Source organism: Furipterus horrens, unplaced genomic scaffold, assembly GCF_987537825.1.
Source record: "Furipterus horrens unplaced genomic scaffold, mFurHor1.1.pri manual_scaffold_11, whole genome shotgun sequence".
In the NCBI taxonomy this organism is placed as follows: domain Eukaryota; kingdom Metazoa; phylum Chordata; class Mammalia; order Chiroptera; family Furipteridae; genus Furipterus; species Furipterus horrens.
Window position 1 is genome coordinate 12,299,299 of NW_028327181.1, and position 127,156 is coordinate 12,426,454.

At 44.2% G+C, this 127,156-nt stretch overlaps 1 protein-coding gene across 3 annotated transcripts; it reads left to right on the forward strand.

Annotated features, from left to right (window-relative positions):
- The first annotated feature begins 15,978 nt into the window (after positions 1-15,978).
- On the forward strand, positions 15,979-119,416 carry GRK3 (G protein-coupled receptor kinase 3). 3 transcript variants are annotated; one of them, XM_090257684.1, is made up of 21 exons: positions 15,979-16,140; positions 38,344-38,420; positions 62,170-62,243; positions 71,638-71,739; positions 73,518-73,592; positions 77,718-77,779; positions 80,878-80,929; positions 82,611-82,702; positions 84,682-84,781; positions 91,388-91,466; positions 93,564-93,694; positions 96,092-96,186; positions 98,286-98,393; positions 105,208-105,274; positions 105,754-105,854; positions 107,673-107,739; positions 108,736-108,831; positions 112,563-112,725; positions 115,783-115,919; positions 118,111-118,224; positions 119,095-119,416. In XM_090257684.1, the coding sequence occupies exons 1-21, from the start codon at positions 16,028-16,030 to the stop codon at positions 119,254-119,256; spliced, it is 2,067 nt and encodes a 688-aa protein (XP_090113810.1). In that variant the 5' UTR covers positions 15,979-16,027; the 3' UTR covers positions 119,257-119,416. The 3 variants fall into 3 exon arrangements, with proteins under 3 accessions (XP_090113810.1, XP_090113811.1, XP_090113812.1); XM_090257685.1 differs by lacking the exon at positions 15,979-16,140 and adding an exon at positions 22,020-22,039; XM_090257686.1 differs by lacking the exons at positions 15,979-16,140; positions 62,170-62,243 and having other exon boundaries at positions 38,369-38,420.
- Positions 119,417-127,156: the final 7,740 nt, after the last annotated feature.

Below are 127,156 nucleotides of genomic sequence, written 5' to 3' on the forward strand. Positions count from 1 at the left end.
GAAAAACACTGATGTGAGAGAGAAACACTGAATGGTTGCCTCTCATACACGCCCATCCGGGGACCAAACCCACAACCCAGGCCTGTGCCTTGACCAGGAATCGAACTGGCGGCCTTTCACTCTGTGGGAAAACACCCAACCAAGTGAGCCACACCTATCAGGGCTGATGAGACATTCATATGCCTTATGACGTGATCACCCCGATCAATCTAGTACCCATCTGACACCATGGATAGTTATTACAATATTCTTTCTAAAAGGAATTAGTGTGTGAGAGACATACAGAGAGAGAGAGATGAAGAGGTACAGAGGAGAGAGAGACAGGAGAAGCATCCTTACCCAAAAAATAACCATAGAGCTGACATAGAAGTTCCATCGTGCCTCTTCCGGAATCCCTGCCCAACATTTCGGGGTCTGCACTCTCTTCCAGTCTTTCCTGTCCGTGGGAGCATCTCCTCCGAGTTGCAGTCTGGGAGGACCTGCGTGGGGGGACAAAAAGGACACGGAGGCCGTTGCACTTTAGCATTAACATTTCTTTCCACTTCCCTGTTATGAGCTGGGAATAGAGACAGTTCCCTTAATTTCAGAAGAAATGAAAATGATCTTTCTTTGGGCCATTGGGTAATTCCACCCCCCACAGCACCCCTGCTGCTAGCTCAGATCCACACACCCCTCTTTGGGGTGAGGGGGACCTTCTCTTTTATTGAATGTAAATCTCAAAGCAGAAATTCAAAAGAATGACCCTTAAGGCAGCTGTATTTTTTTAAACTGAAACCAAAATATCCACCCAAGACCCACCTTTCTCTTCCTTATTTTTCTTTCCTTTCCTGGCAGAGAAGGAAAAAAATGTAGGTGTTTTTTTAGGGCTTAATTCTCAGAAAGATAATGTCTTACTGAGGCGTAGCCTCAGAAAACTGCTCTAGAAATTGGTGTGCACAGAGCTTGCTCTTTATGAACAGTAAGAAGTGTGACTGTGGGCCCTGGCCAGGTGGCTCAATTGGTTAGAGCATTGTCCTAATACATCAAGGTTGTGGGTTCAATCCCCGGTCAGGGCACATATAGGAATCAACCAATGAAAGCATAACTAAGTGGAAAAACAAATCAATGTTTCTCTCTCTGTCTCCCTTCGTCCCTCTCTGAAAAAAAAAAAAAAATAGAAGAGTGAATGTGGTGAAAAAGGAGCTGACATGGAGGTGGTCAATGGCAAGGGAGACCAGAGTTTTCATTCTCTTTCATTTTTTCAATGTTCTTTATTTTTAACAATTTCCTCCTGTGGCTGATGAACCAGCCTCTACACACTTGGTCCCTGGTGCTGCCATGTTGCTATTGTTTAAAAGATCCCCTCTTGCCTGTCATCTCAGGGCCACTCATCTATTATTTCTGGTTCACTTTGCTGATCTGACCCATATTGTCACTAGTTTAGGGAGCCCTGAAGTTCTGGATCATGAATGGAAAAAGAGGCGACCCTCTACATTTCATTCAGGGGCCATGGCCCGAAAATGGTCAATATTTGCTCCACAAGGGATTGATTACCTTTCATGCCATGATTACAGTTTAACTTTCATTGGACAACTGTTCCATCTGTAGAGATAAAAATAAATACTGGGGATGTGTATGCTGGTCCTTTCACTGGACTCCCCACAGTGTCTCTGGCTTCCCACTAATCCATTCTCTTCACAGCACTTTGGTTTGAAAACAAAAATGTAGTCATGCCAGGTGTCTGTGTAACACATTCAATGGCTCCCTAGTGCCTTCGGGACTCAGCCCATCCTCCTTATCTAAGCTGTAAGGTCCTGCAGGGTCTGGATGTTCAGTGATATCTCCAGCTCCATCTTATACCTGCTGTCTTGGAAGCTGGCAGTGGTGGAGCAGAGCCTGGGGATATCACTGAGGGGCCAGTCGTAGAAGCAGAACCACATGGTATTGCGGACTAAGGACTATGGTATATGAATCAGAACATACATGTTCATGCAAGAAAATGGGGAAGAAAAATGTTCATAAAAGGGCGCTGAGGATGAAGAGAATTTACTAACAAGGGCCGGTACAAGTAGATGAGCTGGAGCCTGTAGGGAAATCTGGAAGCTTGGTGCATCCAGCCGACTCAGGGGCTTATGAAAGGGGCTGATGTGGAAGTCTACAGAAGTTCATGGCTGCCGCCTGTGTGAATTCACAGCTAAGTGTCTAGGGGTGAGCTTGACATCACTGTTGCCCAGCAGAACCAGGGAGAGGTAGATGCGGTGCAGGAAAGCGAACAGACCGGGAGCTGCCTCTGTATCCGTCTGCCTCTCCCCACTCCTCACCAAGGCAGACCTTCCTGGTGTGATGGCTGCTGCTTCGCTGGGGTCTCCTGGGCCCTCACAACGTCACTTTTAGGCAACTGAAACCCACCACCATGGAGTGAAAGGCAGTCTGGGAAACATGGTTCCCAGTATAGGTAAGTTGCCAACAAAATTCAGCAGAGTGGGCTGGGGTGAAGAATAAGAAAGACGTGGCTCTTGTACCCAAGGAACAGGGAGAAAGAGCAGAGAGGTCCCAGGCAGGCATTTGGGCAGTTTGGCTGTGTGATGTGGGGTATAATTCCCTCCTGTGTATTGCCACCAAATCTTCAGTAAAATCCACACCTGTTGGCCCTGTGTTCAAGGTGGCTTTGCTCATTTCCTTTTCCTCCTTCTCTCCCTCATGTCCTTTCCTCCTTTCTTATAGATATCCTGAGTCAGATTTGAGGTTGGCCTAGAAACAGCAGACTGCAAAGGTAGTTCAGGCACATACAGTTTCCATTTTATTAAAAGCAGACGTGAATTTCCAACATTGAGAAATCACAACGTTGCCTCGCTCCTTTCATGTTACCTTTACATCTCGTTCCCATAAAGCAACACCTCCTTACTGGAAATCAAGAAGTACAAAACAGCAAAAAGCAAAGGTGTCTCCCCCGTTGCCTCCCAGCTCCACTTACTCCTTGTGCCATCGTCAAAAACATGGAAGCCCAGAGAGGTTAAGTGTCTTGCCACAAATCACACAGCATTTATTTTGGCCTTATAAAGAAGCTTCTTATATGTGGCCCATCTCTTAAAAGGCCACACTCTCAAAGCCAATTCTCTAAAGTGCTGCTTGTCCAGCCCAAGAGGTCTGAGAGCCTCTTCACCTGAAACAGTTTGCATTGGTCATTGTGGTTACAATTTTCCATTTTCCATTAAACTAGGCAGAGTGAGGGCGATTATCAGGGACCGCAGGTAGAGCTTCCTTTGGGGTGGCTGGATCTTGGTGGGAGCAACCATGGATCAGGGATGGGCCTCTGTTTTAGGGACTCAATTTTATTTATTTATTTAAAAAAAATTTTAAGGGGGGGGGAGAGACATCTATTTGTTGTTCCACTTATTTATGCATTCATTGGCTGATTCTTGTATGTGCCCTGATCGCCGTTTGAACCTGCAACCTTGGCATATCAGGATGATGCTCTAACCAGCTAAGCTACCCGGCCACAGCTAGGGCCTCAATTGTAGAGTTCACTTGAGTCAAGTCAACTTATTAATTTATCTCGGTGGTAACCAGAATGCTTGTGGACTTTCAAAATCTTTGACCAAGGCCCACAGTAAGAAGTACATCTTTTAAAGCAGTCTAATACACATACACACACATGCACACACTTGCACCCCGGGACAAACATTTCACAAAACAAGACTTAAAACTAACTGTGTGGCTCACTGTCTGATGATTTTTATTCCCATCTATTTTACTTCATTATTTCTCGGTGCTGCCTGCATCCATCTGAATGTATTTCATGACCTACTAATTGGTCTTGAGAGGCAGCTTAATGCTGATCTAGGGGATTTCTTCTTGTAACCAAGGAATCTCAGAAAGGTCACAAAATTAATCACAAGAAAGTCCCTTGTTACCTCAAATCAGAGTTGAGAGCATCATAGCACCTGAGGCCAAGTTCAGCAAGGCTGTCCTAGGTCTGCCTAGGCTACTTTTGCTCCACTGTAGGGCTCACTTCTCCAGTGATCATAATGCTCGTGTTTGTCAAGGAGTGATAATCGCTCCTATTCGCCAAGTGCTTACAGTGTGCTAAGTGGTGGAGAATTCAAAGAAATAAGAGGTCTAATAATATGGTGGAAACGATGAGCTAGAGGTACGTGAGGGAAAGCAGCCCTCTGTCCCGGGCCCCGCCCAGAGACAAGAATAATGGAACCTGTGTTGTTTTAACACCTGCTGGCATCAGTGAGGCGTGGAAGAGAAAACATGTACCACTGACATCATTGTGGCCACAGAGCGTGATCCAGTTTGCACACCCTTGGAAGAAAAGCAGCAATAGGGTTTTTACCAGGAAGGGCTGCTCAGGTTCTAAATATGGGGGCTCAGCACACCACGTCTCCCCAGTATTACTGTCACGAGGTAATGAGAAATAGCAGATGCCCAGACATCAGGGGGTCCTGGTGGGATGTTGTGGGCAGGGTCCTCCACAACATGAAGAGGGAGAGCAGAGCAAGAGAGGACTTTATGTCTTGCACTTGAGAACTCCAGGCAGGATGCAGGCTGCACACCTCCATCTGCCTCTGATCAAGTTCATGGACATGGGCAATCACATAGTTGCATGCGCATGTTGCTTCGCTGGTCAGTATTAGTGTGTGGAAGAAACCTTGGGCTGGGAGAAGACAGATGCCTCCTCTTTCTTGGTGCCCAGGATGGGGCAATCAAAGCAGTCTGGTACCCTCTAACCAAGAAGGTTAGGGATTAGAACCTATGATCAACACTAAATAATTTGTATTTACTTAAGCAGATGACAACTACATCAACATATAAACATTTCCAGCTCTTTCCTTCCTCTCCCAGTCAATCCTTATCAAAGATAACTGTCATTCAACCCACTACCAGCATTGATTAGTTTTGCCTGTTTTTCAGTTGCATGTAAGTGGTCTCATATCATATATGTATTTTTTGTGTCTGGCTTCTGTAACTCAACAGCATGTTCATATAATTTATCCACGTTGCTGCTTGCCACAATGGTTTGTGCTTTTTCATTGTTGTGTAGTATTTCATTGAATGAGAAATGCACCGTTTTATCCATTTCGTAGTTGATGGATATCTGGGTTGTTTCTGTTTTGGCTGTGAATAAAGCTTCTGCAAACATTTGTGTGGAGTAATATTCCTCGGTCATATGGTAAACATATTTAGCATTTAGTGTGTACCGCCGAACAATTTTCCAAAACGGTCAAACCAGTTTATACTCACACCTACAGCCTAAAAGAACTCCCATTTGCTCCACATCCTTGCCAACACTTGGTTTTGTTTGTACTTTTATTTTAGCCATTCTAACATAAAACACTGTTGTGGGCATCACTGTTATATGGACAATCTCAAATCATCATGACAAGCCTGTTATTGTTCCCACCTTCTGCAGAAACAACCAGAGGCCTTGGGAGGTCAAGCCACTTGTCAAAGGTCCCTTGGCCTGTATAGAGTAGAGATTTAAACTGCGCGCATAACCTCCTGGGTTCTGTTTCCTGGTTCTGGCTGGATATGCTGTACCATGACCAATTCTCACTCTGTCACCTACCAAGTCAGTGTTTAGGGGCACAGTCCCCACAGACCTCACCGTGTGTGTGATTGTTTTATTTCACTATCACCTCTGGGTCTGGACCTGTGCCCTCACTCAGTCCTATCCTCCCTTGTGTACTGTGTTGATAGAATTAGTTCTTTTTTTTTATTATTCAAAGTATAAGTTTTGGCCAAACCACACAATTTTAAAACAACGAATACAAGTTACTTGAACCAGTGACCAAGGATTTCATTCTCTTCAATGCAGGAGAGATTTCCAAAGCTGCAGTGGACAGACTCAGAACCACAAGCCCTGTGATCCCGCTTCCTGGTGTCCACGCCCTTGTGTGGTCACCCCCCCCCCCCCCCGGAGGACGGGTGGGGCAGGAGACGAGCTTTTAACCAGTACAATCTGCGATGGAGATGGGCTGTGTAAGATTATAATCCTCATCTCTGGAGGTGTAAGTAGCTATGTTGGGGAGGCCCAGATAGCTAGGATTCAGCTTCTCAGAGCCGAAGACAACCTCTGGACAACAGTCTGCAAGAATCTGAGGTTCTAAATCCAACAGGTCACAAAGAACTAAATGTTGGCCGTACCCCCGTAACCTTGGAAGCAGACCTTTCCCCAGTCGAGCCTCAGATGAGACTGCAGCCCTGGGAGACCCTGAACAGAGGACCCCATTAAGCCATACTGATGCTCCCAACACATGGGAACTTTGAGATGCTAAATTTGTGTTGTTTTAAGCGGCTAAGTTTGTGGTCATGTTAATTACACAACAATAACTAATACAAAAGCCTTTTCTCTGTATGCAGATGTACAATACAATCAAGAAATCTGATTTGACCAGACAACTGATCTCACCCCACTAAAGTGCTGGTCACAGACAACTGCACCATTTCTAGAGGGGACAAAACTCCCTATGGAGCTGCTTAAGTCCCCTGACACATGCCCAGTAGATGAAGGCTTTGGGAGCCAGGCATCCCATGACGTCTGGACTGTAAACCCACAGTCTTGGGAAACCATGTTCTCTCTTGCACATTTGTTGGTTCTAAGTGTGATCAGAATAGTCCCAATGATTCCCAAGTGGGCTGCCAGTTGTAGCAACATTTCTTGAGCAAGGGTTCAGCTGAAGGAGTTTCCTAATCATGTGCTGGATGTCCACATGGATGGTAAGTGGACTGGCTGATGGAGCAACAAAGATGGGTGCACGTAGGGGAGAGGTCAGATGCCGGCAAATACGGATCTAGCACCCAGATCCTGCAGTGACCCTGTAGTACCTCTGCCGTCAACCCAGCAGCCCAACAAGCTGCTGTGTGCCTGCGTCATCTCTTTGCATAGTACACACTGGTCCCTGGCAGTTCCGAGAAGGAGGCAAAACAGGCATTTCTTTTCGAGACCTCCGGGGTGGAAACACTTTGGCCTAATGTTGCTTCTCACTCTTGTTTGTTTAGAAAAATCAAGGCCAGGATGGACAAGCTACCACTTGTTTGCTTCCTCTCATTCCTATTTAAAGCAGCGTAAAAGAAAAGTCTTCCAGAAAAATCCAGCCTGCCCCCCAACACCCCCACCTCCACACATACCTTCTTTTTGGCCTCGGTTAAAGGGAGGGGAACGTCATTATCCAGAGAGCTGCCAGAGCTGTCATTCACAAGGGCAAACAGGTCATGCCGTCTCCCTGTTTAATGCCATCCACGGCTTCCCACTGCTCACAGGACAAAAACCCAGCTTTTTGGTGTGGGCTCCATGGCCCTGACCTTGGCCCTGTCTCAGACCTCACCTCATACCCTGTCCCTTCATTCTCCATGCATGCCAGTGCCAGGCCATACTGTCCACCTGGAAGTCAGTTTTTTCCTCTTTCTCTTCATCCTTCAATTCTCAGCTTCCGTGTCGCCTCCTCTGAGAGGCCTTCCTGAAGCCACACCTGTTATAGACACTCTCAGATATCTATAGCCTTTTGGCATAGAGCACAATTTTAATTAAATGATTGGTAGGTTGCCGACAAAGTCCCCTTGCTAGGATGTTATTCTGTGAAGGGAGGGAGTATCTACCTGGTTGCCACTGTCATCTCAGTGCCCAGCACACAGTAGGGCCACAATAGGTATCTGCTAAGTAAATGAAGGATGGAATGAAGGAATCTGTGAATAAATGAATGAATGGAGATCAACATAATTTTTAAATCTGAGAGCTTACTTGGCCCCCTGGCTAGATGGGAGGTGAGCCCTCACCATCGATCCTTAATTATCACTTTAGCTTTTGGGTTTTCAGTGACAGCATTATGCTTCCTTCCAGGGATTGATCTCTGCTCTCCAGTCAGCTCTGGTGATGCTCACAGACTTTACAAATGCCAAATGTCATGACTGCGGTGACATGGGCTGGTCACCATGACAGGAAGAAGAGTTTCACAGGACTGGAGTGGTTCCCATCCCCAATTAAGCCTTAAATGCTTCAAAATTGGCCTCAAGAATGTGATTCTCTGAAGGACTGCATTCAAGACTTGCAAGTGGCCAGGATTCCAGGATTTTTTTGTGGTCTCTAGCCAAACTCCATGTTCAGTTCTTTTCAGAAACAGTGATGTGCAGTGGGGGGTCCTGGGAGTTTTCGTGGCTGTCCCCAAGTCTAGGCACAAAGTTGATCAGGCCTGACTGCACGGATGTGGACATCATTCATTCAAGTCAGTTGAGCCATTACTGTGTGCCTTATTATCTCATTAATGCTCACAATAATCTTTGCAATTTTTAATTACCATCATTATAGAGGAGACCACTGAGATTAGTCTATGTCTCTTAGTCTATGATCATGCAGGTAATGTTTAAAGTGAAATGCAGATTGAGGCCTACATCAATGACTATTCTTTATCCTCTCAACTATGCCACAACCCCAAAATTTCTCTAGTCTGAAGAGGTCAGCTGAATGACACTGGGGTTAAAAAAGTTGCTGTCCCTAAAACGTCACACACAGGTACACAAACAATCCTGGTCAGTAAAATGCTTATAAGAAGGGAAAAGCTTATTGTTTTATAGTCAAGCATATGGTTTAAAAAACATACCTAGGATAGCTGACCTACCAACAAATTCACACTAAGGTGTAAATGACTGATAGGAGATCTTTTCATGACAGTTGCTTTTGATGAAGGAGAAGGAAGGAGCATTTGTGCCTGATGGGCTAAGCAAGCAAGGGGAGAGAAAGAGCAAAAGGGAAAAGAAAAGTGAATAGGGCTTAGGAAATAGAGAGAGCCTCAGCAGGGAATTCTCCACAGCTTTGCATTATTGCTTGGGGTAGCATTTGAGCAGAGACTTTGGAGAGGCCAGGAAAAGAATTGAAAGGTTAGTATTCCAGGCAAAGGCACCAGAGGAAGAGCCTCCGAAGTTGGAATTGACTAGGCCAGTGTGAGCCAGGCTCGGTGAGTGGACTTGGGAGTAGTAGGAGGTGAGTTTTGGAAGGTCATTTTAATGGGACTTTTATAGTTTATTGCACACTTGAGTATGTACTGGGCTAACTTGTTTGATCCAGCAACCCATGGCTTTGAGTATAGGGACATTTAAAAGATAAGAATTAGGGGAGCAAACTCTGGGCTCAGACTGCCTGGGTTCAGATCCCATTAATTTAGTTATCATGATTGTTTTGAAATGACTTGGCATTAATCTCATGTTTAAATTGAGGTTAACCATCTCCATCATGGGCCTTTGGGGATGATTTAATGAGACAATCACACAGAGTGATAGTTGGCATGCAGTAAGCACTTAATACATGTTACCTGTTATTATTATTATTATTTATATTTTATACAGGCAAAGTGGCTTATTTTAATTATATATCTCCTGGGATTGATTCTGTCTTTGCAGACAAGTGATTTCTTTTTCATGCCTGCCACTTTGATGGTACTCAGTGAATATTTATTGAATAAAAACAGAAACTAATGTGGCATGGACCTGGTAGAAATAGAAGGCAGAGCATAAAAAGGTGACAGAGAAGTTAGAAGATAATTTGGTAGGTAATGGGGAGCTATTGAAGGTTCTTGGGGGGGGGAGCAATGAAGCGTGAGATGAATTGGAGGGAGACTTTAAAAGCAGGATGAATAGTTGGCAAGCTGTGGGCATCCTGGGATGATGAATAAGGGAGACTTATTCTGGAGGTTTTAGGGAAAAGGGAAGGAAGGCTTTTCTTTTGTACTCACTGCTGCCTTGGAGGCCTACAAATCACCCTGGACATGCACCCCAACTTGGCACACCTAATGCGCCTCTACCCGTGATGTGCTGGTCTGCCTACGACAGCCACCTTCATCTGGGCCTGCTAGATCACACTAGGATTCTCCCTTGTTCACCTATCCTGTACCTCCAGCCAGAAGTGTCTTACAAAAAGGCGCATCTGATGTTCTCTCTCTTCTCTTTGAAACCTGTCTCTGGCTTCCCACTGCCCCAAGACAGCTTCTGTTCCCCTCCCAGACCCTGCATAGTCTTGCCCTGTTGACCTCTCTACCCCGCCCTCCTTCTCCTTTCTGCAGGGGCTTCCCACTGGGGCTCAGCTGACCGGGCCCATTTCTAATCTGGAATTCTCCCACGTGCCGAGTGCCCAAACAATTCCAAGGCCTGAGCTAAAACTTCCAGAGTGACCTAGTGGAAGTCTCCTCACCCTTCCACCTGCCTGGAAATCGCTTGGGTGTCCTGTCACAGTGCAGGTGCTGCTTCCGTAAGTTGGGGGCTTGTGAGAAAAGCACTTTCAGGCCCTGCCTCAGACTTCTGAATCTGAATCTCCCCATTGGCGATTTCAGCACACAAGTGTCTGGGGGTTCTGGTTTAGAGCAGTCTCAGGGGCATGCAGCCACCTTTTTGGTGGCTTCTAGGGGTCCTCTTGGTTCAGGGTTACACCAGGCCTGGCCCTGGTGCCATGACTTTGTTACTGAGTCTGGCCTTTTGCTATACCCATGAGCTCTGACAGAATGAGACCGGGGGGGCGTAGATTCACTGCCCACGTGGCAGGCCCACAAATGTCTTGTGCTTGTGAGTATGGCATGGGAGATCTATAGGACTTTTCTTAGCAGACAAGGGTGGACTTTCTTGGGTTGGTCTTGATATAATTTCTCAGCTGAGTGGCACATGCCCTTTCCGACAGAATCTTGGAGGGAAGGCCGCCAGGTTAAGGGTAACTGGGCAATGAGGAAAAATTCTGGCCTTTTGTGACTTGTATATCCAGAGCTCTTCTCACTCCCTGAGAGGCAGACAAGGTGGCCTTTCCAGTCCCATGGGAAAGCCAAGGCCTGCCCGGGGTGTCTGAGGCTTTGGGCGTGCCCGCTTTCCCACTGTCGTTGCTGGTCCTGACTTCCTGCTTCTGCTGAGTTCTTGTTCTTTAGATCTTAGCGCTATTTCTTTATCACGGGTGTAGATCCCCATGTGGGTTCTGGTTCCCCATCTGCCCTGCAAGCTGCCATCAAAGCCCCCACCCATACAAGTCATGACGTTGTAAGAGTCGTCAGAAAGGCATGACATTTGTGTGCAGATCAGCAAACTGAAAATGGCACAGAAGACAGAACAGACCACCCCACCCTCCAGGGGGTTTTAATGGCTCTTCATCCTGTGGTGTGCCTGGCCCTGGGCCACCTCATTGGTCTCTTTTCTTCCTAATTCCGATTGTCCTCCACGTCTTCTGTTAGCCAAAGGAATTCCACTGCCCCCACTCTCAGGATGGAGGCTCCCAGACCCACCTTTGCATGGACCAAGCATATCATGGTTCTTAGCTACTGGAGAACTTTTTAGGCCATTAGCAACAGCAAGGCCCAGCAGGGACCTGGCAGTGAGGGCCCTTCCTTTACCAGGATGCACCCTCTTTTGTGGGCACTTGGGGTTTTCAGTAGCATTGTTTTCTCTCTTTAGATTAGCTTCTGATAGAAGGCTGAGTCTTTGAGACAAATGAGCTAGAATCCTTTATGTCATTCATTCATTTGGTTGCTTATTAAATCACTACATATGTATTGAGCAAGGTCAGTGTGGTGCCTGCAGATACTCAAGGAACAGATACAAATGTGTTCGTTTCTAGAAACTTGCTGATGGATCGCTCACTTCACCTGGGACTATGGCCACAGTGAGAATTATTAATACCCCAGATACTGCCTAACACAGTAAAAACTGAAACTGCCAAGCCGTTATGGAAGGCTATGAGAATTCTTCACCTTGCAAAGGGATCCACCACAGGATTAAATACAGCCAGAGAATTTTAGAATTTGAAGGGACCTCAGGGACCAGCTCATTCCATCCCTTCATTAAGCAGCTGTGGAAAGGAAGATTTAAAAGGCTTAAGAGGCTTGTTTGTAATTACTCAGCAATGTCCGAGTCAGCCGGTCACATCCAGCTCTGCTTTTTTGTTCGCAGGACTGGTCTCTAGCCATCATGCCTTACATCGCGTGGAGATCCTCCAATGACAATGAGGATAATGATGATAGCAATATTTTTTGAGTGCTTTCTATGTCCCAGACACTGTTCAAAGCACTTTCATGTGCCGCCATATTCTTCTCATAGAAATCCCATGAATAACACTGAGAGAGTGCTGAGGCAGAGAGGTTAAGCAGCCGGTCTACAGTCACACAGCACAAACGTCCTGGTGTTGGGGTTCTAATTCAGGCCATCTGGTTTCTGAGCCCACACTGAACCACAATTTCTCTTTTGAGGGGGACTCCCTGACCAGGAGCCCCTGTAGAGAAATTTGTTCCACCCACATATTTAAAGGAAGGTGCTTCTGTATCTAACATAATTTCAGTGCTATGTAAACCAAAGCTTGGATTCTTACCTTTTGGCAGATCTGTTAAAGTATTGAGTTGCTATGTATAGAGCTACCTTTAGAGTTTGTAAAGCTTTGTTGTTAAAATAGCATAAAAGCAGTGCACAGGACCTGTGCAACAATAGCAGAAATGTGATCAAAAGATACAAGTGAAATGGGACACTGGCTCCAGTGAATTAAAAACACCGGCAGACTGGCTGGTGTGGCTCCATGGATTGAGTGCCAGAATGTGAATCAAAGGGTCACTAGTTCGATTCCCAGTGAGGGCACATGTCTGGGTTGCAGGCTAGGTCCCCAGCTGGGGGCACACAAGAGGTAATCACACACTGATGTTTCCCTCTCCCTTCCCCTCTCTCTAAAAATAAATAAAATATTAAAAAAAAATTCAGCAGACTTTATAGAGTTCGATGTTTGGCGATAAACTCATTCAAACGCTAGTGTGTGGTCTTGAGAAGCGACTAGGTTCAGGGGACTGCTTACCACAAAAATCAAATAATCTCTTAGCAGGGATTGGAGTAAATATTGTGATGTTAATGAATAAGGTCAAGTATATTCACTGGTCAGAAATCTTCTAAATGGAGTCTCAGAGTTGACTTTTTTCATGGATGCTTGATTAATTTCCAGAATAAGTCCCCCTTCCCTCAGCTTCGATAATCCAGAGATTCCTCCCTGGAAGTAGGAAGTCCCAGTAAAACCCAGATAAAACCAGCTAGTTCTCTAGTTAGCTTTTTCCTTTGAAGCTATCAAAATTAACCCTGGAGAGTAGTATAAACTTGAACGCATCTGTCTCAGCAACACCTACCTCTCCTAATCAAGGGAAGTCCTAGAAAAGAGAAAAAGGGAACATTAAAGTCTGGAGTTTTGTCTATTATCACAAGCAGCAGGAGCCCAAAGTCATTTAAATCGTCTGGGGCAGGGGAAGGGAGGAAACTTATTTTCAGGGGAACATTATTGGCTGAGGACAAAGGGGTGGCTATTTATTCGCTCTCTCCCTCATAATGATGGCAGGCTGGTGATGGTGTTTAGCAACAGGATCCAGCAAGTCAGTTATGACAACTTCATCCCTGTAATTAGTGTCTTTTGTTTGCAGCGAACCCAAAACTATTCAGCATTAAGAGTCCAGGGCAAGGCAGAGAAGAGGGTGGGGTAGGGTGGAGAAAGTGACGGAGCAAAGAAGGGAGCCAGAGCCAAGGTTGGCACTCATCAAGACCATGGAAAGATACCCCTGAGGGATCCAGTCAGCTGACTTCAGTGGTGGAGGGGATCCAATTCTGCGCTCTCTGTTCTTTCTTCTAAAAGAGCAATTGCTTATGTTTATAAAGGCAAATCGTCTACGACGACGACGACAACGATAAAGGCAAATCATTTTTGCCCATTTCGGTTCCTAGAAATGCCCCAGGGAGATGTTATTTTAGGTAAGGGGTCTTCCTGCTTCAAGTGTAGTTTCAGTATCTAGCATGCCAGGGTCAAGTAAAGCAAAATCAACAGAGGAAGTGCAGTCATCTTTGTTGGAGACCTACTGGGTGTCAGGCAAGGTGCATGTGTACATGTCTTAATTACCTCCTTCATCTTTTCAACAATGCCGGGGGTAGTGGCCCCCTTGGTAACGAGAACAGTAAAGTGCAGGGATGTAATATGCTGCCTCTAACATCACCCAGCTAGTCAGAGCAGGGCAGGGATTTAAATTCAGGTGTCTTTCTTGTTCTAAACTTACTACACCATTCTGCAACCCCCCTAAAATAAACACCCTCCCCCAAACAAAACAAAAACACCCACCACCACCACCAAGAAAAGAAAAATTCTTAACTAAGTCAAAGAGGCAAGTTTAAAAATCTCAGTATTTGGAGGACCATGAAAATATAGGCAGAAGGGTAAAAAGACATATTGAAAGAAACTATATGAATTAAATCATTAAATATGTTAGGCTTTTTTGGGAACTTACCCCTCCTCCTGGGGTGACCCTTGACAAGACATTCTGTGTTCCTGTTTTTAGGCAAAAAAAAAAAAAAAAGGAAAAAGAAAAAAAGAGTGGGTGGAAGATGAAAGTTTGGTATTTGTCTCATGCAAATCTTGGTCTCATTCTTGTATTTTTGTGCTCATTGGTCATTCAGTTTCTGCTGCCCAACCAAAGTCCTCTGACTGGTGCTCCTCCTTTCTACACCCCTCTTATCCTTTTCTGGACAACTTGACGAATATCGTGCTGTGGATCTTGAGAAAGGTCTGGTGAAACTGGCCAATTGTGATGACAGACAGACAGGGAACAGATGAGGGCTGCGTGGGGAGGGGAGAGAGGGAAAACAGAAGAGGGCAGGCTTCCTGCGATGACCAGATCAAGCCCCTTCTGCTGTGACATTACATGTAACGTCCAAAATTCGACCTTAACCATTTCTGGTAAACTCTGTATAGGCAACTGAAAGAACATTCGTTCAAATCCTAGTAAAATCTAGGAGCGTGGTCCAATGTGATCAATGCGGATGAATTAAAGGGATTTTTAAAAACCAGTTAATTCCCAACTCAGGTCTTCTGAAGACTTCTCAGTATCCCTTAACAGCATTCTGGTGTGCCACAGGGATTCGGAATGTGTACCGCTGTGGAAAAGTAAGAAGGGAATGAAAAGCCCAGGCCCACGTGGGGAGTGGCAACCAGACACTGAGACAGAAGATCTCGAAGCTGGAAATTCCCTCTAGCCTTGGTGTTTCAGCTTCTAGCTTTTCCACTTCCCTAAATCACCCTGTGGTGTGTCTGCGTGGGTCTCTTGAACTGATAAACACAGCAGCAGGAATACAGTACTAGTTCTAGTTCTCGGTGACCATTTTAATAACCAAACTCGAACCCCTCTCTCTTGGCCTGAGGGCAATGCAGCGGTGACCACCTTGTGCAGAAAGCTCCTCCTTCATCAGTGGGATCCCTAAGGGCAGCTCAGCTCCCAGGGAGGAACTCTCACCCCGCTTTGCTCTGCTTGGCAGCTTTCTCCAGCTGCTGGGTTTTCCTTTGCTGAGTTTGCAGAGGGGATGTTCAGGGTCAGGAGGGGGTTTGGGGGCTCTATTTAAGAGCGACCCTGAGCACGGCTGCGGCGCCACCTGCTTGGACATTGCTGAGACCATCCCAGACCCCCTGGAGGAACGCTGATTGAACTACCCAGTTTGAGAACTACCGTGTCCGGGGCACAGAGACCTCCCCGCCGCACTGGGTGGTGGGCGTCGGGTCCGCGCAAGTCCCACTTGCACTGGTCCTGGGGGAAAAAGGGGCGTGAGAGCGCGAGGAGCAGGGGGCGGGAAGTCCGGAGGAGGAGGAGTAGAGGAAGTCCCTCGTGGCCACCCCGCGGGGAGGGCGGGACAGTGGCTGTGGGGACTCCGCTAGGAGGCAAGGGGTTGGGAGGGCCTGGCCAGCCAGTCCTAGCCCGAAGGGGCACTGACCGCTGGGCGCGCTCTCCTTGCCGACCCTTCGCGGGAGGGGCGGGGGCGCGTGCTCGGGCAGCGGGCGGCGCGAGTGGGGGGGCGGGGCTCGGTGACCCCGGCGGGCGCGAGGGTGCGGTGCGCGCTGGGCGCTGAGCGGGACGCGGAGGGAGCGCGCGCGAGGGGGCGCGCGGGGGCGGGAGCGCGCGGGGGGGGGGGCTGCCCCGGGGCGGCCCCCCCACGTCGGGGCGCAGCGGGCGGCGGCGGCGGGAGCGCGTCCCGTTTGGGTCCCGAGGAGCCGCCGCCGCCGCCGCCGCCGCTCGCCAACATGGCGGACCTAGAGGCTGTGCTGGCCGATGTCAGCTACTTGATGGCGATGGAAAAGAGCAAGGCGACCCCGGCCGCACGCGCCAGCAAGAGGATCGTCCTGCCCGAGCCCAGGTACCGGCTCCCCGGGTCCGCGCCGCCGCCCCCATCGGCCGCCAGCGACCCCCTGCGTTCGGGAGGGTTCGGGCGCTCGGCTGCTGCTGTGTCCCAGCCGGTGACTTCGGGGAGTGGGCGCTACAGGGTCGACCTCGCGGTTCCCGTCTCAGAAACGGGGCAGCGGAGGGCCGTTGGGGGGGACTCGGGGAGAGAGCGCCGCAAAGTGCCTCGCGCGCGCCGAGCGCCCCAGCGAGGGTTTGGTAGGATGTGGTTGTGACTTCGCTGGATCAGTTCCATACTTGTCGCCCCCTTCTGTCCCATCCCTGTCTCTCAGCCCAGTCGCATCCCCATGTTCCTCCCTGTTCCGTTGCTGTAGTATCCTCTTGCCCCATCTCTGTCACCCATTCTACCCCATCCCTGCCCTCCCCAACCAGCCCCATCCTTGTGGTCCCTTTCTGCCCATTCCTGTCATTCCCTTGTGCTTCATCCATTCTGGTCGTTCCTTCCCTGGTTCCTGCTGTCCCCCTTCCCAACTCCATCCTGTCAGCTCCCTCTGGGCTCCTTAGCGGGGCAGTGCAGGCGTGGCGCCTTTTGTCCCGGGTACTTCAGCTGCAGTTCCAGTGCTTGTCCCCCTCGAGGTCCAGTAGTCGAGTCAACTTCCTACCCTCCTTTCCTTTTCTCTCTGTGCCCCAGGCAGTAATTGAGTGAATTGGGACCCACTCAATTTTCTTTTGGGTGCTGAGTGTGTCCCCTGAGCTGCTTCCCTCAATTTACAGGTCTGCTGGTGGCACTTCGTTAACAGATTGAAATGTACCCGGGCTGGTGTGGCTCAATGGATTGAGTGCCGGCCTGTGATCTGAAAGATCGTAGGTTCGATTCCCAGTCAGTGCACATGCCTGGGTTGCGGGCCAGGTCCCCAGTTGGGGGGGGGGGGGCGGGCAATAATGTTTCTTGCACTTGGTTCCTCTCACACATTGATGTTTCTCTCCCTCTTTCTCCCTCCCTTTCCCTCTCTCTAAAATAAATAAATAAGTAAATAAAATAAACTGTTCCTTTCAAGAAAAAAGCATTTAAAAGCAAACAAAAAGATTGAAATAGGATTCACTCAAAAATGCACGTTGAGTGGGTGATTCCAGACAGGTATTTGTTGTTTAAATGACCAGAGGAAGGGCCCCATGGAATTGGCAAGGGGCTTGGTGAAGCCATACCAAGTTATAATTTAAAAAAAATTTTTTTTAAATTAAATTTATTGGGTTGACATTGGTTATCAAGTTGTAATTTTATCTAAAAAATGATTTTTTATTGATGAGCTATAAAAGACTTTGTTTATTCATATCTTTAGCACAACCATAGAAAAGATTCTTCATCAGATTAATAGTGAGTTTCTAATAAGTCCTTTAATGTATTAGGGTTGAACGCCCCCCCCCCCCCCCCCCCCCGGTTTCTTTCCTAATTAACACCATCATGAGTTGTACAGCAAATGTGGCTTCAGCTCTTGGTGGAATTAATGGTAAAAGGAGACAGACATCTTCTTTATAGTGAATTTGAGGCCATGCAACTTTGTAAAATATTGGAATCTACACCAAAGCCGTTCTCCATTGGGAAGCATCATTCTTTGTAGTCTTATACACCCAAGATTGCTTCAATGTTAACTAGATGTAAGGGGGAAAAAAATCTTTCTTTTGGTGCTAAGTGATTACCGTTTTACAGGTCCATTTATGAGCCCAAGCCCTGTGACATAGAAAACATCAGCCCCTTTTGAGTTATTTGTTGTGAAAAGCCAAATTGTGTCAATGAACACACACTTGCTAATTATTTTTGGCTTGCTGGCCCTTCTTAGCCTGTGCATCTGGTTGGTTTTGCAGGAAATGCTCTTTGAAAAGCAATGCCAAGCAGTAAAAATCAGGGAAGAGTGCAGACCTTTGGGAGTGTTGTGAAATTAACACTCCTATCCAGACTTGAACAGATCTGAAGCTCATTGAAAAACCAGTGCTGTTTAAAATTTCTTGCGAATGGGAAACGAAGTAAAACAAGAACCCCTGCCCCCCCAAACCTGAATTTCATTTAAAAACAACAATAATAACTACATTTCTACAAATGTTGTATAAAATGCTTATTTCTCTTTCTCCTGCCTTTCCTACTCTTTCTAAAGTGCAGGGAGCCCTAAATATATAGAATTTCTGTATATAAATTCAATAAATCTTAACTCAGGTGCAGTCTTTTTAGGGGGGGTGTTGTGAGATATAAAATATTACTAAAGTTAGGAACTTTGTTCATTTTTTTTTTCTTGGTGTTTCGAACTTAATGTGACTTCTGCTTTTTCGTGTTCTTAAGAAGATACTTGTGCTTAGGGTATTCACTTCCTTGTATAAATGCCTTTGTCTTAGGTGGTATTCTTTAGTAAGGCTTTTTCCTCTTAAGGCAGAATTAGTGACTGCGAGCTTATTTCTTAGGATATTTTAGAAATGAGAAATAACAAGAGAGTAATTTTAGGAACCAGCTCTTTAGTAATTGATATTCTGTTGCTATTTTTAAAATAGACTCTTGAGTGAGGCCATTGGAACTTCCTCTGGGGATCCTAATTTGTTTTGTATTTATCTGAATGGCTTTGACTTTCCCAATTTTCGTGGTAACCACCACCTCTTGGGCTATGTTACGATTCTTTCACATTGAGATTATCAGGTAAAACACCTTGCAAAAAATTTTTTTTTCTACCAGTGCATGGCCGTTAGTGGTCTACCTGCTGGATTTCTGAGTGGAGATGGAAGGTCGGGGGATTTCTATATGTGGTAAAGAGTTAATTTCACGTGAAAATGCCTCAGCATAGTGACTCAAAAAGGCTAGTGTGATTTCACTCTTTTGGTAAAGATTACTGGTCAGATGTTTTCTAATGAGAGTTTCTACTTCATTTGGGAATGATCTCTGTGATCACTGGTCTTTAGAATTCTTGAAAAAGAGATAGATTTGCATTTTTAGTATCTAAATGAGAAACATAAAACTAGCCACTGACCTATCACTAGTGACTTTTTATTTCCAGCTAATTATTTGAAGTCACTATAGTCCTCTGTGTGCTTCCTTATTTCAGTTACTTTGCCTTTTCCACAGTTTAAAAACCTAAAGGCAGCAGAACTAAATGATATCTAGCTGACTTGAACGAAACACTGGGGCAGCAGTCCCCTGCTTTTTGGGGACAATCTCAGCAAATGTACCATTCTGCCCAGGGGAGATGTTACTTCTCTGAGGTAGCAAGAGACAACCATTTTGTTATGTTGACACATGATTCAATTAATGAACCAACGAGTGTAAGTCCTGTAAAAGCTATTATTTGTTCAAATTATATAGCTGCTCTAGTTCACTGAAGTATTTGTTGTGCTAATGAAGCAGAGAATGGGCTTTATTGGGAAGAGTAAACTGATCCCAGGACTCCCTGTGCAGGCTGGTAAAAAACACCATCATTCAGAGGTGCGTGCCAGTTGTAGGCAGTTTTAGAAGAGAAATACTTTTATTTAATAGAGTCTGATTCATAAGCCAAGGCCTAGAGGGGGGTCAACATCTTAAGGAAGACCTAAAGTGATCGAGACAGCTTTTTACTTGAGGCTCATTATTCTGTGAGCCTTTTCCAAACAGAATGAAATTCTGTGGACTTGAACTCCCACACGGTTGAAAGAGGTTGAGTAACACGACACTGACCTTTCTCCTGGAGTGTCATTTCTGCTCATGAGGACACTGAAAATTTTGGATCATCAGTTACAAGCCTTGTCCTTTCAGAGTATTCATATAATATGATAGGAGGTTCTGAAAACAACATTTTAAAGGTTCTTTTTCACTTCCTTGGAGCATTTACGCAGTCCTTAAGGAGATGGGCGATGTTGTTTGTTACCTTAATTCAGTACATGGCCGTAGAGCTATTTCTCTGAGGCACACGAAGGGGATGTTATGAACCTGACCTGTACCTCATCCCCTTCCTTCGAGGGGCTTATGGTCTAGTGGGAAATACACAAAGTGTTGAACCAAGAAGGACGTTTACTTTAAAGTGAATTTGCTTGAAGATTCTGTTTCACCCAAGACGAGTAGCATTTGGATGGCTTTTATTAGTCTGTATTCGGAGAACACATTCTGCTTGCTAATTGTTTTACAGTAAATTGTCAATTATTTCCTTTGAAGAGCTGCCTAGCCGTGATATAGAGTAATATGATCTGGGAGTTTGCCTCTTCCTACTTGTAAAACTGCCCTATGGAATTGATCTCGAGAAGTAGTTCAGTTCTCTTTCGTGGAAATGGAGTTTCTTTCATCATTTCCCAGACCCCAATCAGTGAGTGAGTGGTGGAGAACGTGAGATATTCCCCTCTGATTCGGTTGTAGGGGTGTTCTGTGCCTGCCCTCTCTGTATCCCCAGCCTAACTTGGAACTGAAAAGTCAGTGTTGAAAGAAAGAATAGCCTTCAGGAAGAAAGTACGCTTTATTGTTGATGAGAGTGTTTCTATGGATAAAACAGCAGTGATGTTCTTGCTTCTTTTTCACAAAGGTACAGATACAAAATGTAATTTGTTCTGACCTTTCAGTTATTATTTCATTCTTGGTCAAAGCTAATTTGTGCCAGTGACTTGAAGATGTAAGTGTTGTGTGTTGCTAGCAATTCCTAGAAATAGATATTGCAGTGCAATCAATTCGGGACCTAGAATCTGCCCAAGCTGAGCTCTGGGCAGCTTTGAATCGCCTGCTCATTTAGATCTGCCTGAGGTCGAGGTAGTCCTGTCTTTCATGGGCAATGTCTCAGAGAGAACCTCTTGAAAGCGTCTCCTCAGCACACGGAACTCGGCTTGGCCAAACACCCGTTTGGACAAGGATTGGAACTTTTGGGTCAGGTCCCGAGGCTTGCAGAAGGGAAGTCTAGGTCTTCATCTGTCAGTGGCTGGCCTGCGGAGTTGGAATTTCAGAGTCTGTAGAGAACAGAACGCTGGGGCCCCTGCAGCCCTGACAAGGGAAGGAGAACTGTCACTTCCGTGAAGTAGCAGTATAATAACTATCATTTGTTGAGAGCTCATCCTCCCCCAGGCAGGCTGCAGAATTGATACATTTGTTCCCCAGGGTTTTTTTGGAAGTAACATTAGCCCCGTTATACTGCAGGAGCAGGAGCTCAGGGAGGTTAAGGATCTCTGCCCAAGTGACAGGTGGACTTGGCTGGGGCTTCCCTCAGTCCAGGTTCTTTCAACCTTGATGTGCCCTCCCACGAAAAATGAATAATGAACACCTTCTCCCCTTATTTTGCAAGGAATGGGCAGAATAGCGACACGTTTGCGTTTGGGGAACAGTCATTTTGCGGCTGTCTGCATCAGCTCCTGGTACAGCATCTGAAAAGTGAGGCCTGTCCTCAGAGACTGCTAGAGAGCAGCCGCTCCTTGGGGACCCTCGGAAGCAGTAATTACGGCTAAGTGAATCAGCAGTTTGTTCCTTATTTCCCATGAGGAGCTTGAGGGTTAAATGCCTGTTCTGTTTAACAAAAGAAGTGCCATCTTGCTGCTCTTAATGAGAAAGTCTATAATGGGCCACTTCTTCCCCACCCTGGCTCCCCCCAGCCTCCGAACAGTGTTTCTACAATTGAGAAAAAAGGTCAGCTCAGGCTGCCCGACCTCCCCACCCCCGAACCGCACAGAAATCTCCATTTCTGAGAAGAAGGTAAAAGGGCAAAACAATATTTTTGGCCTTATTTGCAATAATAAATCACTTTCCATCCCAATAACCTCCCTTTGTCAATAAGACTGTGTATTTCAAGGCTGCTGGGTGTGAACGTGTATTCTGTGTGCAGGATGGTCTTGATGGTCTCATCTGGCTTTATTCTCCGGGCATCAGCAATGGGGAAATGGAGATAAGATTGAGTTAGCTGCAACTTCTACTTTGTTATTGAGTCATTTGTATGGTGAGTAACTTGCATGCTAATAAATGAGGCTGGATGTCCCTGACCTGCCTCTGCTTTTTAAAAATTTCTCGCTTCCTTTTTCTTCTCTAATTTTATCATTGATTAGAAGTTAGAACCCTTGGGCCTTTTTTTTTGGATTGCTACAGGGGTCTAAAATGCAGAAGTAATACCTTGGCTCCTTACTCATGTCCTGTAAATGTTTCTTCTAATTTGGGAAGGCTTCAGCTTCAGCGTGGAGCATACACTACACATGTTCTAGTGCCGTGTACAGGGCATTATAGGACAAGCCCCCTAGAAAACGCAGTGGAAATAACTTTGCAGTTCCTATACTTTGTGATTGGTGGTTTGGTAACAGACAGCCTTGACTCAGCCTTGGGCCTGTACTTGTTTGCTACCATTTCCTTCCTTCAGGGTCTCGGGAGCAGGAAAAGGTGATGATATGAAAGGAGCTAGGCCAGACCTTCATCCTTAGTCAACTCGAAGACCAGCTATTATGGCTGGGCCCTCATTTTCCTGTGTCCTCCCTACTATAGTATGTCATACGACAATAAAAGAGAAAGTTCTAGATTAGGAACTAGGAAACATGGACCTGATTCCACTGGCAGCTTGCCACAGGTCCCCGGGAAGTCACTTACATTCTCTGTATTCAGTTTCCCATCTGTGCTATGTGCTATCTATTCATTTCTGATCCTGAAACGTCCCAATAAAAATTGCGGTCCCTTGTAAGCATTTCCTATGCATGCAATATATTTCTAAACAGGAGAGAACACTAATTTCAAACACAGATAAAACGATTAGAGGAAATATTAAAAGATGATTTTCTTTTAATTGCATCGTGGATGGTTATTGTTGGGAACAGATGCAGCACAGGATGTAACACCTTTAGAAAGCACAGAATAGCAGCAGGTAGACAGCAGGCAGGCAGCATGGGGACCCTTGTGCCCTGTGCTCTGAGGGACGAGTTCAGAGGCAGGACTTCTGTAAAGTTGAATTGTTGATGGGGGAGGGAAGAGCACATGTTGACCTTAGACCCATAAGTAGATGAATTTCCCAGATTTCTCAGTTTTCTTCCTCTAGCTCTATTTGGCTATGTGTCTAGAACCTTCTACACATGGTGCCTCACTTGGTTCCTTTTCTTTCTTCCCTTCCTTGCCCCATTTCTTTTTCCCTTCTTCTCTCCCTTCCTTCTATCATCTATTTATCCATCCATTCATCCATCTGGCTCTGGGCTGTGTTAGCTTTAGTACGCGTTCACAAGCACGCTACTCTTAAATATAGATAACTAAGCAATTAGGAGGGCTGACTCATCTTTAGAGGGCCTTGCTTCAGTAAAATGAACCAAAAATCATCTAAAAGCAGCAGGCTTCAATGTGTTGAGCATAGGTGATGATTCATTCTAGGCTTCCTTAGACACCAACAGGTTACTAACACAACGTTGTAGTGTATCATATTTGCAAAGATCTCGGAGGGCGTCCAGTCTGGTCATGCGTTGGGTGGGTGGCTTCCCTCTGACATCCAGGGTCATCTTTGAGGAGCATCTTTGGAAGCCCTGTGCTGTCAGAAAGTTCTCTTGTAAGTCATTCTGTGCGCCGATCTCTTCCTGTCATTTTGTGGTCACACAAAACAAGTTTCATCTCCCTCAAAAGTGCAAGAGCTTCAAATATTTGAAGGCATCTACCCTGGCCTTGGGAAGTTGTACTCAGTTCTTCAGTCATTCCTCATGTCACAGTGAAGTCTGCACACCACTCTGGAATCTGTGCTCATCAGTCTCTATATTACCTGGCTAAGAAAGGATATTAAAATTTATGAAAACTAAAAATATATTTGTAAAATTACATAATTAATTTAGTGATGGCAAAACTAGTGATACGTCCTATTTCAGGGGTGTAGTCGAGTTCCTGTGAAGTTCCATCACAGGGAGAAACTGGGGTTCTTCACATGATTTAGATTTCATTACCTCAGTTTGATTAGGGGAATAGTGTTTCCCTCAGTCAGGATCCAGAAGCTAGAGGTGGGCTGCGCGTGTGTTACACAGTGACCACCTGCTGAGAGCTAGGTCAGTGCTGGGCATGTATGCTTTTTAGATAATTATGAACTACAGTATTTTAGGGAGAAAGTGAGCTTTGTGGTGAAGTCTTCCTGTGAGGGCGTTTGGGCGTATGTTTCATAGATTCAAAACTTACAGCTCTGTTAACTCGGAAAGGCAGCAAGTCTTCATTTTCAGCAATACAGCTTCCCTGAATAATAAGCCCTCTCCCTGTGCTTTGTGTGATTCAGTCAGTCTACTGCTCTCTGTTATCTTATCTAGAAAGATAACTCTGGTTATATTTTCAGGTTATTTCTTCTACGTTTTCTGTATCTGTATAGCTTCTGATAAGGGTTTAAGTTAAAAATGAACTAGAAGTTACATGGGAAGGCATTTACACAGCTGTGAAATACTGCCGATTTTCATTTTGCCTTGTGACTCTGGCTGTGACGATATTTTAGATGTATCTTTTAAAAATATGATGCCCTGGCTGGTGTGGCTCTGTTGGTTGGAGCAGTGTCCTATAGCCAAAAGGTGGTGGGTTTGATTCCTGGGCAGAGCACATACCTAGGTTGTAGGTTCAATCCCTGATCTGGGCACGTATGATCCCTGGTCCTGGCGTGTACAGAAAGCAACCGATTGATGCTTCTGTCTTGCATAGATGTTTCTCTCTCTCCCTTTCCCTCTCTCTAACAGCACTAAAAGTCCTCATGTGAGGATTGAAAGAAAAAAGGAGGCCTTTGCTGTTTGGTATGGACGCGGGGGTTCATACTCCAGTTAGAAATGGGAGGAATCCTAATGCGTGATGCACATCAATAATGAGTCCCACTTTTTCACATACATTTACCCTTTTTCCCTTATATTATAACTGGGAAAGGAATTATGCAACGACTCCTGGCACAACAACATTAAGTCTGGATTATCACGTTTTTGTGCTTTTTGTTTCCCATTTAGGACTTGCTTCCTTCTGTTTCAGTTTTAGTGGCAGCAGGAGAAAGGTTATTATTTATGCAAAACACTGCAGCTAGCATGGGTCTCAAAGGGAAAGGTGTCGCCGCACAGTAGCAATTTCTAAGTGACGAATGAGGAGACACTATGTCAGTGATTGCTCTCCAACCCCCCCCCCCCCAACACCCTGAGTTTAATGGTCAGGGATTTCTTAGGGTTCAGTCATTTGCTTGATTGTTTTTGTCTTTTTTAATTTCATGTGAAAAACCAGCTAGTATCTCTGTGTTTCTGTCCTTTAAATCAAGTGACCTGCTTTATGGGGCAATGACTGTTTTAAATTATTTTTTAAAATCAGGTTACTCCATTAAAAAAAAAAGGCTTATTTTTCTCTGGCCATTTCATCCTGGAAAAATTTAATGAGGTAGATGGTGGAAAGGCCTTCATAGGAGATGGGAGTTTCCGGCTCTGTATTACGGCATATGGTGACCTCAGGACGGTGTCGGGTCGCGTATCGGATGGCAGAACTGGCAGCAAAAGCAAGACTCTTCTAAAAACCCTCAGTGGTTCCACCCTGTTCAGAATCTGCTTCTCCCCGCCTCGGGTAACTTTCTTGAGAACCAGGTTGTGACTTGGATCAGTATTGAAATGATCATGATGGGAGATCAATGCACTGGACTTAACATTTAGTTCTGTGTGTGTCTATAACTTATTACACCCAGTAACATCTGATCCCTTCTTTTATGTTTATGTGATAGATTTGAATTTAGAGCAAAAAAATTTCCACCGATATTGGTATATAAGGCTTTATAGTTTTCTGCGTATTTAACTCTTCTTAGTTCCTACAGTTCTCTGTAGTAAGTAGAAATTTTAGAAAGAATAAATTATTCTAGATTTGTCCACGTGGAGATGTTCAGAAGTGTGTTTTGTTTATTTGGGGGACAAACTGGCTCTCTCCATAGACAGTTTCAGACTCCGAAACTAGATTTTCTCACTGTTTCGAGGGTGTCCTGTGAAATTCACGCCGATTAGCTAAGTCAGCCCATCTTCCTCGATGCTGGTGGTTCTTATTTTAAAATTAAAGACCCTTCTGAGAATCTATGAAGCGAGAGGCTACCACTCCCCAGAATGCATTTACTCTCATGGCAGATTATCTAAAAATCCAAACTGTAACTAAAATGTCAAATTTGCTGCTTTACACTCAACATTAACTCCCAGGAGCCTCGATGCCCCAGGTCTGAATGAGCAGAGCGTTCTGTCCCATGGTCGTGGAAGGTGGCACAGCTAGCGGGAACCCGTGACCAGATGGGGCTCATCATCTCCAGCTGGGACCCAGTCATGTCCCCCTGGCTTTATGCTGGATGGGGAACACTTGCTTTCCCTGCCAGGGAGTGGCTTTGGCGTGGCTTTGACATGGCCTTGTCTTTCCGTATTTCCATATTTCCTGTTCTCCTTAGTGGCTGGCCTCTGCTGGACTTGATAATACAGTCGGTGAAGCCGGGGCCAAGGGTAGCCAGCGCCCGAGTCTTTGGCACTCCTCTGCCCCTTGTGTTATGTATTAATTTAAAAATTTTATTCTCAGGGGGCAAGCTTTCTTCCTTATTTTCAGATTCTTGGAAATGTCTCTACAATCAATACTCATCATCTCCATTTTAGAAGGAGGAAGTTCAAGTTCAGAGGGAAGCTAATTGCTCAAGGTCACATTGACAGCACAGGACACACAGTTGAGCCTCAGTGCAAACTCTGTGCATTTTAATAGACACCTATAGATTATCTTTTGCCATGTAGACCATCTTAGAGAAGAAGGTTCTTAGATTTGGGTAGAGTAACATTGTCAATTTCTGCCATTACTAACACAATTTGAAAATGCATTGTCTTCAGTCAGTAAAGGGTAATCAACCACAGATAACTGAAGTGGTGCTCCAGTAGCTTACATATAATTTTCCTGGAGACACTGATTTAATAATAAATGTATGAACAATTCCTTAAGAGCGGTCAGAAATTTTGTTAACTCATAGGATAGTTATCAGTAATGATGGCAGGGCTTTAAATTGAGAAAAGCTACACATCAAGGGTTCTTAATATTTTCTCACCCTGAACATTGTTTTGTAATTTCACATGCACCTTTATTTTAAAAATAAAATTAAAATCCCTGTCTCTCCCAGTCACTAGGTAAATGGGTATCCTTTGCTTGAATATACTTGTCAGCGATTCTCAGTACAAAAGCATTTTTATGCTGAACTTGATAATGTTGTTAGTGGTACATTCTAAGTTGTGGTAGAAAATTAATGAAACAGGTCGCATATTTAAAATATTTATTTTTAGAGAGAGGGGAAGGGAGGGAGAAAGAGAGGGAGGGAAACATCAATGTGTGGTTGCCTCTAGTGTACCCACTACTGGGGACCTGGCCTGCAGCCCAGGCATGTGCCCCAACTGGGAATCGAACCAGCAACCTCCTGGTTTGCAGGCCAGTGCTCAGTCCATTGAGCCACACCAGCCAGGGCTCAGGTCGCATACTTAACCTTCACACAGAAAGGTGGTTGAGGTCACTGGATGGAGTTCCGATCCTCAGGAACACAGTAGTGAGCCATTTACGACCTCCCTTCTTCACCTAGGGGTACGTCTTCAGCTTTGCTTTGTTAGTTCATGAACAGATGGACCTCAGGCTTTCGAATTGCTGCTGGATATGCTATAAATCTGTTACTTCCCTGACCCTGTGTTCAGACTCACAAGTGCTCTTGCGGTGAATATGCTTACCTGTGTGCCTTTGGACCTGCATATTCTGTAGAATAGACCCCCATAGAAGTAAGAAAGATATGGGCATTTTCAGTTTTGCTAGATGATGCCAAATTGTCCTCTCTGTTTTTTAAGAATAAAATAGAGCTGTAATCAGGAGGCTTAATGTTATTATTTAAAATTATTTCATATAGACTCTATAGATACAGCTGGGTAATAATTAAGATTTTAACTGTAAATACATGAGGACATGATGAGAGCTAGGTAAAAACCCTGTCAGATTAAATTTGAATTGGAAAACCATTTTAAGTTCATGATTTCTTTCCCCAAATATATGTATTTATCATCTCTACCCATGGAAAAGCCGGAGAAGTGACTGCAGCCTTATCTCAGTGAGCACCCACCCAACTGCCCCTGGCTCAGGGTGTGGTCAGGGGCTGGGCAGGAAGCCTGGAACCTCTGTTGTATTAGAAAGCAAAGGAGCCGCTCCGCAGTTGGGGTGGGGGCCACGTCTCACAGAACAGGAGAAGGGTTTCTCCTGGCCAACAGTGGGGCGGTTGGAACATCGAAAGGATGTGGCTGCAGTTGATGGAAATACCCTGTCTATTCAGACCCTTGTGGTAGGCAGAATAATGGCCCCCGAAAATGCCCACTTCCTAATCTCCAAACCTCAGAATATATCATGGTACAGGGCAAGAGGGTAAAGCTGCAGGTGCAATTAAGGTAGCTCATGTGCTGACTTGAAGGTAAAGAGACTATCCCGGGTTGTGGGAGGGCCCCGTGGATTACAGGGCAGGCAGGAAGCCCCTGTCCGAGTGACAGAGCACAGGAAGGAGTGAGCGGAACTACCAGTGCTGGCTTGGAGCATAGAGCGGGGCACGGGCGGAGGAACGTGGGCGGTGGGGAACTGGGTCCTCTCAGCCTGCTTAGGTCCACGGCCCAGCTGACGTGGTGATCTTAGCCCGGCGAGACCCATGTCAGGTTTCTGGCTTACACACCTGTAAGATAAGAAATTTCTGTAGATTTAAACCATTGAGTCTGCAGTAAAATGTTCCATCAGTGATAGGAAGCTAACATACACATGCTTCCATAAAAGAGATCCCCCCCAAAACAGGAAAACAAAACTCCTTATTTATCAGCGTTGGCAGTAAAAATAGGGCGCCAGCTCTGTCTCTGAAGAGTGACAATTAAAAAGGTAAAGAATTAAGCATTTCTCTTGCCTTTCCTGTAAGAATGCAGACCATCTAGTGAGTGTTCCTGCCCCCAAAAGATGGACTTGGACACAGTCAAGGCTTGAGAGGTCCCTTTCAGCTTACAGGGAATATGGAGATAGGGACAAAGGAGGGAGCAGACAGGGAAATCCACAGTGGGGGCCGTCCTCCAGGACTGCTGACTCGGTTTCCTCTGTAAGTCACTGGGGTGAAGAGAAAAAGTGGGTGGTGAGGAGAAGAGGGTGCTCTAGATTAAAACAGATTTAAGGGACATAACAATCAGATGAATGTGGGATCTTGATTAGATCCTGACTCAAACCCACCAGCTGTATGAAATGAGAGACTCACGGAGCTTGAATAGGAACTGGGTATTAGGTCTTCAGGATTTATTATTATTTCTAGGGTGAGGTTGGGGAGGGACAGTGGTTTGTGTTTATGTAAGGAAAATGTCCATAATTTTTAGAAATGAAAATGGAAGTAATAAGGGTAAAATGGCATATAGTCTGAGATTTGCTTTAAAATGCTTTACAAAAGGGGGGAACAGTTGAGGGGAGGATAAAAGCAGACTAAAATCTTCATAATGATTATGATGTATTGAATGACAGTTACGGAGGTTCACTCTATTGCGTGTTTGAAAATTTTTATAACAGTTTTTAAAAACAGTAGAGCAGATCTGTTGGTGTGAGGATCACAACTAGCTTCCTGCAGGGCTGATGACAAGCTGAGTTGTCCCAATGTCATACGTAAAAGCACCAGTGACTAAGGACATAAATCCCGATGGTAGCTTCGCACGCAGACGCAAAACATAGTGCAGCTCTGGTAACTGAGTCTGAGGCGGGATGATTGCTTTTTGGAAACTGCATCAGATGATTCACAACCAGGCTGCACAACACTGATTGCAAAGATGTGGGCAGAGTTTTCATTTGCAACCAAAGGGTCTTGACTAATGCAAGCAGTGTGGACAGATTTATAACCTCTTGCCCCAAAGACTTCTCAGAAGGTTGAGAAGAAGACTCAAGAAGGCTGTACAAGAGAGAAAGCGTAGCAAGAATAAAACTTAAGAAAACCATACTCATGTACTCCGGGTACCAACAACTTCACTGAACTTCATTCAGTGATGAACAGCTATTAAATCATAACTCTGACACTTAAATTAAGCAGGAAAAAAAATAACCTATGCTATGTAAGATGATCTGCTGTCTAAGTATTACTTTCCATGCCTAAAAAAACGATGCAATGTAAGGCTCTCTCACTAAAATTACTTTAACAGCTTTCTGTTTTTAAATTACTTAAATATTAATTTGTCAAAACGTTTCAAAATAATTACTTTAAAATAAGTGGTTCTTAATGTGTTGCTCTAAACCAGAGCTCACTGACTAATTACCAGCTAGACCAGTATGAAGAAAAATAAAACTTTATTAAGAGAAGTCAAAGAAAACCTGGATACATGGAGAGCTATGAGGTGGTTCTAGACAGGAAGACTCACTGTTGGGCAGAGGTCAGGTCTCTTCAAATTAATCTGTGAATACAAGGCAACCCGGGTCAGGATCCAACAAAGTCACACACCGTCCTTTTCTCCACGGACTCAAAATGCCACCTTTATACCTAATCCAAATCATATTATATAGATGAGTATAAATAGACATATACACGACTTTGCACACTGTGCCACTCACGTGTCAATGCCTGTACCAATAGCACACTGTTTTAAATGCTGTAGCAATGTTTTACATTTGGAGAGATCTCCACTGTTTTACTTTAAAAAAATGTCAGTGATTATCTTTGCCCATTTTTCTCTTGCAGATGAATAATGATCAGCCTTTCAGGTCCTTTCAAATTCTCGTTTGGATCCTGACTCGGGTGTCCTTGGATTTACAGAGTGTTTAATGAGATAGTCATAAATATTAGAATTAGAAAAATGTGAGAGAATATATTTTTAGTGTTCTGGGGTATAAAGGGCTCTCCCAAGCAAACCCAGACCAGCAAATCACAAAGGAGATTAGTGGGTATGTGGCACAAATTAAATGTTCCTGTGTGACATAAGGTCTATATGAAATTGAAAGACAAGTTGTAGAAAAATTACACTGGATGATCATGCATGGAGCATATTTTAGCTCACAAATCTGTTTGCCTCGATGGTGCTCGGTTACTGAGGTTCTAGACTGGTTCCCACTGTCTTAGGAAGGAGTGTGGGCCAGGGGGCCTGGACGCTGGGGTGTGAGGAGTGTGCTGATTTGTATCCAACAAGCCTGCATTTTTGCCAGTCATAGGAAGAACATGTCATCTGTCAGTCCTTGGAAGGGAGATGTTTGCTTTGAATGAGCCACGAAAAGCTGAAGGTGAATCTCATGGGTGGTAGTGTGGGTAATCTCACAGTTAGGAATTATGAGTCCAGAGCTGTAGACGGCATTTTTCTCTCTGTATTTTTGTATTTTTTAATTTCTGTTGTCCTTTGTCCATGTCATTCAGATACTTGGTGCAGACCCACATGATGTATCCTTCGCTAGTGGTCCTGTGCTTTCTCTCTCCCTTCCTCCTAGCCAGTGGCCCCTCCGGTCCGACAGTTCAGTCGTATTGAAAGGGTTCTGTAGCCCCTGTCCTTGCCCCTGTAGAGACATGCTTGTCACACTGCATTGGGCTTCCTGCTTACTACCCCGGCGCCCCTCTGGACGTGGGCTCCTGCAGGGCAGAGACACGATGGGGCTCACTGTGCACACTGCCTGGCTCATAGGAAGGGTGCAGTTCACATATTGTGAAAGAATGAATGATTCAACTATTTTTTCCCTCAAGTTTCAGATATTTATCAGTCCATGTAAACCCCAACACAGTACACCAACATGATTTTCTGCTCTTAGAATGGAAATATTTCCTGGTTAAGGGGAAAAGTGGGCAGATGGCTTCTGGAAGAACTTCATTCTGAGCAGCTTTATACTGAAATGAAGCTTTTTAGAACCACGGACCTTCTTTCTTCCCTTTGCTGTAATCTACATTCACTGAGCAGAAATGCTATTGATCATTGGTACTCAGTTTGCCCTGGGGCTCTGGGTTTTATGTACATATAATACATATTTACTATATATTTATTGATATGTGCATGTCATATATTTATTACATAAAGTATATATTTTAACAGTGCATTGTGGGAAATGATTCAGCAGTGCCATCAGACGCACAGTGGAACCTGAAGTGTGAATCAGAGTTTTAGTGGCTCCGACCTGGATGCTGGAAGATGTGTGGGACTTTCTCATGTGAAGAGAAGCATTAGAGGGAATGCTGTTTACAGGACAAGTGGGTGCTGAAAAAAAGCCAAGAGTAGCTGCTACGTGAGAAAGATCGTGGCAGGATGTGGCTGATGAGTTGGGTTGGGGCCCTTTTGGAAATGCTCCCTGTAATATGCTAAGGAGTGTGGACTTTGGGCCAAAGAGAGACCCGTGATGTCTTTCAAGTGACGTCATTACATTAAAAATGGCTCTTGGAAGCCAGGAGGAGGCACCAGGTGTTTTGGACCCTCCCTGCCTGTACTCCCCCTCCCAGAGTGCTGATTGCACACAGACAACGTAGCGGCAGAATGAAGCTGCTTATGTTTTGTTGCTGATTCAAACGTGTTTTGATAGTAAGTGAATGGACTCTAAAATGATTATCGTAACCAATTTGAAGGGACTGTTTAGATCATGAGGTTTTAGTAGCTTTGATTAGGTAAACTGATGACCCCATATATATGTTCACCCTTCAGATTGCATCCTTTTGGGGATGCCTTTTGTACAGGATGATGGGTCTTTTAGGCCAGTGAAATTCAAGTACATTACATATCACTTTAATATCAGGTAATCTATTACCAAGAAAAAGACATTAAAAACATGATGTGAATTGTCAAAGTGTTGTAGAGAAAAACACAGAGGAATTCACCTTTAGCTTAGTGCAATTGTGGTCTTCAGAATGAAAAATGTCTCATGCTGAATTGCCTAATGATATGTAAATTACATGCAAGACTTTTCTGCCAGATATCTGGTGAATGGAGGAAACTCGAGAAGAGTGGACATTAAATTGTACCAGATACTTTTACAGACCTCTTCAGAGTCTTCTGGCAGGGTTTGGTGCTTTTGAACCAAGTGGTAAAGTTTTTATCGTGACTTTGGATAAGCTAGCTCTATTTCGTGTGTTTAATGAATAGTTGGTGGAAAATATTTAGTAACCACAAATGAAAGAAAGCAATTTCCTTTTGTGGGAATTGAATCAGCATTGCTAAGACTGCTTAGTCATCTTATCTCTTAAAACAATCTGCCTTTTGGGTTTCAAGGTGGTCAGTGATGATAACTGGCATTTGTGTAGAGAGCTTCTAACCAAGCTCTCTCCTTATGGGCTTGCTTGATCTTCACAACTACCTTTTTTAGGTGATAGGTTCTATTTTATTTGAAATGTTTGTTCAATTGCATTTTATTTTGGACCTTAGAATAAAACAGAATTAAACCTCATATGGAATATAGAGACTTTTAATAACGGGAGATATCTAGCTAAGTCATAAATAAGATAGTTTCTCTGCTAGTAAGGCGCAGACGTACAACAGAGCTTCCCCATTCTTCGGCCAGTAGAGAGCAAAGATATCTGGTAGCTAGTCTTTCAACCATAAGAGTAGCTGAAGAATTTTAAAAGTTATGATACAATATTTTTGTTCGTTACTTTGTGCTTACATAGTAGGCCCCCAGTAGATCATGACAGGTAGGGTTGCGAGATCTTCAGCCAGTTGATACTAAATTTAAAAAAATTAGGCCTTCAATCAATATATAAGGCATTATCAATACATATAGTATATATACCTAATTTTGATGAGGAAGTATGTAAAGTACTGATCTAGGAATCTAGAGGCCAGCCTTTGGTTTCTTAAAAACTTCCTGCAATGAAAATTTCAAACACATACCGAGGGAGGGAATAATATAATGAAATTGATGGAGCCATCACTCAGCATTGTCAATTACTCACACATTACCGGTTTTGTTGCGCCTACCGCCTATTCCCATTTAAGTTACTTTAAAGCATATCAAGGCATGATGTGTCATTTCATCTACAGATATCTCTGTATGTTTTCCTAAAAGATAACGACTCTTTTAAAATACCGAAACGTAATAATGCCACCGCTAAAAATGCAGTGCTTCCTTAATGTCATTAAATATTCAGTCTGTATTCATATTTCTTCAGTTTTTGCAAGATTTTTTAAAAATTGAATTGAGTTTTAAATAAGGTCCATGCACTATGCCTGATGGTTATTTCTTTTGAACTATAGGTTCCCCATCCATCATTTTTCCTCTTGAAATTTTTTGTTAAGGAAACCAGGTCATATGTTGTATAGAGTTTCCCACACTTAGGATTTTGCTGATTGCATCCTTGTGGTATAATTAAAAAAAAAAACAGCTTAATTGAGGTATAATTAGCATAAAACAAACTACATATTTCAAGTACACAATTTGGTAAGTTTTGTCTATACCTGTGAAATCATGACCAAAATTGAGATAATGAACATATGCATTATGGCCTCATTCAACAATTTTCAATTCTCTGACACCAACTGGCTGTTCTGCAGTTCAAATAAATTCTGACACTAACAACTCAGAATTGGCATGGACCCCCCAGGTTCAGGGCTCAGTCCCACCAGACTGGCCTATTTCATATACCAGCTGCAAATGGGGTCCCTAGTTTACCTGCTTTACTGCCTGGCTGACTGCCAACTTGAGGTTCCCGTGACCTTCCCCTTAGGTTTGATATTTTACTAGAAAAACTCACAGGACTCAAGGTAAGTTCTACTTATGATTTGTGTTATTGTAAAGGGTAGAACTGGGAAACTGGAAAATGGTTGTTACCTACGGCCAGCGCAGTGGGGAGGAGCCCAGAGCTTCCACGGCCTCTCCACGTGCACCCCTCTTCCCAGCACATCCGTGGGTTCACCAACAGGGAAGCTCTCCAGACCACATTGTTCTGGAGTTTTATCGAAGTTTCTTTTTGCAAACATGACTGATTAAAATCATTGGCTATTGGTGATTAAACTCAGTCTCTTGCCTCCCAGCAGTCAGGTAGCGCCACTGACCAATCCTCTAATCACAAGGCTGGTTGGTTCCTCTGACAACCAGGCCTATCGGGACCCTGTCAGAGGGCCCCAGAGTCACCTCAGGAGCATAAGCTCAGGTGTGGTTGAAAAGCGCTGCTTGTGAGTAAGATACTCTCATTCCAAGGGTATTAGGAGCTTTGTGCCAAGAACTGGGACAAAGACCAAATACAGATATTTAAAATTTTACCACATACATCATACCCCAAAGTTTGCTCCTGTTTCTCCTGCCCCTCTGTAATCAAATACTATGTTCTTGTTCTCTCCCTCCCTCTCTCAGATCTGGTTTATTTCATTCATTTTAATTATTTTGAAACCCATTTGACAACTTGGATGAAATGGACCAATTCCATAAAAGACACAAGTTATCAGCACTAACACAAGAGGCAATAGAAAATATTAATAACCCTATATCTATGGAAGAAATGGAATTTATAATTTCAGACCTTCCCACAAAGAGAATTCTGGACTCAAATGGCTTCACTGATGAGTTCTAGTCAACATTTAAGGAATAATTAATAGTATCTTATACCAACTCAGAAAATAAAGGAGAAAGGAATAATTTCCGTCTCATTTTATGAATCATATTATCTTGATACCCAAACCAGAAAAAATTATTACGAGAAAAGGACAAGTCTTCTATACTGAAAGCTATAAAATATTGATAAGAGAAATTAAAGAAGACCTAGATAAATGGAGAAGTATGTCATATTTATGGATTGTATATGTAATATTATTAAGAGATTAATTCTCCAAAAATTGATTTATGGATTCAACACAATCCCAATGAAAGCTCCAGCAAGCTTTTTCTGGGAAGAAATTTTCATGGTGATTTAAAAAACTTACATGGAAATGCAAAGAAAGTAGGTTAGCCACACACACACACACAAAGCAATAAAACAAAGTTGGAAGACTTAGGTCACCTGATTTCAAGATTTACTGTAAACCTATAACACTTAAGACAATACAGTATTTATATAAGGACAGAAATATAGATCAGTGCAACAGGATAGTCCAAAGGTAGACCTGTACATACTTAGTGTTGAATCTGCAAAGATGCTGAGATAATTCAATGAAGAAATGATAATTTTTTCAACAATGATACCAGAACAATTAGGTATTATCAGGAAAAAAAAAACTTTGATCTTACCATGCATGATACACAAAAATTGGATCTTAGCCCGGAGCACAAAAGCTAAAACTTCATAATTTCTAAAGGAAAGTATAGGTTGATATTTTCGTGACCTTGGGATGTGAAAGATTTCTTAGCACAGACTGTCCATCAGAAAAAGAAATCAATAAACTAGAACTCATCAACTAACTACTTCTGCTCTTGAAAGGACTTTATGAAGAACATGAAGACACAGCGTGTGGACTGGAAGAAAATATTATTATCACATAATCTGACACAGGACTTGTCTCCAGGCTATATAAGGAAACTTTACAACTGTGTAATAAGATAAACAACTCAAAAGATAGGCAAAAGATTTCACAACACACCTCACAGAAGACGGTGTACACACATTCCCATAATCATGTTCAAACATGCTCAACATCATTATTCTTTAGGGAAATGCAAATTCCAATACAAAGCCACATCAGATGCCACTGCACACCCAACAGAGTGGCTAAAACTAAAAAGACTGACAACCAAAGCTTTGGCAAGGGCTGTGGGGCAACTGGAACTTCAGCCATTGTTGGTGGGAATACGACTGCGTACGAACGTTTTGGAATATAGTTCAGCACTTCTTCATACTGTTCAATGTAATTTACCATATGGCCAACAGTTTCACTTCTAGATATTTACCCATGGAAAATGAAAACACGTGCCCATACAAAAAAGGCTTACACAAATATTTAAAGTAGCTTTATTCATAATAGCCCCAAACTGAAAACAGCCAGTATGTCTATCAACAGATGAATGGGTAAACAAATGGCCGAATGCATTGACATACTACTCAGCTGCACTAGAGAACTGAGTACTTACGCATTCAGCAACGGGGATCAAGCTTGCTTATACCGAGAGAAAGGAGTCAGACACAAAAGACAATGTGTTGTATGATTTTATTTATATAAAATTCTCCAACTGGAACAATTAACCTGTATTAATGGAAAGGAGATCGGGAGTTGCTTGGATCCTAGAATATGGGGAGATTGATTGCAAAGAGGCACCTTTGATAGAAATATTTGATATCTTGATTAGGATAGTAGTTTTATGTGAAAACTCATTTAACGGTACACTTCAATATACACTTAATTATATAGAAATGATACCTGAATTAGTTTGTTTTAAAAAGGAAAAGAAAAAAAAAAAGCGATACGAGATTGCTGCCCATCAGTGGGTGATAGAGATGCAGTTTCCACACTTTCTATTTGGATAATCGTCCTTAGGGTTCACTTACTGAGAAATCCCCCCTTCCCCATTTTTCTGCCTTGCTGCTTCTATTACATAACAGAGTTCCGTGGGCCAGTTTAGTGCTGGTCAACTTGTTTATCCTGTCGTAATTCTTCTAGCCTCATCATAAGCCCTATTGTCGTCACTTGCTTTCTTCAGAAATGTGGCTATTCTTGAGCCTGTTTTGTATACATTTTATAAAGAGCTCTGTTTCTATGTTTCATGAAAACCCTGTTGGAACATTGATGGGAGACTGTATTGATTTTATAGATAAATTTGGGTAGGCCTTGAAGTTTTGCAATATTAAATCATTTTGTTCATAACTGTGGTATATCTCTTTATTATTAAGATCTTCATTAATGTGTCTCGATACAATTTGTAATTTTCCCTGTAAAGTTCACATATTTTGAATTCATTTCCAGGCATTAGATGTTTTTTATTTTATTGTAAGAAAAATCTTTCTTCTAATTATGTCTTCTTGTAGTTTCTCATTGATGTGCAGAAATGTGATTTTTAGGCACATTCATCGTATATCCAGGGGACTTTAGCTTTTGTTTTCATCAGAAGCTCAGTAATCGATGAGCAGGATGTATTGTGCATGTGCCTGCATGCTTGTGCGTGTTTTGGAAAGCGGTGGTGTTAGGTAGCAGGCACAGTCCCCAAATCCTGAAGTTATTTTTTGTAGGCAACTCTACTTGGAAGGTTGGCCCTGAGTCACAGGAGAGGGTGATGGCAGGAGCCGTGACGTGCCCAGCTCCTCGTGGATGTCTGTGAGGGGGTCTCTTGTCAAGCCAGTCTCCTTGAGATATAGCAGACATCCATGTATTTTCCATTCTAGTGGCAGTTATGCCTGGTACAGGCTGTAATTGTTAAAAACGTGTCCCTCTTCTTTTTTAGTATCCGGAGCGTGATGCAGAAGTATCTTGCGGAGAGAAATGAAATAACGTTTGACAAGATTTTCAATCAGAAAATCGGTAAGTCCTGCTCATTCAGTAGTGTAACTTCCAGAGTGACATCGAGGGACACCGTAGTAATGTACACATGCAGTCCCCAGTGCTGCTTATGCTTCTACTTTCGGCTGGGCATGGAGGAGATTTCACATAATTAATCAGGTACTTAGTGATTATTTATATTCTTAGTAGTGCAGCTTGTGAATAAAGGAGAGAGAAACAGAGTGGTTTGAGTTGAGGTTTTAAGGGAGTTTGGGAGGTTGCCCGAAATGGGGACGTGGTAACTGGAAGTAAGCTTCTCTGTTTGGACCCACCTCTGAGATCCTCAGCTTCTCTTGGGGCTCTTGTACTTTCTGTGGTCACAGGGAGTTGGCCTGTGTCTTCACAGACATTACCCCGCTCTTATGGTTGGCTGTCTCCTTCCCAGGTGTGGGGCTGGGTTTCTTGACCTTGGCAGTTTTCATGGGTTTATGGGTTTTGTCTGCCGTTCATTCCTGTCAGTTCCACATCAATTGTGTTTGTTCCTGGGCCCCATTCAGAGTCTGTACCCAGCAGGTCACCAGGACCCCCCTGTTGTATGTATACACAGAGGTCAAGGGCCCATCTGTCGCCGGCATGCCCAGCTCTGGCTAAGGCTGGGCCTGGCCCGTGCAGGCGTGTGGTTGTGTGGGAGGGCACTGTGGTCACCACCGTTAGTGCTGGAGGAACGAGGACTGAGCAGCAGTTGCTTCCGTGTGGCGTTTCAGGGCCAGTGAGAAAACGAGATGTGTTCTTACCGGCCTTCTGAAAGGCTGGCAGCTTATTTAGGGGTGATGGACCGTCAGCCGGTTTAGGTAAGAGCTTTCGTCTACTTACCCCTGCCCCTGTTTCCCCAAATAAGTTCCTGCTGTCCGGAAATTTCCAAACCAATGTTTTATTTTCAGCTAGGGTGGGTTCATCATTTGGCCAGCCAGCTGGCTATGTTGTTAATCTGCCCATAGTGATGTGATAAACAGATAATTCTAGTGTTTTTATATGAAATCCGCAGAGCAGAATTTTAGAGAATAGGGTGCTCCTTTCTGTTCCTTGTACCTTGCTTGCCTTCCACAATTATTCAGATGAGGTTTGCAGGGGAACCGGTCTCAGCTTTTAAGTTATTTTACTCCTAGAGGACATTACTTTATTGAAATTTCAAGACGTTAAAGTCTTACTGTTGTTTCCTGGAACTCGAATTCTGCATGCAGGTCAGTTCCTATGATTGTTAAGCACAGACTGACACCTTGGAGGCTGACTGTTCTTAGAGATAATTCAGGGTTGCCTCTCCGTATACAGGTGAGGAAGTGTGGGCTCAGGTTGGTGAGGTGACTTGTCCTGGTTCACAGTTCTCTGCTCTGATACTTCTTTGAAGGCTATTGGGAAGAGAACAATGAACATAAAACTGTAGGTCACCTGGTAGGAAGTGGATTGGCTTTTTTTCAGAAAGAGTTATGATGCTCTTTTCTGTCAAGTAAAGCAGAAACCAGGGCAGAAAGTCTTTGAGTTTTTGTAAACCAATGCGCACCTACTCTGCAAAAGTTAGCGAGCCTGTCACGGCGACCTTCAGTAGACCTGGCTTCCGTGATAACCTGTGAAACACGGAGGGGTGGGCCGGTGAGGCATGTGATCTGGGTGAAGTGCATCCTTTCTGTGCTCTGAGGACAATGTGTGCGAAGCTCACAGCCTGTAACCACACAGAGATGTCTCATCCTCACCTTTAGGATTTGGTTGGGGAACAAATTAGTTCAGAGGGTTTGGCTTTCATCTCATTTTTTAATTGCTGTTTCACATTATTTTCACAGTGTTTGGTTTATTGTCACCTGTATGGAAATGCTCTCCCCTGCCTCTGATTTTTTACTAAAATAAATAAACCAATAAATAGAACTATCATGGTAATGAGAGAGAAGCACTGTATCTTTGAGAGGAAAGGGTTATTTATTAAAATAACCAAGTTTTAGAGTAAAAGAATATAAAAATTTATGTTCTTCAAATTTGTTTTGATTTATAAAACTTTATTTTTAATATTTTAATTTAAATTATTCAGATATATTTTTACATAGTGTAAACTTCACCCATTATATGTAGTTCAGTAATTTTTTTTAGTGTGTTCACAGAGTTGCGCAGTGACCACCGCGTGCTCATTTTAGAACACCTGCAGCACCCACCCTCCAAGGAAACTCCGGACCCATGAGCGGCACTCCGCGGCCCCCCCTTGCCCCAGCCCCCGCAGGCCACTAACCAGTGTCTGCCTCTGGACCTGCCCGTGTTGGACACTCTGAATAAATGGAGTCCTTTCGTAGGTGGCCTTTTGCGTTGAGCGCTCAGCATGTGTTTGGAGTGTTCACCCATGTTGCATGTAGCGTGTGCCAGGACTTCGTTCTCTTTTATGCTCGATGATATTCCAGGGTGTGCATGCGCCGCGCTGCGTTAGCCCGTTCGCTCATCACGGGACGTTTGGGCTGTCCCCACTCTGCGGCCGTCGTGACTAGAGCTGCGGTGAGAGGGTGTTTTTTAACGTGCAGCGTGTGCCCGTGGTCCCTGTGACGGAGAGGGACTGGGGGGTGGTGATGGGCCCGCCCCCGCTGCCGCCCGCGCCCCGCCTTCTGACACACACTGCGGGTTCTTTCTCCCTCACGCTCCCTCCTGTAACCCCTTTCCTGTCTGCCATCCCCCAACACACATGCCACCCCCCCAACATGACCTTTCCGTTGTTTGGGTGGAGCTCTGACTGACAGGCTCCCGGAGCCTCTGTTCTGAGCGCCTAATGGCACCAACGTGACCTTGAACCTTAGCTTGAGCCACACCGACTCTTCCCCAAGAGCCCCTTCCCTGGACACTGGTGGTCTGCGAATCTTCTCTCAACTCAGCTGTTAAAAAATTTAAAAATGTCCAAATAAATAATTCCGTCTTCCCTTCCTTCCAGTTTGTGAGTTTGGAGCTGGTCAGGAGAAGCCAAGTTTACACTGGGAAGCTCACTCGGGGTGGGGGTGGGAAGGGAGGACTCGGTAAACGGCCCGACGGAAATCTGTAATTATGTTTCCACGTAGCTGTGTATTTAATGCGGCTGGCGCTCGTCTGGGCCCCCCTTTGCTCTGTGGCGATCCCGTTTTCTGGCTGGCATAGGGACGGAGAAGAGTGGGGAATGGGCTCTGATAGGAGTAGACTGGTCTCACTCTCTAGGTCTGTGTTCCCGTTTCAGCGCCCTGCTTTCTCCCGTCGTCTCTCCCATCTGCTCCGTCTGCCCCTTTCTGCGACCGTCCCCACCCTGGTGATCGCTGTGTTCCGCCTATGGCTTCTCTGCGGTTCTCTTGTTCACCCTCCTCTCCCCCAGCTCATCATCGACTCCTTCTCTCACTTCTGTACCCCACCAACACCCCTCCTGCCAACGGTTAGCACCGAATTTGGGGGACACCTTCCGATGTGGGCTCTCAAATGTTTTGTGAACTGAAAAAAGTAGGACCCTTTCATCTACTTGGCCTCTGAGGCTGCGCTGAGATAGCAGGTGATTGGCAGACCTGCTGGCTACACCCTGGACTGCTTGTTGTTTCATTAGTTTCCTTATCTATAAAAGCCGGGACCGCAAGAATAGCGACTTCATAAGGCTGGCGTGAGGATTCGGCAGGAAATGTTTGCAAAGCCCTTGACACAATGAACAGGGGCTCAATGAACGAAAGCTCTTATACGAAATCAGTTGTTATAAAAATAACGTATACATCACCCGGGCTCACTATTTTTCAATATTTCGCTATACTTGCCTTGTTCTTCCCCTCTTTTTGTGGTTGCTGGAATATTTTAAAGCAATTAGTAAACTCCTCATAGCATCTCAGCCCTATATGCATCTCTAAAGAATGTGTATGTTTTCTTATTCGACCTCAATGCCTTCCTTCATCCCAACCAATGAAAATTCACGGTGATTCTTAGTAGAGACTCTAATACTGAGTTTATATTCAATTTATTTTTTTGATTAAGATGCCTTTTTTGTTCTTGGTTTGTTTGAATCAGGATCCACATATTATTCCTGTATTGTTATTAATAATGTCTCTTTTAATCAACAGCAGGTATCCCGTTTCCCCACAGAGGTAATTGACTTATTGAAGAGATTGGGCCAATTGTGTTGTAGGTTGTTCTGCATTCTGGAGTTTTCTGTCTTCTTCATGGCATCATTTAATTCACACTTGCATTTCCTTTGTTTCCTGTAAACTAAGAGTGAGTTCTAAGATTTAGGTTTGACCTTCATAGGTGGAGCTGTGTACTTTGTCGTAGGAGGGACACTACACAGAGGTGTCACTGGTCCTGTCTCTAAAGTGAGCTCAGGTGTGGTCAGCTCTGAAGTTCCTCACTTAAGGTGTCATCTGCCATTCATTTCTTTTTCGTTGATGAATTTTGTCTAAAACAGTTATTTTATTATGGAGTTGCAAAATGGTGAGTTTTCTAATTATGCTATTCCTTCCACATTTATTACTTATACTCAATTGGAGCTATGCAGTTGCCTTTAAATTTGGTTCAGGTGGGAAAGGCAGGTGTGGTTGGAAAAATTCTAAATTACCCCAATGACCTTCACCTCCTGGCATTACTACTAAAAGTGATTCTGCAAATGTAATTAAGGCTGTGGTCTGAGAGCTTAATCTACTCACTCCAGCAGAGACTTTCCTTGGGCCAGGGCGAAGAGGAAATCAGAATGAAAACACAAGAGAGATTTCTGCGGATTATCGCTGGCTTTGCAGATGGAGGGGAGCACAGGAGGGCTGGGGGGTGACTTCCAGGAGCTGAGAGTGATCCCTTGCTGACAGGGGACATCAGTCTTAACAATCATAGTCATAGGGACTGAATTCTGCTAACAACTTGAATGAGTTTGGGAGCAGAGTCTTCCCTGAAGCTCTAGATAAGAACTCAGCTTGCCAACACCTTGATCTTGGCCTCAGGAGACCCTAAGCAGAAAACTGTAGGAGCCCACCTGGACTTGTGAGATAAAGAAGGGCTGTTATTTATAAGTCACCGAGTTTGTGGTAATTTAAGAGGTGGCGATAGAAAATTAATACAGTAGGATGGATGCTTAATTCTTTGTTTTTAATGGCCAATTTTCAGAATGAAAGAGCTGCTTTTATCGTCCTCTTCGTTCTTACATAGAAATTATATATCTTAATGTTTATTAATTAAGTTGATTCCTAATTTGCTCTCAGTAAGATTTACACATTTAGATAATGAAACAATATTCTTGCTTTGGCTCATTGAAAGAATAGTTTTAAAGGGATGCTGGTTATTGAATAGACAGTAAAATCAATTAGTCAGTAATGGTTAAGATAATTTTGTTACGATTTTCTTCTATAATATATATTGAAATTATAATTTCATCATATGCAAGTGAGGCACATGGCATTTGATAAAGTGCATCTGTCTGTTGACAATCTATTTAGCTTCTCTGTCTGCGTACCCTCTTGTATTAGAGGGGGATGTTTCTGATTACGAGGAGACTCCAAAATAGATACTTAATTCATGAGTTATGCAAATGTTAATCTCCTGTATGAAGAACATCATGGTTAATTTAATATTACATCACATGTTGCCACGGAAGACATTTCTTTTTATAACACTGACTTCAGAGCTTAATCCAGAGTTTCAATATTAACATTTTTGAATTGGTATGAAATAATGTTGGTGTCTGAAACATGATTTTGGTCAAAACAAAACTTTTGCAATTTTTACTTTAAAAAATAGCTTTATTGAGGTATGGTATTACATGCCGTAAAATCACTCATTGTAAGTGACCATTTGACAAGTTACAGTTTGATGAATTTTAGTAAATTGTAACTTTGCAGCCATCCCCACGCTCCAGTTTGAAACATTTCAGTGCCTTAAAGAGACCCCCTGAGCCCGTTTCTTCCCATCCCAGCTCCTGGCAGCATTAATCTGCTTCCTGTCTCCACAGTAACTCGCCTTTTCTGCATGTTTCATAGAAATGGAATCTTACAGTATCCAGACTATGGTCTTTTCCGTCTGGCTTCTGTAACTCAGCCTAAGGTTGCAGAGGTTCGTGGTGTGGGCATAGCCAGTGCTTCATTCTCTTTTGCCACTAATAGTCCATTATGTGGATAGACCACATTTCAGAAAAAATCCATTCCCTAGTTGATGGACAGTTGGATTATTCTCACTTTGTATCTGTTACAAATGATGTCGCCGTGAACTTTTGTGTACTAGTGTGTACATGTATGTTTTTGTTTCTCTTGAGTGTATAACTAGGAGTGGGGCTTACTGGGTTGTATGGTAAACTCCTGTTTAACTTCTTAAAAAATGACCAGCTCCATTCCAAAGTGTCTGTACTGTTTTACATTCTTACTATCAACAGACGCGAGTCCCTGCGTCGCCACGGTCACGTCAACCCTTGGCAGTTGTCTGTCTTTTTGCTTATAGCATTCTGGTGGGGAAGAAGTGCTGCTTCTTGGTGGTCTTGATTTGTGTTTCCCGAACAGTTAATGATATGGAACGTGTCTGTGCCAGTTAGCCATTTGCATATCTTCTTCGGTGAAATGTGTTTTTAATCGTTTGCCCATTTAAAAAATTGTCTTTACTTATGTTGTTTATCATATGTATGATTTACAAGTATTTTCTCCCAGTTCGTTCTTTCTTTCTTCCTTTCTTTCTTTCTTTTTTCATTTTCTTCGTGGTGACTTTTGAAGTGTATATATTTTATGAATCCTACTTTGGTGTCAGATATAAAAGCTTTTTTCTAACTAAAATCCACAGAGATTGTCTTCTAGAAGTTATATCATTTTTAGCCTTATAGTTAGGTCTTTGGTTGATTTTTGAGTTAATCTCACCTGGAACCAGCTTCAGTCTTGCAGTCTTTGTTTTCCCTTCTGTTTATGCCTTTGTTGGGCCTCCTTAGCCTCTATCCCCTGAAGGGCCTTCCCCCTGACAGATGCTCCCCAACTGGCAGTCCCAGAGCCAGGTTCCCATCCTACCTTCTCTGGAGCACTTTCTCCGGCTGAGAGCAACCTATCAGCAAGGAGAGGGAAGACCTTGGGGCCTCGTTCAATTCTGCATCAATTATCCAGGTCTTTGTGGAGCTTTTAGTGAGGGAAAGAGTTAAGGATCCTTTTAAACTTTCAAGTAGCAGAGATGAACACACTTCACTAAGCACAGCTAATTGGATTTTCAACCTAGAGAAATTAGGGGCATAGATTCTGCAGTTTCAACATGCGTTTCCTAATAAAAATGCTGCCCAGACAGGAGAGGCGCTAGAGAAGAGGATAGAGCTGTTAGTACTTAAAAACCTCTGGCAGCCAGTCTTCTCAGTTGATCTTCTTTTTTTTTAAATTAAAAAAAGAAAGATTTTATCTATGTATGTATATATATATTTATTTCTAAGAGAGGGGAAGGAAAGGAGAAAGAGAGGAAGAGATACATCGAGATACATCAAGATACATCAGTTGGTTGCCTCTCACATACCCCCCCAACTGGGGACCTGGCTCGCAACCCAGGCATGTGCCCTTGACTGAGAGTCGAACCAGTGACCTTTCGGTTTGCCGGCTGGTGCTCAGTCCACTGAGCCACACCAGCCAGGGCTCAGTTGATTTTCTCACCTGTCTTGGCTTCCACAAGCCTGGGTATCAGTTCCTACTGTTGGGGTTTGCCTGACCTGGAAGACGCCGCCCGCCCGGAGTGCAGCATCTGCTGCTCTGAGCACGTGGGACACCTGAGCCGTGTGAGGCAGCTTTCAAAGAGGATAAAAGAGCGAAACCAGTTCTATGAACAAGTGTAATTATCTTTTTTAAAAACTTGTTTCTTAAAGCTGGTTTTCCTTTTTAAAGCCTTCATGTAAGTTCTAAGATCAGCCAAGAAAGATTCAGAAAAGTTTCATTTTACTGGAATGACTATCTTTTCACCTCAGCTAATCACAAGGACTATTAGGGACGCTGGTGTGTGCCACTAGCCCCTGATCTGCAGGCTGGTGGCTCTGTGACCTTTTAAATTGTTGCTGTTTAATTTCCCTGAGTTCCTGCTTGATAGGAACTACTTACTATTAGTTAAAGGCAGTGATGGCTGCCTGCGTACCAAACACTGAGTGTTTTCTAGGCCAGGTGAAGAATGTGACCATGTTCACACAGCTCCCAAGACTCAGAGCCTGGAGCGGATGTATGCTCTTCACAATGGCTTTTTTCTGCTGTGGCCGAGGGGCTGAGTGACAAGGTATGGGAGTCAAGAGTCTTCTGAGCCACCGAGAGGGTTTTGGCTTTCACTCAGAGTGAGACAGGACGCAGGAAGATTTGAGCCTTGGGGCGGCCCGCTCTGAGTGAGGCGTTCACAGAGCGCTCCAGCTGAATTCCAGGCTCAAAGGTGGGATTTGCAATGAATTGTACTGTGGCACAGAACGGGGTGGAAGGGGCAGGGGCTGGCAGGGGACACTGTGTCCTCAGGTTCAGCTGGGACCAGGAGGTGCAGGAAAGGCTCAGATAAGAAGCTGAGACTCAATGAAGTCACACAAATGAGGGTCATTTTTTTCAGTGTTCCGTCTGTGCAAGTCCAGTAGGGACTGAGTCACTCTTTTTTCCAAGTGAAATGCACACTCCATTGCATTCTACCCAGTCTCAGTCATCATGGTCTGGTTTCTTGATATCCTGAAGGAAGATTTGGCCACCTCCTTGGTTCTGCAGCTTCATCAGTTTCTCAGCATGTTCCCTCTGGGAGACAGTAAAGAGAGTTAAGCCTTAGGCTGCCTTCCCATGGCCATGGGAGTGACTTCCCTGGTCCCCGAAACAGCACGTGCGTGTTGGAGTTACCTTTATCTCGTCTGTACCAAGTCATCCACTTATGTCCTTCATTTGTACCATTCCTTCACATAAAATAATTTGGTACAAAAAGGAAAAAGAAAAGAAAAAAAGATGAGGATATGGGGTAGTGATTTCGTTCATGCATCTTGGAATTCAGTGGCTTGATTTGCATAGTGGGCCATTTGCGGAAGAGAATGCTCCTGCCTCTTTTACATTCTGCCTGATGCTTTTAGGTCAGCCTTAGCTCGGCTCGCTTTCTGCTTGCTGATGAACAGCAGAGATTCTTAGGGCTTGGGTTAGACAAGAGAACCCAGCAAAGGTGGGGCAGTGAGGGCTGTTCTAGCCCCTCACAGAGACTGTTAGAAACAGTGGAGCACAGAGAGAAACTAGGGCAGCTTGTTAAAGAAGTGAATGTTCTTACCTTGGAAGATGCACTTACTCGCCAAAGAAATCTTTTTTTTTTTTTTTTTTTTAAGTTGAAATATCCATTGTAACTTTAAAAAAAATCACTGCTGTTCTTTGATGTTTGCTCTTTAGGAATCCATTTGCTTATCATATAATTTTTGACTATTTAAGAAGACTGAAATTAGTTTTGTTTTGTGGCTTTTACTCTTAAACCAACAAGTGGGTTCAGAATTGGTGATGGGAAAGAACTTGACCCAGAATAGATTACTGGGAACATCAATTTGGGCCCTTTTCTCTCTTGTTGCTTTTTAGTGCGTGTATGGATTTTAGAATGTGCCTGGCTTCCTCCTGGTGAGACACCACATGTGTAAGAATCCAGCTGTTACCTTTTTGGTTTGTTTATTGATTAATATGCTCTTATGCTGTGTTCTTATTTTTGAAGAACAATTTTACAGAGGTATAATATGCTTACAGTAATAGGCATCCATGTTAGTATGTAGTTCAGTTTTGACAAAAGTGTGCACCGGTCTTGTGGCACAACCATATATAGACCATTTTCATCACCTTAAAAGGCACACTCTTGGTCCCCTGTATTCAGCTCACTCAGCCCCAGGCAACTACTGATCTGCGGTAAGTCACAGTAGATTAACCTGACTTTTGTAGAACTTCATATAAATAGAATCAAACAGTATGCACTCATTTGTGTCTGGCTTATTGGCCTCAGCACAGTGTCCTTCCTTGAGGTTCATTGCATTGGGATTTTGTTTCTTTTACTCCTGAATAGTATTCCGTGTATGACTTAACACAATTCACTTGTTCATGGACATTGAGGTTGTTCGAATTTGGGGCAATTATAAATAAAGCTACTATGGACATTTTTACACAAGTCTTGTGAACATACCCTGTCACTTTTTTTTGGTATGTGCCTGACAGAGGAATTGCTGGATCTCCTGTGATATGTGTTTGCACATTACGATCGTTACATCATCTTGATGAATGGACCCCTTTACCATTATAAGAAGCCCTTTATCCTAGTGTGAGAAACGCTCACATTAAAACACCGGGACACAGGACTTCAGCAGCAAAGCGAGGTGTTTATTCAGGGTTCTGCAGAAATGGGTGCGCAGCCAGAGGCAGGCACGCCAAAGCGGAGAAAGCAAACTGGTTTTATCCTAACGCGAAGTAGTCCCTCCCCCGTTTCTTCATTAACTGAGTACTACGGAGCTCACAATCTAGCGCAACTGTCTAGGGGTGACAGGTCTGTCTTTAGCTCTCCCTTGGAGAGTCCGTACCTTGTTTCCTGAGTTGTCTAGCTACATTTCCCTGTGTTTGGTGACAACTTCCTCCCATTGTTCTCAGAGACATTTATGACGAGCTGTGGAATGTCATTTCCCTACTTGTATATTTATCTTCTTTCTTTATTTTATTGTTGATTCAGAGACCGACCCCCTGATTCCTGATTCAGTTACAGTTGGTCTCAGCTGTTAATCATTTCCTACTGGTTTGAGAACCTCCAGCTTCCTTGTTCCCTACACTGGTGACTTACTGTTCTGACATCAACTTTGTCTCGCATTGATATAACCACTCCAGCTTTTTTGATATTAGTGTTTGGATGGTACATCTGTTTTCTGAGTCTTAATTGGACTATTTAGACCATTTACAGTTGAGTAATTAACTAATATAGTTGGATTGAAGTCTCACATCCTCCTATTTGTTTCCTTGTGGCTTTTTGTTTTCCTGTCTTCTTTTGGATTGTGTATATTCCATTTGATATTGGTGTCACTACTAGTTTATCAGCCACATCTCTTCATTAAATTTATTTATTTATTTGGTGCTTCCAGGCATCTCGGCTTCCTTGAACTCCTGGTGCCTCTGCCTCAGCAAGACCACCACAGTCTGTTGGGTCCCCTACCCAGCACCAATTTCAGAAAGTACCTTTAGGCCAAGAGCTGACCCATCCCAGAGCCCTCCTAGTCTGTTTCTCTTCTCCTGGGGACCCTAGCCCTTTCCATGCCTGACAACAGTGTTTTCATATATCTTGTAGAGTTTTCTGGTTGTCATGGTGACAGGTTAAGTCCGGCTCTTGTTACCATATCATACCCTGAAGTGTAATTTTATTTTTGAAATAAAATATTAGGCTCGTGGCTGGAAAACGGGTTAAATATATAAAACAGGGACTACCCGTGAAACCCTAGACACATAGCACCATTGTTATAATTTCGTAAAGTGATACAAAGATGGTGCTCAGCTTCCAGCCCAACTGTAGCAGCAAAGGTAAATCTGAGAAGTGGAAGCTTTGAGCACGTCTGTGTGGTGCCGTCTGAGTGATGATCATGCAGAGGTCATTGGCAGCCCCATTGTACGGGTCAGAGGACCCCGCTGCTCAGAGGTGAAGTGACTTGTCCGGCCTCCCATCGACCATTGTGGCCTGAGCTAGAGTTAACCATGCAGAGCTGGGGTCCGCCACGCCCCTGGGGTCGGGTTCAGTCACTGTGCTGACTCACCTAACTGATGAGGAGGTTTTTCCTGCCTCCGCGGGTGACTGTCTCCTGGAGCAGCAGTAGATCAGGTTAACTAGGGTAGGAGCTTTCGAGCATGAAGTGGTTAGTTTCTTCCTGAAACAGCTACCGTTGCCGGAACAAAGGATAGTTTCCCACAAGAAGTGGTTCTGTAGACGCCCTCACCTTCTCTCTACATCTCCCTTTCTCTTTTCCTCTTCCCTTCTACCTTTCTTTTTTCTTTCTTCCATTTCTTTCCTTTGTCTCTTTCCCCCTTTCTTTGTCTGTTGAAATAGTAGAGGAGCAATAATAGCAAAAAAGAATGAAATCAAAACCAATCACGTATATGCACCCCTATGTTCATTGCAGCATTACTGATAATAGCCAAGATATGGAAGCAACCTGAGTGTCCATCGATAGATGAACAGATAAAGAAGATTTGGTGTGAATATATGCAGTGGAATATTATGCAGCCGTAAAAAGGAGACTCATGCCATTTGTGACAACATGAAGGACCCAGAGGATATTTTGTTAAGTGAAATAAGTCAGATAGAAAAACACAAGTACCAAATGATTTCCCTTATATGCGAAATTTAAAAAACAAAGGAATAAACAAAACAAAACAGAAACAAACTTACATACAGAGAACAAATTGATGGTTGCCAAAAGGGAGAAGTGTAGGCGGTTGGGCAGAAAAGGGGAAGAGGAACTAATATATGTCAACTATAATTGAAAACAATTTTTTTTAAATTAAAGAAAACCAAAAAAAAAAAAAAAAAAATCTCAATCACAGTTGAATTCATAAAACCATGGGATGTTAAGCTTAAATGATATATTAGATTTTCTCTATCCCAGTCCCTTAGTTTTCTTGATCAGCAAACTAAGGAACGTTATTAGCACAGAGTGAGTTGACTAAAACCACACAGCTTGTTGGCGGACAGCAGAGGCCAGAGTTTAGGGTGCACTCTCCATGGTTGGGGTATAGGGATTATCTTGACTTCCAGGTGTTGCGACTGTCACTGGATGATGAACAGCATTCTCCATAGAAGGAGCAGCACTGTAAGTAGCTGGGGACAGGAAAAGCACAGTCTGTTTCCGCAACAGCCAGAAGGCCGAGGTAGACAGCGCTGAGTGACCGAGAAATGGGGAGAAGATAAAGCAAGAGAGGTGGGCGGGACTCGGTTTTGGTGAAAGTGCAGTGGGAAGCGCGATAGGTTTTGACCAGGTCTGACTTGTTTCAAGAGCCTTCTAGCACCTTTATGGCGAGTGAATCGTCAGGGTCCAAAGTGGGAGTGTGGGAGTAGGGCGATGAATTAGGGTTGCTGACGGTGCCTTCATCAGAATTGGACCGTGGAAATCCCAGAAGGGGGTGGATTGGGGATCATGTGGAGGAAGAACCTAATAGGTTGGCTAATGAATGTGGGCAGGAGCAAACAAGAGACTTCAGAACTTAAGTACCATTGTGGGGGGCGCAGTAGTGACTTAGTTTCTGTGGTTTGTGTCGATTCCTCTCTGTCCTTGTCACACATGTGCTTTTTCCATCTCCACTGCCGCCACCTTCGTTTATACCTATGGTTGTGCCCCAGTCCAGACTCTGAATAATGTCACTTGGATTGTAGCCTGACCCACATTTTCCAGGCCTGGCTATCCCAGTTTTATTTTCAGGACCCAGCCCTGTTTCTAACTGCGATGAAGTCACTGGAAAACACCATGATGTCACCATGTCATGTTTTTGTCCTCAGCCCCCACTGCAGGATGAAGTTCCGTTTGTTACTGTCAGCCAAGTCACCCAAGCTGGCCTTGGTCCTTTTTTCTTTTCTTCGTCTTTTTCTTCTGGCACCGGCCTTCGATGGCCGGTGTGACTCTGTCACCTTTTACTTTCATCTGCATTCTGTCTCCCCCATGGCTCACCTTCGGGCCTGTGCTCTTCACGGTTGGCTTAGCTCTCAGCAGCCTGGTGTCTCACATCCCTGCTGCACGCGGAAGGCGTTCGTCTGGCACCTGCTGTGGGAAATGTCCCGTGACCAGATGTCCCGTTAGCGCTGTTTCTCTAACTGGAGCGCAGGTGCCCTGAGACCAAAGATTACCTTTGATGCTGTTTCCTCTTAGTGACTCTGAAGCATCTCCACACATCAGAGGACTTGACTCTTCTTTTTTTTGGTTGACTTTCTGTTTTAACATGAGATCCTTTCAACTGCCATTGCTGTAAAACTTACTTGTAGCATTTTGTGTTGAGTATATTTGTATAGTATGTGGTTACTTTCTCAGCGTGATGATAGCATTCCAGCGTGAGTGGAGGCCCACTGGTTACACACCCAGGGTCCTTTCTGTCACCCTCACCGTGGCCCTCACGGGTGTCTGTCACTGCTGGGATGGGTGGCGACGTAGACATCGTGGAAGCCGAGGGGTTAGTTGGGCAGCAGTTTGGGGTAGACAGGTCATGGGGTAGCAGCTGTGGAATTGTCCCCCGCTGCCTGCACAGAGGGTGGAAGGGGCGTTTGCCGATAAAGCCGGCATTGCTTCCCGTGGCAACATCCCTCTTCTGAGAGATAGTGTGAGGCCGTGAGTGTGACCGCCTTTAAAAACTCTCCTTTAATTGACAGATTACTAGAGTCAGCTGGTTATAAGTTAAAATAGATTTAGGCAGCATAATCATAGAAACCATTTAGTTGCTCTAGTAAGTGGTCCTTTCATATTCATTCAACTTCAGGTTAAAATAGGAAGAAAAGCAGCTCCACGCACGAGTCACCTGAGGTTCTGTGGCAGCGGATGTGGGCCTTCTTGTCCCAGCAGGTGGGCAGGGGCAGCCCACCACCCGACATTCTGCTGCCAGGGTTCTTTTCATTTGAGTTTGTTCATTTTGATAACATCTTCACGTTGCGGTGTGCTGCAAGAATTTTTAAAACATGCAGTACCTGACTATTTAGTTAGGGGTACTGATCTCTTTTCCTTTAGGTTGTCAGATAAAACAGTGACATCAGCCAACACAACAGTAGCCACCCAGTGTAAATGAATAAAAATGATGCTTTTTTTTTTTTTCTCAGATTGGCAAAAAATATAATTTTTTTTGTGTGTGTGTGCCACAGGATTTTAGTAATTAGTTTATGTGTGCCATGAGATGAAAAAGGTTGAAAATCGCTGTTCTAATAGAAATATTCAGGGGGTGGCAGTAGGCATGCACTGTTAGTTCACAGGGGTCAACTCTGAAGTAACCTGTTTTAGATCAGCTTAGGCAATGGGACAAGAATGCGAAGGGCCATCTGGGGACAAGCGTGGTGGCAGATGGGTGTCCTATCGCACAGGGCCATGGGGAAGGCGGAAGAATTCAGCGTTGCTCGGGGCCTGCCATGTTTAGGAGAAAGAGCCCTAGCTCTGAACTCCCCAGACCTGGGCTTGGACGCTGAGTTTTATAAAACAAGTGCCCACTTGTATTAGAAACTATTCCCCAGCAGGCATTTTGGCATTTCGCAGCATTCAGCAAACACAAAGTGTTGTGTAAGTGGTAAATACCTGGCGGTATTGGTATTCTTTTCAGCAGAGCCTCAGCCTGTGGGATGGCACCCGGCTCTCCCAGCGCTCTCCAGAGCGTTCTTGGGTAACAAAGCTCCCCTCCCCCCGTTTCTCTGTAGGAGCTTGCACTGTGCAGATCTGAAGTCGCATTCATTCCTGTCCTCAGCTGAAATGTCCTGCCTCTGAGCACTGGTTCATCTCTCCACGCCCGGCCTGTACTTCACTCCCCTAAAACCATTTGTGACTATGCCTCAAGCCAGGCTGATTTTCCCCTTCGGAAATTGACCCGATATTTATTAGGCTGATTAAGTCCTAGTCATTGTGCTAGGGATTAGAGAGGAAAATATGCAAGAGTGGGCCGTTTCCCTCATGGACCCCGTGAATCAACAACTGGTACTTACTGCCATGGAAAGAGGGGCAGCCTTTCCTAACACGGTACCAGCTGTCTGCTCCAGAGCCCAGCATCTTGTTTATTGGGGAGCTGCTAGAGGTATTTCCATGAATGCCAGGGACATGACAAGGAACCAGACTGGGCACAAGGATCACCCAGCCCAGGCCAAGTGCCTGAGAGGTGGGAAGGCGGGCAGATTCCTTGAACAGCAGCATTGACTAGCGAATTCCAAGGCAGAAAGGCCCTAGACACTCGTGGACCAGAGACCCATAACTGAGAGTGAAAATGGGCAAAAGTCATGAAAAAAGAAAAACAAATGGAACCAGAACATATGAAAAGACTTTCAACTTCATTAAAAAAAATAAGAGAAATGCAAATTATAGTCACTCTGAAAATATTGTATTTTTTATCTTTCAGGTCGGTAAAACTCCCCAAAGTTTAGTAACACACTCTGGGCGTGGCTGTGCGTTTGGACAGGTACTCTGATCCGTTTGCCGGCGTGGGCATAAATGGGGCCCAGTTGAGTGGGGTAATTGGATCAGATCCAGTAAAAGCACAGAACGTCTCTGTAACCTTTGGCTTCAAAGTGTCACTCTGAGGGGTGTGTCCTACAGACATGCGTGAACACATGAGAAATGACGCAAGGCGCGCGTATTGCGGCAATTTTGTAAGAGTGAAATATTTGCCGCATCTCCGGCATTCACCGTTAGGGAACAGGTTATGTAAGTTACTCTGTTCCAGCCGCGATGGGCACCGTGCAGCTGGAGAAGCGGCCACGCCGGGCAGGAAGCGCTCGTGGTTGTGGGTTTTGGGAAGAAAGGCTGGGCAGGCAGAGTGTGGTGTGGGGGAAATAAGAGTTGGGGTTTGTGTTTGCCTTTTCGCGGTCTCCGAAGGAAGCACAGACACCTGAGATGGCAGGCTCCACACGCAGACGCTTCTTTCTCAGGTAACACAGGGCAGGTGGTTCAGGTTCGTGTCAGGCCCCCCTGCCCCCACTTGCCAAGCTTTCCCCTTGTGGCGCTGGTGCCTGTAGGGCGCGCAGTCCTCTGCGTCCACCTGGGTGCAAGAGGGTGAGGAAGACACCAATGCCTTAACAGCCCTGGCCCAGAAATGACACAAAGCACTTCCCGGAGAAGACACGGGGACCAGTGACTGGTTCCCCTGGGGCTGGTGGTGGTGGCGTGCTGCTGGGAAGATGCGGGGCAGGGATGGGAAGGACACTTCTTCCTTTCAGATGTTTTTCATAGATGTTTTAAAACTTCGAACCGTTTTGTCCATTCAGACAACAGAACTCGCTAGTGGCAGTGCAGTGGGGCAGTGCCACGGAAGTGGTGAGGGCCCCGGGCTGTGGGAGTCCGGGAGGGGGGCCCGCCTGGCCTCAGCCGGGGTCATGCAGAGTTGACTGCGTTCTGCGATGCTTGGTTGGAGTCCTGAAGGTAGAGTGGGCGCTAACCAGGTGAAGTCTGAAGGGCGTGGGCGGTTGTGAGGAAGTGGGTGAGGAAGTGGGCAGAGGGGAATTGCCAGGGGGTTGGCGAGGAGGGGGTGGGTGCTGAGGGAGGAGTTCGCTCAGTCAGAGAGGCGCCCTGCGAATGCATGGAGGCTCCTGGCGTGCGGAGCCGCAGGTGTTCACACCCAGCTGTGCTGGGCAGGTGGGGTGCCAGGGCCTTGGGTGCCAGGGCCTTGGGTGCCAGGGTGCTGTGGGCAGAGTACGGTGTGCGCAGCGTCCCCAGGAAGGTGGCTGGGTCTCACCCAGCCTTCTGTGTGACTCCAAGGAAAAAGTTCAGAGCAGGGAAAGAGCACCGTCAGATCCAGGGCAACAGCGTGCAGAACCAAGAGGCCAGGAGACTGGATGGGTGGCCAGGAGCCCCGGGAGCTGGCCGTGTGGCGATCTGGGGTGCATAATGCATCTCTCCCCCTTGCAGAGCAGATTTGGCACATAACTGGTGCAAAGCCATTAAGGGTTATCTTTTATGTCTGCCTGTCAGTGCCTCCAATCAGATTATAATTGCTCTGGAAACTTCGTTTTACACTTAGAGTAGCATGCCGTGAATACTCGTTGATCGATTCTCTTTTGTTTTTAAATAAAGTTTTATTGAAATATCCATAGAGAAAAGGGCACACATCCTGGGTGTGTGGCCTCATGAATGATCACAAAGTGGACACACAGGTATTAATTGGTTGATTGTTATTCTGTTTCTTCCTTGTTAAAATTGTGGTTAGAGTCAGTACATTCAGCCCCTTCCCCTCCCATTTTGTCCCGTTTAATCTGTGGTGTATACGGATGCTGGCGTTAGTCATTGTTCTCTGAGAAACCTTCGGGAGATACAAATCAGGTGGCTTATTGGAATAATATTTCTGTTTCACTTGAAAGTATTTTCAATCTCACTTTAATTGTCAGTTGTGTACAGAACTCTAATCAGTGAAAATTTTGACCACAGCCTGCTGACATAGCCAGAATTTTTTTTTCTATCATTTCAGAGAAAAATATTTTAAAAGGTTGAAATCCAACTATTAGAAGAGTTAAGATAGAATTTTCTGGCCACTGTATTTTTACATTTTCCTCCCAGTCCCTTTTTTCTCTTTTGTTCCCCTTTGAGTTGAGTCAATTGCTGAGAACATTCACGAATTTTTCTTGTACCACATTCATTATCGTTTGTCTGTTTGTCTAATGGATTCTTAATATTCAGGACCCCACAGCTCTCCATTATCCAAATGAATGATCCCGTTAATTAATACAATAATATTTTATTGAGCCTGTATGTACTGAATTTAAATTGGGGGTGGAATGGATAACTTGGATTTTAGGAGATTCTAACTATTTACAGTATTCCTAAAATACATTTCATTTATTATTTTCTCTTCCTGTAAAGGTTTAAGTCAAGAAGTCAAAGTTCTAGCTTGCTAAGTAGAGTCAATGAAAATCAATACAGTGGTACCTTGGTACTCTTTAATTTGTTCTGAGGTGTGGCGAGCAAGTGACGATTGATGAAGCATTCTTCTTTCGGAGTGACATCATCATTCATATAAGTTCTAGCAAGGCAAACAAGCACCAAGTGCTGAAACATTTTTTTCTCGTCAAAATGTGACGAGTACCAAATTTGACATGTTCTGAAGCTGACGAGTACCGAAGTACCACTGTATATTTAAGGTTTATATTAGAGAGATAAATATAATTAGCTAAATATTCATTTTGATTTATATTTATTCATTCTTTTTGGAACTTGGAAGAACTGAAAAGGGGCTGTTACTCATTGGGAATTTAGCTGAGTAATATCCAGCCAGGAGAGACATGATACCCTGAGGGCGTGTTCAGTTTTAACCCTTGTCTTTTTCTCTCTATTTACGAGTTGGTTTTTCTATCTGTCATTTAGAATTTCCTTTCTTTTCCCCTGTAAAGAATATTACATATTCTAGATATGTAAGAGTAGTTGTTTTTGCCCTCTGCCTTACTAAGAACCTTTATCGCTGCTTTTACCCTGTGCCTCTGTGAGTGAATGATTTTATCTCCCGTAGAAACCAGGGCTTTACGAAGAACTTCCTGTAGACGTTGAGAACTGTGTAAGGAAGTGACCAGGCATTGGCTTCTAGAAATTTTAGATCCCGGTTTGTGGCCACTATTCAGGAACATCTTTTGAGCCTTGTACTTGGCTCAACTGTATGTGCCTGATCTTATGTTTCTTCTTTGATGGTTTAATTTAAATAAATTAAAATTTCCACTTAGGGTGAGTTTTGACAAATGGGTAAAGTTGTATAACCACCACCAAAATCTAGGTATAGAGCAGTTCATCACCTCCTACAATTTTCTAGTGCCCCCGTATCATCAGACCACACTCTGTACCCCAACCCCTGCCAACCCCTGACCCGTTTTCTGTTTCCATGGTTTCATTTTCCAGGATGACATAAAGATGGAATCATTCAGTATGTCACCTTTTGAGTTTGGGTTCTTCTACTTACTTAGCGTAATGCATTTGAGGTTCACTTAAGGCACTGGTATCAGTAATTTATTGCTTTACGCTGTTGAGCAGTGTTCCATATGTCATGGTTTGCAAACTGAAGGACATCTGAGTCGTTTCTAGTTTTTGAATATTGTATATAAAGTTACTATCAATATCTGTGTGAACAGTTAGGATCAACTGCCCCAGGCAGCGCAGTCAGCTCCTCCTTTGCCTGTTCAGTCAGAGGCGTGGGGGGGGCCAGACACCGCCGGCGCCTCTCAGCAAGTGCGCGTCTGGTCACCAGCATCTGGGCTTGTCAGACTTTAACCCTGCCAGTCAGGTGGCTGTGCAGTGGTACCTCCAAGTGATTTAATTGTCGTTTGTATGATGACCAAAGACACTGAACCCATTTCATGTACTTGCTGGCCATTCATATCTCTTCGTTTGTCAAGTGTTCAAATTTTTGCCCATTCTTTTAAACATTTTTTTTTTTGTAAGAGGTTTTTAAATGTATATAGAAATTGGATACAAAGCTTTATTTTTCTTTCCAATTTAAGTTTTATAATATTTTATCCCAGTCTGTGGTGGGTCTATTTTCTTAACAGTGTCTTTGCATGAGCAGAAGGTTTAAATTTTGATAAAATTTTATTTATCATTTCTTTCTGGATCCTGCCTGAGAAATCTTCTGAGTAAATATTTGCTGTGAAGATACCCTATACATATTCTAGAGGTTGTATGGTTTTACCTTTATAGTTCTATGATCAATGTTAATTTTTTATAAGGTATTAGGTAAGGGTTGTCTTCCTTTTTTTAATTTAAAAACTTGGATATAAGTTTTTCCAGCACTACTTGTTGAAAAGACTTCCTTTCCCATTAAACTGCTTTGGAGCCTTTAAAAAAAAATAATAAATCGACCATGTAAGTGTGGATGTATTTCTGGATCTTCCTTTCTGTTCCACTGATTTAGTCATATGCCAGTACCACGCAGTTTTGATTACTGTGGCTGTGTATGAGGCTTGAAATGGGGTAGTTTAAGTTCTTGAACCTTGTTTTTTCTCTCAAGATGTTTTGGGTATTCTACTTTTTTTTGTATTTCCTTATATGTTTTCAAATCAGCTGGTCGGGTTCTTTAAAAAGCCTGTAGGTATTACGATAAGGACTGCATTAAATCTAACGATCAATTCAGGGAAATAATTAACATCTAAGCAATACTAAGTCTTCCAGTCCATAAACTGAGTATATCTTTCTAGTCATTCAGGACTTCTTTAATTTCTCTCAGTAATATTTTGTAGTTTCCAGCATAGAGGTCTTTCGTAGCTCTTGTTTATTTATTCCTAACTATTGATTGTTTTTTGATGTTATTGCCAATGAACATTTAAAAAATTCCATTTTAAAATTGTGTGATGTGAGTATATCAGAATGTCATTGAGTCTTATCTAATGAGCTTATATCTTGTGGCCTTGCTAAATTCACTCATATAGCCTAGGAGTTACTAGATGGGCTTGTCTAGATAACCAGTTTGTCTATGAATAGAATCAGTTTAAATTCTTTCCATTTTGAATAACTTTTATTCCCTTTTCTTACTTTATTGCACTTGCTAAATCCGCTTATAAATTATCGAATAGAAGGAATGAGATTAGACATTTTAGCCTGTTCTAAACTGAAATGCTTTGTACTTCTTTTCATCTCAGAACTCAGAGAAGTCTTATTGAGATTCTATATGAATCTTTTCCTCTTTTTATCTTCTCAACACCTTTTGAAATTCCTTTATATCATTTACCACAAATTATACACGTACCTTATTTGCTTACTTTTTTGTTGTCTGTCTCTTACACCAGCCCATAAGCCCCATGTGGGAAAAACTTACTATCGCCTCCCCAGTGCATAGCTCAGAGGGTCTTCGAAGACACCCAGTAAACACTTTGTCCAATCACACTGTATTGGCAGGAACTTCTAGCAGTTGTACACTCTCTCCTCCTTCCCAGTGTTTGAATCTCTTTGGCAAAACCTTGGGCAAGTATTATTTCTTGCAAAACTTTTCTTCATATTTCTTTTCCACTTTAAACAATTTTAGGAGGTAAAATTGCAAAATTTCTCATAGACACTACTTATATTTAGCACTTTCAGAAGTTGTCATTAATATTTTATGAAAAGCGATACAGTTCTTTTACTAATTTTTGCAAAATATTGTGGTGGAAAATTGGGAGAGTTTGCCTTTGTTGGATGTTATATACACTCAAAAGTTAATCAGTATTCATGCTGTTTGCAGTGGTTCAGATATGGAAACAGGGGTAAACACATCCGTAATTACCTAGTAAGCAGGTGGTAGGTCACTATTTTTTATTCTTTAAAACTGGAAGAAATCTGATGAAAGGAACCTGTTGGGCAAATTATTTCCCAATTTTTGTCCTTTAGATTTTGTTCTAATCTGAGAAGCACTTTATTTGTTTTTGAAATGTACTTTAAGTCTGATGAAGGTACATTGCTTTCCGCATGGAACACAATGATCTAGAATTAATCCAAAAGGCAAAATACCTTCCGGCTGCTCCATTTTAACAGCTGCTGTGGTGGAAAGGAAAGCTTCAGTTCATGTGCAGACATAGGGAAAACAATGGGTTTTCTTCTCCTTGTGGGATGCTGCAGTCGTCCTTTGGCTCATCCTACACATTGACAGTGGAAACATTGCGTTAAAGAAGTAGCTGGAAACATTTTAAGCTGGTTGTTCATTCATTCAGCTCCCCCCTCCCTCGTCGTTCTCATCTCCCCTCTTTTCCTTCCCTCCTCCCTCCTGCTTTCCTTACTTTTTTTCCTTTACTTTCCCTTTTCTTTTCTCCGCACCTTCCCTCTTCCTTCCTTTGTCCTTTCTTGAGAGTCTCTATGACGTCCTTTTATGTCCCAGTGTTCTTGTTCCTGCAAATGTACGGGGCATAAGACACATGTGGCCTGTCCATAGGCAGCTTACATTGTAGCAGGGAGGCAGATGGTGCAGAAGTCGACATGCGCATACGGTAATTCTTGGTATTCCTAAGTATAAAGGAAGTGTGTTTGTATGCACACTAACGGGTTTGTTTTTGTGAGGGGATGGAGGAGAGATGAGAGAGGGAATGAAAATGAATGAGAATCGTAGAAGGCCTCAGGGCATTTGAGCTGAGCTCCGATGGTCTACAAGATCCAGGGAAAGCGCCTGGAACTGAGGAGGGGAATTTATGGAGCAGTAACAGGCAATTTTGAGTCACATGATTCTTAGACTAACTTGAATTAAAAGTTTGCCAAAGCTTCTTCCTTTGTCTTGGTTCTATTATACTAGGGGAATTCTCTTCTATTTTCGTCCTACATTTTAGACTTTTTGTGAGTCCTTCTTCAGTTCCCTTTTGTGACTTCTGTTTCTTCTAGCAGCCCTTCAGTTATTTTGACTTTTTAATTGTTTTTGACTGATACCAGCTTGTCCTATTCAACTTCATCCATTCATTTAGGCTTGATGGTGTTGGACATTAAGCTAGGCACTAGGTTTGCAAAAGGGGTAGGAGACTTATAAATAAGGTAATTAATTAAGAGTGTGCTAAGTACTTTGACAGAGGCATGTTGGAAGGGTTATGTGAATAAACATTCATTTAACAAATATTTATTGGCCTCCTGCTGTGTGCCAGGCACTGTGCGGTGGAGGGGGTATTCTAGGTGTACTGTACTGATTGTTTCAAGGTGAGGCATGGAACTGTGAAGAAACCAGGAGTGAGTCGGGAACAGGTAATCTGCTCTGGCATGAGATATTTGGTGGCAACACTGAGGGAGTAAGTGGTGAGAGAAAACTAGAAAGGTTGCGAAAGTCCTTCTGTCTTTTAAAGGAGTTCCATCCTGTTTCTGTGGACATGGTATTTATTAGCTCCATGGTGACCCTTACCAACAGTTCCATATCACCCACCTCTCATGTTTCTTTGCTTTTCCTGATCGCTATAGTGACCAGTGGCTCTAAGTGGTGGTGACCACTAGCACTGCTTGTCATGTATTTTTAATAAGTGGGAGGGGGGTTGCCAATGGACGCAGACCCCAAAGCAAGGAGCTAGGTATGTGGTACTCTTACTTACCTGGGGTATTTCCCTCTAGGGTCTATGTAAGCTCTTGAAATCTTTATTTTCATATTTTTAAGTTAGGGGAGGAAGAGGTTGAAGTATGAGCACATTACTTTGAAAATACCCTGTGGGGTAAAATTTTAATTCATTGCCCACCCTGAAATTTTTTATTCTTTTCCTTTAGGTTTCTTGCTATTTAAAGATTTTTGTTTGAATGAAATTAATGAAGCTGTACCTCAGGTGAAGTTTTATGAAGAGGTAAGAAGTAACTGTTTTACTGATGCTTTTTTAAAAGCATATTTAAAATGTACTTTGGAAGACATTAAGATTAGTAAGTATCTTACAGATATTTAGAAATTCATTTAAAGTAATTACTAGTGCAAGATATCATATATAGGTTATTAGAGATGCTGACAACACCCATACAGACCCCATTTGTAAAGGCTCTGGAGCACTCCGGCAGCAACGAGGAATAGTTGGCCTGAAACTCCAGAGGAGGGAGGATCATTCTGGGGTGCACTGAAGATTACCAGCCGTTTTCTTTTCTGCAGAAGCTTGCGATTCTGGAGACGTTAGCTGAGGCAGAGGGTCACTATTGGATGAAAGGGAAACTAGCCAGGTTTTCTGGTCACACATTGCTGGAGTTACAGACTTGGGACAGTTGGTGGAAGAGGGTGGAGGAGAGCTGAAGCGATGAGCTAAAAGCTTCTGGAAGACACACTGATATCTCCCACAGCCTTACATGCATCACTGAAATGTGGACCTGCTGTGGGCGGGGATCTGAAAACAGACCAGGCAAGAGATGAAAACACTGAAGATCTATAGCTGCTCATCACCTGGGTCAGCTGTTGGTTCCAGGTATAACAGAGTCCAGGCATATTAGAGTCCAGGTTTGGCCCCTGGCAGAAGGCTTCTTCTTAAAGACAGAAGGCCAACTCAGATCCAACCCAGCTCAGTCCCTTATTGGGTGGTGAGCCCTTTTCCCACTGTGTGACAGAATACAAGGGGAGCCCTCTGTCTTTTCTGAGGTAGAAAGTAATTGTAGGGAATCTACAGTGCTTCCCATACAGTAAAAAACTATTAGACACATAAGAGACAAGATCATGTGACTTGTAAACGAGGCAGTAGAAGCAGAACCACAGGAGAATTGGATGGTGGAGACCGCTGACAAGTGCTTGAAATGACTATAAAGGACACGTGCAAGACAACAGCTACAGGAAAATATGAGCAAATTGATGGAAGGATAGAGAATTTCAGCATAATTTGATTTTATTTTGAAAATCAAGCAGACATTTAGTACATTAAGTATAGTGTTTAAAATTAGAATTAATGGCTAGAACCAATAGCAGATTGGTTACAATACAGAATAGAATTAATAAATAGTAGATAATCTCAAAGTGAAACAGAGAAAAAAGAAAATAAAAAAGAAATAGGTAAGGCCATTAAGGACATGTGGACATGATTAAAAATTCTAACATAGATAGAATTGGGCAGAAGCAGTATTTGAGGAGAGAACACTAAGAATTTTACAAAATGATGAAAGACAGCAGCTTACAGATTCAAAAAACTTAGAAAACCCATCAATAAAAGACTATGGAAACGTTTGACAAAGATAAAAATTTCAAAGGCAACCAGAGAGTAGAAAATGATACATTACTTTCAAAGGAGCAATATTATGACTGACATGACTGTGACATTTTAAAAGAAATGAACGAGCAGAAAGGAAGGACTCATGGATGTGGAGAACAGTGTAGTGACTGTAGGGCTGGGGTGGGAAGGGATTATAAGAAGGATAAGTGGTCATTGAAAAAAATACAAGAAAATAAATTATTAAAAAATAATAAATGAAGAAATGTTTTTTAAAAAAATCAAACAAATAGACAATGAAATGGCCAACTTTCAAGTACTGAAAGAAAAAATAATCTGCCACCCTAGAATTCTATTTTCAGCAAAAAATTCCTTCAAAAATGATAGTAAAATAAAGATATTTCAGACAAAAACTGAGGGGTTTTGTCAGTAGTGGACCTGCATTACAACAGATACTAAAGGGAGCTATGGTGAGCAGAAGAAAATATTCCCAGATGGACAGGCAGGAAGGAATGGAGGGCATCCTAAGAGATAAAAATGTAAAATATAAATAGATGTTGACCATTTAAAACAATAACAGCATGTTTTTAGAGTTTAAAATCATGTAAAACCAGCATAGGACAGTAGCACAGAAAGCAGGAGCGGGTTCAAGTGTTCTCAGAGTCTAGAAGAGTGATAGCATCATTCTCATTGGGACGAAGTCAGTCAAGGCTGCACATTGTTATCTCTGAGGTAACTTTTAAAAGAATAAAATTTGTGTATCTAACAAGCTAAAAGGGAGGGGAGGGATGGAATAAAATAACATTGTATTGATCTAAAAAAAAGGAATAAAAGGGGGGACATAAAATAATTTAGGTTAAATTGAAAACAAAGAGTAGGATGATAATTAAAATCCATCTGTAAGTAATGGTATTTAATATAAGTGGGCTAAATACTCCAAGTAAAATAAGGTTGTCAAACTTGATAAAAAACTGAAATCCTGATTATATGCTGCTTCCAAGTGACTTATTTTAAACAGAAGGGTTGAGGAAGATACACAATACAAACACCAACCTAAACAAAGCCGGTATAGCAACCCTTATATCAAAGCACACTTGTGCTCAAATGCTACTTGGAGGTTGAGAGATTATTTCATAATGATAAAGGGGCCAGTATCATGATCTGAAATATGTGTGTTACTAAATATGTGAAGTTATATATATAACTTCAAAATATACCCCAAAGCATTTTGAGTGGTCCAAAGAAAACAGCATAATTAGGATTGATATTAGTCATCCTTGTACAAGTTTGAAAATGGGAGGGATATTCCTTTCTTTCTGGTTCATTGATACATGAAAACTTGATATTTCTCTACTAAAATTATATATGAACTTACTTCCAGGAAGAACGGTCAGTTGTGGTGCACATTTAGTATTGTGTAAAAAGTGAGCTAAATCCAAAAGAATTTTACTCCGTATGAAGTAGCTTTATTATTTCATTCTGAATCGTAACCAGGCATTTTATCTGGATATCACAGCTGCAGCTGTCAACAAAATGTTTCATTCTTGTGTTGTTAAAAGCATCACCTTCCCAGCTTCAGCATGTACTGAGTCACCTTGCCAAATGCAGCGGAATCTCCTTTCACGGCTACCTGTCGCTCGGGTGAAAGAGCTGGGCAGCCTCCTTGGGGTCATGTCCGGAGCACTGCTTGCCAGCGCGCTGTGACTGCTGCTGCATCTGACCCTCCGATGTCGGAGCTGCCCTTGGCTGGCTCGCTCCCCGCTCCTCTCGCCTCCCTTCTGGCTTGGCACAGGATGGGACTGGCTTATCACATTATCCCCTTGGAGGACTGGGCTCCAGAGCTCCGCAGCGCTTGGTCTGTGTTCTTTCACTGCAGACAACCAGCCAGTGCAGTCTGAAGCATTGGAGTTATCAGTAACTCTTCTCTGACTCCTCAGTTTCGTCAGCCTGGTTATTTCTGGTGGTGATTTTATGACCCCAATCCCTGGGAAACTCTCTTGGGAGATATCTTAAAAAATGTCTGTCTTGTGTGCTGTATTTCAGTTTTTCTGTGTCCCAGACTTTGAATGCTACCCATTTCCTGTGGGTTCAAGTCCTGCCAGCTTGCCCTGCCAGTTCTAGCTCTCTGTTAGTTATCACCGACCTTTCTTTATCTTTCACTACCTTCTTATATCGAACTTCCACTACCCAGCATTTCCAGGCTCACTGAGCCCATCCTTTTGTTACTTGACTTACTCTGTCCTTTCCCCAGCCTAGAACGCTGCTTCCCCCTCTCAGCCCGTGGAAAGCCTACGCCTAGCTCAGCTGAAGGTCTAGTTCAGTCCGTACTCCCTAACAGCTCCGTCCATACAGCTGTTCCTAGTCTTCTGTGCCGCTTGCTCCCTTGATTCTCCCACTGTTCACTCTTTGTAACACTCATGTGTGATACTTCGTATGTGCTTGCTTAATGTGTGTGTAATCAGTATTTTCACCTTGGCCGTTAATTGACTCATAGACAGAAGGCCTAGCTGTGTCCAGGCGCAGCCGCGTCTCTCCCCGGCTGTGGGATATGGGGCCAGTTACTGAGCAAACGAAGTATCTACCTTGTTTCAGACCTGCGGCTTAAAAATGTGAACAGCATATTGTTGCTGTACTTGAGGAGCTCACAGTGTCAGGACTAAATATTGAGCTTCAGTTACCTTATCTCTGAAATGAGCTTAGAATCATCTCCTGCTATTTGACAGGCTAATTGGGGGGCTCACATTGGAGGCCGGGTGGACAGCTGCTGTCTACGCCATAATATCTGTAATATACTGTTCAGGTATGTGGGAGGCTGTAGCGTAGTGGAGACGCGTTCCAGCTCTGAACTCAGGCTGCCTGGGTTGGGATGTGGACTCTGCTGGTTACTGGCTGCGTAAACGTGAGCAAGTTTCTCTCCCTGGGTTTCCACAGCTGAGAATTGCTGTGATAGCTGTGCCTGGCCCTTAGGGTTGTTGTGGGTGAACGCAACACACCTGAACAGTACCTGACATGTAGTACTGCTCCATGTGCTGGTTTATACAATTGTTAGATTTGGAGGCAGCATATAAAAATATGTATATGATACCAATTTAAAAATAAATCACAGAAAACAGAAACTAAATATAAGATCAGGAGTAAAGTTACTCTTAAAGTTTTTTCTTCACTCATGCAACCAATATTTATCAAACACCAATGCTGAGAGGTATTATTTAATGAATAAGATAGGCAAAGTCCTTTCCATCTTTTAGTTTCTATTTTTGTTGAGAGACACAGACAATAAACAAGTAATAAACAGGAAATGTATCAGAAAGTAATAACTGCTATGCAGTGACTCAAAACAGACTTAAAACATAGGAAATGTATCAGGAAGTAGTAACCGCTATGCAGTGACTCAAAACAGACTCGAAACTGATGTACTGTGACTTGGTGGCCACTTCAGAGTGATGGGTCAAAGACTGGCTCTCTGAGGAGGTGTCGTTTAAACTGAGACTTGAATGACAAGGAAGCTAGTCTTTTGAAGATGGGAACAGGGTGGGTTGGGGAGACCGTTTTAGGCTAAGGTCATGGCTAAGACAGCCCCTGATGTGGTGGGAAAGAACTCGGTGTGTTTGAGGAACTGAAAGATCAGTGCGGTGCCTTTGTAACAGGTGAGAGGAAGCGTGTGGGATCAGTTCAGAGACGTGGTTTGGAGGCCTGAGTAACAAACACATTCAGACTTTATTCTACAGCCGTGGAGCATTTAATACAGGGGAGTGTTAGGTGAATATTCTATAAATATCAGTCAGATCAAAAAGACTGATGTGGTAGACCCTCTACATCTTTACTGAGTTTATATCCAGATCTGTCAGTTTCTGTGAGAGGGTGTTAAAGTCTCCAACTACTGACTTGTAAAAATGCCTCTTTTTTATTGTCCATTTTTTTCATGTATTTTGAAGCTCTGTTATTAAGTGCATTATGATTGTAATGTTTTTCATATGAAATGTCCCTCTTTATTGCTAGTAATATTTTTTGTCTTGAAAATTACTTTATTGTATATTAACATAGCCACTTCAGTGTCCTTATGCTTATTGTTTTCATGATATATCTTTTCCATCTACTTTCCGTGTTTTTATATGTAAAATGTGTTTCTTTTAGAGAGGTATGAAAGTATCTTGCTCACCCCCCTCTGCCCTCGCCCCCATTTCTGACAATCTCTGCATTTTAGTGAAGTAGTCTTAGTGTTCGTCCTTTTATGAGATTTGCTGAGTTTCTTGAACCTGTACATTTTGTATCTTTCACCAAATCTGGTAAAATGTGGGCCATTATTCCTTAAAACATTTTTTTCTACCTCAATCTCTCTTTCCCCTCCTTCTGAGACTCCAATTATAAGATACATGTATATGTGAATTTTGGATACTATCCTAAATGTTGCTGATGTCTTTTTCAATTTTTCTTCCAAGTAGTTTTTCTTCTGTTGTTCAGGTTGGGTATTTTCTATGGATATGTCTTCAAATTCATTAACTTTTTCTTTTGGTAATTCTAGTCTGAATTATGTCCATCTATTGATTTTTTTTAAAGATACTGTGCTTTTTAGTTCTAAAATTTCCATTTGGTTCTTTTCATAGTTAATATTTTTCTGTCTTTTTTATTCTTCATTACGTGCATATTTTCTGTTACATCTTTGAGTACAGTTATAGCCGCATCAAATCCTTGTCTGATAATTCTAACATCAGAGCTGTCTTGGATTAGCCTCATTATGGTCTGTTCTGTTGCATGTGGGGCATATTTTTTCTGTTTCTTCATACGTAGAATAATTTTAGATTGTATCTGGTACATTGTGGTTGATATATTGTAGCTAATCTAAAAAATGTATGCTTCTCCAAAGCGTATTGATTTTTCTTCTTATTAATTAACTTGGCTTATTTGGCCATGATGCTCTGTCTTCTCATTCAGTGGGTAGCAGCTGAATCTTAGTCATTTTTTCCCCCTTAGCTGGACTCCTTTGTGTCTGCCATGCTCACACGTCATTATAGGGCCCAAGAGAGATGTTGACAATTTATATCCACAGAATTTTGGAGCACCCCCTCTGGCCCTTTATTTCCAGGAATATCCTCTCTTACGTTCCTCCTTCTATTTGATGCCTTTCCCCATTGTCTGTGTACCTGTGCTTGTTCCAGGGCCTCAGGGTAGTGGATATTCTGGATGCCCAGAATTTTTTTTCTTGGGAGGATTGTTCTGTTAACAGTTAGTTGGCTATGACCCAAAGCATAACCTGGGTTTGTGATATATTTGGAGAATAAAGCCAACCTGATTGGCTAATGAATTGGGTATAGAGGGTGGTGGGGACAGCAGTGTGAGGAGAAGAGAACAAAATGATGATTATTCCTTTTGTGGCTTAAGCTGCCAGGAGTATGATTTTACTAACTTTTGTGATAAACATGGCTAGGGGAAGAGCATGCTTGGCTGGGGCAGAGAGGGTGTGGAGATGTCAGATAGTCTAGTTAGATACTCGGAGTCTGGAGCTCAGGGGGACAAGTGAGCCGTAGAGACTGACTTAGTCGCGGGACTGTCATTGGTCTGTGAAACCGTGGGACTGAATGGTTTAACCAAAGGAGAATATCGTGGGTGTAAAAGGGGTGCCCCAGTGCCATGCTCTGTGCCACTTCAGGATTGAAAAGTCAAGCAGCAGAGGAAGAACTGCTAAGGGAGACGGAGGAAGAGGAGCCAGAGTAGCAAACCTTTGGACAGTCAGAGAAGAAAGCTTCAGAGAAGGCAGGAGGGCTAGCTGAGCGGGGTGCTCTTGAGAAGTCAGTGAAGCTAAGGACAAAAGAGAGACCCTTGATTAGGCAACACGGAGCCCGTTAGTGATGGTACAAGACCATCCCACTGGAATGGTCATGGAGCAACCAGGGGGTGAGAACATGTAGACCGTGACAGCCACGGGCCCACAGTGCCTGCTCTTAGGGTTCTGGGTCTTTAGGCTGCAGACTCAGCTGTGGGCTTTGTAACCACCAACGCAGAACGGGGCTACGTTATCAGCGAGTGTTATCGTTGAGGATGATGCTTCTGTCCTGCTGCGGAGTGGGGGATCTTTGCACCTTGAACTCAGGCCTCTGTCGGCTCGGGTTACCAGGACAACCTAACTGCCAGGATTAGGGGAAGGGCATTTTCTGTGTTATGCTACAACAAGGACATCCTGTCCAGAGCTAACTGATAGGTGACTGCCCGGTCTTTAATTAGCGGTCTTATGATAATAGTAAATGTTGAATTACAGCCACAGATACTTTAGGCTCTTAGTTTGCCTACTAAGAGTTACCTTTGCTGTCGTTCAAGTTGAAGTTTATGAAGCACAAGGTTCTTCATAAAGCCAGTGTTGTGGTTCAGCGTATCAGTTGCCCAAGAAACTAGAATTTTCAGTGTAGCAAGAGTATTAGCGTTCGTGGAAAACTTCCATGGAATCAGCGTATGTTTAACCGGGTGTCAGCCTGCTTTATAGTTGCCCGGGAACATAGGTCTTCGTTTCATTAAACTTCCACGAAGACTTATTATTCCTTAAATTAGTGCAACGCTTCAGCAGAAGCACTGGCCTTTGGTTCACTGACAGTCTGTCTGTTTTATCCTGGCGTTCTGCCATTCACCTAAAACAAAGCAACAAGAAGAGAATGAACCAAGCGAGAATCCTGAGTTTATTTTCTGACAGCTTCTGATGTTGGTGTCTAGTTTCTGTTGCCTTGCAGCTAGCTATCCTAGTTGCATTGGGCCTGATGTTTGAACTCTTTAGACTTGTTTCTCTGAATTCACTTTGGATGGTTAAGCTCGGGTCCTTGGGTTTTTGATAGATTGCTTCTTCGTCGAAACAGTCTTTTCCTCCTGGGTGAGGTAGGAACCGACCCCAGTCTGCTTGCCCTTGTGTCAGATTTTATCATCTGTTCTGAGAAGACTCCAGTCTAAGTCCTGGTCAGTACAGATGTGAATCTCAGCCATCTCGGTGTTAACCCTGGTGTTTCAGGACAATTCGGATGGTCCCTGGGATTTCTCCGTGTGTGAACCACTGGGCCTCCAGGTGGGACCTCAGTATCATGCACACCCCTCACTCCGCCCTTTCCTCATCAGAAATTCTTATAGAATTTACTGGTTTTGACTGCAAAATTGTCAAACCCAGACTATAAAGGAAAAATGTAACTTTTATGTCCATTAGTTTGTACTCTCCTATGGGAGTAGTTAGTCCCACCTTTAATTGTTCAAGAATAAAGAGCACTCAGGTACTAGGTAAGTCAGTAGAACAACCAGCTACCTGTTGGAGACACTCCCACCCCCAATAAATCATGTGTGGTCATTAGTCATTACATTGAAGAACTTTGCTAGTCTTCCTGCTAGCTCCATATTTCATCTGCGTTTTCATTCTCTTTTTGTCTTTTGGAGTTAAAGTATTTCTGTAAATAAATTAAACCACTTTCTAAAGCACATGTCATTATTGGGCTCCTTTTAACACCCATCAGGTTACCTTCCCTAAGTCAGGAAAATATACTGTTTGAAGTAAGCTTTCTGTTAATACTTTAATGGTGAAGATGAGGTTCTAGTGCTTTAATCTATGAGTAATACCTTTACACTCTTCAGTTGATTAAAAAAAAATCTCTTTGTGAGAATCCCAACAATAATTTTTTTTTTCTCCCGTTAGTTTTGCAATGCTGTAGTTGAGCAAGAACTACATCATAACTCTGAGACCCATTTACAGCCACGTTTAACTTACCTGTGCTTTGGAAAGGAGAATTGGCAGGTACAAGTGGCCCGTGGTGGGTAGAGTGTAAGATAGCTGTAACCAGGGCAGTATTTGTCTCCCATCCTGGGTTTCTAAATTTAAGTGATGGGATTCATTGTAGGAAAAATTCCATTTGTAGGTTTCACATTCGATTAAAATTATTCCAGCTTCATTATGACAACATGACAGTTATTTCCTGTGAAATAGCCAGTTCCGTAGTTTTCATGATCTCTCGTGGAAGTGGTTTAAGCCAAGACTAGTATTATCTTTTAATAAAGTGGGTTTTTAGGAAGACATACCTAACAATGATGACTTTTTAAAATCTAGATAAAAGAATATGAAAAGCTTGATAATGAGGAAGATCGCCTTTGTAGAAGTCGACAAATTTATGATACCTATATCATGAGGGAGTTGCTGTCTTGTTCGCATGTAAGTATCTCTTTTTGTTCTGTTACTTCAGTGTGGATATCTCTGAGGCTGCCTTCAGTGTTCCCAGGGTGAAAGTAAAACTGGAGGAGATGTTTAAAAATTAAATGGTACCCACATTTTGCCATTTGCTTCCTGATAATACTTATACAATATCCATTGCTCCATATACTCAATATATTTCCAAAAAACAGGTACTTTCACTGCAAAAATTGATTAAATAAAATAGTGAATCAGAGCAATGGAAGAAAGGCTAGTTGCAATTGTAGACTTTCTCAAGAAAATTAAGCTTTATTGCTTTTAATCTAGTTATACTTTTACATTTAGGTTAATCAGAAATTGATAACTGTAAGTCTTAAGTGGTTTCTTTGAATCAATAAGGAAGGTTGTAATTATTGTATTGTGTTCATTAATTGTTAAATAATGGTTGAATTTTTTTTTCTTGTGTATCAGATAAACAGTTCGATTTGGTCGTTAGAATAAACTAAGTTCCTAGGAAATTATTCCACCAGGAGTGAGTTGAAAAATTAGTAATAAAAGTTGGCCATGTAACTTCTCTACATTAAGACTGTTTTCCAAAGGAGTGGCCTAACAGTCCTGGTCTGCTGTATCAGGTACAGTAGTGAGCAGCCAGCCACAAGTGGCTGCTTAAATTAATTAAAATCAAATGGGATTAACAGTTCAGTTCCCGACTTCCTCGTGAGCACCATTTCAAGTGCTCAGTAGCCGCCTGTGGCTCAGTGGCTCCTGTGTTGGACAGCCCAGGTACGCAACGTATCCCTTGTCACAGAAAGCTCGATTGGTCAGCACTGGCCACAGTAATGATGTGTGTTGGTGCTTCTGTAGCCACTGTGTCGTTTACAATTCCTAACTGGCATTGGAGTAACGGGGGTGGCTAAAGAGTGTAATTGTGATACTGTTCATGGGACCCACCTGCCTCGGAGCAGAGAGAGTTGCTGAGCTGGAGCTAAGCCTTGGTGCTCTGTGTCTTGGCTGGAGAATAGTGGGAACTTCGAAAGTGCCGGATGTTCACTGGGAAAGACTGTCAACTTAATTTTCATGTCATTTAGCAATTTAGGGGTTTTTCTTTGTTTTTTTTTTTTTTTTTTTAAAGCAATGTGATACAGTTTCTAAGTCTTTCTTATGGTGCATTATTGAAGAAGACTTCATTTGAAGTTTTGGGGGAGGATAGAGTTTGTAATTATCGTCAGTGTAGTAATTTTCATTCTTTTAGAACCAGTTCCCCTCTGCTGTGGTCCCAGCAGGACTTCTCCTTAACCCAGAGCCTTTGACGGCGCCCCGGCTTAGTTTTGTAATCTTGGCATCTCATTCTTAGGCGTGTTTTCAGACATTCACTTTTTTCTTATATAGAAATTTTAATTTTGTAGATATTTTACAGTTTTAGGATCCTGTTATCAGCTAATCAAGGAATGTTTTCGGTTAATAAGGTGATGATAAGATTCTTTATTCTTTTTTAAAATCACAGCACCCTTGCATTCTTGGGGGATTAGGTATCAGTCCAGCTGCCTCCTCACCCATCATTCTTCCCAATGTGGGGTCTGAGAATCCTGGAAGCTCAGAGGATCAAGCATCTGTTCCGATGGCCCACAAACATCCAACAGATTTTCTTTTGAAAGAATGCATGCTAACATAATGTACTTTTCTATGTTTCTAGGTTATTGTTTAATTGTTGTGTTAAATTTATGTTGTGATACTGTGTACCATAAAGGTTTGTTATGTTTTATAATTGTTGAAAAAATACTGTTCTTGATTTTTAAAAGCCATTCTCAAAGCAAGCTGTAGAACATGTCCAAAATCATCTATCCAAGAAACAAGTGACATCAGCTCTTTTTCAGGTAAGAGCAAAGTATTTCAAAATAAATATATCTAATTTGCTTAACAGTTGAACTTGGTGTGACATTTCCTTTCCATGTGTGCTGGTACTAGGGGACTTGATATATAAGACCGTTTTTATCTCGAGATTTATCTGGAACAGTTGAAGTTTAATATTGCTTGTCTTCTCATTGCAATGTCGTCGGCAGCCGTCCGTCTCGAGAGACGATGGTGTAGCTTCTTAAGAGTCTATCTGCACCGCCGAGAATGGCTGTGCAGTCCAACTCGGGAGTGACACGGTATCTGTCTCCTCCCGTGTTGAATCGACATCTTACGATGATGCTGGAGTGTCCTCTCCAGTGAAGCTGAAGCTACAGAGCCTGGGCAGGGTGATATGGAGGGTCTGCTGTTGCCCATGCAGCAGACCCTCATTGCAATGTACTCTTATACCAACATCTGTCATAAATTCTTTCCTGAAAAAGGTCAGTAGAGCTTTCTAGTAACATTCTTTTCAATAAATCAGTGAAGATATCAGAAGGAAAAGCCCTTGCCCATTTGCCAGTGTGGAGCAGGGACTATACAAGGTTTATTTGGTAGTGGGAGGGGCATTGCTCCTTGCCATGATGATCTGCCAGGTGACATCGATTCATTTTTAAGAATAAGGAGCGAATGTTTGAATGACCTTGGCATTATGTCTGAGGAACTGGATTTCACCTTGGCTCCTCACATCTGGAACACGGCAAACACAGTCCAATAGATTTAAATGACGAAACTTGGAAACCCAGTCCACAACTACTGGGCCTGTGTACTTTCTGCTCCTTAGATGTATCGGGTTTTCTTCCTCCTGTGTGTTTTCTGTAGAGGTGGGAGCTTGTAGGGCATTGTCAAATTTTCAGTTGGATAATGTACTTTTTTACATTGCAGTGAATTATAAGAAATATGAAAGAATGCCATTAAGTAATGTAATGATTTTGATAAATGAAAAGAATTGACTTATCCTTTTTTGGATTATTTAGTCATTTACAGCTTTGCAGTGGTGCCTTTTGACAGGATTGATTTGCTTATGCAAAATGAATTTGATTATTGTACAGAGAGCACGCAGACTTGGCTCTTAGGGTGTGTGGAGACGGGAACAAATTGAGTGTTAACCTTTCGCCCACAATAATCGTCTTAAGCTTGCCTTGTCTTCAGCTGTAGGACCTTTCTGTACAGTCCGGTTGGTTATAAGCTTGGGCTCTGAAATCAGGGACCTGGGCCGAGGAACCTGCCAGGCCACTCACTGCACCTTTCCTGTCCCCAGTGTTCACCGGTGTGAGTGGCGATGACGGTGGGCTCTCCTTTGGGGGTCGGGGGGGATTGAGGGGAGTCCTGTGGGTTCCGTGAGCAAGGTACACCTGAGTTGCTCTGCACTGGGCCTGCTGTCCCGGTGCTCCATCAGTGTTAGCTGTTACCAATTTTTTTGCATTCAAAAGGTGCGATGTGAATATCTGAGTTTTGTTGTCCCCGTGATATTTTCGTGTCAGAACTTCAGTTTTCCACTGATCTTGACTTTGTTCCCAGACAGGGTTATAGTCAATTGCCTTCCGCATCGCTAACTTATTTATACCTCACTGTCCCTGGATTCTACAGCTCTGTTGTTAGCTTTTCTCGTAGCACAGATAGCATTAAAAAAGAGTTCCAGCTGAGATACAAAGACCACCAGACTTCTTGTCCTGCCTTCAAGGAACATCTGTTTAGAAGCTACCTCTTCAGACTGTCTTTCAAAAACACTACTGATTTATTCATAAAAATATATATACAAAAATAATAATGTGGTAAAAGAGGTAGTAGGTGTATGGTTTCAGGTCTTGTGTTTGAGTCTTGAAGTCATCGTGAGTGGATTTTTGTATGTGGTGTGGGCTAAGGACACAATTTCACCCTGTAGTGGGCATCCAGTCTTCCTAACTCCATTTACTGAAGAGGCTGTCCTTTTCCCACTGTGCGTCCTGGGCTCCTTGTCAAAGGCCAGCTGACCGTGGACGTGTGGATTTATTTCTAGATTCTGTTCTGTTCCATTGATCTATGATGTCAGTTCTTTATGCCAGCACCAATCTATTTTGATTACTGTAGTTTTCAGATATATTTTGAAATCAGGAAGTGTGATGCATGAGTTGAAATTTCTTATCAAGGGGATGAAGGAAGTGAAACAAACGCTCTGAAAGTAAATATAAAACACTTTTTATTAACGTCTTTTGGTTTGCAAAATTGACTTCAGAAGTAAATAATTGCGTGGGCACATTCGGTGACATCGGCTGGAAGGGGTCCTGGCCTTAAAATATGCCTTAAATATCCCAGGCCCTGTGCTTGGCCCTCGGCATTCTTAGTCTTACTGAATTCTCATGATTGCATTGAGGTTAGAGATGACCGTCCCATTTTACAGGTGAAAGGAACTGCCAATCGGGGAGGTGGAGCGCGCGGGAGCCCACGTTGAACTCTGGCTCTCACACTGCTCACCTGGTATGCTGTGTGGTTTCTTCTGTTGCAGAGTGACAATGTGGCATATTATATTTAGTCTTCAGAGTTTCTAGCAACCTTTGTCTTTTATTTTATTAGCAGAAAGTATGGGATGTTTGATAAAATATGAAAAAATAGTAATAGTTTTTAGAAATGGGAAATCTGTGATATACAAATGAAGCCTTCCCATAGATCTTTGAGCGCTTAATCCGTTTGATCTTTCGATGTCTTTTGAACCTCTTGAGACTTGGGGCCCTCAGCCTTCTACACCTGGAGGACTTAGGTGAGATCAATACTGTATGTCAGCATAGAATCATAAGATTTCAGCTGGAAAGAGCTTCAGAGGTAGTTCAGTGTTCCCTCTCTCCTGGAGGGGACAGAGTCCAGGTGGCTTTAGTGACCAGTCCCAGTGCCTTGCCTGGTGCAGGACAGTCCTGAGTGGGGCCAAGGCTGGCTTAGCCCGGGGGCTCCTTTCCGCTGCAGGAAGCAAGGCTCCCAGAAGGGCCGTGGTGGTCTGGCTGCCTGCGTTTGGTTACTCTGGCTTCTGCAGGCTTCCTGGTCTGATCACTTGCCCTGGACGGTTTCTGTTCTGGTGCCCTTTTGTGTTTTGCAAGTTTTCAGAACAATCTATGAAGACAGAAAATCACTAGCTCTGCATCATTCAGTGAGTGCAGGGCAGCAAGATATTTGCCAAAAACATGTAATTGGCTCTCTGCTGAACTGTGAAATGCTGGCGTTTGATATTTTTATAGTTCTTGATTTAAGTTTCTCACATGGAAAATACAAGTCAGGCCGTTTATTTGGTGATACATGAAGTGGCATGAAATGGAAGCAGAGTGTCCTCCGTAAGGAAAGAGCGCGGCACAGGGGAGCCAGGGGCCCTTGCCTGGTCGCGGTTTAGCCATGAACTTGCTCGCAGACCTGAGGAATGTGTCTGCTCACAGCCATGTGCAAAACGAGGATTCAGATGAACTTCCCCTCATCCCTCCCTCACCCCCTGTGGTTACCTTTAGCTCTGTGACTCCAAGAGGTAGGAAATCAATTAAAAAAAGAGCCAATTAAAAAAATTTTACTCCATGGTTCCTTAGCTTGTGGTCTTTAAAACTCAATAATAATAATACTGATAATTTATAATGAGCATAATTAATAGTAGTTATATAATTAGTAGTAATTTACACGATATGCCACCTAACTTACAGGGCCCAGTATAAAATAAAAAGGACCCCTTGTTCAGAAATTATTACGAATTTCGGATGGTGACAGCGAGACACTAAACCGAGCACTGTGTACCTCCAAGCGTGAGCCTTGTGGACCTGCGCAGGCCACGCCCCCGCTGAGCCAGCCCTGGTCACTTCAGAAGTGTCTGTGACTTGTAGTGAGCTGTGCTGGGCAGTATGGTTATCATGGCAACAGGACAGACCTGTCCTTGCCTTCCTGGAATGTGCCCATGAGTGGTGTGGATAACTATTAAATAACTAATCATGATAACAGATCCGTGAGTGAAACTCAGACAGGTGCCGAGAAGGACAAGTACAAGACACTGTGGGAGGAACACGTGACTCGGAACCTCACCTTGATGGGATCTCATCCGTTAGTTTTGAACTTGAATACGTTTCTACTTATGCAGTGTGGAACTTACTTTCTTTCCTTTCCAGCCATACATAGAAGAAATTTGTGAAAGTCTTCGAGGCAACATTTTTCAAAAATTTATGGAAAGGTATGAAATTGTATATATATATATAAAATCTTTTTTATTGAGATGCATTTGACATATGACATTATATTACAATATTAGTATATATATAAAATCTTGCACTGGGTAGGTGTACCTCATTTAACCCAGTAAATGCTGCCCTTAAAATATGTGTAAATTTATTCATCACCAAGTACTTACTGACCACGTGTAGCGTGCCAGGCTTTTTGTTAGCCTATTTCCTTGACACGTCCCAGTATAATTTTGAATTGCATAGCTTAACATCCCTTTGACTTTTAGTTGTTCAGCTTCCAAACGGTCTAAAATTTAAATCAGCTAGGGAACCTCAATATTAAAAGTACCTCATTGGGACACCTTTACTAATGCAAGCAGAGCTCTGTAATTTCTCTAATTCATTTGTTTGGCCTCTGAAATCATTCCCCCCCCCCCCACCCCGCAGCGGGGCAAGCCTGTGTGCTTGACTGTAGTAGAATTTGAAGGGCATAGGCAGAAGTATCTCTGTGATCATATATATCATTAACATACCAGCTGAATATTTCCCTTTGGGTTGCTCAGGCTATAGAATAGCACGTCGGTCGTACAAATTCTGGAGCAGTTCAGTGCCAAGTATAAAAGCACTCAGTGGGCCTGCTTGCAGACCCCTCGCCGTCAGTTCTGTGTTTGGAGTGTTTGTCTGTGACGACGCCCTTTTTACAACCAGATCTGCATTCGCCCTGACTGCGCTCTTCTCCTACGCCCGCTGCGTGCTAGACCCTTGGCAGGGGGACGGTGTCTCCTTGCTGGAGCTGCCTGCAGCTGGGCCCTCATTGCCCTTTAAGAACAAATGCTGCTTCATTACAGTTTTTTTTTCCTCCACATGTTCAAGTGATTTAGAGAAAAACAAACTTGTGTTGTGGTTCTACTAGAGTTCAAGAGATAATTTTATCCTGGAGCGCGTCTGTACTTTGGGAAACTAATACGCATACAAATGACTACACTCTTCTGAGTGGGAGCAGAAACTTGGCCCAAAAGCAGCAGAATCAAACTCAGGGCGCTGGGCTGCTGGCTTGGGGCTGACTCCGTGGTGCAGGTTCTCAGATCTGACCTTTCCCAAGTCTAGGTCAACCCAGCTTTTATGTGACCTTTGGGGGCCAGGGAAGGGGTGGCGGTGACAATTTGGGGAAGGGGTTCAGCCTGCATGGTTATTTTCTCCTACTGAGTGAGCCAGTCACTCTGACAGTCACAGGAGATACAGCGAAGCAATTTTATAGAAATGGATTATTTAAAAAGTCAGTTCATTTGTATACCTTTTGGGGTGCTTTTTATGTTAATATATTCTCAAATTAGTAAAAAAACAAAAAAGAAAACAAAAAACCCCATCATCAGGCCAAGCGTTTCGAGCTCAGGTTTTGAAAAGCAGAGACATTCCCTAGATGGAGGCTTGGAGGCTTTTGCCAACCTGAGCAGCGGCCCTGCAGGGCTGCATATAGAGGGGAAGTCTGCCGCGGGCGGGCGAGGACTCCTCTCTCCGCCTCCTCCCAACACCCAGCAGGGACCCAGGGCCTCCGTCCCGGCCAGCAGGGTGGAATCCGTGGGCAGGCGTTCCCTCTGGAGGAGGCTTGTGGGCCGTGTTCAGGCCGTGGACTGCCATTGCTCAGCTGTCTAATGCCAAGGCCAGGGCCGGGGCTGGGGTCGAATCCGCTGACTCTTCCCCAGGCTTGCTCTCCTCTGGGCCGGCTGGCCGGCGGGGCACTTCCCTCTCCCTGGCTGCTCACCCTCCCAGCTAGTTTGCTGGTTTGTAGAGCTAGCACCTCCCCCTGCTGCCAGCTGGGAGCCCAGTGTGAGGAGAGAGGATGAGTTAGCCCAACAGACCATGTGAATCTCACAGAAACAGTCCGAGATTTATAAATACAGAGTATACTCAGTGCGGTTTTGCCTTTTGCTCTCACCATACTTAAAAAACGACAACTCTGAAATCTCAAAATATAATTTTATTTTGCCAACCTCACAGAGATGCTAGGAGGATCAATGAAACACTCATTAAAAGTCATAGATTCATTGGAAAAAGGTACTATGTAATTACAAAGAGTTCTTCTGCTTTTGACTTTCAGTTTGATTATTAGCCTCAAAAGTAATTTTAAGAGATTCTTCGAACGCATATTAGATGAAGTCCCTAGGAAACTGGGATGCTTGGACACCTCAGGGCATTTTATTATAATGCTGATAACACCTATAACTGGTGCTTCATAAGAATGTTAATTAAAAAGTAGTCAGAGTAATGTATTTATTAAATAGATATATTCCTTACATTATGGGTGAGAAAGCACTTGCCACGCAGTCGAGTCTGTTGAGAGAGCAGCGGGCACATCACTGCTGTGGGACTGCGGCGTCTTCTGATTCTAGTCCGGGGGACCCTCTCCTTCACTCCTTGTTTCTTTGAGAGGCAGTACTTGGTCTGGGCTCAAGTTCTCTTCTACCTGTTCACCCTGTGTGACCTTGGGCAAGCCTTGGTCTCGGCTCTGAAATGGGAATCAACAGTACCTGCCCATAGAGCTGTTGGGTTGAGTAAATGAGCCTTTAGAGCCTGGCACATGGGAGTGTTGGCTACTCTTATAATTCTTTGTAAATGTTATTATTTTTTTTTGTCATGTAGGGCTGCCCTGCCCAGGACGGCAGCCGTGGGTAGCTGCTGAGCACTTGAAATGTGACTGGTCTAACATGGCCTAAGTGCAAATGCACACCAGGTTTCAGAGACTTCACAGAAGAACTAGAATGTAGAATTTCTCATTAATGACTTTATATTAATTACAGGTTGAAATAGGTTTTGATATATTGGGGTTAAATCAAATATATCATTACAATTACATATGTGGCCTGTGTTGTCCTTCCGTCAAACAGTGCTGATGAAGATAAAGATATCCCTGTAGCATAATGACAGGTAAAGAAAAAAATATGATGCCTTTCATTGAATCATAAAATAGAGCCCAAAGGTGAATGCCTTGTGAACAAATGTGTAAGAAAGCTTACTGTATTTGAGAAGGACAGCAAGTGGTATGATTTGGTCTCTAAATCCAGTTCATGTGATAATTAACTTTTCAGTAATTATTTATGTTCTTTTTCAGTGACAAGTTCACTAGATTTTGTCAGTGGAAAAACATAGAACTAAATATCCATGTGAGTATCATCTTTTCCTTTCTTTCTTTCTTAAAATAAAAACTCCCTCTGGCTGAGCCTCGTGAGAAAATACTTGGTTCTGGCCCGTTCCCCAGGGTGACGGCGGCCTGGGCAGATGTGCTCACGGCTGTACATACGAATCGTCCTCCCGTCCCCCGCTGTAAACAAGCTGAATTTTAATTCTCTGCTTTCCTATCCCTGCAGGAATGTGTTTATTGATTTAAGAAAGGCTATTTTCGGCAGTAATTGACCCTTTAACAGAAATAGTAGAGGAAATAGTAGTCTACGTAGCAGAGTTCCCCTATGCCCTTGTCTGTTGCCGTCCTGATAGAGTTCCTTTTCTTTTCCTTATTAGTAGGTATAACGGCGTAACAAAAACGAAGACATCTTTTTTTAGACCGAAGTTTCATCTTCTTGTTGTTGTTTTGAGAATGCTAAAAGCAGTGCTTGACCCCTGGCCGCTGCCCAGCATGCTTCCCTGGCCTGACGTCTTGTTGCAGCATCAGTCATTCCAGGACGCAGGCTTTCTTCGCTTTGCTTCTACAACGTCCGTTCCTGTGTGCGGCCTCTCCTGCCCTCTCCCTCCTGCTCTCCCTCCACGCAGGCTTGCGGTTGGGAAGAGTAAATTATCCACTGCATTCATTTTTTTTTTTTTTTTTTGGCGTTTTCTACTTGAATGGTCCTGTTAGAAGAGGGGTTGGTTTTCGTTTATCTATTTTTTATCCTCCCCTTTCCATCCCATTTCCTGGCGAGAGGCAATAACACTCATTTTTAAACATCCCGTCTGTCTGCCGTGGACCTTCCTCCTGCTCGTGCCTGGCGTCCTCATGCCCCTTGTCCCCTGCAGCTTCAAACGGGAAGCCTGTGAGCCGGTGCCCCCACCCAGACGCAGGCGTGATGTTTTAGGGCGTGTTTAGGAGAGCCCTCAGGAGGCTGCCCCTTCCTTTGCCAGGGCGCGTGAACCAGCAGGCGCTTGCTGTTACCCAGCGGCCTTTTTCCATGACCGAAGGCTTGTGCATCTGCCTTTGCGCCGCCTAGTGCTGCGAAAGCTCCGCTGGCTGGGGAAAGGATGGCGCGCATGAATAGGGCCTCTTTATGTGCTTTGCTCACACTTAGGCTGGCTTCAGGCTCACATGCCCAGCACGAGTCCTCTCCCTTCACTGATGTTATCGATAAAAAAAAAATCACATGGCCAGCATCTGTTGGGTTTTCTGATCATGCGGCTCGCGGCGAGGGAAGCACAGATGCCCTTGCCGGGGACTTCTTTTTCTACCGCGTCCCTTCCCGGAGGTGCCGAGCTGTCCCCAGACTTCAGGCTGCAGAGTGGCCGAGGTTGCTTTTCCTTTTGACTAGAAATTTCACAATCGCTTGTCTTCAAGGGCTGTGTCTTGTCATCTAAGATTTATGAGACTGGAAAAGCCATCTAATGTGGCTCCCACTCTGTTATCTTCCCATGTGCCTCCGTTTGCACATCCTGGGGCTGGAGCCGGGGAAGGTTGTGGAGAGTCTGGCCGCCATGTGCAGCTCCTCGCTGTGTCAGGGGTCCGTCGGGGAAACAGCAGATCCCGCCATCAGAGCTGCCGTTTCAGTAACTTGTATATGTTTTGCAGGAAAAAAAAAAATCTTTACAACATAACTTTCATGCAATTGCATGTTTCCATTTTATATTTTGAATTCTCAGTTGACCATGAATGATTTCAGCGTACATAGGATCATTGGACGGGGAGGCTTTGGTGAAGTGTATGGTTGCAGGAAAGCAGACACTGGAAAAATGTAAGTGTTTGATGTTTGTACTTTTGGGGGGACTATTAACCGTTTGAGTGCCAACGTCGCTGTGAGTGACGCTGACAAATTTTCCCAAAAGTGCCAGAGTCGCTCCCAGTGACACTGTTTTCGATGGCTATAAATGTAAATAACAATGAAATATTTCGTATTTTATGTGTTCTCTTTTTTTGTACCTCAGGTTATATATTGATATAATTTTTTCTCACGTTTATCCAAATTTCAAATTATGCCTGGCACTCTAAGGGTTAAGAGGATTTCATGCTTGCATCCAGAGAAAATCCCTGCAGAGATTTTTGAAAGCCTACGCAAGATCTCACTTCCGAAGTTACATACCTCAGAACGAAATAGACATTCTCTTCTGATTAATGACCCACCCATGACTTAGCATATGCAGTGTGGGGTGGCGTGGCCTTCCAGGGGACGTGGCTTCCATGGATGAGTGGCTGGGTGCTGATGGGGAAGGCACATGCCCTGCTGCAGGGGTCCCGATCATGGGGCTCCATCGCTCACCTCAGCCACTTGTGTCATGGGTTCCAAGTGAGGCTGTTAAGGGCACGTGAGCCGGGTCTGAGGACCTTGTAGAAAGTGAACGGTGGCGTTCTGAAGTGGGTGGAAAATTTCTGTTAATACAGAAGCAGTTTAAGTGAACATGTTTCTGAAGGCAAAAGAGAATGGAAAAGTATGATTTGTTAGACCCAGAGCTACAAGTTGGAATAAGTGACAGGCACTTCAGAATGGTGGGCAAGGTGGAATCGTCTGTGACACTGGGTTATAAAGTCATTGAGTCGTGTGAGAAGGAGTAGCTGAGTCACCTGATTCAGGGCCTTCCTGCCCCGCGCGGCCCCAGCATCCCCTGCAGGGTTGCGGCTCAGCCTCTGCCTGAGTCTGTCTTGGTCCAACAGTTGCCATGTTTTTTATAATGTGGGGGCTGGAATTTACCTTCACTAATTCGTGCCCGTTGCTCTTCTTCCTGCTCTGGGACCCTGTGCAGGGTGAACCCAACACCTGGCACCCAGGTGTCTGATGTCTGGCGTTGTCCTGGGATAGGGTAGCGTAGGGACCCAGAGTGTGGGCCCCTGGCTTCACACGGCTAGGTCAGGTTCACTTCTGCACTTCCTTTCTGGCTGAGGCAAAGTCTGTGTCTTTATCAACTGTCCTAGTTTGTAAAATAGGGATAAAGAAAGTGCCTGCCTTTTTGTGAGAACTAAATGTGATAAAACATTATAAAACCAGAGTCCTGTTATGAAAACATTCTTCCCCTTTCTGAACTCACCCTAGTGGGCTGTTTGATCCTAAATTATATACTTTACTTGTCGCTTATTACATGTCACTAAACTTATTAGTTTTACTTCATCACTGCAGCTTGTTGAGACGTTTAGAATAGCCAGTCTGTTGCATGATGTGGTAGAAGTGAATAGTATCACTTTGTCTCTTGATACCCATTTGGTGTTTACCTGACTATCAAAGACTACGACATGTGGCAGACTGTCTTTCAGCTTAGGTTTGTCTGATGCTTTCCCCACGGTAGACTGGGGCGATGGCCTTTTGGAAGGAAGACCCCGGGGCTGAAATGCTATTCTCATCACATCACATCAGAGCTACCTGTTATCTGAGGGACTTAGCAGTGTTGACACTGACCTTGATCTCTTGGCTGAGGTCGTGTTTGTCAAACTTCTCTCCTGTGAGGTTGCTTGCCCCCTTCTTTCTGCTGTGCTCTTTGGAAGGAAGTCACTCTGCACAGCCCACACCCGAGGAGTGGAGATTATACTTCCCCTCCTGGAGAGGGGGGTTGATTTTTTTTTCTTACTACATGTAATAAAATTTTTTTCCATGACACATGGGTGCCAGTTTGCTTCTTTTAAACGCTGCCCAAGTCTTTAGAAACTTTCCCCAGTATGATGTGTCTTGTTTAAGTCAGTCTGACTGCATTCCCAGGGTTGATTTCTCAATAATGGTTATGTTTCTAGGTATGCAATGAAGTGCTTAGATAAGAAGAGGATCAAGATGAAGCAAGGAGAGACATTAGCCTTAAACGAAAGGATTATGTTGTCGCTTGTGAGTACAGGAGTAAGTATTGAATTTTGAACGTTGCTTTTTAAAAAAAATTTCCTTGTTTGATATCAGGACAATTTATTTAAAATTCAGGCATTTTCTGGTAACTTCTGGGGCTAGCCAGTCCATGAGTGGGTTAGAATATATAGCAGGGAACAGTAGCACTGAGATAATACAGAGTACAATTCAGGTACTATCTCTGTTTAATTCTGGAGTTAGGAAAGTGCTGTAACCATCCCTGTGAACACCCGTGACTTCTCCCTTCAGTGCTTACTTAGGAGTCACTTCTTTGAGAACTGTGGTTGGAGAGAAGGCAGGAAAACAGTCATAACAACAGCATCACCTGAGTACAGTTAAGAACTGACTGCATGTCCGAGAAGGACTAACACAGAGAGAAGTAAGGGGATGTCGCTGGCTCCTTCACAGACAGACAGACAGGAAGCGACTGGGGTTGGTCATCTCTGAAGTGTCCCTGTGGGGTTGTCCCCAGTTCGTGTTTCCTTGGAAGGTGACTTAATCTTCTCAGCACTTGCCACTTTTTACCTGCTGTGGACTTGGCCATTTCCATTTCCAGGTCTCTGTGTCTGCCCGTTAGACGTTTTATTTGTATGTCAAGCCAGTATGTTTAGCTCAGCACGTGTATCAACACACTTTGACTGTGTGTCTTTACTTGCAAAACAGTGTCCCATTCTGATTTTTTTCTTCTGTTAATGGTATTACCCAGGATCAAAGCCTTGGCTTCTCTTTATTTGGACAGATGTATAAAAAGACACATCCAGAAAAACTCACTGTCCCAGCAACCTGGGCGTACCTGTGCGCACCTGTAGCCTGTCACCCGGTGTTGGGGGTGGTCAGGGAGTCGGGGTCTAGAAGGAACAGGATACAGCGAGCCCGGAGTGGCCAGACCTGTGCTGTGCAGCTCACGTGTGAATTTGACATTAAATACCAAGCCAGAAAGGCTCATCTGCAGTGAGACCTTGTGTGTCGGGGCAGCGGGCGGGGCACTCCACGTACCAGGCTGGGTTCTAAATACAGTCATCTTCTCCCGAAGGATTTGAAAGAATCAAAATTTAATGGTGAATCAAAGAATCATTTTCATCTAATAGGCAAGGAGCCAGACTCAAGAGGCTAATTTCCTCACCCGAGCCTCTGGCTTCCCGGGAACCCTCCCAGCGTTCCGGGCTCACCACCCCTTTATGGGCCCCGCGCTTTTGGTTTATCACCTGTGTTTATTGCATTGTGGTTAGTGCTATTCCAGCATTAGTTTTAATGGTTCTAGAAGCTCTGTCTGCTATGGAAGCAAAAGGATGTCATAATTTAGCTCAACTCTTAACAAGCGAAAATGCCAGAGCTATAAATAATTCCTAGTTATGGGCCTCTGCCTCCCGGCGTATGGACACTAAGCGTTTCCGAGAAGAGTTACGGGCGTGTGTGCACGGCCGTGTTTTCCGCGACTTGGAGTGGAAACCGAGCTGCCTGCTCCCTGGAGGGTGATCGGTACAAGAGGCCCCGGCTTCTGATTTCTCCTGGAAACGTCTGTCGGAAATTTCACACAGGGATGTGCGCTTACTGCACAGTTTCAGTGGTTATGAAAGGATTAATTTTTAATGAGTTATCTCAAAACCTTGAATATTTAATCTCAGGAAAGCCTATGGAAAACAGTTGTTGGTGTTGGAGAAATATTCGTACAATTTTTGTGGAGCAATTTAGCATTTATTCAGCTGAGGGGGGATGTGGCGGAGTAATCGGATGGTTCCTCAGCAGTCTGCCCCTGAAGGAATAAACAGAAACTTGGGGTTTTATTAGGCTACTGCTTTGAACTAATTTAAACGAATTGCTTATATTTTTATTCAAATATAAAAACTGTTTATAGTTTTTTTTTACGTATAAATACAAAATTTAACCAAAAGAGTTGTAGTAAAATTATTTAGCATTGGTTTTTCTAATCAGAGGCCACTGTTTATAGGTTTTTTTGTAATCTTCAGTTTAAAATCACCTCATGGGGCTAAACTTTAAACCAGCCTTTAACAACGTGATGTTCTAGGGTATTTGTATGATTCTGAATTACAGTCATTCATCCATTTTTTTTTTTTTTTTACTGGAAGTGTTTTCTTTTCCTTTTAATCTCAAATGGAATGTTTCACTCCTCGCTCCTCAGAGAGACAGTAGGAAGCACTGTTGCCAGTTTTATGCTGTAACTGTTGCATAGTAACAAGGGACCCGGGTTTGAGGAGCGGAGTGAGTGCGTCCACAGCTGGGGAGGGCCACCAGCACCTTCGCCACCTAAGTCCCTTCGAGCGCAGTCGGGGGCCTAGATGGTGCCAGACACTGTGCTGTGAGATGGGGTCCCAGAGCTGGGCTCTGCTCCCAGCTCTTACTGAGCTGCCTGCACAGTGAGAGGAGGTGATAGTGTTCAAGTGATCTCAGACACGTGCAGATAACCGGGACACGTGGCAAGGGCTGTGGCAGGTGGGCACACAGTGCTCGGAAGGCGGGGACGTCAGCGGGCGCTCCCGTGAAGTCATAGGAGGTGCCAGCGTGTCTGGTCCTGAGCACGGGGCCCTGAGGGAAGGCTGCGGGGCTGGGGTCAGACGTGATGGGGTGAACAGCACAAGATGAAGTTGAACAGAGAAACAGACACGGGCCAGACAGGCCCACACCAGGAAGAGCTTTCCAGGACAATATTGAGGACTTAAAAAATCGCACAGCAGTTGGGAAGAACATGTGTTAGTAGGAAGATAACATAATAAGCCTTGCAGTTTGAGGAGATCCCTCTGACTGCAAAATGGAGAAGTTTCTTAGAGAAACCCTTCACGTCTATGTTACCAGTTTTAGACAGAGTTACTGCAAAACGCAAGGTCGTTCGCTCACTACCAGTAGGACATCAAAGACAATTCTTTGCTGAGGAGCTTTATTTAAGGACCCACCTCTAAAACTTCACTCGTTCTTACTGACCTTCATTTGTAACCAAGGCAGAACACCCTAACGATGAGCGTCTTTGGAACTCTATCAGCACCATTCATCCAGTTGCTGCCTGTTCGTTCGTGCGGGTCAGTGTTCGGTTCTTTGGGTCTCAGAGTGCACATGGGACTCTGTATGGTGTCTGCTCAGCACCTGAGAGGGAGGCCTTGCAGCCAGAGAGTTCCGTAGAGGGAATGAATCGTCTTCCTTGGACCGAGGCTTGATTTCACATCGCTCTGGAAATCTTCCTTCTAGACGTAGCCTAGCAGAGCAGAACTCTGGAGAGGGCCGGGAGGCGTGGGGTTTGAATGTTGGCCAGCTACCAAATTTCTCTGTGACCTCAGACAAGTCATTTCCCTTTTTGGGAGCTTTAGTTTCCTTGTCTTTAAAATAAAGAAGTCAAACCAGGCAAATTTTTAAAGGCCCTTTCTACTCAGATAGCCTGTGGTTCTAAATCTACAATTCATGTCCCTCCTTAGTAATGTAATTTCTTAAGTATACTTTAACCTTGGGACATTTTCTCAGCACTGGTGTTAGAAGGATCATGTACCGTCTGTTCAGAAACACCCTGAGGCAGGGTCCCCTTGTCCCCTTGGTGAAGTGAACACAGTTGCTGTCTCAAGCCAGGAAAGACCGTGGCTTCACTAAGCTCAGGTCCACCCACTTCTCTGCTCTATGGACGAATTGGCCATCAGATCAGGAACCAGAGCATGTGGGGACCCCCGCTCAGGAAGGAGCAGAGTGAGTGAAACAAGGGTGGGTTCCAGGTGGGACGGTGACCCCCCAAAAGTCACTTGACTTTTAACACAATGTAATAGCATCTTTATTTTACCTATTTAAAACCGATTTGGAAGACTCATAGATCGAGAACAGATGACAGGTAGTAGGGGGGGTGGAGGGATTGAGCAAAAAGGAAAATGGACCCACGGACGTGGGTAACAGTGTGCTGATTGCTTGGGGGGGGGGGAGGGCATGTAAGGGGACTAAATGGTAATGGGAAAAAATTACAGTAAAGATTAAATTAAAAAAAAAAAAAACACCCAGATTTTGAAATCAGGAAACACTATATCAACAGAACTCTAAGGAAAACTAGGTAACCACAAAATAAATTTTGTAATTTATTCTGAAGTAATTTCCTCTAGAAGATTTGTGGAAATTGAGTTCAAGCTGATGAATCTTTAGTGTATAGGAATCTGTGAACTCAAATATACCTGGAGGCCCTTAATACAGAGGTTTGAACAAGGTGGATTCTGTTTACAGGTTATTCTGTTGAAACTTGAATTTAGTAATTCTTCTTTTCTGTTAAAAAAGTGGATGTAGATATTCTGGGGCATTTTTTATTTGAGTCCGTTGAGTGGCAAGTATTCACTGTGTATAAAGACTAAATAGACCGCGTTATAGATCTAGCATAGCACTGATGAACTTTCACGAGGGAATCTGTGTGTGTGTGTGTGTGTGTGTGTGTGTGTGTGTGTGTGTGTGTATGTGCGCGTGCCCAGCACCCAGATCACGAGACAGAGTTGCCGGTGTCCCAGAGCCTCCATGGAGAGCCCCTTCCAGCCACTTACCCCACGCCTGAACTAGCTACCACCCAGATTTCTAGCCCCGTAATTTAGCTTTGCCTGTGTTTGAACTTTATATAAACGTTCCCTGTTGTGCCTGGCTCCTCTCACTCAGTGTTGCTTGTGACATTTGTCCGTGTCATTGCAATTTGGCCATAGTGCATCCTGTGGCTAAATACAGGGGTCAGCGAGCTATGTATAGCCCGTGGACCAAATCCGGCTCGTGGCCTTTTTCTGTACAGCCCATGAGCTAAGAATGGGTTGGATGTTTTTAAAGGATTGTAAAGAAAATAAGCAAAGGCTATATGACAGAGGCTGTGTGGGGCTCGCAGAGCCTAGAATATTTACTGTCCAGCCCTTTGTGGGAAAAATGTGCTGACCCTTGTTCTCCGGGACTCCTTTGCATAAGCATGCCACAGTGTAGGTGTCCGTTCTAATGTGGCAGGCACTCGGGTCATTTCCTGCTTTGGGCTGTTCTGAGCGGTGCTGTGAGGAGCAGTCTCGTGCAGCGCCCTGGGCTCACAGAAGGACCCGTTCCTTCGCGGCGGGCAGCGGAGGGGCAGTGCTGACCTCAGAGTTTGCAGGCCGTGCTCGGCCTTGGCAGATGCCACCCGCCGGCTGGTGGGAGTGCTGTGGTTCCGTCTCATGCTCCCAGCAGCCATGTATCGATGCTCCATTTACTCCATACCTTTCCGGCACTTCCCGCCGTCCGTCTTTTTAATTTTAGCCAGCTCTTGTGAGTCCAAGTGATGGCACGTTGGGACTTCTAATTTGCATTTCCTTGGGGACAACTGAGGTTAGCTTCTGTTCATAGGCTTGCAGGCCATTTGATAGCTTCTTCTATGATGTGCCCATTTAATTACTGTTGTTATTATTTGCCATTTTTCTGTTGGGTTGATTGCTGTTTTTCTTTGTTGGTTTACAAGAGTTCTCTATGTATTCTAAATACAAGTCCTTGTCGTGTTGATGGATTACACATGTTTTCTTCCGTTTTGTGACTTCCCTTTCTACTCTCTTAATGGTGTCTTCTGAAGAACAGAAGTTCTTGATTTTGTTTTGGTCCAGTTATCAGTGTTTTATTATTAATGCTTTTTTGTGACCTGTTGAAGAAATCTTTCCTTACGCTAAGATCATGAAGCTACTCTTTTGTTTTCTTCTAGAAGCTTTATTGTCTTACCTTTAAATCTGTATGTACCTAGAGTGGACTTCAGTGTGGTATGAGGTAGGGGTGATCATGTTTTATTGCACAGAAATCCAATCGCTGCAGCACCATTGATTGAAAAGGTCATCTTTCCCTGTCCTCTGTTCTGTCACTTTATCACAAATAAATTGACCATTTATGAGTGGGTCTATCTCAGGATTCTCTGTTCTATTCTATTGCCTATTTGTGTGTCCTTGAGTTAATACCACGCTCTGAATTACTGTTCCCTTATAATAAGTCTCGATCCCTGGCACTATGAATTTTCCAGCTTTGTTTTTCTGTCTCCTTTACCATATAAATTTTGGAATCAGCTTGCCAATTTTAATTTTAATTAAGATTGCATGGAGTCTATAGATTAATTTGGGGAAAATTGACAGAGTTACAACTGAGTGATTTAGTCCCTGACCCTGGTATATTTTTTCACTTTCAAAAGCTAATTTAATTTACTTTTATTCTCAGTGTTTCAAGATAATAATGCAGATAACTTTTTACATCCTGTGGTATGGTTGTTCCAACTTTGAAAATGAAGATTGAAATGGATATTTGACCTACCAGAAGCAAAATGTAGAACAACAAAAAGACTAGCAAGGCAGTAATATTTTTATGTAGAATCTGAGTCTTTTGAAGTTGCAGATAAAAGAGTCATGATTGAATCTGGTGAGAGAGGACCTTTTAGTTCATCCGCTCCATTTAGCCATGCTGTGTCTCTATGCCTTTTGTCATGGAACCAAGTTCATTTTCCTGTGACTGTTCAAGTCACCATGGAGGTATCTGCACTCAGTGCATAGGGCAGAGGCGCTGGTGCAGACATCTGCAGGGGCTGTTCAGTGGTAGATGTGCTTTTCAGGGAAGCTTTTGTTTTTCTTACACATCTTTGTTTCTTTTTTTTCACTCTAGGATTGTCCTTTCATTGTCTGTATGACCTATGCCTTCCATACTCCGGATAAACTCTGCTTCATCTTGGATCTGATGAATGGTAAGCAAAACCTGGGAAGTCTGAACACACAGAGAGACGTGCTGCGATGTTAAGTCTCCGCGCGCAGTGCGGGCAGTGTGGGTCCTGCAGATAATCAGTTTCCTCCCGGAGGTTAAGGAAACCTTTAACTCTTCAGTTTTTAGTTAAAATTCATCTTCAGATGTTGACCATGGTTTCCTTCTGGCCCTCCCAGTCCTTCCCCAGGAAGTGGCATTTTCTAGAAAAGATTTTCATATAATACTTACAGTGAAACTTGATTTTCTGGAATGCAGCTGGCTCAGATCTTTAATTAGCTTGTTTTACGGCCCTCAACTTTTAGGAATGAAGTGTCTCATAAGAATCTAGGTTAAATGTATTTAAAAACCAACTTTGAAGGATTTTAGCCCCATTTTCTGTGTCTTTAGCCCAGATCAACTATATTCTATACATTGCTCTTTTAAACTGTGGATGAATGATAATCCTTAGAACGCAGAAGAAGTTTTAGTTAGAAAAATAGTTTCTAATACTAGGAAGTGACATTGTATATACTGAAAGTATTTTTAGTAACAAGAGCTGAAATAAAAAGGCATACAGTTCAACAAGTGAAATACCTTTTTTGAAGTTCATGTGAAATTTTATTATGTTTTGAGTGTTTAAGACTGGACCTGTCCAACAACATGAAAGAATTTCACAGACATAATAATGATCAAAGGGAGCCAGACACAGTGGCATGTATTCTATACGATTCTATTTGTGTGCCTGTCAGAACGGGCAAAACCAGTCGCTGGTGAGAGAGGTCAGCATGGCGTTCGCTCCTGGGGGCTGGGAGCTTAGGTGCCGACCAGGAAGGGCATCGGGGAGCCTTTGGGGATGCTGGAGATAGATCTTTTACCTCTTGATCTGGTGATACTGGTTATATAGGGATACGTGTGCATGTGAAAGGGAAGATACAATACTATAAAATCCATGGCAGTAAAGTTAGACAGTAACTTTTTGTAGATCAATAGAAGCTTTTCCTTTACAGTTTATACAATCATTCTCTTACCCTGTTGGTGACATTTTCTAACTGTAACTTTAGGCCATGTGATTATTTGCTTTTCCAACATTTTATTATGAAAAATTTCAAACATGTAGCAATGTTGAAAGAACTTTTCTGGGGACACCCAAATACCCCCACCTAGATTTTACCAGTTAAAAATTTACTCTATATTTTTTTACAATTGTCAAGATATCGAAGCATCCTAAGTGTCCATCAGTAGATGACTAGATAAAGATGATGTGCTACATATATACAATGGAATATTGCTCAGCAATAAAAAAGAATGGAATCTTACCAATTTGTGATAACACAGATGGACCTAGAGGGTGTTATGCTAACTGAAACAAGTAGAGAAGACAAATACCATATGATTTCACTGGCATGTGGAATCTAAAACACAAAATAAACAAACAATCAAAACAGAAACTCTGGTCACCAGATGGGAGGGGAGGGTTAGAGGGCAAAAGGTGAAAGGATTGAGAAGTACAAATTGCCAGTTATGAAAACAGTCACAGGGATGTGAAGTACGACATAGGCAGTGCAGTCAGCAATACTGTATGGTGTTTGACGGGTGCGAGATTTAGCACGGTGGTCACTCTGTAAGTTCTGCCGATGTCTAACCACTGTGTCGTACACCTGAAACTGATGTGATGTTGTATGTCAACTGTAATTGAAAAATAAATTTTAAAAAATTTACTGTATTTGCTTTATGAAATATCTAGCAAATATGATCAGTTTATTTTTTTATGTTTATTTATTGTCCACAGAGCCAATTGCTAAGACAGCTACTGGATGACTACGTATAGGTTGAGTTAGTTATTAGAGGGGATTTAAGTAATCAGAGCAGAAGAGCGGCTCCCCCCTGCCCTGGGGGGTGTGTCTGGGAGCTGTGCTGCCGATCTGCAAATGCCATTGCTGCATTTAAGTCTCCTTGGTGTTTATGTTTTCTCTTTAATGTTAAAGTGTCTTGTCAAACTGCAGAAATCAAAGAGGCCGACAGACAAAGCAGCATTCTTCTATGTCCTAACTAGTTAGAATGACAACAATTTGTGAATGAAATTCTGCATCTCCAATTCCAGGGGGCGATTTGCACTATCACCTCTCACAACACGGGGTGTTTTCGGAGAAGGAGATGCGGTTTTATGCCACTGAGATCATCCTGGGGCTGGAGCACATGCACAATCGGTTTGTTGTGTACAGAGATCTGAAGGTAAGGCCGTGGGGCAGACCCGTTGTTCCCTAGGTCTGCGTGGGAGGCGTGTGGTCACGGCCCTCCAGACATGCCCTGGCCCTGTGTTGTGGCCTGACGTGGTCCTTGTCTCGGCCCAGAGGAGTGGTCATCTCTGTGCTGTGGGTCTCTTCCAGATCTAAGCTCTGTCCTAGTCGCCCCTGTCACCTTGGGGCTGCTGCCGTGCCTGGTGCAGCTTATGCACTCAAATATCTCAGTCGGTTATTTCAGGAAAAGCAGGGTAGGAGTCCTTTTGGTGTTGCTCATTTCTCAGTTAATTCTAACTCAGTTAATGTTCACTAAACCAGTGATTCAGTCCTGGCGCTGGGTTAGAACTGGGGATGTGCAAAGATAATAAGCAGAGAACATGCGCCTCCTGGGACTCACTGGTAAAGCAAGACAGAGAACGGCTGAGTCACAGCCAGTCTGGGGCACGGCGGGTCGGCCTGCAGAACTTCCCCCAACGGCCGCCGCCAGAGCTTCACGTTGAGTTGAGATCACCTGAAAAACCACAAATAGGTGGATTTTTAGATCCCCCAACTACATAACCCCAGAGTGCCATGCCTGGGCTTCTGTTCTTCTTTTCTTTAAAAATCTCACTGAAGTTGGGAAGCAAGTAGATAAAAATAATAATACTAAATAGAAAATAAAGTGAAAAAGAACAAAATCTTGCCATTTGCGCCAACATGGATGGCCCCAAAGGGCAGTAGGTGAAATCGGTCAGAGAGAGAAAGACAGATACAGTAGGATTTCACTCATATATGGAGTCTTAACAAACAAAACCAATGAATAAACAAACAGGCCCATCGATACAGAAGCACAAGTTGGTGGTCGCTGACTTGGGAGAGGGGCGGAGGGGGATTACGTACCTAAATAAACAAATGTTGCAAATCTCACTGGAGTTGAAAGAGTCAGATAAGTCTGTTCTGAGTTTTCCCACCCCAGGCGGTGGCGCTGGGTCCTGGGTGCTGCCTTAACAAGGGCTCGGGGTCGCTCAGTACAGCTGTGGTGACGGCATCTGGTCAGCAGCTGAAGACGGGGAGAGAGGCAGAGGGCCACGTGCCTTGTAGAGGTGATTCTGCCCATCGATAAACGTGTCGGTAACAGCAAGAAGCAAGGGGTAGCAGCCACAATTTCCCAGTGGGATGCGGGCGCTCTAGGAGACTGTGTTTGCCTCCTGTCTCCGATTCCTTCTGGAAGGAACCAAAGGTAACCAACGAAGGGTACAGATGACGTTCTTCCCTCCACGGAGCAAACGTGTTTTGATTTGCTTTTTACGGTTACCTCCGAGACTCTTAAAATATTTTATTTTTGAGCATATTATCTTTTTCACAAAATACTTCATAAATTTTAATGCTTTCTTCAAAGTTAAAGAATTATCCCTTTAGTTTTCCCATGAGCATAGAGAAGAAAAAGTTATTTTCATCGAATTAGAAATAATTAGACACTGGTTGGCTCATGACATTTTATTCCCTCATGTGAGCTGTGCAGAAGAATAAAATATATGCTGAAGGCCCATAAAGTACTATTGTAATAAATTTTAATTTGAATCTGTAACCGGTTTCTAATTATCTTCATGCTGTAGTTTTGTTTTCTAAGCTATTTAGTAGGCAGTGGTATTATTTAATTTCTATTCCAACTTAATTCTAGTCACTCATGATTATTCATGCCCCATTTTTGTAATACCATGCCATTATTTTTATTTCAAGCCAAACAATAGTTGTTCTCCAGCAGAAAAATATTAAGATGACTGTAATTCAATGTATATTAGGGAGAGGAGCTTTGTTTTTCATGATTATGCTGACTAAATCTAATCTGAATGGGCACATTTCATCTGGGTTGTGGTCAAAATTATATTTGGATATTTGGTAGGGCCCTGTGTTGATCAGGCACCAGCAAACAGAAATAACATTGATCGGGACCGGTGTGGCACTATCGCATATTTTGATTTCTTAGGTCAGTGTCAGTACCTTCTTGCAGGATCCCTTTCTGTTCCGTGCTGCTCAGAAATCGTTACAGTTTACAGAAGCCACGAAGCCGGTGGCTCCTTCTCTTTGTCGAGGGCACGCGGTCCTGGCTGGAACGCAGTGACAAGAACATGCTTTTTCACTGTGGTCTCAGCCCTCCCCTCTCACCTGCCCTGTGTTTCACTTTCTAAGCAGCGGAACCTTGGCTTCTGCCATTCCTGCTCTTCTGCTGAAGGTAACGCAAGATAGACTGTTCTTGCCCTAGTGGTTGTCATAACGTGAAGCTGGAACTCGTGTTTAGGAGGAAACGATGATAAACTGATACGATCCCAAGTGCTTATAGTTTCAGAAGTTCTCCAAGCCTCTGTGACATTGGGGGACCTCTTGAAGATCATCTTCTCTTTCTCTTTAGCCAGCAAATATCCTCTTGGACGAGTACGGACATGTTAGGATATCAGATCTCGGTCTCGCCTGTGATTTTTCCAAAAAGAAGCCGCATGCGAGTGTGTGAGTAGCATGTCGATGACCCAGTTCACTGTGTTTCTGTAACGCAACTCATTTACTTAGACCCCGACCTGGTCGTGTGACCCCCCACCCCCCAATTTTGTCCTGCCAGCAGTGATTTTCATTCTGTGGTAATTCCGGGTCAGGGAAGAGCCCATACCCAGTGAGGTGGGAGAGGAAGTCAGAGCCACGGAGCATGGACGAACCCCATGTAACTGCGAGGGACTGGGTGGGCTGTGGGGCAGAGGGGCCTCGGCAGCACCCCTGGGTCCCTGCTGGCTCTGTGAGCCTGGGTCAGGCATTTTACCTGTTGGACCTCGGTGTCTCCATCTGCAAAGTAGAGGTGATAATAGATCTCTGAGAGCTGTGCTAAGGAGAGAGGAAAAAGTCTCTGCCACGTGCAGAGGCAGCGGCATAGACCTCACCGAGGATGGCCAGGGCTCCGGCTTCTCTCTCCATCTTTGTCCTTCCTTTTCAAAATAGCTTTTTTCTTTTCTAGAGAAATTAGGAATATTTTTTAATTAGAAAAACAAACAAACCATCTCCTTGCAGTTCAAGCTTTTAATACAAGTCGTGTTGTTAGATTTGAGAATTCTATCAGTCCTCTGATGGACCAGGCAGAGGGACATCTGCCAGCACCTGGCCCCTCGCTGGACCCTGAACTGCGTCCCGCGGTGACCGTGCTCAATCAGAGCGTGTTGACACTGGCCCGAGGACTCCTTTGAACCTGAATTGTTAAAACGCCAGCAGGAATGTCCCAGGGCTCTGCAGGCGCAGAATGGAATCCATGCGGGTTTTCATTTCTGTTACTTCGTTATCTGTCTACCAGGGTGGAGAGCAGGGACAGGTGTGTCGTTCATGGACGAGCAGACGACTTTCGCTGTATTATTTTCTTTTTAAATAAATCATTCTTTTAAAATTATGTTTTATTACACCTCTTGAGCTAGCACTCATCTTTGTGTTGAATGGTCACGGAGAAACTCCCAGGAGGCTCGTTTCATTCAGAAGAGAAACCACAGACCCTCCTTCTGTGGCCTGGAAGTAAAACAGTCCTGCAATGCATTACATTCTGAGGGGCAGTGTTAAATCAGACTTGCCTTTTCAAGCTGTAACCATATGTTAACGGTGAACAGCATCATTTCTGTAAACAGGCTTCTCTTTTTCTGCAGAATCTGGGATATGGTGATAAAAGTATTAGCTTTTGGATAGCACCTTACAATTATTAGGCCAGAACCCGTGGTCTTGTGAGCTTCTCCCAGGGAGTTCATCAGATGTTTTTAAGAGTCTTTTGAATTTGTAATGCCTCAGCTATTTGGTTTGCTAATATGTTCAATTTAGAAAAGTACAGCTACATATAGATCCAAGAGCTCACAGGAGTTAATCTTCCAGCGCAATTAACTTTCAGATATGAGTTATTTATTTCCTTATAGAGCCTCCCCTACTTTTGCTGTAACTTACGTTTCAGTTCAGAAAGGTGGGCCATTCTCAGTATTTGAGCAGCATCTGTGAAGGGATAGGATTGGGAAGGTTGGTTTCCATGTTTATGTGGTGATAGTGAGGAAAATTAAGTAATTTGAACAAGGTCACATATCTGGCGCATTGTGTGTCCAGAATTGAAATCTGATTCAGTCCAGCTCCAAGGAAGTAGCTCTGGCTTAGCATGCGTGAGTGCAGGTCCACAGGAGTGGCCGTGCCCACCCCGTCGAGGTCCCCGGCACTGCAGTGCAGCCGCCTCTTCTTCCCGCTGCGTCCCCCAGTCCCACACAGCTCCTCACAAGCGCTCTCGATCGAGCAGCAGACCTGTAGTCCTTCATAGCTGTTGCGGAGAAGGGGCTACTGGGAGTCAGATTTCACCTCCTGGACAGTGGGCTGGTTTTCATATTTATTTTGCATGGTAATTTATTTATATTAATTCCTGTGCTAATGAGGACAGAAGAAGTTTCCCCATTGGGTGTTGGATGAATCATTTTTGTATGGAAGCTCCGCGGTCCCCTGTCCCTTGTTTACCATTTAAGGAACACTGCCAGAACCTCTTGATTAGCTGTTAATATTTTCTAAGGTGGACATATTCTGATAACGCACGTGCCCTGTCTTCTCCCCAGTGGCACCCATGGGTACATGGCTCCCGAGGTGCTGCAGAAGGGGACAGCGTACGACAGCAGTGCTGACTGGTTCTCCCTGGGCTGCATGCTGTTCAAGCTCCTGAGAGGGTGAGTGAGATGCTTCCTCCCTGGTGCCGTCACCGGGCCGTGCTCCTGGGTCAACATCAAGGGCATGTAGGCTTCATCAGGCCCTGATATTATTTAGGGTCGCGCAGTGATCCTAAGCCACATACTGACCGAAACGATGGCCCTGGCTCCTGCCACAAAGGTGTAGACAAAAGCTTATGGTTTGGTATTTTTGTTCCATACCATGTAGGGATTAGAACAGACTTAACTCTAAAATAAGGCTGCTTCAAAAAAAATATTTTTAATTTAAAAACAAAATAAGACTGCTTTGAAATATTTCCACTGATCTGCCTTGCTTGAGAGTGTGTTTAAAATGTGCATAATTGAAGAGCATAGGATATTTTTTTCCTAGAAATTAATTACTCATGACTGTCTTACGAGCTTAGGGCATTTGGACGGTTACAGAAGTGGATGGAGACCCGAAATGAAGCCATTTCAAAGTGTGCCTTTATTTGTAATCATGCTGCCATTAGTTTGTTTTTAAAACCCAAAAATGAAACTGTGTCATTTTGTGTTTTATTAATTTGTGTTATATTTGACCGTTAGCCCTAAACTAGCAAGAACAGTGGAAGGAGGATGAAATGAGAGCACCCTCCAAATGCCTTCTCATGCTGACCATTTAAACATTGTTAGTATTGCCTTAATTTTAAGAACTTTTAGCCAATTTTCATAGAGAGTTTAAGTCTTCAAAATGTAGTTTTGCTTATTCTTCATTAACAAAAAGATAAAAGGCTCTTTACATTAAACTCTCCTCGTGCAGCTTTTCCCTCTGCTGCTTTCTCCTATAAGCATGCGCGGCTGGTATTCTGCTCAGCGTCTCACTTTTCCATTGGAAAGCTTCATCGAGCAGCATTGCGTATTCTTATTACATTTAGCACATCCTGGAAAGAGGGTGGGTTTTATGACTTACCCCCAAACTTGGCTCCGAGCACCCTTGCTGCCTCCCCAGGACTCAGATAATCCAGTTGCTCTCTGCTCACCCTGTTCGCTTGGGAACTAAAATTGCATTATTGCTTAGAGAGTCAGGTCTTGTTGGTCCTGAATTGAATTATTGTATTTGTGGAGCCTGGATGGCCTTAATTCATGTCATCAGGCTAGCTGACCTAATTAGAGAGCTTCTGTGAGGCTACCCAGAGAAAGTCACTTCCACACAAGACATCCTCCCAACCCAGGGAGTCACGCGGGCCTGGTGACTGCATGCAGACTCTCTAGGGTCTTTGCTTGGGTCTCTACTGGAGGTGAAGTTAGAGATACAGAATCCACACTTAGGAGAAGTTTAACATGATAAAAACTGCAAAGCAGCTCAACTGCTGAACGCGTTAATTCATGATTCAAAAACCCACAGTAAAACCATACAGGGAAACCTACAAAAACCTGGTGTTAGGGCTTTTCCAACTTCTTTATTTTGCTTAATATTGCTAGTCTGCTTATCATAATGTCTATGCATTTATATTAGGGATGTTCTGGCCTTACCGTTACTTTAACAGGACCGAGGGTTTGGCTAAATAACGCTGACTTGTGGTTAACAAAGTGAATTCAGTCTCATTTGGTCATAGCTCAAGTTTGGAGAGTTGAATTGGAAGGTATGCGTTCCTTTGTGAAGTCCTTGGTCAGGCTTGGTTGAAACCTGTTCAGTGCGGCTCCTGTCAGAAGAGTCTTGACTGCCAGGAAGACATCCAGAGGTTGGTCCTGAGGATGGGATGGGTGGATGAGAAGAGAGAGAGCTGGAAGCCATGGCTGACAGGGGAGGGTTGAAGGAGCTGGGATAGTAGTAAGGGAGCCATAGCAGTTCGCTCCAGCTCTTGGAAGGCCCAGGGTCTTGACGGGGTGGAAGGGAAGCTTTGCAGCTCCAGAGGGCGGGCACTCTAAGGATGGGCAAGGATTGCAGGTTGGCATAAGGACATCCTTTCAAGCCTTTGAGCTGCCTAATGAAGATGTGTCCCACCTCACAGATAACAGGCTCCCTGTCACTTGTCTGGTGATCATCTGCGGAACCGGGAATGGAAAGAATCCTTCCAGTGTACAATGGATTGGGTTCCATGAATCTTCCTCACTAGGATTTATGATCTAATGCCAGTCTATCATTCAAAAGCCATTCACCGGAAAGGATGTGGCCCTAAAACCAAAGAGCAGGGAAATATTTTCTGACTCAATTGATTTTAAATTAAATTTAGTAAGCATTTATTGAGTACCTACAACATGCAAGACTGTGCTTGATGCTATGGGGAAAGGAAGGGAGGGAAAGAAGGAGGGAGGGCAGGAAGGAAGCCACATACAGTCCTTAAGGCCCTTGCAGGAGAGTAGATAGATTTACACACCGGGATTGGGAGCCAGACGGGCTGTGCTGACTTCCCTAGTAGCCGTGGGCCCGGAGCAGCGCAGGTGTGGGATTGCCAGTTCTACTTGGGAAGGGGTGGCCGGCGTCATGCAGATGTATGTGACGGTGACGTAGGCTTTGAAGATAGGGTGGCAGCAGGACAACTTGGGGATTAGACCTGTCTTCTGTGGGGAGGGGACAGTGTGGAGCAGGGTGCCTTTCCCATCAGTGGCCTGTGAGCCGTGGGTCAGCTCTTTGTCAGGACAGCAGGATGGGTTGGGAGAGGAGGTGGGAAGATTGGGTCAGGACTGGGGCGAGCCTAGAACCCCATGCTTTGGGGTCGGGGCTTCGTTCTTGACGCCCCAGAGACTGAAGGCTTTGAAACAAAGGAGGGACACGGTCAAGTTCTTGTTCAGCGTGGAGCATTGGAGGGACAGGGACAGGGCGCGTGGGTAGGAACCTAGGCAAAAGGCGAGGAGCGCGTGGCCAGCACCTGTCCTGGGGCCAGAAGGGCCACCAGTGCCTTAATGATGTTGTCGTTAAGCCCACAGAGCTGCAGTGATTGTGGTTCTTGTTTTGTTTTCAATGGACACTTGGATGTGGAAGGAGTTTAAGATAGAGCTGGTGGTTCTGATTCGAGGTGATTGGGAAGGTGGCGATACCGTTACCGAAATCAGTGGGTGTAAAATGTCAGTGGTCCTACCTAAGCTGATGTTTGCTGAGGGCCCTTCAGAAGCCAAGTGCTCTGATGAGGTCTGCAAGAGGCGGGACTGTGCCCGGGAGCCCCCGTCCCTCCCTCGTAAACGAAAAGATTATGTCACGTGTCCTGCTTTCTCACAAAGTGGCAAGTGGGAAAACCTCCAGAATAGGTATAGAGCGTCCTATACAGGGGGCCTCGGACACCAACTCAGGCAGAGCAGGAGGGGGTGGGGGGCCCTGGGCCCAGGCGTGGGGAGCAGCCCATCGCTCTGTACCCTGGCGCTCACATGGCAGCCCAGTGCCCATCCTCAGGGAGTGAGCCAGACGCTGCGCCAGCCACTACCCAGTGCTCATGCTCAGTCCTGGGGATGCGTAGCAACGCCTGGAGACGGTTTTGGTTGTCACAGCTTGGGAGGGGCTACCCTGGCACCTCGCGGGCAGAGGCCAGGGATGCTGCTAATGCCCAGGACAGCCCCCGCGGCACCAGCCCGAGAGGCTAACAGCACTGAGGATGGGCAGCTGAGACCTTGCCCTCTTCTCACGCCGGTGCTGTCAGGTGCAAGCCGTGGTCACCCAGGGTCTGCTCGCGTCGGGTTTCTGTGGTTGAGGATTTCCTGCACGGACCAGTGTGTCCCACTTGAGTTCTGACTTGACTCCCTGGAAGAATACCCCAGGGCAGGAGGGAAAGGAGCCTGAACGTGAGGAAGTTGTCCAGGCTTGAGAGCATGTCTGCACCCCTGGACTCACAGTGATGGACCGAGCCATCCGGAGGCCATGCGTTTGGGGGCGGCCACCCCTTCCACGGGAGGTGCCTTCGTCAGATTCTTAAGAGCATCTAAGCATGAAAATGTGGCCACGTTGCAAACGTGGAATTGCCACAACGATCCTCAACGTGGGTACAGATGTCTCTTACGGAAAGAATCAATGTGACAGTAGGCTGATCTCAAGCTCGTAACCATTGTTTCTCCCCAGAGGTGTCCGATGCAGGGAGGGAGCCCAGGCGGTGGTCTGGGGAGAGCTGAGCTCTGCCTGAGGGTATTGAGTTTGTTCCATGTGGAGGAAGAAAAGGAATGTTTATAGATATTGTGGCAGCTATTAGCTTAGGTTCAAAATGCATGTAACATGCAATCTTTTTGGTATTCTAAAATTAATTTTTGATGTAAGTGTTCAGTCACTTGTAATGATCAAGGTATTATTTTTGAACTCATTGTTTCACTGTGAATATAGTTCACGTCCATGTGTGTGTGTGTGTTTGTGTGTCCCCATCATTTATCATATTTTGAATGATTTCCCAACGTGTTTGCGGTAACTTGGCAGCTCTCTCACTCTGTCTGTAATTCAAAAGCGCCGTGTGACCACTGCCATGTGCCTTGTGCTCCCGCAGCACTGCCTGGTGTGGTCAGAAAGCAGCGTGTGCCACTGCAGGAGCTTGGCTCGCCCTGGAAGCTGTTGACAGGCCCGTGGGCGCATCGGGGAACAGCTGTGACCATGCAGGAGCTGTGAGCACCATGTGCTCGCTCTGAATGGCGATCATTACTATTGGAGGTTTTCTTTAACATCTTCCAAAATAGAAACCAAATCCTTGGTTTTGTTCACAAAGAATAATCAGAATACATTGGAAACAGATGTGCATCAAGATTTTCACTGGAAAGACCAAGCTTTCTCAATCCCTCAGCATAGAATTGAAAAGCCAAAGTGCGTTTCCGACCATTTCTTCTCGCATCGGACATGGGAGAGCTGTATCTGTAACGCAGGGTTTGTAGTGACCGGGCCCATGTGCTGGCGACGTTTTTGGCACTTGCTAACTCTGACCCCAGTTCCCTTGCAAGCTTCCCTCTGGACTCATGCAAGACATTTTAAATTTAGCACAGAGCGTTTCTGTCGGAACACAGCAGCCCTTCTCTGCAAGGGCCCGGGGGCAGCCCTTTCCTTCCAGTGTCGGGGGGCAGGCAAGTGTGCGGGTCCAGGGCCCGAGTGGGGTCCCCTGGCGCCGCGCATGGAGCTGCGCCACAAGGGCTCGCTTGCAGGGTGGCAGAGACCGCCACACAGTCCCTTCCACACGTTCAGGAACTTGGTGGAAACAGCTATGTCGAGCAGAAAGGCCAACATTTTAGTAAGATTTAACAGTGAACTTCTATTCCTTTTCTCTTGATCCATGAACTTGTTAATACCTCTATGCATTTTGCATAAAAGAATGATGCTAGTGTTTTTTTACATTATAGTATCTCATAAATAACAGATCAGTATTGTTTGCTGTTATATCCTATTTGCTTTTCAAATGCAGTAATCTTACCTTTCTGTCCTTGGAATCAATTAGGGTAAAAACAATATTTCCAATCAAAATGAATTTCAAAGTTTAGCATATGTTTGCTTGGTACTCATTCTCCTTGTTGAGATTTATACTTCCAAATTAGTGCTTTTAAGAGATGGAAATTACTTTGTATTTTATTGCATAATAAGAAAGAAAATAAAGCGAGAGAGTGCCCTCTCTTGTACAAAATGAAAATTAAAATATTTAAGATAATAAATGCTCTGAAATGTAATAACCTCCTCAAGAGATGACTCAGCGCATAACTTAATAATGCAGTAGGATGGCCCGGTCACTCACAGTAAGTGGCAGTGCAAAGATAAGTGGCATTCTAGTTTTTTTTCTAAATCCTGTTGATTTGTGTGTTCAACATTCGAATCACTTTACAGAGTCAGCTTTAAAATATTTTACATAAAGTCTCCCCTCAGGTTGTGTTACGTATGCTTTATAGGTATGTACAGGCTTGTCTTGCTGGAAGAAAAGTTAATAATATATACCCCTTTTAGAATTTTCAAATAAAAAGTAAATGAGGCCATGGTTTTCTAATTTGCATGTTACCCAGTCTCTCTTACAGCTAAGATTTCCTTTAAAAACCAGCTTCTTCAGTGTTTTAAAAACGTGGGAAAGAGTAAGAATAATTTGTTCTACAGAATTTATCAAGCAGACACTCACTTTATGAAGTACGACTCATCTTTATTAATTTCACAAGTGGTTTCCTTAGTGGATACTGACTGGTTACTGCCACCGCCTTCACGACCAGCTTAGACAGTGTGTTGGGTGTCCCCGTCACCCTCTCTGTGAAGTGCGTGGCGTTACGCCCTTTTGTAGATGCAGAAATCAGCCCCGAAGGTTTCCGTGAGTGGCTCACAGCCCGTGCACCGCCAGGGCACACCTTGAAGCCAGGCTGTCTGACTAATGAGACTGGGGTCACCACAAGTAAACAGTGAGTGGAGAGCCTCAGAACTCTGGGTCATCTCTGTTATCACTGAAGGGATGTGCTGCTTAAAGCTGCTGGTTTCTAGAGGGGACATGTGTTTCTCTTGGCTGGTGTTTTGATGTGACCGCAGTTTCTTGAGTTGTTTGAGGGACAAATAACCATTTTTCTTAAAAATATATATGTAAAAGTTATGATCTCGGACACCTAGGTGACATGTATAAATGTATAAATGGCTTTCACTTTCCTGACTATCCACCTGTTGGCTAATTATTTTTCTGATGGTATTTTGGATTCTCACTTGGAATATGTTTGCTAAAGTGTGTTCTAGTGCCGAGAGGATCGGGCAGCTCTCCCGGGACCTAACACACCTGACCACCAGTTCGCTGTCTGGAAGTGACCTACGGGGACGGCCTCTATACCCCTATAGTTTCGAATGAGCAGGGACAGGACCCAGCACTTTACCCAAATATGAGTCAGTGGTATGTGCTCCGTGAGTGGATACCCTGTTGTAACAGAGCGTCTCTTATTTCCACAGCCACAGCCCTTTCAGACAACATAAAACCAAAGATAAGCACGAGATAGACCGCATGACGCTCACCGTGGTAAGGACGTTAAAAACTGTTTTTATTCAAGTTCATGTTTCCATTACAACCAGTGTAAAATGCTGCTTTCTTAAAATAAGTAACCGAAGGCACAACGCCTAAAAGAATCTCAAAAAAGAAAAAAAAAATCATGGAAATAGACGCTGAGGCAAAAATCCAGATTTGCTGTCAATCAGTAAGAAAAAGATACAGAAAATCAAGAACAAGACTAAAGAAAGCAAACAAAAGGGAAAATTACTGAGATGCAGAAAAGCGAGGAGACCTTCTGATACTTCTTTCCTCACCCGCCCCAGCCTGTGGATTGACTTCGAACATGATTTAGCCAACACTTTGTTTCTTAAGAGGAAATACTAATTTGTGACGCATCTGTAATTTTTGACACGACCCTTACCTAAGAAATGGTCTTTAACTCTGGGTGGGTGCAAAGGCATGTTTTCCATGAATGCACTTTTGAAATTGTGATCTCTTCCCCCCCCCAGAATGTGGAACTTCCAGACACCTTCTCCCCTGAGCTGAAGTCCCTTCTGGAGGGTTTGCTCCAGCGAGAAGTTAGCAAGCGGCTGGGCTGCCACGGAGGCGGGTAGGCTGGCGTTTCTGCCTCTCAGCTTCTTTACCTGGAAAGCAAAGGGTCGTTTTCAGTGTGTATCCAAATTCCTTCCTAGTCCATAAAAATCTCCCGTTTCGATTCTAGGGTGTGGAAACCACATGAGAAATATGTATATTGTTTTATGTGTTTTATAATTAACAAGTTGAAGGAGTTGCTAACTTTTTAACTCTAAAAATTGATCACGTCGGTGGTGGAAACATGAATTCTGACGTTACACAGTTGATCTGGTTAAGTTTTAGTATTGATTGTGTTTGTAACTGGCAATTTAATATTCTGGTCAGGTTCTCACTTATTTTCTCTACTGTATAGGTGACTGACTGCCATCTCATACATGCTTTCTATCCATTGCCTACCTGCCCCCCAACTCCTCACCCCCCCCCCCAAGAAAAAACAGGAAAAAAACCCAGGACTACCTGGGAAGCTTATAGGAGACTTAACACAGATCTTTCCCGTATTTCTCCCCCCTCAGGCTGGCTTTGCATAAGAAACAGCTTTTGACAGTACGTTATATATGTATATGTCATATGTGTGCGTGTGTATTTTAGAGTAGCATGTGTATACATGTTATATCTACATATTATATGTATATTATATAGGTAGCTAAATATGCATATTTATTAATTTCAGAAATTTCCAATTCCATAGATGAAGATTTAGCTCACTTATTACCTTCTACGTAGCCTTCTGTTTCTACCACCTTCTCCCAATAATTGAAACACTTTTTGGTTCCTCTCGTGCTTAACCATCGTAGCTTTAAATCCTGTACTTAGCCAGCTGCGCCTTGTTCCCTCCGTTAGAAGGTGTCTCGAGTCCCCACTTTATAAACGAAGATTTTGGCGTTCCGGCCTTTCTTTGTTGTCTTCTCTCCCCCCGACTAGTTTTTGTCATTAATTTTGTTTTTACATTTGTCAACTTGGTGACGTTTACTCCCTAGTCTGTAACCATTACCAACCTTTATGCTTTGCACATCAGCCGCTTTTAAAAGTCGCAAATGAAGAAGTAGTGTTCACACCACAAGGCAACAGAAGTGTGTTCATTACATGGTTTCTACATCTCCTGGTAAGGAACCTTAAGTTTGTATGTGATGTATGCACAGCATCCCCTCTGCAGGCAAAGACGCCGCCGCCCCTGCTGCACGGGGCCTTCACGATTCTGTTAGGGTTATAATTTGTTTCAAAATAAACATTTGGTGCTTCGTATTTCTATCATTTTATCTATTGTGACTCAAAGACAGTGCTATAAATCTCTCTAGTGTGTAGCTCTCTTTAATTCTTATTTAAATTTGTTCTCATGATTACAGAAAATTAAGTATATAATCTGTGAAAACTCCCAAACTGAAATTAATGTTCCAAATAAATTATCACGTGGGATCATCTTCCTACCTTTGGCATGCAGTATTTCTAAACATCCACACATGTTCCCAGCCAGTGTGGCTCGGTGGGTTGGGCATTGTCCTGCAAACCAAAAGGTCACCGCTTTGATTCCTGGTCAGGGCACATGCCTGGGCTGCTGGCTTGTGCAAAAGGCAACCAACCAGTGGATGTTTCTCTCCCTCTCTTTCTTCTTCCCTTCCTCTCTCTAAAATCAAAAAAAATAAAATTAAAAATTAAAAAAACCACAAAAACATCACAGTGTTTTCCTGTGTTGCTTTGAAGGAAGTACTTTTTACTCGCTCTCTTAAGGAACTGGAAATAGCTGCTCCCCTGTGCTCCTAATAGGAGACCGTTTCTGCGGGACATTTCTTACATTTCCAGACGCGTGCTCACCACTGCTGTGCGTCTCTCCCCGCAGCGCGCAGGAAGTAAAGGAGCACAGCTTCTTCAAAGGCGTCGACTGGCAGCACGTCTACTTACAGAAGGTACTGCCTGCGGGACCCCCGCTGCTCCCACGCTCCCCGTGTCTGCTTCCTGGGCCTGTCCCCAGGGGCCCCCGCCACCCCCAGCTCCTGTCCAGGTGTGGCTAGGAGGCAGACGCCCTCGGGGGCCACTGGCTGCTGCTTTTTCATTTCCCTGGTGTAAACACTGTGAAAATATCTTCTGTATAAATTAACAGATGGTGAGATGGAGCTGTTATCTGGCTAATTCAGATGTCCATGTAATCAAGACTGCTCTAGCTTTAGCTCATCTTCTTGACTTCTTATCTCAATATGCGACTGTATTTTTATATTTTTTGATACAAAAACATACAGGAAACATTTGTTGTAAACTTACATATGCTCTCTAGACCAGTGCCACATAATTTAAGAATTCACATGGTAGTATATCAGCATAATTCCCTTTCCTTATTTTAAGATATTTTTATTCTCATTGATACAGGAAAACACCCCAAATTAAAGGTATTTTTTTTTTTAAATGTTGATTATCAGCTTTGGACTCGTGTTTACATGAGCTCAGACTGTGGAGGAATAGGGACTTGTGAGCCCTGCCTGGTCAGAGTTAGAGCTCCAGCTCTGGTTCCGTTAGCATCAGCCTTGGGGCCTCGCGGGGTGTGACGCGCTCAGTCTGCCCCGCTGAACTTTAAGGTCCCAGCAAGTGAAACGTGGTCCCGCGTCACCTGAGCAAATGTGCTTTCTGAAAGGTGAGCCGGGAGGATGTGCAGTCTTGAGCCTTTCATTACACTTAATAATTATTTAACACTTTGGACGTGAGTCTTTTTTTTTCCCTCTTAAATTTATCTAACATCTGAGGCCTTCCTTTGGGGCCACTGAGTGCAGAAGCTCCTCTGTGAGACGGGGCGTGCTTCCTGGGAGCTGCACTGCGGTTGTGCAGAACAGCAGGCTGTGTCCTCTGTACGGAGTGGTCGGGCGGGCGGCGGGTCACCTGGTAACTGAGCCTTATTTCTCTGGGCCTTCTAGTACCCTCCACCCTTGATCCCTCCCCGGGGAGAAGTCAACGCCGCTGACGCCTTTGACATTGGCTCATTTGATGAAGAGGACACCAAAGGCATCAAGGTACACGTGTGAGGTTTGCTTGCAGTTTATTTGAAGTGCAGGGGAATTTTTTTTTTTTTTTTTTTTAGTAGAAATCAAACTTTGTGGCTGTTTTAGTATTGGCCCATTTGTGGGAGGTAACTTACACATGACCATCTACATATTTGAAGAACGTAGACATCAAGGACCTCAATTAGAAACTCAGAAAACTTTTGGGGGGGCTAATAACTTTATGTATGATAAACTGCGGAATGGTCAGATTTTTATTGATTCGGATATATTCGCGATGGAAAAAGAACTCGAATGTATAGGAAGCAGGAAGAAACAAACATACATCTCCTCATGCGCAAGAGCCAGTCCTCTTAATTCTACCAAGAGTTTAGATCTCTCTGTATCACGATGAAAGGAGCAACCAGCATGAATCATGTTGCCTTTGTCAATCAGAAGTGAAATAATCACTGTTTTTTAATATAATCCTCTGCATTTTTCAAACTTTTATTCATATTATTATTTTCCCAAGTAGACAAGATAGAATTAAGAGACGGTGAGTCATGAGAGAAAATCACCCTCTTTGGGACGCAAAGTCAGCGTGTCTCAATACATGTCACGCTCTTGTCCGCCCCCACTGCCCCCGCTTCCTGGGCTCTCCCACGCCCTCCTGGCTGCTCCCCGTCTCCTCCCAGCTGCCTGCATTTATACCCTTGTTATGTAAGCCCCTCGGTTTTTCGATTCTTCCTACTCGGTAGCTCCCCCCACCTCCCCAGAAGGCTTGCAGCACTGTTAACACACACACACCAGCCGGGTCCAGGTCAAAGACAGACAAGAGAAACGCCAGGGCCTAGCGGGGGCTGGGACTAGAGAGACACAGAACTGGAACCAGACGGCATATGGGCCCAGAGGGGCGGATAAGTGCTGGAGGAGGGCGTGAAGGCTGCTGGGAAGGAAGCAGCCAGTGAGAGCAGCACGAGGAGGCCAGGTGTGGCGGGAACCGGGCAGGGGGTGACAGTCGCTGTTAGGAGAGGAGGTGCTGAGTGGTAAAGGCCATTGGGGTGTTCATGGGACCAGCTGCCCAGGAGCGGGAGGTTGGGTGACAGGGATGTGGAGAAGGTCAAGGCCGCTTCTGTGGTCTGGAGTAGTGGCTCTCGTGGGTGACAGCTGTGTGACCAGTGACTGGACATGTGCTCCACGAGGCATCTTTCGGGTCCTGGACAGACAGTACGAGCCAGGCATGTACGTACCGGTCTACAGCAGTGCTTTGCGAGCAGTCCATTTACAGAGTCTCTTAAAAGGCATTCTGCTGTCACAACAGAGTTGTGTCATCGGGTACACCACCTTCCATCACGGGGTGCTGAAAAGAACACGGCTCTGATGTGGGAGCCCGCAAATGTTTCGATGTTAGAAAGAGTTTCTCATACGTTAAACTTCATAAACTATGACCTGGGCTTTGGAGTCAGACTGGGCTCAGAGCTGCGCTTATTGGCCAAGTAACCCCGTGAGCTTTGCGTTTCATCGCCAGGATTCTCTGAGCGTAAATGACGTTGCCCGGCTCAGCCTCCCGGCGCGTAACGATGCTCACGCCGGTCCCTTCCTGACGAGCACACTGACAGCGGGAAGGGGCGTGTGGCTGGGCTACAGCTGGACGTGAGGGGCCGGTTGCAGGCCCAGGATGGCCTAGTCCGGCGGGGGGCTGCGTTTTAAGAAATTGTCTATTCTTATCTTTAGAAAGCATCCCAAATGATACGTAATTTTTTGTAAATGCTCACAAATAAATATGAATGTTCTTCTTTGTCATTTTTAACAGCACAGCGCAGGGCACCTAGATCAAGGCTTTTTGAAATCAGAGGAGGCGGAATGGGTTTTGTATATAAAGCAGAGTTGATTCTTTCAGGACAGCTACTTTGGAAAGGAGTGTTTTCACTTCTGCCAGACTCTTCAGAGTCTGTGTCAGTCTCTCTAATCCCCAGCCGTGGTGTTCCAGCAGCCCAGCACACACATACACACACACACACACACACACATGCACGCACACGCACTCACACGTGCTCACGTAGGTACACGCGCATCTCTAGCATGCATACTCAGAATCACCGGGGATTTTAGCTGTGGGCCTGGGTTGGACATCTGAAGAAAACTGAAAGAAGAAAAGCTCTGTGAATCAAAGTGACCTTAAAACCAACACATGATGGTCATAGGTCAGTAAGAGAAGGTGGCGAACACTCTAGACTGGGCCCTAGATGCACGTTCTTCTGGGGTTTCCCTGATTTGCTCAAGGCGTGGGGGCCAATGCCTCCCCCTTGCTTGCCCTTCCTTTGCCTTCAGAATAACGTCCCTGTTACATATCTGTCCAGTATAGATGCTCCTAGATGTACAGTGGGTTACATCCCAGTACACTCAATGGCAAGCTGAAAATATCGTCAACTGAAGACGCACTGAACATCCCTAACCTGCCGAACCTCATAGCTTGGCTCAGTCTGCCTTCAGCGTGCTCAGAATACTTCCATCAGCCTGCAGCTGGACAAAATGGTCTCGCTGCTGCTGCCCAGCGTCACAGAGAGAGTGGTACCGCATACCCCTTGCTCTGGAAAAGACCAAACTTCAAAATGTGAAACATGGTTTTCCTGAATGCGTATCACTTTCCCACCAGCTTAAAGTCAAAAATTCACTAAGTCCAACCATCTTAGGCTGAAGACCATCTGTACGTAACTCTCTGGCAGAGGAGCGAGCAAATCAAGTTCACGCAGGGACTTGCGCTTTTGAAGGACACGTGCTGTTTTCTCTCCAGGGGCCCCCTCGCCTTTCTGTCCCAAAACTGCGGCTCTGACGCATAAGACCATTTCTTGACCCACCTTCAGTGCACAGCCTCACTTAGGGAGAGGAATAAAGAAATTTGAAGCCCTGGCTGCTGTGGCTCAGTGGATTGAGCATCGGCCTGCAAGTCAAGTGTTGCTGGTTTGATTCCCAGTCAGGGCACACGACTAGGTTGCATGTCAGGTCCCCAGTTGGGGGCGCGAGTGAGAGGCAACCACACGGTGATGTTTCTCTCCCTCTCTTTCTCCTTTTCCCTCTCTCTAAAAATAAATAAATAAACAAACAAATAAATATTAAAAAAAATAATCTGAGTAAGTTTGGAAAAAAAACGCAATCACTAAGTGTAATTTTTATTACAGCTCCTCTTAAAGGCTTCGTTGCCTAAACTCTCCATGTATCTTGAACTTTATGCTTAGACATTTGACAACACTGTTAAATTTGGATTAGCTGCAAGGGTCATGGAATGAAAGATAAATTCAGCCCCTCTTGGATTGTTTTTCTCATTTTTCAGATTAATTGAAGGTGCTTAGAAAGCTCTCCTGGCTTCTCCTTTTAATTGTTTCTAAAAACTATAGCAGTCTCTTTCCAATACTGAATATCCACCCCATAAGGGAAATTTTACTTTGTGGTCAGAAACTTTTAGTGCCTCAGAGAAAACCCTATGTATGGTAGCTTTCATCAGCAAAGTGGAACAAAGATAGTTAAGAAAATTGGTGGTTCTAACTGACCCCAGAGTGAGAGTGAAGTCCTCACCAGTCATCCCCACGTGTGGGTCCTGGTGGCGTGGTTGTCATTAGCAGAGACTTGTCACAATTAATAAATTGCTCTAAGTGATTATGTGCCATTGTGGTGTTATGCTCCTACATAAAGTTATGACGCTTCTGAATCTCTTGTCTTTGTGAGCATGGCAACTCATAAATATCTCAATTTCTTTAAATCATAAGCTTCTTGATTGCGACCAAGAACTCTACAAGAACTTCCCGTTGGTGATCTCCGAACGCTGGCAGCAGGAAGTGGTGGAGACCATTTATGAAGCAGTAAACGCAGACACAGATAAAATTGAGGCCAGGAAGAGAGCTAAAAATAAACAACTTGGCCACGAAGAAGGTAAAATGGCTCGTGTCCCTCAAGATATTCCTAAGGCAATGGATTGTCAAAATTTCTTGTAAAGCTGAAAAAGTGTTTGAGTCACAAAGTACTTTCCCGTAGAGAGGGGGAAATGTTATCTGTTGTTTTAGTTTTATCTGGCCTGGAAGATTCGGTGTCATACTTCAAAGTCTCTAGTCAACACACACGTGAAAGCCTGTCCCCCTGGGCTGCATGGGGCTCCTCGGGAAGTTTTCCTTGCAGAGCGAGTGCCACAGGGTCAGCAACAGCACCACTGTCATGGGCGTGGGACCTGTGCGTCCCGCTCGGGCGAATGCCCTGCTCTCCCCACCTAGACGGTCTTGATAATTTCTGAACAAGAGGCTCGCATTTTGATTTTTCGCTCTGCCCGGCAAAGCATGTAGCCAGTCCTGGGGAGGAACTTAGCATGACATGTCACTTGTCAAGAGGTATATATCTATTGGCACATTTATATTACGAACAGCATTAAGAATTGCCAAGTCATACTTTTATTTACAATATTTGAGTGCCCTATTAGGATTTTCAAGTAGAATACATAACATCGAATATTAAATAGATTGATCAGAGATTGTCATTCTTTGATTTTTCTAAGATTTTATGGCTTTGGATATTTAACTGTGTTGTGGGTGATGGTTATGGTAAGATACCACTTTGTTTTACCTCTAAGCAGAGACCTTTTGAAGTTAACTTTGTATAACAAAACGACCTGAAACACCTTCACGTTATGGGTACTTTGGTGGGTTGGGGGGCAGGGGGGCATTTCAATGAGGCCTTACCGGTCTTCTCCCCAGGCTCCCGGTAGCTTTTATCATCGGCTGAGAACAGTACCCACGACCCTGATGCATTGCGCATTGCTCGCAAGTCCCCTGCGCATACCAGGGGACCGGTCCTGCCCTGCACCTGTGCTCACCTCCATCCTCCAGGGACAGGGGCCTGACTTCGAAGTTCTTCTGTAGAGAAGGGGTCCGTTGAGGTCACTCTGGACTGTGCTTGCTGTGGCAGATTTTACACAGAATTGATGAAGTTCTCTCAGCAATAATTTGCTCCAGGGAGAGCCATGATGTAACCAGAAACTTGACAGATTAGACCCAGAAAAACAGAGATCCCTCAGTGACCCTGCTGAAGTGTTTCCTTTTCATTCGAGCTGTAATTAGAACGCCTAACGAATTCATGAATTTCTCCTCATGTGTTAGGAATTATATTAATCTGGGCATCACTAGGTCTTGGTTGAAGATCTCAGAAGCCACCTTTATAGAACAAAACAGTCTAGGCTCAGGTCTCTGAAGTAGAGTCACAAGACTTAGACTTTAAATATACTTTAGAGATGCAGACACTTTTCCATTAAAACGGCACGTCCGGAAAGCTCACGCTTCTCCGCTGCCCCTCCCAGGTCCGTCCCTCTTTGCTTCTTTTCCCTCCTGCTTGTATCCATGCGACACAGTCTGGGTGGTGCTTGTGTGTTTGTCGCCCGCATCTCCGCTAGAGTGTGAGCTCCCGGAGGGCGAGAAGTCCCGTGTCTTTTGCTCACGGCCGAACCACAGTGGCCAGAACATGCTCAGCAGCCCATCAGTGCTCGCTCAGCAGTGGTGAATGAGTGAATGAGAGTGAATAATGACTTTAGCACAGTCACCCAAGCTTTTAAGGAAGGCAGAGCACGCCGCTTAAAGTGAACCTTTCTTCCTTTTTTTTCTTTTCCAAGAGACAATACATCTCTATAAAATGCTATTCAGGACTCAACCTGAGTGTAAGTTAGCTTGGTCTCTGTACAGAACCATATATTTGAGAGATAGATAAAACCTTAAGTCAAGGGATACACAGTTTTGATCCTTGTGTTACTTTGGCTTAGCTGGACATGCACTTTCCCACACTGTTATTATTTAGAAAATAAAAGATAGATTAAAGGGAGACCCGCAGGCCCACATAGAGGCAGAGGTACTTTGGGCGTAGCGTGAATTCGATTCCTCTCTACTTTATTTCTCATTATGTATATATAATGAAGAAGTGGTTTCAGAACAAGCGTTTGCCTTCTCAGAGCAGTAAATGACCATGATGAATTGATCAGAAAATTGACAACAACTGTTTAATGGCACAGGGAGAGGGCGGAAGAAACCTCTGTTCTTTAAATTCCTAGTTCCCATGAGTTTAAAGACTGAAATAATGATTTCTGCAACAAATGACCAACCAAGACAAGACAAACCAACAAAAATTCATAGACACGGACAGCAGTATGGTGGTTACAGAGGGAATGGGGGGCGGGAAGAGCTAGTAAAGAGTAAAGGGGGTCAAATATACGGTAACGGAAGGAAACCGGACATGGAGTGAGAAATCGTCGTCGGCAGCCGTCCGTCTCGAGAGACGATGGTGTAGCTTCTTAAGAGTCTATCTGCACAGCCGAGAATGGCTGTGCAGTCCGACTCGGGAGTGACACGGTATCTGTCCCCTCCCGTGTTGAATCGACATCTTGCGATGATGCTGGAGTGTCCTCTCCAGTGAAGCTGAAGCTACAGAGCCTGGGCAGGGTGATATGGAGGGTCTGCTGTTGCCCATGCAGCAGACCCCCCCTCTCTTCGCAGCTGAAGGGTCCAAGGAAAAGACGGAGTCAATACAGCTTGGCTTCAGGTGCGCCGCAGGAGTTGCCGGTGTTGACTACAACGTCAAACCGCCTTAGGGACTCCGGCTCCGGATTTTCTGTCGGGGTTTACTCCCTTAGCCCTTCCCCTGAAGAGGTATGCCGCAAGGCAGCGGAGGTTTTTTGGAGTCAGAGTTTTCCTTCTCTGAGTGATAAATACACCATGCGATATACAGGTGATGTTTTACAGAATTCTACCCTGGAAACATATATAATTTTAGTAACCAAGGTTACCCCAATAAATTTAATTTAAAAAATTTTAAAGAACAAGTAATGATTTCTATAATGTATATGGCAAGAACTTTGATTTTTCCGGAAAGTGTGTAATTCTCTTTTTTTTCCCTAAGACTAATGCAGACATTCTGTTTCAGACCCTACTTGACTCACCGTTATTCTCTGTTCCTCAGACTACGCTCTGGGAAGAGACTGCATCATGCATGGGTACATGCTGAAACTGGGAAACCCGTTTCTGACTCAGTGGCAGCGTCGGTATTTTTATCTCTTTCCAAACAGACTGGAGTGGAGAGGAGAGGGAGAGTCGCGAGTAAGTCTCACGCTTACTTCCAGGCACTTACGGTCGTTATAGTGAATGTCGTATGGTTATTTGGTATTGTTGGCACGTTTTGTAAAATAGCCTCCAAAGCTCTGTGTATCTGTTTTAACTTGTATGCCTGAGATTTTGACATTCAAACTGTAACTTTTGGACTTCTAAGTCAAGGAAGAATTTTGCAATATCTGAAAGTAGAATGTGTCGTTCAGTGAGGTCCAAAAAGAAAAAAAAAGTCTAGGACTTTGAGCCAAAAAAGAGGGGTTTAGTGCTTAAATCTATTGCTTGGTGGCTCTGGGACTTTGGGCCCATTACACCGACTCTCTGAGCCTCAATTTCCTCATCTATAAAATGGGAGAAATAGAAAACGTAACAGCTACTACACTTTTTTGCATATTTATCTTCAGTGAGGTACTGTTTAAAAAACATCATTTAACATGTAGCAGCCTTTGGGGGTCCAACTCGTCTTTTATAAAGAGAGACCCACGGCTTAGAGAGGGACAGTCTGGCGCCCGCGACGCAGCTAGACAGTTGTGAGGAGCGATCTGACCGGGACCTGTCTGTGCGCTCAGCATCTCCACTGCTTGGCTCGCCTCCCCTCCTTGGGGACAAATGACAGGAGATAAGTGATGTTTGGCCCTGAGGCAAAGTCACCAAACCAAACTTCCTTTTGTCTCCGCCTGTTCAGAAACTTGTAAGTGGATTCCTTGAAACAGGCAGGAAGCTACAGCTGCTCTGTAAGGTGCTTGCGAGAGCTGATGTGTATAACAAGATAAAAAGAAACTTTCGATCCACACTGTCCCTTTAACAAGCCGGGCAGCATTTATTAGGCGCCTACTGTGTGAGGAGCCCGGGGCTTGTCCCCATGGGAAAAATGTCTCTGCTCTTGGTCCCAGATGGTAAAAACATCAATGATGTGTTGAAGACATCGGAATAGAGCCCATCAGTTCTCCGGTGGTCAGCGGTGTAGAGAGAAAGAAGCCCAAATCTTGTTCAGTTGACTTTGGAATGTGTTCTCTAAACCCCTGCTGGTGAAGCTGCCGTTTAATTATGAGTGATTGCTATTACACATCACATTCTTTATAAACCAACAAAATCTTCTCCCTATTACTAATGCCATAAAAGGCATTTTCCAAAAATTGATGTACCCAGGGTCTGAGTTACAATTATTAAGACCCTTTGTGGGGGGTTCTGAATGATAACTCAGGTGCTGGTAAGTACTATGTAATATAGTATATAATATATTTTGTAATATATAGCTATATATGCACTCAGCACCTGAGTTATAATTCATATATACTTTCTTCTTATCATTACTATTATTATTATTATTATATGTAATTCCAGGTACTGAGTGGCCCTGGGAACGCTAGGCACCACTGTGCACATTGAAAGGAAATTGTCCCACTTTACAGGATATTTGAAAACTAAATAAATATCTTCCTGTGTTTAACATCAAATGCAATAAATTATCTTGGTTTTTAAAGAGGCAACTTTAATGTTCTATATAATATGCACGGGTGGATTCGTAGGTATCAGTAAGGAAAAAGCAAACGTGAGCGTTTATGATGGAGGTGTTTTTCATTTAAGATTCCTGGAGTCTTTATCCAAAAACACATAAAATGGTAAGGTACTCAATGCACTATAGCATGCCCCTTAGCAATGATGCTATAGACCTAGTGTGACAATCTTTTAAGGATGTCACCTGTATTCATAACATCGTTTTGATGTCATCAAGTAGCGTTAGCTAACAGGCCCACCTTGCCTAGCGTTCACTGAGCTCAGCCACACCTCTCGGCCCCTGTCCATCGCACGGGGCGCTTCTTCGTTCCCTCCCAACGGGACTGATAGAATTAAGGTGAGTGCGTGGTACGAAAATTCTGTGGTTCACAATCCCTCAGACCTCAGTTCTGTGTAGAGGGAACAGCTTTGCTGTTTGGCCTCCCAGAAACAGTCCTCTCTTTGCAGTTTTGTGGGGTTTTTTTGAGCTGTTATAGTTTTAACTCTTGTATGTGTTCCTTTGTGGCCATCTCTGCCCACTTACAGAAGGTTACCAAAAAAAGAAAAATGCCACGTTTTTTTATTTACTTTTTCTAAGTTGGTAGTTTTGGGTATTTTTTTTTATTAATTTAATTTAAGAAATCATGAGTGATTTGAAGTAATTTATTATTTTTATTTTTATGATTAGCAAAGTTTGCTGACAATGGAACAGATTCTGTCTGTGGAAGAAACTCAAATTAAAGACAAAAAATGCATTTTGTTGAGGATAAAAGGAGGGAAGCAATTTGTCATGCAATGTGAGGTGAGTGTTTATTATTTTTTTATAGGTGCAGTTTAGAACAATACCCATCCATCAGTCTTCAGAAAAGATGGCTGCTTGGTTATGAAGCATTTTCTAACTCCATGCTTTGTCATTTACAGACTTAGCAAGAAAGCCCCGAGGTACAAGGTTTTCGGCAAATTAAATTTTTTTTAGAGAAGCAAATGTTAGAATGTGGGAAGAGGAAGTATGTGAATTAATTCAATTACCCTGTCTGGAAACTCTGTCCAGTAGTTAATATGGGCCTAGAATTTTATTTGTTACATAATTTTCCAGGTATTTCAGCATGTTTGAGTTTGAGGATGCTCTATTTAAATAAACGTAAGATACCAAAGGGACCCTGAAAGGGGGACTGCCACGCTTCTGTCCCTGAAGCTCTGTTGTAGCCCAAATTTAATTCCCAGATACCTTGCTGCTGGGGCACGTGTGTGTGTGTGTGTGTGTGTGTGTGTGTGTGTGTGTGTGTGTGTGTGAGAGAGAGAGAGAGCATATTTAGAGAGATCACCAGTAGTAGATACAAAAACGTGTTTAATTACTTCATTACTACCTGTGAAGTGGTTAAGTTTGTGACAGCTCCTCATCTGTTACTGTTTCAGTTTGAGTTGTTTTAGAACCCAGAAATTACAGGGATCTGTGAACAGACTGAAGGCCGTGGTCTCGGGGGGCTTGTGGGAGGGTCGCCTGCGGGGGGTGAGGAGGTGCGTGCAGGACCCCTGGCTGATACACCACGGGGGCAGAGGACTAGAGCGTGCGCTCCTTGGGGGCCCAGGCCACCGGCCCCTGCCGGCAGCGTCCAGGCGTGCTGGCCCGGTGCGGGGAGCGGTCCCAGCCTCTCCTTGTGTTTCTGCTTAGAGTGACCCGGAGTTCGTGCAGTGGAAGAAAGAGTTGACAGAAACGTTCACCGCGGCCCAGCAGTTGCTGCGGCGTGCCCCGAAGTTCCTCAACCAGTCCCGGCCGGGCGTCGCTGAGCTCTCCAAGCCACCGCTCTGTCACAGGAACAGCACCGGCCTCTGACACCCGGGACGGGGAGGGTCCTGGCGCAGACGGGGCCTCGAGGAAGTCCACCGCGGGCGTTTTCCGCCCCTGGCGCGGAGCCTTTTGGAGACGGACGGGGATCAGAGGGTGAATTCACACGTCTCCGGGGTCCTTCCACCGCGGGGGAGGCCCGGGGCGCCCAAAGGCTCCTGATAGGAGTCGCGGCCATCCTCAGGCCCGGGGTGGGCCTCCCTCCCCTGCTGAGGGCCCCGCCGCTGTCACGTTGGTCCACATGCAAAACTACTGAAGAAAAGAACATGTTTTTTCATTGCTGCACACTCGTTTTGGTATCTATGAACCTCGAACTTGAGATGATTCCTACTCATCACTTTCGTTTCTACGTCTGATCTCAGACATATCTGCGACTTGCCAAGATGGAATCTAAGTGTCCGCAGCGGTGGGTAATGGATGTCCCGGTTGCCATGTTTGATCTGTAAACAGTCACGGCTGATTTTCTGTCTTTGCTCCATCCTGCTTGGGGGTAGGGGCGCAGCCTTCAGAACCAACTTCCTGCTGTCCTGGGGCTGAAAGTTGAAGATGTTTCCCGAGACGGCGGCACTTGCGCCCTCTCCGTGGGTGCTGCGCCCACAGGTGCAGGCCTGCCTCCGACGGGGAGCCCTCCGTGCGCAGGGAGCAGAGGGAACGTGCCCTCCGAGGCCACGGGAGTCCCTCAGAATGGGCAAGTTTACAGAGATCCTGAAGGAGAGGCAGTGGGGTTTTTAATTTCAGGGCAATGACAATTGTCAGAAATCTTCATGTTTGCGGACAAGTCTGTTGGGTGTCGACTGTAAGCCATTGTGTGCCACGGAAATTCTGGATCCTTCTGCCTGACCTCAGGAAACATATCAGTGATGGATGTGTAAGGGAAGGAAACTCTGTTTCACTTTTTTAGTATAATTTAAAATGAATTTTATTGAAGAAAGAATGAATGTGTCAGACTAGGTTAACTGTGTATGTTGACTTCTGTGTCGCCGTTTACCTGCCATTAGTGAATAATACTTTGCACCAGGTGGGCTGTTCTGTGACAGTGACATCGGAGCATGGAGACTGTGCCTGATCCTAGGGACACCTTCCCCGACCAGGCACGTGCCGCACCCTACCCACACCCCAAACGAACACTGGTTCATGAGAACCAGGGTGTGTCCCAGCAAAGTCCTCTGTGTCATCAGACTAGAAATAATAATAACAGTTTTGAACACCCACTGATGCGTCCTGTTCTTAGGCAATTTCATTGTACATTTCTAAGACAACTCGAACAACATACGTAACTTGACGTCTCCATTGCCCGTGTCCTGCCCTTGGCGTCTTTAGTGGCTTCAAATCTTTGCGTTTGCATTTCTGTGCTGTGTTCCTGGGGAAAGATAGTACTTTTTAAATGAGGCTCTATTTTGAGAGCTGGGTAGATAATTACTGAAAGAGTCTTTTATTTTTCACAGGAGTTACTTTGGAAAAGAAATTCGGAGGGTCACTCTCCACCTCAGCTCTTAGGCGGGGTTTAAATTAACACGTGTGTTCTGCTGCCCGCTGTTTCCGGTATAGGAGGAGGGGTGTATATTTACATGCATTCTCAGTTTTAAAAGGGCGGAACAGTAATTCTGTTTTTAAAAAAAACAACAAAAAATGCAAAAGCCCCACCAAGACAGAAAAGCAGTTGTTCACAAAGAGTGAGCGTCCTCCCGGGCGCGTCACTGCCCTCGACACTGCAGATGCGCATGCTGAGCGCGCAGAGCTGAGGCGTTTCCGAGCCGCGCGTGCAGAAGGCACGCGGACCCCCTCAGGGTTCGGGCTTAGCGTCTTGCATTTCGTGCCTGGGACATGAGCTTCACCAACTAGCTTCTCTTTGAAAAATACAATTTTTGGTCTGGAGTGGAAGGTAAGGTCAAGCTCTCTTAGAAATTGAAATATTGCTCATAAGAGGTATAAATTGGAAGATAGCCCAGGAACCCTTATGCCTCAAACTTATTCCAAGTAAACTTTTATATTCCCCCAGCTCACACCTGACTGATAACAGCGTGGCTGGGAAGGGGGTTACATGGATGAAGTTCATTGGCAGTTCTCTGTGGCTGCGGTGGCAGCTCACGAAGACAGGTCTCCGAGTGCGTTGGGGCCCTGGCTTGGCAGTCCTGCGGGAGCCTTGTACCTGAACCTGTGCCCGCAGCCCTTGCGATGGGGTAGGTGCTCTTGCTGCCCGACAGAAGACACTTCTGCGAGCCTGTGGTGTCAGCTGCTGGTGCTGGGATTGTCAGAGGAGGTTATTTGTGCAGAGGTCTTGGTACACGAGGCTGTTTTAGAAGGTTTTAAGAGTGTTATAGCCTTCCTAGCTGTTCGACCCTTCCTATGTTTGGACCATTAAAAAAGACAAAATTCTGCACAAGTGTTCTCATTATTTTAGAAATACATATACAAGTATATATAAATGGTTGGGATATTTTAACACTGTCAAAGAAGATAATTGAATGATATTATTTTTATAAAGTTATGCTATAATAAGTCTTGCTTTCGTAATTCAAAGGAATCAATAAAGCGAACTCTAATAATAATAGATTATTTTAAGCTGCTATGCAATATATATGGAGAAAATTTAAAACTTATGAATCTGAGATTATTTTTTTTAACCTGAAACATTCTTTTTGGTGCATTTACCCCCTCCTATCCTTGGGACTCGTGATTTTTTTCTTCTGTGTGATGTTTAAGGATGATTCTTCAGCAAAACTCATCGAAATTAGTTACTCTTTCACTGCTTCTGCAGATGTGTCATTACTCACGCCTCTGGTCGGCCAGTTCACTGAAATTGCCCTTTCAAACTTCGTGTCTGAGAAGAAGGGGCCAGAGGTCAAGGTGCACCGAGGAAAGGAAGCCTTCTGCCCGGAAAGAGGCAACAAAAGCAGAAACGACAAATCAGCAAGAGGGAGACAACAACAAACCGCAGCCTGTTTAAGCAACGTTTATTTTGATTTGCACTTTGAAATATAAGATATTAGAAACAATTGTTTTAAGGCCTTCACTGACCATTAAAAAATATTGGTTACCAATTGACAATATGATTTAACTAGATTTAGAAGATCAAAGTGTTTTTTTCTCTAATGATTTTTTATTTCATTCAGAACTAGAGGTGGGCCAATTCAATACATTAGATTTTTCAGTGGAATTGATTTTTCTGGTGTGTCAAAATTTTAACTTAACGAGAACAAAAAGCAAAATTCTCGAAGTTGGACTTCTTTTGGTTTGAGATTAAGATCACACTTACCTTGTATGGTTTAATCATATGTGATTTCTTTTCTTAGTCACATTCAGGGAAGTGTTAACAGTGTCATTCAGAGATGACATTAACTCCTCCCCAGCCCGGGGGGCTGCCCTGTTTGTACCTGGAGAGGAGCTGGGCTTCACTGGGATCCGTGACCGGTGGTGGCTGGAGATGGGAGGACTGGGTATCAATCACAGAGAGAACAGTGGCAGAAATGGTTAAAAAAGGTGGTAATTCCCTTTATGCCATAAAGCACCCCTTATAATAGATGTGGACTAGTAATTATTGTGAGACTTGGTCACTTTATTTCTGAACATAGAGCTGCTGAAGTTATGAAGAGGCCCCTTTGCTTTCTCCATAAGGACATTCATAGAAATCAAGCTGCCACTGAGCATCCTCTAGCGTCCTCGGGGGAGGCGCATCTTGGTGCGTGTGCCTTGCAGCCTCGGGGGGCCGAGAGGGCGCCCAGGGGGCCCTCAGTGCGTTGCCCTGTTGGTCAGTTTCAGACATTTTGTGCATCCATCGAAATTGCAACGGACCCCCGAGAATCACGGGACAGCTTGCTGCCCAAGCCTCTCCGTTTCTAGAGTGAGCTTTGATTGTTCAAATTTTCAAAATGTTTCTTTTCTGCGTATCTAACCTGCTTTTTTTCCCTCCCAGGTAAGGTTGACTTCAGAGGCTGGAATTACTTAGATTTATGTCAATAGGATTTCTTTTAAAAAATCCAGGCCACATTTTAAAAAATGTTACCATAGAATTAATGAAAGTTGAACTCTGAAGTGAACTCTTCATTTTCTTAAGTCAGAATGGGCTGTAGATTTCTTTTGTCCTCAAAGAAGAACAGATTCCCCCGCATGGCACCATCCAAAGGCCTGAGGGTGCCAGTGACCAGCCACCTCGCCACTCCTGGGGCCCACGTTCCTGGCACGCCGGGGTTGGCGTTTGTTGGTCAATGCAGCACTCACATTTTAAATTGCCTTTATTTAAATGCACACACACACATATAGATGGCAGAACATGGGTTAGTGTATGCATTTTGTCAAAAATACAGGGAAAAACTGCATTTTAGAATGAAATAATTCATATTCTGAGAATTGAATCTCCCATACTTAACAATCTCAAAATCATCTCTGAAAACATAACTGCTTCCATTTTTTAATTTTGTCTTAATATAAAACATAAGGGTAGGGAATGGAGAAATATTTCTAACCATGTATTTATATTACTAAGGGCTTGAAATTGGATTTGTTTCTCAGGTGATTGTGTTCCCTGATATATATATATTGTATGTGGTTTATAAGCTCAACACTGGCCATTTTTAGTTTTATTGTTAAATTGAATTTTTCTATGTTTTAATGAATTATAATAAATAGATTTGGCTCTTTCTGGGTAACATAAAGATTGCTAAGCTACATACATATAAAACAAGAGTTCTCTTGTAGCACAAAAGCATTTTATATTATTTATTGACTCCTTCAGCTTGTTTTCATTGAAAGCATTCCTTATGGCTTCTGCTCCTTTTTATTTGTATAGTTCGTTATTTAAAGAAATGGCAGTCCTTCCTGTTTTTCACAACATAACACTGAAATCTCCTCGCTGCCGTGGGCTGTCTTCAGCCAGAGCTCATCCGTTCGTCTGTGTGGAGAGGAGGGCGCACTTTTTAATAACATCTGACAGTGAACTTGTGAATTGCGGCTCTCATCTACCTCTTCCGAAGGCCCCCCGATGCTTTCTTCTCGCCTGGCTAAGGAGAGAAGGATTTCAGTCCAGCATTTCACTGTCACTCCCTGGTGTAGATTGAGCTGTAAAGCCCTGGCCTTGTGTACATGAGCGGGTCAAGTTCCCTTCAAGGTCACCCTCCAGGAGCTGAGGTTTGCCTGCAAAGCATCGTTCACTTCTTACTCTTGTGCCAAATCCCCACCATCAGTCTCGCCATCCACTGTGCATGTGGTTTACCAGGTACTTCCAGGAAGTTTCCTCCTGGGCACTCCCTCTTCTTTACAAATCGGCTGTGTTTAAAAACACCGCTTCTGGAGTAGCCCATTTGAATGGGACTCTTCTCCTCGCTGTTTTGAGTTAGTTCGAAAAACAAGGTCACAAAGGCAAAAGCCCTCGTGTACGATCAAAACTCGGCGAGAGGTCTTCGCAAGGACCCTCAAGGGTGGACATGAAACAGAAAGATCTGGACCGTGAGAGGAGGCTCCTCCTCACGTGCTGACCTTTCTCTCTGCCTCTGCCTCCTTGCAGAGCCATCCACGTAGTAACATGTTGGCTATTTTCTTGGCAAAGTGTGATACCCTTGAAGAAAGAAGTCTGTTTTCTGCTGCGCAGTGCTATACACAGTGAAGCCAGTGAATTAGATATTGTAAATCTAGACATTGTACCCATGAAGTTACTTGTTTTTGCTCTTCTCACGTTGATTGTGCCAGCGGGAGTTCATAGTCCTGTCTCGGTAGACCTACTAGTGCACGTTTGAAGTAGGGTCCCACGGAGTAGCTGCTCCACGTCCTCGTCACCCCCGTGTGTGGTGTGTCACCCTCTGTAATTTTGGAGCAGCAGGGCAGGTTTTTCTGTGATGATCAATTGCATATATAAAAATCTCAATAAAAAGAACCTGTACAAAGATACCTCCTTGGGTGTGCTGTTTCCTCCCCACCCCCTTAAGTAAAAACTGCACTGATCACGTTGTTGGGACATCAGGTGGGGACTCATTCTGAAGAATCCTAACTTCGGGGAAAATTCACGCAGAGGCTGATTTTACAAAGGGGAAGGGGACTGCCTGCCGACAGGCATTTCTGTTGGCTGTGTGGGTTGTTGGGGCACAGCCAGCGGAATGGTTTCGAGGTTTGGAGCCTGGCCGCCTGTTCCTCCCGTGGGATACGTGGCAAGGGCGGCACGAAGCCAGGCCCACGTGCAAAGTCAGCAGGTCCATCTTGTTTCAGTTTGTGAAGGAGCTCGGCCAGGCTCCCTAGCTTACTCCCTGGGGGATCTTGGAGTTAAGGCTCGTCACTCTCCCTCCTTGCTCCCACGGAGACATGCTGAGGACCCCACGGTGCAGGCGCATGTCACATGGAGGCGGTGTCCCCAGAGCCGCAGAGGCCTGCGCAGAGCCTTCTGTGGGCCTACAGGTGGAGGGCAGAGCGGATACTTCCTGTCCTCGAGCTGGGAACACCGTGTGTATCTTGCTAGTTCAGGAAAGAAGGAAGTCACAGTGGGGCCATGTGGCCATGGAGCTTTCCTGGAAGGTGTTTGTGTTTGCTGATTTGAAAACCAGTTAACGTCCACACAGTCAGCTCCCTGAGCAGAAGCAGCGTGAGGGAGCCCTCGGCCGACACCCTACATAACTGAGGCCGCTCCTGGGAGCCGCACAAGTCCAGTCGCTCCCGGGCACCTGGAAGGAGCAGAATAGCCCTGGGGACCCAGCTCCCAGCAGGCTTACTTTGGCCCTCAGTGTTCTCATCCCTAAGTTCAAGGAGTTTAATTAGATGACCCTGAAGGCCCATCCCAGCCAAACAATCCCAAGTTTCTAAGGGTAACTGTGAGGGATTAGGGTGGGCGTACTTGGACGGCAAAAAGGAAGGCTCTCCCCCCACCATGTCCCTGGTTTCTCCACATTGCCTTATGGGTAACTGTCGCTCCCCCTTTAAACCGAACCTCAAAACCTCCAGAAGGAACCACTTTCCTGAACTTTCTTTCATCAGTCACTTTTCTGAATGTTCCATTCATCATTCTGTTCTCCTGCAGCATTATCATCTATATAGGATGATATCCCTAAATGATTTATTGCTTAGTTTGTCCATATTGGACTTTCTACATAAACGGAATCATCCTAGACATGACATTTCAATGCTTGACCTTCATTCACTGAACATTATGCTTTGACGTTGGTGCACAGACCCGCGGTGGATCCATTTGCCCTGCTGTGTGTTATTCAGTAGCAGGAATGCGCTGTGTTTATCCGTTCTATTGCTGACAGGCTTTTATTTCATTCACAACTTTCGTGTGTTATTACAAAGAATGCTATATGAAATACCTGTGGACCCATCTCCTGGCATACCTGTGTAAAGCTTTCCTTAGGAGTATACATACTCACCTGAGAGTGGGAGGCAGGTTGTAGTGTAGGCACTGTGTTCGCATTTTGTAGAAAATATTAAATTGTTTTCAGAAGGGCTGTGGCAAGGTGCACAGTGAAGACTAGTTGAGCCATGTTTTCACCGGCACTTGAAAATTAGACTTTCCGTTTTAAAAAAATTTATTATGTATTGATTTGAGGGTGGGGGGAGGTGGGAGACATCAGTTTATTGTTCCACTTATTGATTCACTCATTGGTCACTTCTTGCATGTGCCCTGACCAGGGATCGAACCTGCAACCTTGCCATATTGGAATGACACTGGAACGGACTGAGCTACCTGGTCAGGGCCTGAGCACATTTTAGTAGGTCATTTGAAGGTTGTTTTAGGGGTGATGCCGTGGTGACATGGGCCCCCAACAGGCTCATTCCTCCCCCTCTCCTTGCCACTGGGTCTATAACTAGGTTCAAGTCACATGGTAGCCCAGCTGTGGACGTGCTGCGCCCAGTAAAGAAGGGAAGAAAATATGCCCCAACGTTGCTGGTTGAAAGGATTCTTAAGCAG

Bases quoted from the DNA above. Each gene is read 5' to 3' on its own strand.
- GRK3 (XM_090257684.1), top strand. From the start codon at position 16,028: ATGGCGGACCTAGAGGCTGTGCTGGCCGATGTCAGCTACTTGATGGCG. The intron at 71,740-73,517 runs GTAAGTATCTCT...GATTTTTAAAAG, and splicing joins AGTTGCTGTCTTGTTCGCAT to CCATTCTCAAAGCAAGCTGT. The intron at 105,855-107,672 runs GTAGGCTGGCGT...CTCTCCCCGCAG, and splicing joins CTGGGCTGCCACGGAGGCGG to CGCGCAGGAAGTAAAGGAGC.